The 144,179-nt window shown below is 39.9% G+C and overlaps 1 protein-coding gene across 3 annotated transcripts; it reads left to right on the top strand.

The window, feature by feature from the left end:
• The first annotated feature begins 34,655 nt into the window (after nucleotides 1-34,655).
• Nucleotides 34,656-81,390, top strand: lmo1 (LIM domain only 1). 3 transcript variants are annotated; one of them, XM_073049519.1, is made up of 4 exons: nucleotides 34,656-35,576; nucleotides 69,951-70,164; nucleotides 79,791-79,916; nucleotides 80,968-81,390. In XM_073049519.1, exons 1-4 carry the CDS (start codon nucleotides 35,555-35,557, stop codon nucleotides 81,071-81,073), a joined length of 468 nt encoding a protein of 155 aa, XP_072905620.1. In that variant the 5' UTR covers nucleotides 34,656-35,554; the 3' UTR covers nucleotides 81,074-81,390. The 3 variants fall into 3 exon arrangements, with proteins under 3 accessions (XP_072905620.1, XP_072905621.1, XP_072905618.1); XM_073049520.1 differs by lacking the exon at nucleotides 34,656-35,576 and adding an exon at nucleotides 36,758-37,123; XM_073049517.1 differs by lacking the exon at nucleotides 34,656-35,576 and adding an exon at nucleotides 66,380-66,511.
• Nucleotides 81,391-144,179: the final 62,789 nt, after the last annotated feature.

The following is a 144,179-nucleotide window of genomic DNA, read 5'->3' as shown; positions in this document are numbered from 1 at the left end:
TGGGGAAAATATTTTGTTTTATGAATTTATGAAAACCAAAATCAACCTTGATGTTTACATACTTTTCAAATTTGTAATTGATACATCTATATCTAATAATGAAGTCACAGTGCATTTTATGAACAGGAAGTAAAGCTAAAATTTACTGTTGAGTCCATTGAAATTAGAAATGTTGAAAATTCTGTTAAATTGGTGTTAAATTCAAAGGGAAAGTCTTCCCTATTGTGTATATGTCAGTTTCAGAAACAAATAAAATATCATGTATTAAAATGCTATCGAAAATTCTATCAACTGGATATTGAGAAAGTATCATTGTCATGTTACTGAGTAACTTTTTCACATCTGGAGAACATACAACCATTATTGTCTCTCAATCGTCAGGCTCTTGAACCAGAGGAGATAACTTCACTTGCCCCATCACTGAAATGTACCCACAACCTATACTCACTTTCCAAGGACTCTTCATCTCACGTTCTTGGTACTTATTGCTTATTTATTTATTATAGCAAATTCTTTTTGTATAGTTTGTTGTCTTTTGCACACTGGTTTTCCACCCTTTTAGGTGTGATCTTTCACTGATTCTATTATAGTTAGTGGATATACTGACTATGCCTGCAAGAAAATGAATCTCAGGGTTGAATATAGTGACATATATGAACTTTGATAATAAATTTGCTTTGAACTTTGAACACAAAAGTAATTTTGGAATTAGACTGCAAAGTTACAGCAAAATCAAATGAAGTTAGTTCATTTCAAGTGTTCTACAAAAACCATTGGTTGGCATATTAGTTAAAGATATCTGCTATGACATACAGCAATAGACAAAATCACTCCAACCACACAATATTAATTAATCCTTAAAGTTAAAACTTACCATAAGTACTGTGAATAGAACATAAGTCAACACAACATGCCTCAAAATAGTTCCACTTTCAGAATTGTTATATCAGTTCTTGATTGCCCTTGCTTATAAATCATGTGACAATATTCAGTAATAATGCCACCACATTAACCTCATAGTCTTCAATCAATGTCATTTGAGAGATAATGGAGATAATTTTAATTATCACTGGCATTGTTTTCATTTTATTAAAACATTATTATGTATTGTAGTGTGTAAGAGTGAGAGTTCGGGCAAATGGGCTCACCTTGGAGAAGGAAAATTCTGACTGCAAGCCTCCGCTGCCTTGCAGCTCTAACCACTTATGGGGAAGGCTTTGGGAGTAAAACCCAAGGAAAAATCCGGAGCTGGAGTACCTAAGGCCTGCGTTGAGTTCAACACTGACTGGCAACTCCAGCGGCATCACTGGTGCCGAACGGTATCGGTCTCCGCTGTTCCTTTGGATTCATCAGTTGTGTGGAGCAGACATGGAGAACAGCCTGTACTCCACTTCGTACTGCCTTTCCTTGCGCACTGACCGACAGCTAGGACGTAACATCCATGGTCAGCCCGGAGTAACGGAGGACCTCGAGGGTGTGAATTAATGCCATGTGTTCAAATGAGACCCATAAACTATCCAAGCTCCCCTCCAGGTTCATACGGATAACAACAACCCCTTACTCGATGTCAGCAAGTCCAAGGTGTTGATTCTTGATTTCAGGAGAATGAAATCAGAGGTCCAAGAACCAGTCCTCACTGGGAGATCAGAGGTGGAGAAGGTTAGCAATTTTAAATTCCTCAGTGCAACAATTTCAGAGGTCCAGCACATAGTTATGACAAAAGCACGATAGCGCCTCTACTTCCTAAGGAGTTCGCAAAGATTCGGCATGACATCTAAAACTTTGACAAACTTCTATGAATGTTTGGTAGAGAGTATATTGACTGGCTGCATCACCACCTCCTATGGAAGCACCAATGCCCTTGAATGAAAAATCAAACAATAAGTAGTGGATAAGGCCCAGTCCATCATGTGTAAGGACCTCCTCACCATTGAGCACATCTACACAGAGCACTGACACAACAAAGCAGCATCCATCATCAGGGACCTCCACCACCCAGGTCATGCTCTAGTCTCAATGCTGCCATCAGGAAGAAGGAACAGGCACCTCAGGACTGACACCACCAGGTTCAGGAACAGTTATTACCCCTCAAACACCAAAGTGGGTAACTTCACTCAACCTCACTTGCCTCATCACTGAAATGTTCCCACGACCTATGAACTCTTTGTCAATGACTCTTCATATCATGTTCTCAATATTTACTGCTTATTTATTTATTATTATTATTTCTCCTTTCTTTTTTATTTGCTCAGTTTGTTGTCTTTTGCACAATGGTTGTACACCCAGTTGGTGTAGTCTTATTATTATTATTATTATGGATTTATTTCCCACAAGAAAATGAATCTCAGGGTTGTATATGGTGGCATATATGTATAGTTCTTTGATAATAAATTTACTTTGAACTTTTGAACTTCAGTGATCTAAACACCCTGTCCAAATTAGAGCCTTTTTGTTCACTTCCAATCTCTAATGTCTGTACACGGAAAGATTTTAGTTCAACTTAGTTTATAATCAGTTAAGAGAAGTTGTGACATCCACTTTCAAGTTGCCTTTTATACCATTTTATCCACCATCTAGAATCCATGGTCTTTAGAATGGACTGTCTTGTGTAAAAAGGCTTGGCTATCACAATATACTCTCCGATTCTGAAACCCAAATAGAAGGGAAATTTTGTTTTAAAAATGTCATTGCTTGTTTGGGACATTAGTCCTCAGCACAGTATTAAAAATTTGATCTGAAAGGCATAAAAGTTATATTCACTATCTTCAGTGAAATCATTTCTGATCTTGAATCATTCATCAAAATAAACCACAATTAAAGACTCCTCCCTAGACTTGAGGACAGGTGCTGCTCATGGTGGAAGGAGGCTGAGAACTATAATGAAGCAACTCTTGTTGCCCTGCTTGGATCATCCTCAAAACAGCAGCAAGTGTATTCGGTCCATGGTAGGCATGTGGCACTGTCAGTCCTAGGGCAGTTAAGGAAGGCAATACTGAAATTAAGTTTAAAAAAATCTAGCAAAAATATAATTTCATTTATATTACTTTTGAATCTGGAATAATCTCTATGCTGAACTAGGTGATATTGCTAATGTCACAATATTATTTCAATTTCCACAGTAATATATGAACAATTCTAAAGCCATAGTGCCATTAAAGTCTCTTCCTCAGGTGCCCTTTTGCACAGGATGCTCATAGAGTTTAATAACATGTAATTTTTAAAAAAAGTATGATTAATTTTATGACATAGATGAAAGGTCTTGAAATTAACACTGGACCACTGGAGGGAGGCCTTAAAATTGAACAAGGAAATCATAAAGATTTCTTCAGCTGGTAGGATGGAGTAGTAGGAAAGATAATTATAAATTTATTGTTGCTGGATATAACCTTCATGATGAGGTAAGCCTTCTTTAATCCTCCTTTATATCTTTTTTTTGTTCCCAAAGACCTCTACTATTGTAAAGATCCATAGGCAGACATGGAAGAAATTACACCTTCCATATTCTTCTGTTCTTCTGTTATGAATTGTTAACTCTTGATGACCTGGATCAGGCAAGTAACACAAAGTTAGTTCCCTAGCCTGTGGCCAGTTTGCTGATCTGAGATCAAACCCTCTCATTGCCCTGTACCAAGGAAGGAAGAAAACCAGCTAAGGTTCCCATGTGCAAATACTATTCTCTCATCCCCTGGGAAGTGTGTGTGTAGGTGTCAGGTGGATTGATAGTTACTGATTTAATGTTGTGGACTGTCCCAGGAGTTAACCCTAAATTCACGTTTCCCTGAAAGCAGTGAGAAGTGCTGTTGACAATTATGACAAAAATTCAAAGACCTTAAATTCTAACTTTGTTTCTCATTCATAGTTGTTTCCTGAACTTCTCAGTGTTTCTGGAATTGTAATCTTTTCAGAGAGCTGTCTGTTTAGCAATGAAATTAATGATTCTGGTGCAGTTTGGTGATCACCGGGGTGGCGGTGATGTGAATGCCTTCAAGGTGTGCCGTTGTAGGAGGGCCAAGAACAAATGGTATGGTGGGTGATTGGTGAAGTTGCTAACAATGTAGCAGGAGGACAATAGTGACAACTCTAGCTGCTCCCAGTCCACAAATGCACACAGGATGCCCAATCCACCAGCATCACACTAAACAGAAATGCTGAAACCTCAGGCTTGGGGTTTCATTAAAGCACCTAATGGGCAACCTTCTGTTGGTATCGGTTGGCCATCCTTAACCGATACTACCTCACCCACAACTAAAATAAAAAAAGTTTGAGATGGATTATAATTCTAGTTGCAGTTTGACTTCAAACTCCATCCATTTACTTGCTTTTAAATGTATTAAACCATTGGTGTAAAATAGGCCATTGAGCCAGTTCCAAGCCGAGATGAGCACTTACAGGTGGAAAAAGGGAGGGAAAATTGGAATTGGTTTATTATTGTCACATTTACCAAGATACAGTGAAAAGCTTGTCCAGCATACTGTCCATAGAGATCAGCACATCATACAGTGTATTAAAGTAGAACAAGGTAAGACAAAACAATAAAATGTAACAGCTTCAGAGAAACTGCTGTACAGGGAAATAATAAATTGCAAGGTCATAACGTGGTAGACTGTGAGATCAAGAGTCCATCTTTTTGTATTACGGAAAACAGTGGGATAGAGGCTGACCTTGAACCTGTTTTAAAGTGTTCTGAGGCTTTTGGATCTTCTGTCCAATGGAGGAAGGAAACAAAGAAAATGTCTGAGGCAGCAAGAAGTCGGGAGGCTACTTTCTGAGATGTGTTGAACTGTGTTCACAACTCCGCAGTTTCTTGTGGTCACAGGCAGAGCAGTTGCCATATCAAGCCATTATGCATCTGGATAGGATGCTTGCTGTAGTATATTAATAAAAATCAGTAAGGATCTCCAGGGACATGCCAAATTTCTTTAGTCTCCTAAAGAAGTAGAGGTATTAGAGAGCTTTCATGGCTATGGCGCCAACCTGGTTGGACCAGGACAGGTTATCGATGATGTTCACTCCAATGTTCACTCAGCCTCAATAGCATTGGTGTAGGCAGGAGCATGTGAGTTGGCCCCCTTCCCTGAAGTTAATAACCAACTCTTTTGCTGACATCATGTCACTAAGCTCGCTACCTCCTTGCTGTACTCTAACTCAGTGTTATTTGTGATATGGCCCACTGCATGGTGTCATCTGTAAACTTATGGATGGAGTGAGAGCAGAATGCAGTTATGAATGTACAAGGAGCAGAGTAGGTAGTGAGGACACAACCTTGTGGGGAGCCAGTGTATAGAATAATCGTGGCAAAGATATTGTTGATTATCCTTACTGGTTGTGGTCTGTTAGTCAGGAAGTCAAGGATGTAGTTCCAGAGGGAAGCATTGACTCCCTTGGTCTGGAGTTTGGTGATTAGTTTGCTTGGAATTATAGTCTTGAAGGCAGAACTATTGTCAATGGACAATAGTTTGATATGAGTGTCTTTATTATTCAAATTCACCAGAGATATGTATAGAGCCAGGGAGATGGCATCCACCATAGACCTGTTTCAGCAGTTGGAAAATTGCAGTGGGTGCTGGTTGTCTGGGAGGCTGGAGTAAATGCATACCATGACCAGCCTCTTCAGGCACTTCATGATGATACCTGTCAGATAGTCATTAAGGCACATTATCTCATTTTACTTAGGTACCAGGAAGATAGTGGTCTTCAGAAAGCAGGTGGAACCACAGATTGAAACACGGAGGGATTAAAAATTAAATTTGAAAAGAAAAATTAAATTTGATTTTATATCTCTGTCACTTCCTCTTTGGTTGCCCTTACCCAACCCTCTCCTCACCCCCTCCCCATATTTTGTGGTGACAACAAAACATGTGTTTAGCTGTGTTGCAATAACCAACTGCAAGTCATTGCCAGGATGACTGGGATGAGATATTGAACTGTGCCTGTCTATGGAAGCACATCCAATTCATTATCTTCATTTAAATATTTTCATGAAGCCCCTTTTGACTTTAAGCAGCCATCTTATTTGGTCAATACGGACACCTCGGCACTTCCAAAGTGGACTGGGAATGAAAGTTCATGTGAATCATGGACCTTACACCTGGTGATCAACCATACACAAGTTGGATTTCTGCCACAGAGGGTCCAGTAACAACTCAATATTTTCAATTTCTGTTGTTTTCAAATCTAATTGCTATTTTAACTTAATTTCAAACTTACTTGGTTTATGTGTGAATATTTTGTGACCTTCAAAGTAATTTGACTGACTGCTCATTAGGATAATAAGACTCTCTGGTTACTGGAATGAATAATGTGCACATCTGTTGTATGTGAATGTGAGTTTGCATTGATGTCCTTGTGACATTGTTTGTTCCATCCAGTGCGAGGAGATGTGGTTGAACAATCAACATTGCTTATCTGAAGGTTAAGAAGTGAGGTTTCTCATATTTCTGGTCCTATAATTTCAATACTCTTTTGTTTATGCTCTGTTGTTTGAAGAAAGGTGCTATTGTCATAGCGTCACAGATACAACACATAAAAAGGCCCTTCAAATCATTGAGGCTGCACTGACGAACAAGAGCACATTTATACACTGATACTGCCCTAACCCATTTTATTTCTCCCACATTGGATTCAATGATGCTTGGATTCTACCACTCATTAATAGTGACAACTTGCGATGATCAATTGACCCACCAGTGTGGGAGACAACTGGAGCACTCAGAGGAAACTTGCATAGCCACAGGGAAATCAGGTAAGTTTCATATGGACAGCACCAGAGGTCAGGATTGAACCTATGGAGCCTTAAGGTAGCTACATCAATGTGCTGCCTTTGTGTCAAAGTTTTGCCCAATCCCTAATATTGATTCTTCTCTTCTCATTAATCTACCTAACCCTTCTTCACTGAATAATCTAAAGATGGAAGTAATAAAGCAGTACTTTAATTGAGATGTCCAATTATTTCCATTAAAAGCTTCAGTGCAGTTAAATGATCTATTTATGGAGATCGCTTGCTGCCTGAGATTTAAATTAGTCCTAATGCACTTTGGTGCAGTGGTGCATCAGTCAGAGTTGCTGCCTCACAACCTAAGCAATCGAGATTCAATCCTGACCTCCAGTGCTGTCTACACAGAGCTTGTACATCATTCTTGTGAATGTGAGGGTTTTCCATGGGTGCTCCTGTTACCTTTACTGGTGTACTGGCAATTTAGTTGGTTATGTTAAGGTCCACTAGTGTACATGGATGGCAGAAGAACAAGGAGTTATGACACTAACTACAGAAATAGGGCCTTCAACCCAACTGGTCCATACTGACCAAAATCCCATCTAGGTAAGTACTTCTTCAAAGTTGTAAATTTACCTGCCTCAACCATTTCTTCCAACAGCTCAATCAACATACAGACCATTATCTGGGTGAAAATGTTGCCCCTCGTTTCTATTAAGTCTCACCCCCTTGCCTTAAATGTATGCTGTCTCGTTCTAGGTTCCCCAACAATGGGAAAACAGCTATGCACATTCTCCCTGTCTATGCCCGTCCTGATTTTATACACATCCATATCGTCACCCTCCATGCTCCTATGGTCCACTGGAAATAGGCCCGATCAGCTCAGCTCTCTCCATAGCTCACGCCTTCAAATCCAGGCAATATCCTCACTGATGGACACGTGGGACTGAATAGGTTACAGAGAAATAAGTGGGGGAATGGAATTGATGGGAGCATGGAGAGCCAGCATCAGCTTGATGGAATGAATACTCTCTTTCACTGCTGTAATCGGAAACGAAAACTGCTATTGAGATTTATCGCAGTTTTGCTGTGTGAGACTTTTGGTCTGGGTTATATCACATTTATTGCCTTCCATGAAGAGAGAGAGAGAGAGAGTGAATCCAACCCACTTAGACCCCTGCCTCTAAAAATACTTTTAAACTCTTTTCCTCTGAGCTTCAGAGAGGTAAATAGAGGCCCTGTTACGCTCAGAGACATATTAAGCAACGAATCAGCAGCGACTCCTGAAATACTTTTCTGATAAGAAAATGAAGCCAACTTCATGTTTATTAATGGATGACAAATTTGGAAGGCTAAAGGTCCCAGTTGCATAAAGAGTCCATGTAAATGTGTACAAAATCACTCAAGCACTCCACTTCATCAGAAACATTATCTGCGTAACAGTCAGGAACAGAATTGGGTTTAATATCACTGTCATATGTTGTGAAATTTGTTGTTTTGCAATACATTGCAATACATAATAATAAAAATTATAAATTACAGTAAGCATATATAAAAAACTTTAATTAACTAAGTGGTGCAGAAAGAGGGGGAAAGATATTAAGGTAGTGATCATGGATTCATTGGCCATTAAGAAATCTGATGGCAGAGGATAAGAAGCTAGTCCTGAAATGATGAGTGTGCATCCTCCTCCATGATCATAGCAATGAGAAGAGGGCATGTCGTTGGTGATGGATGTCCTTAATGATGCATGCTGCCATTTGTGTCCTGGATGCTGGAGAGCTTTTTCTGATCCTGTGCAGTAGTCCCTCCATGCCAGACGATGATGCAACCAGTTAGAATGCTCCCCACAATACATCTGTAGAAACTTGGGGGTCATACACCAAATCTCCTCAAACTCCTAATGAAATATAAGCTACTATATTTGCCTTATTTGCTATTGCATCAATACTTTGGGCCTAGGATAGATCCTCAGAGATGGTGACACCCAGGAATTTGAAACTGCTCACGCATTCCTCTTCTGATCTCTCGATGAGGACTGGAATGTGTTCCCTTGACTTCCCCTTCCTGAAGTTCACGACTAATTCCTTGGTCTTGCTGACGTTGAGTGCAAGGTTGTTGCTGCAACACCACTCAACCAGCTGATCCATCTCGCTCCTGTCCGCCACCTCGTCACCATCTGAAATTCTGCCAACAATAGTTGCGCCGTTGCTGTTTTACAAATGGCATTTTAGCTGTGCTTACCCACATAATCGTGAGTGTAGGGAGAGTAGAGCAGTAGGCTAAGTACACATCCTTGAGGTGCACCAGTGTGGATTGCCAGCGAGGAGGAGACTTTATTTCTGATCTGCACTGACTGTGGTCCCCCAGTGAGGAAGTCAAGGAAGCAGTTGCAGAGGGACGAACAGTTCATTAAAACTGAGGGTATGATTGTGTTCAACACTGAGTAATAATCAATAAACAGCAGCCTGGTGTAAGCATTACTATTGTCCAGGTGATGCAAGACTGAATGGAGAGCCATTGAGATTGCATCTGCTGTAGACCTATTGTGGCAATAAGCAAATTGCTGCAGTTGATATCCTTGCTTAGGCAGGATTTGACTCTAGCCATGACCAACCTCTCAAAGCATTTTGTCACAGTAACACGTACAACAAGCTGGAGGAACTCAACAGGTCAGGCAGCATCCGTGGAAACGAGCAGTCAACGTTTCGGGCCGAGACCTTTCATCAGGACTGAAGAGGGAGGGGGCAGGGGCCCTATAAAGAAGGTGGGGGGAGGGTGGGAAGGAGAAGGCTGGTGGGTGTCAGGTTAAAAACCAATCAGAGGAAAGATTAAGAGGTGAGGGAGGGGAAGCAGAGAGGGGATAGGCAGGAAAGGTGAAGAAGGCCTTCCCACCCTCCCCCCACTTTCTTTATAGGGCCCCTGCCCCCTCCCTCTTCAGTCCTGACGAAGGGTCTCAGCCCGAAATGTTGACTGCTCATTTCCACGGATGCTGCCTGACCTGCTGAGTTCCTCCAGCGTGTTGTACGTGTTGATTTGACCACAGCATCTGCAGTGTACTTTGTGTTTATTTTGTCACAGTAGATGTGAGTGTCACTTGGCGTTAGTCATTGAGGCAGCTTTCCCTGCTCTTCTTGGACACTGGTATGATTGTTGCTCCTTTGAAGCAAGTGGGAACGTCTGGCTGCAGCAATCAGATTTTGAAGATGTGCTTGAACACTCCCACCAGTTGGTTGGCACAGATTTTCAAAGCCCAACCAGGTACACCATCAGGGCCTGACACCTTGTGAGGGTTCACCCTCTTGAAAGATGTTATGATATTGGCCTCTGAGACAGAGATCACAGGGTCACCAGATGCTGCAGGGATTCACACAGGTGTAGCTTAATTCTCTGTTTCAAAGCATGCATAAAAGGCATTCTGCTGAACTGGGGCTGAAGCATGACAGATGTTAGGCTTCGATTTGTAGGAAGTAATAGCCTACAAACCCTGCTAGAGCTGATGTACATCTGATTCCATCTCTAACCTCATTTGGAATTGTTGATTCACCCCTATAATAGCCTTCTTATGTCATAGCTGGACTTGTATAGTCGAGAATCACCAGCCTTGAATGCCACAGATCTATCCCTCAGCAGACTACAAATCTCCCGGTTCATCCATGCCTTTTGGTCTGGCTATGTTTGGAATGTTCTCAAAGCTGAACACTCATCCACACAGGTCTTGACGAAGTCGGTGACAAATGTAGCATGTTAATTTAGACTCAAAGATGAATCTGTGAATATTCCCCTGTCCAATGATTGAAAGCAGTCCATAAGACCATAAGATATAAGAGCAGAATTAAGCCATTTGCACCATTGAGTATGCTCCAACATTTCATCATGGCTGATCCATTTTTCCTCTCACCCCAAATCTCCTGCCTTCTCCCCATGTCCCCTCATGCCTTGAACAATCAAGAATCTATCAACCTCGACCTTAAATAAACATAAAGACTTGGCCTCCACAGCTGCCTGTGGCAATGAATTCCACAGATTTACCACACTGACTAAAGAACTTCCTCCTCATCTCCATTCTAAAAGGATGACCTTCTATTTTGAGGCTGTATTCTCTGGTCTTAGATACTAACACAACAGGAAAGATCCTTTCCACATCCATTCTATCAAGGCATTTCACCAATTCGATAGGTTTCAATTAGGTCACCCCTCATTCTTCTAAATTCCAGTGAATACAGGCCCAGAGCCATCAAATGCTCTTCATGTGACAAGCTGTTACATCCTGGAAACATTTTTGTGAACTTCCTTTGAACCCTCTACAGTTTCAACACATCCTTTCTAAGGTAAGGGGCCCAAACCTGCTCGCAATACTCCAATTGAGACCTCACCAGTGCTTTATAAAGTCTCAGCATTACATCCTTGATTTTATATTCTAGTGCTATTGAAATGAATGCTAACATCACATTTGCCTTCCTCGACACAAACTCAACCTAAAACATTAATATTTGGGGAATCATGCACAAGGACTTCCAAATGCCCTTGTGCCTCAGTTTTTTGTATTTTTTCTCCATTTAGAAAATAGTCAGCCCTTTCATTTCTTCTATCAAAGTGCATAACCATATACTTCCTAACACTATATTCCATCTGCCACTTCTTTGCCCATTCTCCTAATCTGTCTAAGTCTTTCTGTACCCTCTCTATTTCCTCAAAACTACCTGCCCCTCCATCTTTCTTGGTATCGTCTGCAAACTTTACGAAAAAGCCATCAATTCCACCATCCAAATCATTGACATATGACATAAAAAGAAACAGTCTCAACGCAGACCCCTGTGAAACACCACTAGTCAGCCAAAGCCAAACAGAAATAGCTCCCTTTATTCCCACTGCTTTATCCACGCTAGAATCTTTTCCTGTAATACCATGGGCCCATAGCTTGTTAAGCAGCCTCATGAGTGGCACCTTGTAAAAGGCCTTCTGAAAATCCAAGCATACAACATCAACTGACTCTTCTTTGTCTATCCTGCTTGTTATTTCTTCAAAGAAATCCAACAGATTTATCAGGCTAGATGTTCCTTTGAGGAAACAATGCTGACTACAGCCTGTTTTATCAAATGCCTACAAGTACCCTGAGAACTCATCTTTAATAATCGACTCCAACATCTTCCCAGCCACTGAGGTCAGATTAACCAGCCTATAGTTTCCTTTCTTCTGCCTCTCGCCCTTCTTGAAGAATGGAGTGACATTTGTAATTTTCCAGTCTTCCAGAACCATTCCAGAATCTAGTGACTCTCGAAAGATCATTATTAATGCCTCCACAATCTCTTCAGACATCTTTTTCAGAACCCTGGGGTGTACATCATCTGGTCCAGGTGATTTATCTACCTTCAGACCTTTCAGTTTCCCAAGAACCTTCTGTCTAGTCATGGTAACTTCACACATTTCATGACCCTCGACACCTGGAACTTCCATCATACCGCTAGTGTCTTCCACAGTGAAGACTGATGCAAAAATACTTATTCAGTACATCACCATTTCTTTGTCCCCCATTACTACCTCTCCAGCATCATTTTCCAGCTGTCCAATATCCATGCTTACCTCTCTTTTTACACTATGTATCTGAAAAAACTTTTGTTATCCTCTTTAATGCTATTGGCTAGCTTACTTTCATATTGCATCTTTACCCTCAGTCCAGTAAGCATTCCTCCACCTCCCTTGACCATACCTTCTGGGTCGTCATCACTACTCCTGCAGCCTTTAGTCTCTGCTGATGTACTTGCAGTAGAAGTACAGCCGGGTGAACAGACTTTCCAAAGTGTAGGTGTGGGATGCAGATTAAACATTCTTTATGTTGGTATAACAGTGGTCAAGTATGTTGGCTCCTCGGGTTCCACAGGTGATATGTTGGTGGTAGTTGTTCAGTTTTCTTCAAGCTGGTCTGATTGAATCTTCCATGATGATATTGAAGGCATCGGGGTATACAGTTTAGCGCATGTTAGTTTTGTTTCTCAGCTATTCCAGAGCCTGCCTGACATTGGTCTGAAGTAGAATGTACACTGATGCCAGGATGATGGTGAAAAACTCTCTTAGCAGATAAAATAGATGACATTTAATCGTTAGATGTTCCAGCTTGGGTGAGCAGGCCTGAGAAAGAACCGCAATGTGCACCACGATGAGTTAATCATAAAGCCTACTCCACCTCCCCTGTCTTTAAAAGACTGAGCTGTCCTGTCTTCATGGAGAATGGTGAAACTATCAGGCTGCAGTTCTGTGTCTGAAATGGTGGGGGATAGCCATGTTTCCATGAAGCAAAGTACACAGCAGCCCCTGATGTAAATTTGGTATGGCATTCTTGCTCTGAAGACTTCAGCTTTATTTTCCAGAGACAAAGCATTCACCAACAGGATAGTTGGGCGTGCAAGTCTGAGTCCTCCGTGTTTCAATCATCCCTGCAGACCGGCATTTTCTTAAAGGGGAAGCTGCAACCACAGTCCAAGTTTGGCATCTGAGGTTCATCAATTTTGAAAATGGATAGATACTGCTTACTGAATTACCCGTGGTTGTGACTGTCAATTTCAGCTGTAGTAGTCCTAAATGGAATATATTTGATAATTCCCATGCAAAAAAAGTTGCTGCTTAATTGTGCCATCTTACAAGAAGTAAAATAATAAAGTCTTGCAAGTGACTGTTAACAGTGAATACTGTTAGCTAAAAGAAAATTTTTATATTAACCTTATTTAAGGTGCCAAGAGGCAATATCGAGCCAAGTTGGAAGCCCAGGCTAACAAAAGGGATGCCAGTAGACTATGGCAGGGTCTAAATGAGATCACTGGGCGCAAAGAAAAGGCTGGGAATATCAGTAACTGTAGCACTTCTCTTCCTGACGAACTTAACATATTCTACACAAGATTCGAACAGAGGAGGAGCGTCCCGCCCCCTCTGGATGAACCGGACCTGGTGGCATCGAGATTCATCGTCACCGAGGAAGAAGTTAGAAGAGCCTTGCTGAAGTTAAATCCAAGGAAGGCAACGGGCCCAGATGGCGTCCCGGGATGGGTTCTCCGGGACTGTGCAAGCAAGCTAGCTGGAGTGTTTGCTGACATCTTCAACTGCTCCCTGCTTCAGTCTAAGATCCCCTCGTGTTTTAAGAAGGCAACGATAATGCCAGTGGCAAAGAAAAGCAAGGTGGCATGCCTGAATGACTACCGACCTGTGGCTCTGACATCAATTGCTATGAAGTGCTTCAAGCGATTGGTTATGGCATACATCAACCATAACCTACCGGTCAACCGGCTTTGCAATTCGCCTACCGGAGCAACAGGTCAACGGCAGATGCCATCTCTCTGGCACTGCATTCCTCCTTAGAACACCTGGAGAATAAAGACGCATATGTAAGGCTCCTTTTCATCGACTACAGCTCTGCCTTTAATACCATCATTCCAAATAAACTGATTCCTGAGCTCTGGAACCTGGGTCTTAGCACTCAGATCTGCAGCTGGATCTTCAACTTCCTCACAGACAGGACCCAGGCTGTAAAGATAGGGGACAAGTTATCCGCTACAATCACTCTGAGCACCAGTGCCCCACAAGGCTGTGTACTCAGCCCCCTGCTGTACTCACTGTACACCCATGATTGTGTAGCCAAGTTTCCATTGAACTCAATATATAAGTTTGCTGATGACACCACAATTGTAGGCCACATCTTGGATAATGATGAGTCTGAGTACAGAGAGGAAATTAAGAACCTGGTGGCATGGTGCGAAGACAATAACCTATCCTGACCCGGATCTGGGCCAAACCTTCCAAATATCTGGACCTGACTTGCACTACCGTACTTTCCCTTTTCTATTTTCTAATTATGATTTATAATTTAAATTTTTATTATATTTACTTCGATTTGTACTTCAGGGAGCGCGAAGCGCAGAAACAAATATCACTGTGATGATTGTACACTCTAGTATCAATTGTTTGGTGACAATAAAATATTTGTATTTGTATTTATTTTAATGCAACAACACGTTTTTCATAAAGGTAGGTTTTGACAGTTCAGTTCATGGGGAGCTCATTCAGCTTTTGTTCTATCTCTCAGAGAGCTGCTTATCTATCTTGGCGATACATACCTTACTACTTTAGGCAGCATGAATCTGTCACTCTCAGATTAAAAATCAGGACTTGAAATGTTGTCACAGTGTTGTGGGAGAAAGTTTCAAATTTTAGCACTTTTTGCGTGAGTGAATATCTCTTCACTTTTCTCCTGACTTGGATGACTGAGTTTATGATGATGCTGCTTGATCTTAATTTTCCCCCACCAAATACATACTCTCACAAAATCCATTACAGCTGAACTAAAACATTTCTTAACCTTCTATTCTCCAGCAAATGAAATTCCAGAGTATTTAATTGTTCACTATAATTTAACCATTTAAGCCATGTAACCATTCAATGAATCTTCACTGATCTTATATATCTATTCTGAGATACAGTACCTAAGAGTATCTTTTTTAAAAATGTTCAGTTTTTCTGCACTACAAAATTATCTCTATGCATATGTATATTTGTCCATAACCTAATGATTGAAATGTAATCATTTGAGTGAGTGGAGCCTATATTTTCATAGTACTTCTATCAAACTACTTTCCATTCAAGAACTTTTACATGGTAACGTTCTAAGCAACTATGACAGCAATAAGATGCACAAACTAAGTTGGCAAATTCTCTGCAGTTTGTGAGCCATAAAAGTTTCCAGGGCACTAAAATTAAACATATAAACTTGAGAATGTAGAACAGGAAAGAGGAGAGGCAGAAGAGTTGAAAAACAAACAAATCTAAGGACAAGTAACTGGCTGTTTGGAAACTATATCCTTGGTAATGATTTACAGTGAAGCTCGGCTGATTGATTTTAAAATATATCTGATAATTAAAGGGATGCTAATTGGAGAACATGGCCAGCAATTCAGGAAGAGCTGATTGACTTGACAATGCACCTGGCAGTTGAGGATAGGCTAATTGGTGAATGTAGTGATAATTGAGAATAGGCTAATTGGAGCATGTAGCCAGTAAATGTGGGTAAGTTAATTGGAAAATGCAGTGATAATTGGGTGTAGCCTAATTGGAAAATTCATTTTTGTTCATTTTCAGGATTTGGGTATTGCTGACAAGATTTATTGCCCACTTGGTATTAGGCACTAGGTCATTTCAGAGTTTGTCAAAAGATCGGAGTCAAATCTGAAGTAGAGTAAGTTTGTTTTCCAAAAGACATGAGGAAGAAAAGTTGAGTTTATATAATAAATCATTGGGGTTACTTTTTCCACCGCTTGCTGAACTTGGATTGCAATGGTGAGAGTTGAACTCAGTGTTCTCAAGAGCATTAGTCTTTGCCATTCAGATCACTAAACTGGTAACATGACCAATCTTCCACATAAGTACTTGGAGGTAGGACAAATGCATGATATATCTAGTAATAGAGGGCAGACTAACAGAAAAAAATTAACCAAAATATAAGATAGGCTTATTGGATGACATTGCTATTTTTTTGTATGTAGAATAATTGGAGAACATGGTGGTAATTGAAGATAGAATAATTGAAGAAGAGAACCAGAAGATGAGGAGAGAATTGTTGACCTGAGATGTTTACTAAATGAGGTTTGGGCTGTTTCCAGAGAGTGGAGCCAGTAATTGAAAATTGGCTGATTAGGGAATATATTTGGTAATTTAAAGATAAGATGATTGACTGAAGAACGTATTCATAATTGAGGACAGGTTGAGAGACAAAAGAATGTATCCAGCTTTGTTGACAGACTGTTTAGCCAGCCATTGAAAATTAGATGACAATACATAATTAAAGATGATCTGATTGACTCCCCAGTCAGCCAAATAAGATTATTATCTATGGTATTCAAAAATGATTCATCTTAAAGAATATATTCTATAGTTTTGAATGGACTGACTGGTGATTGCATCCAGAATCTGAGGATAGAATAACCGACAAGAAAATAATCAGGATTAGTCGATCACCTTGAGAATAGTTTAATTAATGACAGCCTGATCAGAGAATGCACCTAGCAATTAACAGATTGACAAGCAGATGTAATTGGCAATTAGGGATTGGAAGAATGACTACGGAACATTGTTGGTAATTGAGGATGGTCCAGTTCAATGAAGAAAGTAGCAGATAACCAGGATCAGAAGATAATTGAAAAATGCATTGGGTAAACTCAACAGAAGGAGAAGGGCAATCAAGCCATCCTTTAATCAACTTGTCTACCATCAATTTTCAACAGGCCATGGGGGCATTTGATATTACTGTTTTTAAGCCTCTGAGCACATTAACCATATTATTGCAATGGTTCCCAATAATTACAGATCATTAGAACGTCCTTTTATTTTATATGCAGTAATAATCCATACACCTGTTATTGCCTAAAATATTCTTTTTTTTTCTTCATATCTCCATTTTGAGTGATGGAAACTGGACTTACTTCTGGGAAACATTACACAATATGTACCAGGTAGTGAATGCAGAGTGAAAGGGGAAATATAATCAATTCCTGATAATCATAATACAATATGTTCTACATTTGTAAGAAAATATATCTTTGTAGAAGCAATTTAGATCAGATCATTTCTTCTGTTAGGCCTCACTCTCAAGCACAGCTCTCAGTAATCAATAAATCTCAGTCATTTTATTGCAATTGATTATGTTGATGTATTTGGAGACTATCTTAACAAAAGGCAAGTATTTACATAGAACCCTCCACATCCTTTTCAATATATTCCAAATCACTTTGTAATGAAGTACTTTGGGAATGTAGTTCTTGTTTTAATGTAAGAAACACTTATTAGAAAATAAAGAGAATTGTGCATGGTTTGTTTTTACATGAAAAGGAAAAATAAGTGAGGATGTGATCCAAGTTTTTAAAGTGCTGATAGGCAATCTCTTATAGGTAAGCAAAACATTGCACTTAGCTTGTGGCAGAGTGATTATGTTAACAAATATCCAATGGGTATATAACAATAAAGATTGCTCTTCTATTTGACATGTGGTGGTTATAAGAAACAGGCTTAAGATAATTAAGGTAAATATCAATCAGCATCCTTCAAAAAGGATGTGGGCAAGTGTCTGGGTACAAATGATGCAGAAAGTTCGAGGGGCTCTTTAAAAACTAGGAAGATAAAATGATTCATTGAAAGCATCAGCTCCTACACACAGTGGGCAAGATTTGGTAATAAAACAATTATTTGGAGTTTGCATGTAAATCTTTGAAGATCAGTGAGTCTTACAGCATTTTTTAAGAGTATGAAAAGATCACCAATATGATTAGTGAAAGATAAGGGTTTGAAGTGTCAAAAAATGTTTTCACGTTCATTGTGTTCCCACATTAAGAATAAATTCTTCAGTATTCCTGGTTTATAACAAAAAAGTTAGCTAAGTGATTTAACCGTACTTTAAAGATTACAAATATTTATAATCAGTATTACCTTTTATTTGTGTTGAATTTATATTTGATGACAACATTAAGGTAAATTACTTGGAGGAGACACGAAGGGTTCCAAGTCAACATATGAAATTATGTACTCATTCAAGCTGACTCTCTATTAATTCATCATTATCTTTTTACTCGCCTCAGTAACTTCTCCCCCAGCCACCAGTTCTGAAGATGCTGATCTATATCTCATTGTTTATACATAAAACTTGCCAAAGAAAAAGGTTAAGGTTTTAAGTTCACAGTATGATTAAGCTGCTTTAATTAAGTCAAAAATTGTCTTTTGATATTTTCTAAGATTTTCTAATTGTTGCAATTCTCCATAGTGGTCATCTTCTGCTTGCTGTGTTCTTTGCGGTGTTATATAACAGCTGCGACTGGATAATAAAGGCACAGTTGTAGGCAACTTCTGCAGGATAATCACAGTAATTGGATAATTAAATTTAATTTTCATAGAAAATGCACAATCGGAGGAAACATAGTGGGAGACTGCTGTATGTAAAGACATATTCTCTTTTGCTAGACTTAGTCATCAACTTAAAATAAAACTTCAAAGGTTGTACATTCCTCTCCATGATTTTGTTTTATTTCTATGCTTCATTTTGAAAGCTATGCTAATTAACAGGTAAATAGGCCTCATCTGAACTTAACCTTTTTTTGGATGAGCAATTTAAACTTTATTTCAATGTGTTAATAGTGCTAGACTACTGTCTAAATATAGAAAAGAAAGGCTGATTATTTTTAATTCAATATAGAATAAACAATCTGCAAATATAGAGTAAGTACTGGGTTGGGATGATTAGAATTTGCTAAACTAATTGAAATGTTTTGTAGCATGTATATTTGTGTATTTTAAAATATATATATTATGGTTAATACAATATTTGAAATAGAAAGAATATCTAGAAGAGCACCATTCAACTGTGTTAGACTCATAATATTTAATATTATCCCTTATTGGTTATATCCCTGTTGATTTGAAATTCCTTGCTGTAAAAAGCCAAGTACAAGGGAGTGTTATGTACATTCAATTTTAAATCCTTTCAGCACAAACAAAAGTGTTATTACCTCTTTAACATAAAATCAGATTAACAAGTCTTTCCTGTAATGAAAAGCCCTATAATGATACTAAGCTTTTGATGAGTGCACATTTCTTTTTAAACAGTAAAAGACCCGATTTATTCTCAGATTGCACAAACTGTTCTTTCTGATATTCTTTTTAAATAATGTTAACTGCACCAATAATGGAGTGCCTATTCACATCAGAAAATCATTTTGCCTACATCATTTTGAATCAGAGCAAGAAATAGCTCTCTCTCCACAATGTTAACAAAAGTCTCTGAGCATATCGAGCCCTTTTCTTTAAGTAGAAAGAACAACTTAGATTAGAATTTTGTGCTTCACTGGATATTGAAAGATGAGGCAATAAACTGCTAAACCTGAGTAATCACACACTCCCGGAGGAGTGTCTAAAATGGGGACAGTCTAAAACCTTGAAATTCTATCCTTCCACACATGCCTGTGCTTTAACATTTGATGAGATTCATTATTGTAGGGACTGAATACAAGTGTATTCTGATTACAGACCTTCCATTAAAAGTTCCCACCAGTATGCCTTTCCATTCAGAAACGTCAGTGGGATTAAAACCCTCAATTCACCCCTGCCCCTTCCCCCAATCAATGTTCTTGCAGCAGAATTTCATCAGAGACAGTCTGTAAAAAAAAAATGGCCTAGAAAAGTATATAAAGATAACTGTTGCAACAGCTGGTTTATAAATTATATAAGGCCCACTTTCTACTAACCAAGCACACCTTAGGCTCAGCTGCATTATTTTTTAATCATCAAAATTTAAAGTGGATGATTTTACATAATTCAAATTGTCCTTTCATTCCATGGAGGATTGGCATCACATTTAAAGACTGTACAAACCAATTAACATACTGAAAAACACCAGTCATATTTTCAATAAACTTTTCCAAGTGACCCACTTACACACTAATATCTTGCATTGGTATTAAAGTAGGTATTTGCAGAACACAATCCAATGTGTTCTAGTGTAGTAGCAAAGGTGGTTTACTGTGGATCATCTTTTAATAGCAGTGACGATCTTGTGATAGAGTTTGAAATATATGTCTCAAATAGTTAAGCAACACCACACCTTTATTAAAACAATAATATTTATGTATGATGATTAATATAGTCTGTAAAATATACCAAAATTATTTTTAAAATTTTTGAATTGACGATGCTTTCCATTACTAAAACCCAACATATATTACACTTATTTACTCTAAAATATAAAATGGAAATCAATATTATGCCCAACCCTTATTGTTTCATTCATTATACTGGTTTTTGAACTCATTATGTATCTATCTCACTGCTCCTTGCTTCCCCGTACACTATCCTTTCAGTAACTTGTGCTTTGCGTTGACAAAAATGCATTGTGCTACTCCTGCCTATTGGGGAAGTGCTTTCACCCAGTTCTAGCATGTCACGGAACAGCACATGATTAATCCAATGTGCTACAATATTCACTGAAAGCAGTGTCAAGAGATGCTATGTCCAGAGGTAAAAAGTGGTTTAATATTGTTGATAAGACCATTGCTGTACGTGATGCATATTTTCATAATTTGAGAAATTTTATTAAATTGTTTGTGACTTCAGAATAGTATCAAAATTCAGCTTTTGAGATGACAAAGTAACCCTATACATTGGTAAATTGACAAACAGCAGCAGAAAGTTTGCGTACCCTCCTGAGATTTTTACTATGCGGTCTCTGATAGAGGTAGCTTTAAGGGCAGATGGCAATAACAACTGTCTAAACAACCCTGCTCTGCTCTCTCAATTAAGGTAGTTTTGTGATTGACAGAAAAGTCTGTACATTACATCAAATGCATATAATCTGGTAATCTTCCCAGGCTATGCCTTGAACTCTAGAAGCTCCCCATTCCATGGGTGGGCTGGTTATTGAACTCTGTCCATCTCAAATTAATTTGCACACTTCAACTCTGATGTCATACAATACACATTCAGTGTCAGTTGGTGAGGTTCAGTAACCACATGACCCTTGCAGAACTGAGTTTTCAAGACTTTAATGTGAAAACCTTGTGCTCTCATGTTACGTAAAACTGAAACAAGTTCCAACTCCGAAAACCTGTAATAACGGGGTCATCCCTACACCCAGTCGTGAAATGTTTATCTCAACTTAGGAACAACAATGTCCTGCCTTGTTATTAAGATTTTTACATGAGCAATAATGTGATAAAAATATTTATTGAAAGAAAACATCTATACAAATTTTCAAATTTATAGAAAAATAAATCGGCAGTAATTCCCAAGAGTTTTTCGATGAACGCTTTAATATGCACTTAAATTTTAACAGTTTTTGTTTAACAATTTTAAATGAAGCCATCATTTAATTAAACCAACCTCACAAAACTGACTTCAAACTATCCATTCAACATTTTGGCCCAGAGTGGTGTATCTTTCAGGATTCATAATTTCCTTCAGAACCCTCCTTCAAGACTCAGTTAATGGCTTTGTGAATAAGTGCAACATCCACTGAGGAAGTAGTCACATTCCGATCAAAAAGCGTCAGGTTTGCTACCCCATTCCGAGTTTTAGCAGACCTATGCCAGCGTGTCAGTATAGTTGATTTCAGTGCTCCCAATAAATGAGGTAGGAAGGCCTCCCCCACTCCTGATCAATAATGCTATTTTTGCTGAAAAGGATTCCAGTTTGAGAATGCTGCTGAGAAAAGGATTAAACTGAGGCATCAGTAATGATAACCATGTTTAACAGGCTAATGACAGACGTAACACTGTCTAGACTCGTATATTTAAAACACCCTCTTAGGCAATACTGGGGTGTTGCTGCACTGATTCCCCGGCAAACTAATATTTTCTTAATGATGGGAGGATGTGTTGGATGGAGAAGGAAATCTTCCTTGAGTCCTTGCCACATAAATCCTCCAGGCAAACTTGTGGAAATTTAAAATCAATCCTCAATGGGTTTAATTTCACAATTGTAGCATTTAGACTTGGCAGAGGAAAAAAAAGATGATTGCCTCTTGCCAGTGATCTTTTCATGGGCGGAATCCAGAATGCCATAAGGTATGTTCTCAGTAACCCTGTCCATCTGCCTGAAAGAGCTACTACATAGACAAATGTCGCTGGGGAAAACGAAGTGCAAATAAAGTTGGAGGTGGGGAGTTCAATGATTTGTGGTCGAAATGGTATTGTTAATTTTGCATTGAACTGAAATGTCTTTGTGTTTTTAGTGATTTTGAGTATTCCTGATTCCATAAAGAATGCAAAATGATTAACTGAAGCCTGAATATTGGATTCTCAATGAAGTGAGCCAAATGTGAAAACCAGTTTGAACTGAAAATGCATTTGGACTTCCCCAGAGGTTATGATTTTCAGTCTCGGATGGATTATCTTCTTTACCTAATGAGTAACTAGAAAGTGGAAAATCTGCAACAGTGTAGTTCAGGAAAATAGCATGAAGACTTTGTGAGAAGCAAGGTAATAGAAGGGAAAAGGCAACAGTAGGGTGGGTAGAGGGTCATATGAGACTAAAATATTCATGGTTGCATAGCCTGCTACTGAGCTTTAAATTCTGTTGTTCTATGTGTCTGAGATAGAGAGATGAAGAATAATAATTTCTTCTCTCTGAGGCTCATCTCATGATCTGTGAATGACCAATCCATTCTTAAAGTCTGGGATAAAGGTCAAAATACAGTAGAGTGGCAGATTGTCCCAAAATAGCTTAGAGTCAGGAACAAAGGATAACAGTTTACAGATCTTTTTGCACTGGAGGTCTTCTACAGGCTTCAGAGTTCTGTCCCAAACTAAGGTCATGATGTGGAAGTTTGCAGAAGTTGACTACATGATTCACAGAGGGAAGGAAAGCTATAAACTGCAGGAAGGTCTCAATAGTCTTGAGCAGAAGTTCCCAAACTTTTTCCAGTTGCTGTCCCCTTAGCTCCTAGACCACATCCCCAGTGCCCCCTCTCCTTTCTGACTATTACATAAAAACTATAAACAAATTTGATTTATGATAAACATAAAGAAAATAAGAACTACAAATTCAAAGCAGGGACAAATAATTGCAAAATTTATTCAAATCTATTTATAGCTAAAATAAAAAATTTCTTTAACTACAATAAGAACAATTTCATCAACAATTTTATAACATATATTAGTAGTCCAACTATTCACTACTTCATTGGTCTTTCATCTTTCAATGAGATTGATGGGTTTGGTACAGTGATATCAGCTTCTCAATATTGGGCTGAATGTCACTCAGAAGGAGTCTCAAATCTTCACGTTCAGTAATAATATATTTTGTTGTCTGTTTTGTTGCTTTGAAAGAAGTTGGGCAACTACACTGAAACCACGCTCCATTAAATATGATGTGGGAAAGGCAATAAAGAACATATTGACCTTACTGCACAGTGCAGGATAGTATTCAGAGATTTCTTTCTGCAACCAAAAGTCTTGATATGATATTAGAACCTCAGCTTCAGCTCAAAGTCATTTTGTAGAGATCAGTTCTTCCTCCATTTCTTCCTGTTAATTCCTCATGGGTATAAATCTATTCCTGAAAACTTGCAATCTGGAATTTGGATTAAGAGAAGATCCTGAAATCTCTCTGATATGTCATTATGCAGCTCACCCAGTTGGGCACAGTGTAATTGAAGATCATTATCTGGTATTCTTCCTTTTTCTTCCATCGAGTTGATGGACAGGGCTGTATTCAAGGTTTCATCTGAATGAATACACCATGGCTGTCACAAACTTTCTTAAAATAGTTGAAGAAGGGTATGTCCCACAAAGCCACTCAGAGTCTTCCCAACCAGGAGCCTGAATGAAGCATGAGACCCACAATCTGCTGAGGGCCATGTCAGAGGCGTTCAAATCTGATGACCAAGGAAGTTATAGCAAGTCCAGGTACAATCTCCAGAAAGCCACCTCACAGGCAAAGTGGCAGTTCCGGACTAAACATGAATCAATGAAGAATGGTCAACAGGTGTGGCAAGTCCTGAATGTTATCACCTCTTACAAAGTCAAATTAAGCAACATAGACCTCCACAGCCCCCGATGATCCTGCGATTTCACTCTCTGATGTCAATGTATGAGCAGCCTCCAGGAGGGTGAACTCACGAAAAGCATCCAATCCAAAAGGGGTACCTAGCCAGGTACTAAAATCCTGGGCTGATCTACTGGCTGGAATGTTCACTGAGATCTTCAACCTCTCGCTTCAGCAGTCTGAGGAACCCACCTGCTTCAAACAGGCTTCAGTTATACCAGTGCCTAAGAAGAAGATGGTAACCTGCCTCAATGACTATCGTAGAACTCCACTGTGATTTAGTGTTTTGAGAGACTGGTGCTGAAGCATAACTCTGACCTAAGAAATTACTTGGATCCATTGTAGTTTGCCTGCCAGAGCAACAGATCCACACCAGATGCCATCTCATTGGCTCTTTGCTCAATTCTGGAGCATCTGGACAGCAAGGGTGCATACAGCCGGATGCTCATCATTGACTACAGCTCAGCATTCAATACCATCATCCCCACAAAACTAATCAATAATCTTCAAGACCTTGACCTTTATACCTCCTTGTGAAATTGGATCTTCAATTTCCTCACTTGCAGACCCCAGACAGTTTGGATTGGTAATAAAATTTTCTCCACAATCTCCATCAGTGCAGGTGCACTACAAGACTGGGTGCTTAGCCCTCTGCTCTACTCACTTTATACTTATGACTGTGTGTCTAACCATCACTCCAGTGACATATTCAAGTTTGCTGATGACACCACTGACATTGGTTGAATCAAAGGTGGTGACAAATCAGCATATAGGAGGGAGATTGACAACCTAACTGAGTGGTGTTGTAACAACAACCTCTTACTCAATGTCAGCAAGACCAAGTAGCTGATTATCGACCTCAGGAGGAGGAAACCAGAGGTCCGTGAGCCAGTCCTTATCAGAGGATCAATGGTGGAGAGGGTCAGCAACTTTAAATACCTCAATGTTATTATTTTGGAGGACCTCTCCTGGGTCAAGTACTTAAGTGTGATTATGAAGAAAGTGCGGCAGTGCCTCTATTAAGATTTGGTATGACATCTAAAAATTTGACAAATTTCTGTAGATATGTATTGAAGAGTATATAGACAGGCTGCATTACAGCCTGGTAACTATTCACCAATGTCCTTGAGTAGAAAATCCTACAAAAAGTAGTGGATATGGCCCAATTCATCATGGGTAAACCCATCCCACCATTGAACACATCTACATGAAACATTGTCACAGGAAAGCAGCATCCATCATCAAGCACCCACACCACCTAGGACATGCACTCTTCTCACTGCTGCCATCAGGAAAAGGTACAGGAACCTCAGGACACACACCACCAGGTTCAGTAACAGTTATTGTCCTTCAACCATCAGGATCTTGAACCAAAGGGGATAACTTCACTCAACTTCACTTGCCCCATCATTGAAATGTTCTAACAACCTTTCAGGATACTTACTCATGTACTCAATATTTATTGCTTATTTATTATTATTTTTTAAAAATTATTATTATTATTATTATTTCTTTTGGTATTTGCACAGTTTGTTGTTATTTATCCACAGTGGTTGAACACCCAATTTGGTGCAGTCTTCCATTGATTAAATTTTGTTTTTTATTCTACTATGGGCTTATTGAGTATGCCCACAAGAAAATGGATATCAGAGTTTAGTTGTATAAGGTGACATAAATGTATTTGATAACAAATTTACTTTGAACTTTGAACAAAGCATTCAAGTCTTCAAAGAATTTTATCACAGTTTCAAAAAGTGCATAGAAGTGTCTCAGGCAGTTTCCTTTGGAGAGCCATCTGACTTCTGAGTGCAACAGCAAGGGCTCAAATTGTTCATCATTCTCAGTACAAAGTTCTTGAAATAGTTGAGAATTGATAGCATGGGACTTGATTTTATTTCCTTTTGTGATAACAGTATTTAATGATTTGAGTAGCTAATCACAGGTTAATTGTGACAAGATATTGTCTGTGATTTACGTAGTGAGTGGTAAATGTATTAGGCACAGCTTTTTTCTAGAAAGTAATAACTTCATGGTCGTGTCCTGTCATTCATGGTACCCCTTCTATTGCACAGGCAAGAATATTGGTAAGCAGAACGCCCTTCTCTTTGAAAAATTGTTCAACAACCCAAAATATTGACTCCCCCTTCATATCCGTTCTAGTCCCTTTGCAAATATCAACTCTTGAACCATGCTTTCATTTTTTATGAAGCAAACATAGCCATCAATTCTGGAAAAGTTGACTTATCTAACTGCATAGAAAATTCTGTTCTCTTAAGTATGTTGCACAATGTTTTTTCTCAGACATTTCATCTATTCCTCTTTGAACAGTTGCAACTGAACGGAATCAGTTTAATTATTTTGTCTGGTGACTTATGCAAAAACGTACACAGAACCTCCCTTACTGCTGGCAGAATCAATTCTTCTTCAACTGAATGGGGCTTTCCAAACTTTGTAATGAGCAATGAAATGTTGTATGAAGCATGCAAACCAATACTGTTTTGTTGTGAAGTGCTCACAAATATGTTTTGAAGTGTTTTCCATTTCTAAAAATTTTCACAAAGTGACTCAGCATGAATGATCATCAAATATTCAAGGAGCCTGGACAGAGTTATTACATTATTTGGGATAAAAAACTTTTTCACACAACAGACATATTGGCTGCTATTGGTTGCTTGAAGCTGAATAAATCCACATTTTAGATAGTCCACATTATATTGTCGACACTTCTTTTTCATTTGGTCTGCCTTTGTCATTTACATTATGGATTAATAATCACAGTCAATCTATTTTTTAAATCCAACCTCAAGCACTGTGATCTGTAAAGAGGAATTAAGATGTCATCATAGCTCAGTCAAAACCTGACTCACTGCCTGAAGGTACATTAAGTGGGGTAGCGATTTCTCAGTTGGGTCTTGGTCTAGAGAAATGCAGTCAAGACCACTGAAGGGGCATAATCTGAACTTTACTCCATTTGATGCCATACCCTAATTCATGGGAATTGTGTCACTGTGTAATTAGAGTATAGGAATCATACTAGTTAGCACTGTACTATAGTAATGAATGGCAATAATGTGCAGGCAGGACCCAGATGTTATACAATTTCTTCAGATATGCCAAATACAGAAGTGTCACATTGCTTTTCAACAACTATAATGCGCTTTGAGCAATATCTAAAAAAAAAATGGGTTAGCGAGAGTTGAGGTGATTACATGATCATTGTAGTCAATTGTGAGGCACTGAGGATCAAATGCTCATAATAAGTAATTTATTTCTTAAATTATGTCTGTAATCCCTCAGCTGTCCCCCCACCACCACAAAGTACTCCCTCCCACTGCCCCCTTAGAAACTCCCACATCCCCAGGGGTGATGTCACCCACTGTGGGAAACACTGGTTGGGAGATCTGTGTAGAAAAGTACAAATCGATAAGCAGGAGGCAATGCGTTTCAGGAGCTGCAATACGGGAATAGATAATAAATGAAAAGATATTTAGGGGCGTGGAACATCAGACGGACCTTGGTATATATGTCAATGGATCCATAAATATAAAAGAACAAACCAATAAGGAAGATAAAATGTCATAGACTATGCTTTTCATTATTAGCTTATCATTGAAAACAAAAATAAGAAAGATTACTGAAACTGCATACTGTGCTGATTAGACACAACCTGAGCACTGCATAGGTCTGATCAAGAGAATGCAGTGGGGAATCACAAGGAAGTAGCCAGGAGTGGAATATTTTGGTAAAGAAGAATGATTGCAAGGCCATGGTTATTTTTACTAGAACTGAGGTGAGACTTTGTTCGTGTATTTATAATAACCTGGTATCACATGGTAGGCTGATCTAGAAGATTGAAATGTATGGGATCCAAAGATAGCTGCCTAATTAGATCCAGAATTGTCTTGGCAGTAGGAAGCAGAAGGTAGTGATGGAAGGATGCTTTACTGCTTGTAGATCTGTGCCCTGTGGTGTACCACAGGGATTGGTGCTGGGACCCTTGTTGTTTGTGATGTAGTAGTGACTTGGATGTAAATGTTGAAGGTATGATCACTAAGTTGGTGGTGTTGTGAATGGCAGGGTTGATTAAAACTACAGTAAGTAATAGATCAGTTGTAAAGTTGGGCAGAGCATTGGCAGAAGGAATTTGTGAGAGCTGATGCATTTTGGGAAGTCCATTAAGGGTTGGTCATTATGGTGTATATTGGATAGGCTGCACATGTTTTCCCTGGAGTGAAGAAAGCTAATGAGTGATCTGATAGATGTTTATAATTTGCAAGAGGGTAGATAATCAGAATCTTTTTACCTCATGGTAGAAGTGTCAAAAACAAGGGGGTGCAGGTTTAAGGTGAGAGGAAAGAGTTCCATAGAGATTTAGAGCATGGAACAGTACATGACACGGACAGGCCCTTGGCCCACAATGTCCATGCTGATCATGATGCCAATTTGAACTGCAGATCTGCCTGCAAGTAGATTATAGCTTTCCAATCTCTGTCTGTTCATGTACCTTTCTAAATGGCCACTACGTCCCCTGTGCTACACATTCTAGGCACCTAACACTCTCTTTGTAAGGAAAGCTCAAAATTTAAATCTCCTTTAAACACAAGGAGTGGTTTAAATTTAGAAATCAATCAGATACAATCTCAACATTTAAAAGGTGTTGAAGCAGGCACGTAAATAAGCAGCATAGAAGGATGCTGCATCCTTTTCAGCATGGGTCACAGCTATGCCTGCCTTTTCTTTGGCTAAGAAGAGCAGTCCATGCTCCAAGAACCCTACACCATGATATTTCTAATGCTCTCAGTCTCCACAATACCTTTAAATTCCATGGCCCTAACCGCCTCATTTTCACCCCATCTTCCCATCACATTACCAGTGATAGAGTTCCTCTTGTCCTTAACTACCACTCCAGGAGCCTTCACATCCAGCACATCATTCTCCACAACTTCTGTCATTTCCACCATGAGTTTGAAGTTAATAACATCAGGAGTGATTGATAAGTTTGTGGCCTAAGGTCGAAGCAGATGAGTTATTAACTTCAAATTTTCTGCATAATCACTCAGAGTTGAGCTGCACGTGCATGTAACGAGAGTTGTATAACTCATCTCCTTCTACCTTAGGCCACGAACTTATCAATCACCCCTGCTGTGGACACTTTCTGGAGGTCCAAGATCCGTATGCTCCACGACCGCTGAACTAAGTGTGTAAATGTAGGAGGGGTCTATGTTGAAAAATAAATGTGCTTGGTTTTCTAAAATTGACTCCTTCTACCTTAGGCCACAAACTTATCAATCGCCCCTCGTATGTTGGTGAGACCTGTTGTAAATTGGCCACCTCAGGGTGGAGGACCAACACCTTATATTCCATCTGGGAGCCTCCAACCTGAATATCGTTTCTCCTTCCAGTGAAAAAAAATTCCCTCCCCTCTTCTTTTATTCCCCACTGTGACTTTTTACCACTTCTCACCTGCCTATCACCTCACCCTGGATCCACTCTCCCCTCCTATCAATTCCTTCTTCCCCACCCCTTCACCTTTCCTTACCCACCTGGCTTTCCCCTTTCATCTTCCAGCTATCCTCCTTCCCCTCGCTCCCCCCCAACATTTTATTCTGGCTTCTTCCCCCTTCCTTTACAATTTGTGAAGAAGGGTCTCGGCCCTAAATGTTAACTGTTTATTCATTTCTATAGAAGCTGCCTGACCTGCTGAGTTCCTTCGGCATTTTGTGTGTGTTGCAAAGCACATTGTAAATAGCAAAAGGGTTAATTTCTTCACTATATAGTATAACTTGACCATAGCAAGATGGCCTCCTTTGTGCATCATGTTCTTCAGTGATTCAACTAAAATCAAACTATAAAATGTTCAATAAGAAAATTTATCAAATGTCGTCCAGTTGTAAGCTGAAATATAGAACTCTCTACAGAAAACTTTATCATGTAAAAACTCAAGTCAATCCAATTCAAACATAACTCCTCATGAAAGACAAAATGAAGATTTCAGAAAGAAAGCAACATGATTTTCAGTCAATGTTCTGGGAAGAAAATGATGATTTTACTTCAGTTTAATGAACAAGGTTTTAAGTTGCTGATGTAACAGGCCTTTGAAAATACTGTTTTCTAGAGTTACTAAAGCAATAAACAGATTGAAATGTTATTTTCTATGAATGTGTACCTCAATGGAAAAATCAAAGGAGAAAACATATGATATCTTGACCGTTGAAAATGCCCAGCAGTGGAAATATGATTATGTTCTGGGTTTTAAATAAGCACAAAAATATGTATTTACTTATATCCTGATTTAATTTGTTCAGGTTTTGGCTTCATTAATAAATTCATGGGGCATGTTTATTTGGCATCCCCTATCAAATTATGGCTGGTGATGAGAAGTGTAGGAAAACAACATCCGCCAACTGACAGAAGGTATGTAGTGATTTTTATTTATTTACAAGTAACTTTCCTGTGGAGTGGAAATGCAGAACTGCTTCCTTACTCCACAGGAGTCAAATCTTTGCCAAATCCTACCGCACCAACCATTAAAATGTAATGATATATCGTCTCCAGGAGAGCTAGTTTTCACAGCTGGTCAAAGTATGTCCATTCTTCTCTGTGACCTGTGTTCAAATTCAGAGCAGACAGATGAAATGAAAATCTTTCTTTCATAGCTAAGTGTCTGAGTGTAAATAGTTTAGGCCAATTTCCATCCAGCTGTCCAATTTAACACGGCAGTAAAATTAAATATTGGTTCTGAAGGAAGAACGAGTTGCTGTTCTGAGATTGAAGTTCAACTATGTTGTCGGGTTAACTTAAGAATACGCCGTGCCGTTGTCAGTCCATCGGGTGTGTTCTCAGCAACTATATAAGTTATGTTAATATTAATTGGTAGTTTTATGCCTCAAGATAAATCAAATAATATCAACTATATTATTTAATTATGTTATTCTTCCCCTATTTTGAGATTTTTGAAAGCAGTCTCTGGCCAATGTCTCCACATTTTTTTTTTGTATTCTGCTATATAGAGAATTCCAAATTAACTAACAAGTCTTTGCATGGGAAATAACCAGATTCTCTTCATCATATATTTATTTGTACCTGAATGAAAAATAAAAGTAAAACCACATATCTACTATGTCCACGGAGGAATTAAATAACTGCAGACATGAAATATATATACCTATGGGTTACTGGCAGAATCCTGGAACATTTAAGCCTTCTGGAAAATAAGCAAAAATTAAATTAGTTCCTTTTATAGGCATTCACCTTATTTCTGTAGTCTCTTTCATAAAGTAAATTATTCTGATTCACCAAATTGTTTATGTAAAGATTAGCGATTTCTTTCGTTTCAATGTAAATCATTACATTAAGTATTTACTGATGCGCCAGTGGTTCAAATATGCTTCACTGAAGTCATTTATTTTCCATATTTCCATACAGATGATATACCATTAGCAGCTGACTTCCCACTGGCCATGGGGTTTATTTCAGTATCTCCAAGATGAAGCATATTGTCTGCCCCATAAATCTTCAAATTTGCCTCCATGTCTTCAAGCTACAAGAGGCATTGTTGGTGATCTTCCTTCACAAAGTTCCCAACTGTTAAATTGAAACAATCATCTACAGTTTGGTAATAGCCACTAAGCAGCTGCAGAAACACTGGAGGTAGAAGTGTAAATGATATCTTATTTTGCTATTTGCCCAGTCTTCATTCAACTTAGCAAACGGTTAGTCACAAGCCAAAGGACCCATGAACTAAAATATGTTGGTTTATTCTTTATGCATGGGAGTTTAATTATATAGGAGAATTCATTTTAGGAAATTTTGTTTGGAACAAAGTTGATAAATTTAGAATGACCATATTTTACCATTATTTTGATTATATCAAGCTGTCATATTGAAAATGTACCTAGTTTGGCATGGGCACTAACTATACTATTCTTCATGAAACTTATGGAAATATTTAAATCTATCACTTAATATGAAGACCAGAAATATCTGGAGATTTGCCACTGAAACTTGTATAAAATTACTTGATATACTAAATAACTAAGCAGCATATGACTTATAAATGTCAAAGATAAGCATTTTTCAATTAAATTATAGCCTTGAATTTGTAACATCTGACCTTCTCTTTCAGCACTTCACAAAAATAATGAATATCAACATTCTTCCAAAAATTTGTTATTCTTAAACTATGCTGTAAACCACCATTAGGATGTGTTATTACCTTCATCCACTGTATCTAGCAGTTCAGTACTTCCCATATAATGAATTACTTTAAAATACCATTATCAAGTTATTCCGAGCAGATCAATAGACAGAAAATGCATTCGCCAGTTCCGTTGACAAAATCACAAACAATGTGGATGATCAATCAATTGTATTTGGTAGTAATTTTTGAGGGAGGAATGTTGACCAGTACAACTTGACCAGTTGCAGTCCATGCCGTGAATCTTCACCATCATCCAGCTGAACTATTGAGTCAAGCAGAAAGAGGCTCGGCTAAGCATCTTATGCAAATGTATTTACCTTTATGACGGCATTAATCAGGCTACATCTTGGATTCATTGAGGAGAATAGTCACCTTTGCTGAAAATCCTGCTTTCAGAAATAAACTTGAAATTTACAGAATTAATTCAAGCTGAACTATTGCCAATTTCATGAGTGAGTTATGCGGACATATTTAGCTTTCTGGTGAAACATAAAGGAAAATGCATGAATGCATTGCAAACTCTCTCATAATTTGCGGCGTTAAGTTGTCTGCAGTTCCATTTGGACATTGAGTACTATAACCCCCGTAACTTACCTGTTGTGTAAAGATAATGGTTTTTAATAAAGCTCATTAATAATGCATATACAGTTATGAAACAAGTTTTTAACAAAACCTCTGAATATGGAGAAAACTTACTCCTAGCGAGTTGTCAGTTAATTATTAGCAGTTTTGGAATGCTGCGCTCTCCAAACCTTTAGTAGTCTAGTTAGATATTTTACTGGAAATTGAGCGGTTAAAAAAGTGGTACACGAGGATCTAAGTACTCCTTCATGTTAGAGGAATAAAAATCCAAATAACTACTGACTGAATGAGCAGTGGAATCAATGAGTGGCCCATGGAAAATAGAACTGTCAACAGGCCAAAATTCACGTAATTCTGTGTGATGAATTTTAGTTTTTAGTAATCCCGACATTGACTTTCCAAAACACTTTGTTTTGGGGGAGGCGTTGATAGAAGGAGATCTGTAATTCCCCTACTGCAAATTGCATGGTCACATTATTCCTCCGGGAGAAGAGTGGTTAGCCAGGGCTGGGGAGCAGGTCTAGGTAAATAAGAGGCGCAAGTACATTTTAAGCACACTTTCCAAAGTCCTGGCATATATCTAAGTAAACATGAAACAGTCCATCTCCTTTCAATATCGGTAACAGCTTTCAGTGGTGTTATTGTAAATAATACGAGAATTCATTTAAACGACTCATGCAGCAAAGTCTCCTTGGCTAGTCAGTCTACGTTTAAAAGTACCTGGCATCAATTTTGCTTTACTGCTCCGCGACTATGCAGTTTTGCATCAAAATACGTCAGGTCGCAAATGAAAATCAATCGTCTGATCACTTGCGTCAATTTTTTGGCGATTCTCCCTCCCCAGCTACGGAGCTGGAAGCCCGTTTAATTAACCTGATTGGAAGTCACAAAGAACATTGCGACAACGGTTTGCAAGCGATGCGTAATGAAGATCGGATTCCTGGCATCTATTAAATGTAACGCACAAAGAGGCCCCTGTGTCTTTAACTGGGAACTGTCACATTAGGCGGTGAATTGTTGGATCCTCCTCACCTCCCAGAGCTTTTTATTTCCCGTGTAAATTGTTGGCGGGGTGGCTGGACCCATAAAAATCAGAATGCTTAGGGAACGCAGAGGGGAGCGCAGTTAGAGTAAAAGAGTTTGGGAATTAAGGTCATTAATTTCCCAGTTTCAAGGCTGCCACACAGACCGAGATAAAGTCAGCATAAATATTCAACCAGAGTTTCTCTGTTTTCCTTCACTTTTTTTTCATCGGCTGCCCATTTATCTCCATCCTGTCAATTAGAGGAAAAAGCAAAGAACTAATTAGGAACTGTGCAATTTTAATTAGCTGTTTTGATAATTAAACTAATTGGTTCCCTTGTGTTTCCGCAATGTGCACAGAGCACTTTTTTGATATCTGGGCTGCAGATTTCCCATCCGTTGGTTAATTAGTCACTTTTGCATTAAAAAAGGCTTTCTTAATAGCCTTAATTTGCAGTTGAAAAGAGAATCTGCCGTCAATAATTTGTGTAATTGGTAACCGTTTGATTGTAATTTAGAACTGTCGTTGGATAGCTCTGCATGCCTAATTCCTAATAGTTAGGATTAAAGTTGGAGTAAATGTTAAAAACGGGAAAGTGTGTGTGTCTGTCTCTGTCAGTTTCTGGGTGTGGGGGTGGTAGTGCAGAGAAAGGAAAGACTCTTGGATCTTGGCAGTTTTCCTATCATTTCATGAGAAGATCGGTATGAATCCAATCATTCAACAACCCCCCCCCCCCCTCCCAATCCCACTTATCTTCGAGGTTTAATTAAAGGATTCGAGGGTGGTTTACTCTTGCGTCGTATAAGAAATAAGATTGCCCATTTATAAATTAATAGCAAAAGTCGACCCCCCCCCTTCATATCCTCTCTCCCTCTCTCTGCCTCTCTTTCCCTCTCTCTATTGCTAAATGCACGTGTGTTACAGAATGTTCCCTTTGTGAGCCAACCACGCACACTCCTTAAATGGGCTTTTGTATTTGTCAGAATTAATGAGAAAAGTTCCCTTGCCCTAGGGGTAATTAGTGTCCTTGGAGTTAAATAAGCTAAAACTTAGACACCTCTGGCACAGGCAATTATGTTTGTGTATTGAATAATTGATTCGGGGGCTGCTAATCAGATATGAGCATAATGAATTGATTTAATTAACCAGGGAACCTGAGGAATACTGGGAAATGTGTGCATTTATTCACCAGCCAGGGACCCTAAAGGGTATAGAACCACATAAATTGAAGGAAAAAGCTGATAGTCGCTGTTTGCCGGCTTTTGAGAGCGGTTTAGTGCAATTTTTTAGCTAACGATCGTTGAAGGTGTGCGATCACTGTATAATTCACTAACTGAGAAAGGTCGGTTGTCGCGGCTTTCCCCCTGTCTTCAAAAGGCAAGATAGATAGCAGTTCAGTCACCGAAGCTCGCTGGCTGGAGAAGCCGAGAAGGGAGCGCCGTGCCCCGGACTCCGCTGCATCCACGGGACCATGGTGTTAGACAAGGAGGAAGGTGAGATGCGGTACCGCTTTTTTTTTGTTTTTTTGTAATGTGTCTGCTGTTACCGTAGTCTGTCCGAGAACGGCCACTGAGCCAAGGTGGAAGATGTTTATGTGATCACTTTCAAGCTCTGTTTCTGCATTCTTTCTCTGTGTCCTTTTTGCAAACATTGCGTCTTTAATGGTTCCGATCTGAGTCTCGTCCCTACCGGACTCTAATCGCTTTTGAAGCTCTTTATTTTCTCCGTCCTTGTACAAAATAAACTGCTTTTATTCTTTTGTACGCGCTGTTTGTGGTTCCTCCTCCCCCCTTCCTTTTTGTGTTGTTTCACTTTGTGTGATGGTGGTTTGATATCGCCCCTTATACTACCGTTTTCCCAACCACAGTACTGCAAACCTTTTGTATTTCTAAGTGAGGTGGTTTAAAACGCAATTGTTTTTGTTCCGCTAGTTCTCTGTAAAAGTTACAGTAGTAAATTCTGAGGCTGGTGCTTTTAGGTGTATAAAATATCAGCAGCCGGATCACAGAAACCGAAATGCTTCAATCTTTTTAATTTCCTATCACGGTTCATAAAGAAACAACTGAAGCTAGTTCTGTCCTTGTGTTTTCTCTTCCCAGATCAGTTGCTGGCTGGCGCTTGCCCGGTTGCTACGGAGATGAAATTGACACAATTAACACAATTACTTTCCAATCCTCTTGCATTTAAAAATCCGTTTCCGACTCTCCTCCCTTACCACTGTACATACCCTTCACATCTAAACAAAATGCTGAGACGAGCGTGTGTTAAAACACTTATTTTCCATCTATAAAATGCTACCTTAATGCATCATCATAAACTCTGTACTAAAATGATTGGGCTTAATCTGTGACTTGTCAGACGTCTGTTTTCCTACTGGTTCGAGCGAAGTAAACCGACACTTAACTCTTTAAAGTCTGAACAACTTGGTGCGTGTAAAGGACGGGAAGGGGGTGGTAAATAATACTTGTCCCGTGACACTGTTCTCCCCCTCCTCAAACCACTTCTCCCCCTTAAATTTCAAGGGCAGCGGAAGGCGGCTAGCCTCCTTGAACGTATTTGTTCATGATGGAGTTAAAGCTATTTGTACTGGAGTATGTCTGAGGTTAAACCAGTGAAAATGCAGGGTAGATTGCTTTGTTTCCCTAAGTGGTAATTGATGAAAACCATAACACATGACAAGTTTAGTCAGCAATATTAAATCCTGTTTCTCTAAAATGGACCATGTACCAAGTCAACTGTAAATTTCCTGCTTTGGATGTCTGTCTTACTAAAAGTTTTCTGTATGATTCATGATTTGGATTGCCTTTAACAGATATTGGCTATGCATTATGGTAAATGTACAAAGGCGATACAAATGGCATTAGTAAAAGAGGATACACAGGACCATATAATGCAGTCAATACTGCATTAACTACTGAAGCCCAATTACACTGCACCGTGAGTGGCTTTTAGTAGCATTAGGACTTCCAGAAGAGTGTGATCACCTGCTGTTTATTGCCTAAAAGCTTCACCCTTTATTTGCTGGGTTCTACCAGTCGCTGTGAGTAATAGCTGAGAATTTTTCATCTTGCTCTTACCTGGAGAACTCGTGGACTAGATACCCTATGTTTTCCTTTATTAATAATTTTTGCAAATGGATCTATTTTTAAGTCTTATTAGAAATCCCTGTCCCTATTTTTGGATGCTACTTTGGTTTTGTCTTGTACCTGTAATAAGCCATTATATTTGCCTATAGTCTGGACTAACTTCCGCAGTATGCCGAGTCTGTGGTAAAGGTGGAACTAACTGGCCATGAGTTACATTGAGGAAGTACAACAGTGATCCCAAATGTCCTTTTATCCTCCACTAACTGCAAAATATGCCACATTTAATGGATGAATTAGCAAGAACATGTATTATTTTTTGGAATGGTTTTGATGAAGCCTTAAGTCTGAAAAGTACTGTACTTGATCCAAGTATCAGTTTTAAGAATGTGCTTTAATCATGATTCAATTTGAACCTGGATTCACATAAATGATCTTTAAGAATGTGTAATGAAGACTTGCAGGAATGTTTGTATTTGAGTAATTTTGATAGTAATGTATTTGGAAAATGTTAAGGGATTGTTCATATTTTTAATAACATACAGATCTGCAGTGTTTTCCAGTTGAGTATAATTTAGCATGTTATCTTTATGATACAAGTATTGTATCTGACTGTAGTCCTTTTCTTTCCCCACTGGATACTTAAGTTCTGCAGCTGAATAAGTAGTTGGTAGTTTATTTTAAAGTGCACTTGTCTGTCTTCCAATTGTACTTATAATAGCTATAACCAAAAAGTGATCTTTGATTTGAAGCATGAGATTCTGATATTGTACATGCAAACACAGATTGTTAAAGCTTAAAGTGGAGGGTATTTTGCAGGCAATTTCTTCAAAATGGATAGCTTACAATATGATTTAATGGGGTTGTCTTGGTTCTGACACTGGCTGCATTGTTTTGTAGTACACACCTAATGTGTGGTGTATGATGGTGCTGATGTGTTATTTAAAATGATTAGAGCAAGTTAATTTGTTGGTCAATAAGTGTTTAAATTTTTTTTTCAATGCTTTCTCACATTTGAGCTATTTTAACATCTTGCATCATATTCCAAAAAGGTAGCCAGGCTTTATATGGGCTTGCATTCCACACGTTAAATGTTTTGTTAGTTCCTTTAGTGTAAAATACTTTGCCCTAGTTGAGCTTTAAAGTTGGATATTGATTGGCACAGGTCTTGGATTTATTAGTTGACATTGACTTCCAAATAATGCAATATACACAAATATTTTCAGTCTCATTTGATGAAGCAATGTTATTTGGTACCCTAAGGTTATTTTAATTAAACTTCAGTTTACTACGTATAACCTAAGGTTTTAAACTTGAATCAATTTGATACATTTGGTTTATAATAAACTTGACTACATCACTTTGTAGATTACTAGATTGTTTATGAATATTCCCTTTTGGAAAGATCAAATAAAATCTGAACATACTAAGCTAGTCTGATCTGCAAATAGCTCTAATGTTCATAAAATACCTGCTTAAAACCTTTGCAAATGTTAATATACTCCCCAAGATTGACTATTGTAGCGCAAAATGGGCTGCGGTGTGCTTTATGTATTTTTTAAGAATTTCTTTATTTGCGTTGCCATTGTGATCCTTTCACCTAATGTTATAGGCAGTTATGATCCTGTCAATTATCCTAGAGCTCCTACAGTTTGCCTAACTTAAGATGCATTGCAAGACTAAAATCTGTAGTTGGAAATTACAAATTTTCCTCCAATATTTTTGTAAACCTCAGGCTGCAAAAAAAAGTTACTTTGAAGAATATATTTGGTGTCCTGGCCAATGTTTACCTATTTCTTGGTAAAGGTTACTAAGTCATTCTTGGAAAATTGTAGTGGATGAATTGTAGCTATTTCGTGCACAGGCAACACTTAACCTAAATGTCTCGGTTGCTTTCTCTGAAAGGGAGAGGTTTACAAATGCAAGTTTCTTTTACCACTCTATGCTACCTTGGGATTTTAAATTTATAAAGCTTTTGAAGCAAGATTAATTCCTATTGAACCACAAGTATCAAAGACATTAGAGATCATATTCGTTTTGTAGTCTAGGGTGAAATTGGAATCATTGTTCTAAATATTTGAATTTGATATGCATGGAACTGCTATTTCCCCAGAACAACTCCTTCAAATTTGGATTACCTTTTGCTCACAATGCTTGTGTAAAGTTATTTTTCAAGGAACTAAAGGACTGGTTAAATTAAGTTTATTTTGAAAATGCATGTTAAGCCTTAAATGGATATGATCTAATTTGTGGCACGAGAAAGTATGTAGAAAGTCAAAAGCAGCCAATTTGTGGAAAATTAATCTTTTGGCTTTTTCAATTTCAGAATGGATCCTCTGCAAAAGGACAGTTCCTTTATTGTGTAATCAAGTGATTTTACTGTCTCTAAGAAACATGTAATGTAATGTGGCAATAGGTAAGCGGGTAAAAGAAAACAAAATCATCCTGTTATTCGTCAATGATACTGAAGTATCCAGTTTTATGCTTTGTAGGAAGTGAGAATGGTGACAGTGTGTAGATTGTGCATGGTGGATCTTAAAATTATAATGTCAAATGGTTTTAACTAAAATGCTACCGAATTGCAGCAATGCTATCTGAAGGGCAATCATAACTTGACATGGACTCAGCTGATTTTTAACTTTGTATTAAAATTCTATTCAGAATTTGAACTTCCTAAGCAAAGATTACTTAAACTTGGTACTTTTCCCAGTGGGAGTGAATAAAGAAAGATAAGCAGCTTGGAAAGTGGTGTTGAAGAGGTTGAAAAGCAAGAAAACCTTAATTGATTCTTTCAGTACATTTACAATTTGGGCAGGTGAGATGTGGATTTGCATGCTTCCTGTCCAGCTATGTGATATTTGGTCATGGAAGGTAAAACTTGTAATTCAAATTGTTAGTTGCATGTGTCATGCAAGAGGCATTTGGATAGATGGGGAATTTAAATACAAGTTTCCATTGGTTGAATGGGTTAAGTATGGCTCAAAGGTTGTTATGGGAGAAGTGGGTTTGAATTTGTGGAAATTCTTAAGCACTGATTTTGCAGATGCTGGAAATCCAGAGCAACACAATGCTGGAGGAACTCGGCATGTTAGGTAGCATCTATGGTAATGAGTAGCCTTTCAGGCTGAGATGGAAAAAGGGAGTGGGACAATGCTGAGACCAGGGTTCTGGTGAATCACATAACCAGAGAAGATCTAGCTGAAGCTTAGCATCGAAGGATGTACATCGTATCAAAAAGACAGGCAGGTGGGCATGGGTTGGGCTGGTTCTGTGGTTTGGAAAAAAATTCTTAACAGAAATAACATACTGTAGGATCAGAAGATGTAGAATCCTTCAGGGTAGAGTTTTAAAAACTGCAAGGGTTTTAAAAAAAAACCAACAAAAAAAACTCCCTAATGGGAGTTGTGTACTGGCCTCAACTGTAGACAAGATATAGGGTACAAGTTACAAAAGGAGATAGAAAAGACATTTACAAACAACAGCATTATAGTAGTCCTGAGCAAATTCAATATAGAGTAGATTATCAAGTCAGGTGCTAAATCTCAAGAGAAGGAATTTGTCGAATGCCTATGCGATGGCTTTTTAGAGTAGCTTGTAGTTGAACCCACTTGGGAAAAGTTAATTCTGCATTGGGTGTTATTAATGAACCAGATTTAACTGGGAGTTTAAGGTGAAGGAACCCTTATGTGACAATGATCATATGTTGGGATTCACCCTGCAGTTTGAAAGGGAGAAGCTGAAGTCAGATGTGTTGGAGTAAAGAGTTCTACAAAGGCATGAGAGAAGATAGCCAGTGAATTTGAAGGGGGCACTAAGAGGAATGATGGTAGAACAGCAATGGCTGTAGTTTCTAAGAGTAATTCACAAGAAGCAGGATCTGTTTATCCCAAAGAAACATTCTGAATAGAGGGTGAGTCGACAGTGGCTGACAAGGGAAGTTAAGATAGCATAAAAACAAAAGGGCATACGATAAAAGCAAAAATTAGTGAGAAGTTGAAGGATTGGGAAGCTTTTAAAAACCAACAAAAGGCAACCAAAATAAAAGCAATAAGGAGAGAAGATGAAATATGGTAACCTAGCAAATATGAGGATTAAGAAGGTTTTTTCAGATACATGGAGTAAAAGCAACAGGGGACATCAATCACAGGAAAATGACACGAGTGGTAGTAATGGGGATCAAAGAAACGGCAAATGAGTTAAGTATTTTGTGTCACTCTTCACTGTGGAAGGCATCAACACTATGCTGAGGTCTTGAGAGTTGGTGTAGAAATAAATGCTGCTGCTATTACTAAGGAGAAGGTGCTTGGGAAGGTGAAAGTCCTAAAGATAAATTACCCAGATGTAATAGAATGCACTCTAGGTTTCTGAAATGGGTAGCTAAAGAGATTCTGGAGGTGTTAATATTTCTGGAAGGACTACTAGATATTTGAATGTTTCCTCAGAACTGGGAAATCACAAATGTCACTCTAAGGAGGGAGGCAAAAGACAGGCAATTATAGACAGGTTAGGCTGACATCAGTGATTGGCAAGATGTTGGAGTCCATTCTAAAGGATGTTTTGGGGTACTTGGAAGCATATGGTAAGATAAGCCAAACTCAGCACAGTTTTTTGAGAAGAAAATCTTGCCTGACAAATCTGTTGGAATTCTTAAGAAAGTAACTGGCATGATAAATAAGGAGTTGGTGAATGTTGTCTACCTGGATTTTCAGAAGCCCCTTAAGTTGTTACATGTGAGGCTGCTAAACAAGCTGAGATCCTATAGTATTACAGAAAAGACATAGACAGCAGATTATCAGAGTGTGAAGATTAGAAATAAAGTAGGACTTTTCTGGTTGGGTGCCAATGACTAATGTTATGCAGGGGTCAGTGTTGAGTCCACTACTTGCATTATGCTAATGAACTGGATAATGGAATTGGTGGCTTTGGCCAAATTTGCAGATGATACAAAGCTGGGTGGAGTGGCAAGTAGTGTTGAGGGAGCAAGGAGTCAGCAGAAGGTCTTAGATAGATTTGGAGAATGGGCAAAGAGGCAGGTGGGATACAGTGCAGGAATGTATGGTAATGCATTTTGGGGAAGGAATAAAGGCAAAGATTATTTTATGCAGGAAGTGATTTTAAAAATTGGAGGTGCAAAGGGATTTGGGAGTCCTAGTGTAGGATTCCCTAGTGTTTACTCAACAGGGAAGACATACAATGTGTGCAATCCTTTTGAGTAGAATATAAGAGCAAGGACACGTTTATAGAGCTAAGGTTTTGTAAGGCTTGGCTTTATTTGTCATGCAGATAGTGACATGCAGTGAAATGTGTCATTTGCTTCAGATCAGCAAGGATTGTGTTGGGTAGCCTGCAAAGTGTTGCCACGCTTCCAGCACCAAAATACCATGCCAACAATTCACTAACCTTAACCCAGATGTCCTCAGAATGTGGGTGGAAATCAGAGTATCTGGAGGAAAACAGCATGGTCACAGGGAGAATGTACAAGCTTGTGGGAATTAAATACCAATCTTACAGCTAATGCAGTAAAGTGATTGTACTAAATGAGACTGGAATTGAGGAAAATCAAACAAGATTGAATGGTGAACACAATGGTTTAATTCTGTTCCACATTTATTGACCTAATAACCTGGGTCCACAGCTTCTGATTGGTGAGTGAACTGTGCAGATATAGTGACCGAGCTTTTGGTCACCTTGGTTTGGCTCTGTATATATCATGTTTGTGTGGAGTAAGAAACTATTGGCAAGCAATGTCCACATGTTACTTTGCATAATCTATAATATTTCAGAGCAACTTGTTCTTGTTGATAATGGTAACCGAAACTAATAATGATCTGCATTAAACTAGCCCAGTATAGTAGTGGTCAATTTTTCCTAGCTATTGATAACATATCCTAATTTGTATGCTACACACAAAATGCAAGAGAAACTCATCAGGCCAGGCTGCATCTATGGAAAAGAGTACAGTTAACATTTCGGGCTGAGACCCTTCAGCAGGACTTTTTCCCCCCTAGATGCTGACTGTTCTTGACTGATGGTGATTGAGATTTTACCAAGCACTTTTGAAGCTGCACTCCAATATGTCTTTGTCCCCTTAAGAATTGAGGAAACATTGCAAAGTGTCAACATTGGAAGTACTTTCTCCTGTTTTTTTAAAAAAACTTAAAAGGGTGTGCAATGTTTTGGTCACAGGTTTGTAATGGGAGTGTTTCTGTATTTCATACTTCACTTTCAATGACCACAAGTCCCCTCTAAGAATGCATTTAGGGTCATGTTCTGCTATCTTTTTCCAGTAAGCATCTGTATATTGAAAGCTTTATGGCGGTCAATATGTTTTGGGTATTGCTTCATATTTGGAATTAAACCTGATATGCAAAAGCAGGAATAACAAATCAAAATTTCTTTAATTCCTCATTGAGGAAAATGTATTGCTCGCTTCTGCACTGTTATTAAAGACTGGAGTGGGCATTGAGCCCCTATGACTGAATGTGGCGTGTATTGTAGCAGTAGTTTCCTATTTTCCCCACATTCTAAACTAAAAATCTCTCATAATCAGATCACTACATGAACAATTTGGTGAAATTTCATGCCCCTGTTTCATGTCCTTGAGTAGGTAAACCAAATCAATACACTTATTCATGTACTCTCACATCAGGGCCTTAGAAACAAGTCCCTATCCTTGACCTTTAAGAGGATTTGTGTAACATTTGTCTTCCAATTTACTTGGTATACCTACACATTTCCAGTGATGTACAAAGGCATTGGGTTCCTCTGAATATAAACATCTTTTAATATTGCTATTTAAAATGAAACTGTACATTTTTGTAGTACAGTGGGAGATTTCATTTCTCTACAATATGTTCCATCTGTCATATCCTTGCCTGTTCATTTAACCTGTATCTCGAAGTCCCTCTGCATCTGGTTCATAGCCCACACTGCCACACAGATCTGTACAAATCTTGAAACTGTTTAACATCGGATTCCGCGCGGTTAAATCATAGATTGAAGATTTTTGGGTCCCAGTTGTCAGTTGAGGTGCCCTATTGGTCTCCAACCTGAAAAGAACCCATTATTTATTGCAAATTTTGTTCATTAACCTTTGATCTAAGTCAGTATAGCATTCCATGCATTTGAAAACTATTTGTATAGCATTTTACTAAAGACTTTCTAAAATTTGAATACAGTAATTAGTTTTCATTCCACTAATTAAACTCATTCAATAGTTCTGAACATTTCCCTTCATTAATTCCTTTTCATGCTGCCCAATCCTATTTGCTAAATGCATTAATTCTAGCAGTTTTTAAACTATTGTCAAGCTAACTGGTTTCTACCTCACTTTTGCCAGCCTCCAATCTGTAATTTTGGGAGATGACCAAATGTACAAAGATTTGCTGAGGGTCACCAGATATGGGAGATTTCTCCCATTTAAAGTTTTTTTTAAAAAAACTATAATTATTATCCCCCCGCATTTTGGAAATAGTTGAGAACTGTAGGCCAAGAGGTGGTTTCTTTTTTTAACAGCGTCAAATTGTCTCTACAATTCCTCTTCTCCCCACCCCCCCCCCCCCCACACACAATGTTGCTTGACCTGCTGAGTTCCACCAGTAGGTTGTTGCTCCAGTATTGACCATCTCTTGTCTTTCCTGCCAAGTCTGATGCAATTGGTCTGCAAGTTCCTTGTTTCCAGTAAATTCAGTTTCAATCCAGGGGTTCCAGATTAATTTATTTGTATATCTCTAGGAACTATTGCTTGCTAGACTATTTCTGTATCAATGACTTAACCTGTGTTATTTTCTTCTCAATCATAAGGCGTACTGTGCTTTTTGCTATATTAAGCACTCCTATTTGATACTAGCCATTTCAATGACGTTGCTGCAAGAATTGTGTGGTTACACATGGGATTCCTGTGTTTTCTCCCAAATCATGTCATTAAACTTTGTTCTACGACCTGAACTTGTCTTTTTTTAAAAAAAAAAGCCAGTAGTCTTGATTCCCAACATCTTTACCCATAAGTAGCGTTTGTGTGATCCAGCTACTAAAGCTGCTGCTTCAGCTCCAGTGAGCTGGGCTCATCTTGGCTGGGAGCTTGCGTGTGACCGTTTCCTGTGGGTGCTTCGGTTTTCTCCCCACATCCTGAAGATGTGTGGGCTGATTAATTGAAGAATATAACTTGTCCCTAGTGTATGTAAATAGTAGAATCTGGCAGAGTTGGGAATGTGGGGAATTATTGTGGATGAGTTCTTGACCACTGGTTAGTGGGCCAAGAGGCTTATTTCCATGCTGTAATCGGTATTCATCCTTTTAAAAGATTAATACAATGGGAATATAGTTTATTCAGTAATTAAAGGAACATTAATTCCTCTTGAAGTGTTACCGTTCGGTTGCAGTTTCATTTTTATTGGGCTTGGAGGAATGGCTGGCTAGATTCAGTATAACTGGTCTTGCTTTCATGCAAATGTTTTCTGCAATGCATTGAGTGCTTGCAATATTTTAAGATAGAATTTTTAAACTGGACTTTAACTGGCTGCTTGGCCAGGACTTTGTTGGAATTTGGCAACCTTTGCACTTCATCCTCTAGGGAGATCCCATTTAAGCAATCAAGGACCTGATGCCTGTCTGGTTTTGCTGGCAGAGATTGCACTTTCCAACATAAAGTGGAATTTCACCACATTATACCTGCCATTCCACCCTGAAACCAATGTAGCTGTGCGACATGGCTATTTCCAGCTTATCCTGGACACTGACCTGTGGGACTTGTCTCTGAATGGCTGAACGCTGGCAGTTCTGGTGCAACTACTGACCAGTCAGCATGATTTGGGTCAATAACTGTAGGCTGCGATGTTATCCTATAGAGCATCTAGCTCTTCAATTGGGGCACAAGATGACTTAAATGGTATCCACTAGTTATATTTCATGTTGCTTCCATTTCTTATTGTCCCAGATTTTATTCTGGACTAGCTTATCCCCAATCACCCCTTACTGGTTCAATGGGTGAATATCTTCTGCATCTGATCATCTAGTAAGATGTGGCAGAACTTGGGGGGCTGTGGATGCTCAGCCCCCAGAATGCCTTTTCAACAGTTGAAAGATGTTAGCTAATGTGCTTAGATTTTAAAAACGGGCTTTCATTCCAAAATGTATACTAGCCCTTGGCAGAAAGTTGTATAGATGCAGGATGTATCAGGATCCTGAACTGTGCTGATGCTATCGGGTCAAATATCAAGAGTTATTGGTCTGATTAGTGTGCTTGCTAAAGTCAACAGCTATTGATTCTTGCAGCAACTCTGCATTATCAAACAAATGACCAAGATGAGATTTTGTGAATCCATGAGTTTGCATTGGAATTCTTTCTTCTGTCAAGGTGAATATTAGGCTTTGCTTGAAGATCTATTAAGATTTTTTACCTTTTTTAATTGTACAGAATGGAATGTACAAATCTGTTGCGAAAGACTGTCCTTTCATTTGGAGCAACTGTATCATACGAAACCTGACAGGTGGTAAGTTGCTCCTAAGCAGACACTGAAATGTTCAGATGTTGAAATTCTTTGCTTTGAGGTTCCTGTGGATTTTTTTCAAGCCAAGACATTGGGATCAAATGAGCCGAATGTCAGTCAAATGCACTGGCATCCAGTGATGAAGTGTTTTGTGAGATTGGTGATGAAACATCTCACCTCCTGCCTGAGAAGCTCCTTGGATCTGCTCCAGTTTGCCTACTGAAGGAACAAGTCCACAGCAGATGCCATCTCATTGGTTTTTCACTAAACCCCGGAGCATCTGGACAAGAAAGATACATACACCAGGATGCTCTTTATTGCCTACAATTTGGCATTCAGTACCATCATCCCCTCAAAACTAAACAATAAGCTTCAAGACCTTGGCTCAATACCTCCTTGTGCAATTGGATTCTCTTTCCCCATGTACAGACCCCAGTCAGTTTAGATTGGCAATATCTCCATGATCTCCATCAATGCAGGTGTGCTACAGGCAATCGTGGCTGCGTGGTTAAGTACAGCTCCAGTGCTATATTGAAGTTTGCTGACAACACCAATGTTAAAGAACAAATCAAATATGATGAGTCAAAATATAGGAGTGAGATTGAAAAATCTGGCTGTGATACCACAGAAACAACTTGCACTGTCAACAAGAAGGAGCTGATTATTGACTTCAGGAGGAAACCAGAGGTTCAGGAGCCAGTCTTCATCAAAGGATCTGAAGTGGAGAAGGTCTGCAACTTTAAATTCCTTGGTGGTATTTCAGAGGACTTGTGTTCTTGGCCCAGCATGCAAGTGCAATTACAAAAAATTACACAGCAGTGCCTCGACTTGTAGGAGTTTGAGGATTTGGCATGACATCAAAATCTTAAATTTCTATAGATGTGTAGTGGAACTATATTGACTGGCTGCATCACAGCCTGGTATGCAAATGCCTACAAGAGGTAGTGGATGCAGCCCAGTCCATCACAGGTTAAGCCCTCCCCTCCACTGAGCAATTCTACATGAAACATTGTTGCAGGAAATCAGCATCTATCATTAAAGACCCCTACCACCCAAAATATGCTCTCCTTGTATTGCTACCATCAGGAAGAAGATACAGGCACCTCAGGACTTGCCACCAGGTTCAGGAACAACCAACAGCTTCTTGAACCAAATTGGGATAACTTTCAACTTGCCCTGTCACTAAACTGTTCCCACAACCTACAGACTCATTTTCAAGAACTCCATCTCTTGCTCTCTACTATGTATTTATTATTTTTTTGTACTTGCAGCTTGTCTTTTGTACACTGAACACCCAAGTTGGGGACTTTCATTGATTCTATTATGGATTTAATGAGGATGTCTGCAAGAAAATTAATCTCAGGATTATATATGGTGACATGCATGTTCTTTAATAAATTTAACTTTGAGTTATGATCTTTGAATGCCATATTGGTAATTTGAGCCCTTCAATAGTCCCTATAATTGCATCCTACAATTGTCAATCTCAATTATACAATTCCTAAACATCTTTCAAAGCAATCCCTCTTTTAAAACTAGAAGTAACTCGTAGCTCTTTTTCTAATTTCTTGATTGCTGGTGAATTGGAAACTAATGTTAAAGCTGAAATTAAAATTGTATTGAAGTACAAATTTCAAAGTACATTTATTGAAGAATGTATACTTTTATACAACCATGGAATGCAGTTGGCAACTCTTCATTGAAAAGTACTTGCAGAGAAAAAGGCGGGATGGAGAGAATAATGGAAGACTCAAGTACTGGCTAAAGGAGTGAAGGCTTGTTGCGTATCTGGGGAAGGAAATGAGCAAATCCTGACTAGAAGGGAGGACTGTTTCAACTGAGACACAAATAAGTCTGAAAGCTGAGCACCTCAAACTTCGCTTCACTGCCACCACAGATACTGACGGACGCAGCATTTTTTTTAAAAAAAACTGTCATTGAATTAACGGATTCTGTCTGTAATTTTCCAGTCCCTTTTTGAAGTGCAGTGTGTCTGGTGAATGAGAAGCTGCATTTTGTTTTGAGACTTGCATCTGATGCGTGTACAACAGTCTACACAATCCTATGGCATGTTGGACAGAACAACTGACTGTGCTGTTTGTAAACAATAGGGTTCAAAGTGACACCAATAAACATATGAAAAGCACTACATGTTGCAAACTTAATACCCAGCCAACTTCAAAGCCACCCAGCTATTTCTGTAATCAACGGTTGGGAAGCAATAATTACTAAGTTGGGAGCTCTGCAATCAGCACCCTTAAGATCAGTACTCTCTTTGTAGCCAGATATGGGGGGGGGGAGAGAGTCGGATCTCCAAACCATAAGACATAACAGAATTAGGCCGTTTGGCCCATCGTAGTTGCTCCGCCATTCCATCATGGCTGATTTATTATCCCCCTCAAACTCATTCCCCTGCCTTCTCCCTGTAACCTTTAATGCCCTGACAAATCCAGAAACTATCCACCTCTGCTTTAAATTTAATTGACTAGACCTTCACAAACATCCATGGCAATGAATTCCAGATTTGCCATCCTCTGACAAAATAAATTTTTCCTTAGTTTTAAATGGATATATCTCAATTCTGAGGCTGTGCCCTCTGGTCCTAGACTCGCCGCTATAGGAAGCATCCTCTCCACATCCACTATCTAGATCTTCTGTATTCATTGAGATCCCCCTCATTCTTCCAAACTCTAGTAAATTCAGGCCCAGAGCCATCAAATGCTCATGTAAAACCCTTTCAATCCTGGGGTCATTCTCGTGCATCTCCTCTAGACCACCTCTAATGCCAGCACATCTTTTAGAGGATTCCTGTGTCCCTTTGAACCCGTTCTTTGAATTTTCCATGCCTTGATTTCTTCTATCAAAGTGTTTGACCATGCACATCCCTACACTATTTCCATCTGCCACCTTGTCCATTCCCCCAATCTGTCAAAGCCCTTCTGCAGGCACCTAGCTTTAACACTATTTGCTCCTCCACCTATCTTTGTATTGTTCTCAAACTTGCCCACAAAGCCATCAATTCATTCATGTATAACGTGCAAAGAAGCAGTTCCAGTAGACCTCTGCAGCACACTAGTCACCAGCAGCCAGCAAGAAAAGACCCCCTTTATTCCCACTCCATGCCTCCTTCATTTAATACCATAGCTCTTGTTAAGCAGACTCCTGTCAAAAGCCATCTGAAAATCAAAATCAACAATGTCCACTGACTCGCCTTTGTCCATCCTGTTGTTTCTTCAAAGAATGCCAAAATTTGTCAGGGAATATTGTCCTTTTTTTAAAAAAAAAACAACATACTGTCTTTGGCCTATTATTATGTGCCTCCAAGTACCCCAAAACCTGATCCTCAATGGACTCCAACATCTCAACCATTGAAGTCAGGCTAACTGGCCTATAATTTCACTACGGCTTCCCTCCCTCTTCAGAGGGGAACTATCGCAGTAAGCGTTCATCTTACCTGTACATTGATGGCTGCTCTCCCATGCTAGCTAAGGATTGGCTCATTTAAGGAGCATTGCAGCCCTTCCCACTAGCTGCTATTTGACTGATGGCACGGCACCAGTAGAGTTTAAATCTTGTGTGCTGTCCAGTTGCCATGGGCTGGGGAGTCGGTACCGTAGTAATAGTAAACTGTGGAGGTGTGCTGCAGTAAAGTGGGCCTGGGTGCATGATTAGATAAGTGTTTGCCACTGTATATTTAGTGTTTTTATCCTGCCACTTTAGGCACTCAAGATAGATAAGTAATTGTAACTGAGTAACTTGAAGGGTTTACTGAATGTTTAGCTCCTTACCAGTGGTGTGTCATCTGTCCCCACTCACCAAACCTGTGAACCTGATTTCACACGAGAAGAATGCCCCTAAAGTTGCCCTTGTCCTGGTACAGGGCCTGGATATGCAAACATCAAAGATTAGATGTTAAGGTTCTACCTCTCCAATGTTGTAAAGGTTGGAGCCCATCCTGGTTGCAGCAGAATGCTCTGTTCAGTTAAACGCTACTGCACCAGCTGTCCATAGTAGAAAGCTTGCTTTGGAACCATATCTGTGGCCTGTAATCAGTTGGGCAGTGGTCAGCACAATGTCTTGTCAATTTTCTGAATATTCATCATGAATCTCTTCAGTGGAGTACATAAACTAGCACCAAGTCTTAGCTGGTGCTAAGGTCTCCTCCCTGTCAGAACCTTGATGCACATCTGCAGCCTTAAACATGCTGTCCTCTGCACTTGAGGAAATCTCATCCTCTTAAATACTTGATCTGCAATGAAAACATCTTTCTTGTATTACTGGATATTATGAATATATTATAAAACATTCTTGGATTAAACTGATTTGACAAAGTAAACAAGTTGAGTTTATCAGTTATGGTGATTTACTGTCAGAAGCTTCATGTACTCTTTGTTACCTTTTGGCAGCTTCCTACCTTAGTAGTGATTTCGTGATTTATCCTTGACTATAGGAAGCTGCAATGTGATCTCTCAGTATCTAAAATCCACTTCTCGTGTACTACTTGTAAATCTCCATCGATTTTGATCTCTGGCTGCAATTCTGCTGTTGTCCAATTCTTGACAGGGAAGAGGTGATTTGAGGCTGTACTAGGTTGATTATAAAATTGAAATTGTATATTGGATTGAGACTTAAGATCCGATCTTGAAGCCTATGGGTTAAGTCGATTCAACTTGCTCATTGTGTAATAAAGCAGCTCTAACAAAGATGCAGCTTCTGAGGGTTGATGATAACCAGTGCACATTGTATCTTGACGTGTGATTTGTTGTAAAACTTATGATGCATATGCATGGGGGGCGGGGGAAGAGAAGTTGCAATTGCTTTCTACCCCTCATCCCAATTTTGTCAGTCTTTGCCAAGCAAATTAAGTCTCTTCAAACTCAACCTTGATCTGCAATCTCAATGTAATTGTAAACCAATAGCACTGGTACAGTATGCAGTAATAAAATTGCCCAAACTCTCTCCTATTGACCGGTGAGAAATTTATGCCTTGTCTAGTAGGGATGCATCGTGGTCTGAGGAACTGCAGTAGTAATGAGACATTTTGAAAGGCATCTTAATGTGATGTTAAATACAAGGGTGACGTTCTACATCTTCACTAGTTTGCCTTGGTTTGTACTTCAAAGGTTTGTTTCTGGCAGAATTTATTTATTCTGGCCACAAACAATTTGCTGAAAAATAGTGATTTATACAATATTTGGTTATAAACTTGTGATTTAATGGGCAGCTCTCTGATATGTACCAGAATGATTCTGGAATGTTGTAGGAAATTTTCAGTTAATGGAATGTAATATTTACTTTAAGCTTAGCAGTTGGTTTGGAGATGATTGGCAGTGAAAAGAGCAGTGGATCAAAATGGCAGTTTCACTGGTCTCTAAATGATTTGGCACAACTCTCAACGTTGGAGGAACTCAGCAGGTCAGGAAGCATCTGGGGGGGGGGAGGGGAGTGCAGGTAATGTTTCGGGCCAAGACCCTTCAGGACTGGAGGAAAAATTAGTAGATTTAAATGGAGGTGGGCATTACTAGAAGTTTGAGAAATTGATGTTAATGCCATCAAGGTTAGAGGCTACCCAGAATATAAAGTGTTATTCCTCCAACCTGAGAGTGACCTCTTGCAACAGAAGAGGAAGTTGTGGATTGACATATCGGAATGGGAAGTGGAATTAAAATGGGTGGCCACTGGAAGATGCAGCTGCTTCTGGCAGACAGCACAGGTGCTCAGCGAAACGGTCTTCCTACCTACATTGAGTCTTGCTGATATGCAGGAGGCAACACTGGATGCAGTATATGACCCCAACAGACTTGGGTGTAGTGTCACTTCATCTGGAAGGACTTTTTGGGGCCCTGAATTGTAGTGAGGGAGGAGGTGGAGCTCTTGATCCACTTGCAAGGATAAGTGCCAGGAGGGAAATGAGTGGGGAGAGATAAATGGACAAAGGGAGTCGTGTAGAGAGCAATCCCTGTGGAGCAGAAAGTTGAGGCGGGGGGTGTGAAAGATGCTTGGTGGGATGCCATTGGAGATGACAGAAGTTCTGGAGAATTATGTGCTGGACATGGCTGGGGTAGTAGGTGAGGAGAAATAGAACCCCATCCCTTGTAGGGTGACGGAGGGTGCACATGAAAGCAGATGCACGTGAAATAGAAGAGATGCGCCTGAGGGCAGCATTGCTGGTGGAGACAACACCTTGTATTTCGTCTGGACAGCCTCCAATCTGATGGCATGAACTTCGATTTCTCAAACTTCCGGTAATGGGCCCCTTTTTCTTCCATTCCCTTCTCCATCTCACCTTGCCTGCCATGAAATTCATTTGGTGCTCCTCCCTTTTCTTCCATTGCCTACTGTTCTCTCCTATTGGACTCTCCTTTCTCCACGCCTGAGTCTTTCACCAGTCAACTTCTATGCTCTTTACTTCATTTCTCCCCCTCCCAGTTTTACCTATCACCTTGTTTCTCTCTTCCCCTCCACCTTTTGTATCTACTCCATCTTTTTTCCTCCAGTTCTGCTACAGGGTCTCGGCTTGAAACGTCAACTGTACTTTTTTTTCCCATAGGTGCATCCTAGCCTGCTGAGTTCCTCCATGTGTGTTTGGGTTTCCAGCATCTGCACATTTTCTCTTTTGGTATAACTCTGGTTGTTTTGTTTTAAACCCATGCTCCTGATTAAATGACCTAAACTTTCAGTTAATTTAACTATTTCCAAGTTTATATAAGACACAAAAGCAGAACTAGGCCATTGAGTCTGCTCTGCCAGAAAATGGTCGATCCCATTTATCCCCCTCGGCCCCACTCCAGCCCCTTCTCCTTGTAAACCTTGCCATAGCCAATCAAGAACCTATCCACCTTCGCCTTAAATACACCAATGACGTGGCCTCCACAGCTGCCTGTGGTAACAAATTCACCACACTCCGGCTAAAGAAATTATCCATATCCACTTTAAATGGAAGCCCCTCTATCCTGAGCCTGTGTCCTAGACTTGCCCACCATGGGGAAACATCCTTTCCACATCTACTGTCTTGACCTTTCAACATTCAAAAGGTTTCAATGAGAAACCCCCTCATCCTTCTAAATTCCAGCAAATACAGATCCAGAGCCATCAAACTTTCCACATATGATAATCCTTTCATTCCTGGAATCATCCTTGTGAACCTCCTCCGGACCCTCTCCAATGCCAGCACATCTTTGAATAAGAAACCTAAAACTATTCATAATACTCAAGGTTGGGCCTCACCAGTGTCTTATAAAGCTTCAGCATCACATCCCTGCTCTTGTATTCTAGACCTCTGAAATGAATAACATTGCATCTGCCTTCCTCATCACTGAACTCGACCTGCAAGTTAACCTTTAGGGTGTTATGCACAAGGACCCCCAAGTCCCTTTGCATCTCAGATTTTTTGATTTTTTTTTTCAGATTTTCTTCCCATTTAGAAAATAGCCTGCACAATTATTCCTTCTACCAAAGTGCATGGCCATGCACTTTCCAGCATTTCATTTCAATTGCCTCTTGTCCATAAACCCTTCTGCAGCCTTCCTGTTCCCTCAATGTGACCTGCCCTTCCGCCCATCTCATCTGCAAACTTGGCAACAAAGCTTTCTATCATGCCTCCAAAACTAATTTGCTTGAACTAAAAATAAGCCCTGAAGATTTGAGGTAGGTCCATTGTTTTCCCCCATGCTCTTATTTGACCAAAGATGGTCAATCTGCTCTGGTTATTAAGCAGTTGAGCATTAGTGTCTGCCTGTTAGAAGGTAGATCTCATTCAAGCCTATTGAATTTTGAAAAGCCTAGATAGTGGGCATAGTGGAGAGGCTGTTGCCTACAGTGGGGTAGCTAGGACCAGAGGGGACAGCCTCAAAACAAGGACATCCCTTTAGAACAGATAGAAACAGAAAATCTACAGTGCATTTCAGCTCCCTTGGCTCAGCGTTATAACTTAGAGTTTAATCTACTCTAGAAGCTGCCTAGAATCTTGGTACCACGTAGCCTCTGCTTTTCTAAGCTCAATGCACCCATCTAAGTCTGTTAAGGCCCTATTGTATACGCCTCTACCACCTTCGGGGGCAGTACATTCCACACACTGACCCATCCTTGTACCTTAAAACGATGTCTCCACGTATTAGCCATTTCAACCACGGGAAAAGGCCTCTGGCTATACATACAATCAATGCCTCTCATCTACTTTTATAAGGTCACCTCTCGTCCTCTCACTCCAAGAAGAAAAGGCCAAGTTCACTCCATCTATTCTCATAAGGTATGCACTCCAATCCAGGCAACGTCCTTGTAAATCTCCTCTGCATATGGGGATTTTATTTAGCTAGAGGATGGTAAATCTGGAATTCACTGCCACAGGTGGCTGTGGAAGGCAAGTCATTGGGTATATTTAAAGCAGAGATTGATGGGTTATTAATTAAGGGTGTATAGGTTAAGGAGAAGAAAGCAGGAGAATAGGGTTGACGGATAGTAAATCAGCCATGATGGAATGGAGGAGCAGACTCTATGGGCCAAATGGTCTAATTCTGCTCCTGTGGCCTTTATCCCATGAATCCTTTGCAACTAACTTGATTTGTGATGTTACCAGGTGAACTGTTTAGCAAATTGGTTTTAGTCATATTACTTGAAGTGCAGTAAAAGCTTGCATAGTGTTCATGTAGATCAATTCATCACTGTATTGAGGTAAAACAAAAGTGCAGGATAGTTAGTTGCAGAGGTGTAGTGCATTTAAACAAAACGCAAGGTCAAAATGGGCTTGACCTCAATCTACCTCATCTTGTACCATTCAATAGACTTAACAGCAGGGTAAAAGCTATCCTTGAGGTAAGAAGGATAGAAGATGTAGTTTAACTTCAGTCATTGAACTGGGAAGAAATGCTGCCTCATGATGAAGCTATATATTGAAACCTTGTTAATATACTTGTGCGTGTGATGGGTAAAGAATGGGGTTAACTCTTTCCAATGCAGATATAACTGGCAATTTAAACTGTAATCATGCTGTGATATGTAATATTTAAATTCCTTTTGATTATAACAATTCTCAGCCTTGAATTGCCTATGCCTGTTCAGAATGAATGATGGGCACCATGGCATGAATAAATGATTTTCTTGGCACATTCCTTAGTAAAACTACAGCCAAAGGATGTTTGGTTTCTACAATGCCAGGACCATAACTCCTCCAATAGTCTGGAGTGCAATTTGGCATTTATTTTCATAATATCGTTCATTTAAACTTGAAGTATCATGCACAATTCAGTCGGTCCCCAGGTAGAGGGTTCTGTAAACAAAATACTGTAGACAGCATTTTATTGAACCTTATTCCAGCATGAAAGCTTGCATAGACACTTGTGAAAGCAGAATGCATTGGTGTGGAAAGGAAAACATGATAAAATTTGGACTCCCACATTTATTAGCAGGCCACCATTTTCCTGAAGGTGATCAGGTGTTGCATAGTGTGCTGTCACCTGCTAGAACCACCCAGAGAAGAAGGCGTCAGATAGCGTGCAGTCAAACAAATAATGGTCTTAGATGCTTCCCTTGTTGGGCATTGGTAATGTTGAATACTGCAAGTCAGGTTCATGGGTGAAATTGACAGAGCTGCGTGGTCTCGATTGTGCATGGGCCAAGCCCTCGTGCCTGCTGCAGCACCCAGGAGCAAGAGGCTGTGGTGGGGACTAGCACCTTCCGCTAACACTACTCTCCGGTGTTCTCTTGATGGAAGATGACTTGGATTGCGTTCATCTGCAGTTGCATGAACTGCTGCATGCTTGTCTTGCAGAAATGTGCCTTCAGGGCAGAATCCCATGCACCATCAATCTACGGGCCATTGGCACTCGGGGACTTGGGCTATATTATCTCTTCCTGCTATTGTAACTATAGGCACTAAATGTGCTGACTGTGTTGGCACTGTTCTGTACCTTGACCCTGGAGGAATGCTGTTTCCTTTGACTGGATACGTGTGTATGGCTGATTAACAATTAAGCTTGGCATTTGTTCCAATCCAGTCACTACAATTCTCGTGTGGCTTTGAGGTACAGGCACCATGCTATACCTTGGGTATTTAAGGCATCACTGTTCTTCGAGTAATCGGCCACCATTTTGCTGCTTTGATATGACCTTGGCTACGCAAGGTCTGTGGATCTTCAGGCAATCCTAATGTTTTGCCAGAAATTTGGCACACTCGTGTGTTTATTACTTTCTCTAGAAAGGGGAGATTCAGCCAAACTTCCCATTGCAAATGATGGATGTTAAAAGAAATCCTGTTAGTCTTTATGAAAGCTTCACTTCAAAATAAAACCTGAACATCACTTATTTTAATAACTCCGGCTGAGCGATGCTTTGCAAATGAAGCAAAACTTAATGTGCTTGTATTACTGTAATGGCACATAATGGTTGCCATGATTGTGCAGTGTTTAGTGTGACACTATTACAGTTCAACGTTAGAATTCAATTCTGTAGGGTGACCAGTGGGTTTCCTCCAACAGTCCAAAGATGTATCAGTAGGTTAATTGGTCATTGTACATTGCCTTGTAGTTAGGCTAGTATTTGAAAGGTGGGTCACAGCTCACTGGGCTGGGAAGGTCTGTGCAGAATCTCTAAATAAAATGTGTTCAATAAGCAAGGATTTTGCACATTTAAAATTGGCCATCTAGTAAAAGACTGCAATCATTGAAATTTACAATTTCAAGACATCATGGTTTCAGATGTCTAGAAGTGTAGATGCAATCGATCTGTAGTGAGGGTTACTCGTGACTGTATGGCCAGATTCAGCTCTAACTCAATCTACAAGTTTGCAGATGATAGCACTGTGGAGAACTGCATGTGTAGTGGGATGTACAGAAAGGGGATGGAGAGCCTAGTGCCATGATAGGAGCCTTTTCCTCAATGTCAACATGGAGCTAAAAGGGGGGAGGGGTAGAGCATGTTGTGCATGTTTCTGTCATCAAAGCTGTTGAGGTTGAGAGCTTCAAGTTCCTCGGTGTGAACTTCAGTAGCTTGGCTTTGGTTGCCCAATGTTGATGTTACAGCCAAGAATGTCTGTAATTTCTCAGCAGGCTAAAGAAATTCAGCGTATCCCTGATGCTTAACAACTTTGATACAACAGCGAAAGTGTCTGGGTACATAACAGCTTGGTATGGCAACTGCTGTTTAGGACCACAAGGAGTTGGACACAGATCAACACATTGCAGGAACAAGCTTCTCCTCTGGACTCCCTGTACTTCTCGCTGCCTCAGCTAGCAGAATCAGACTATTATTCCAGGCATTCTCTTCTGTCCAATGGGAGATGGTAGAAGATACAAAAGCCACACTATCAGGCTCAAAAATCGCTTCTATCCCACTGTTACAGATTTGTGAATTTATCTCATGCAATAAGATGGTTTCTTGGCATCACAATGTCTTGTTAACAATCTCGCACTTTTATTCACCTATTCACTTTTTGAAAGCTTTTACATTTCTGCATTGTTTTTCCTTTTACTAACTCAGTGCACTGTCTAGTGATTTGATCTGCATAAAAGTATGCAAGAGAAGTTTTTCACTATCGTGATACGTGTGATAATATACCAATATTTTGAACTCGCTGAACAGTTGCAGCTGCTGGATGAAAGTGATAAATGGTTTACTGAAGAAAAGTAACTTGCAGGGTTAGGAAGATGAAGACTGGAAAAACTGGAGTTGCAATTGACTAAGCAGTCATGTTAGACATTTTCTTCACCCACCACTTCTCACATCAACCAGGCCTGTAAAAGCGGAGACAGACTTCAATATGTTCTTTAGAAATTTGTAGTGAGGGAACAGATGAAGCTCGTGAATGTAGAGTGCAGCACAATCATCTGGGCCTTCGCCCACAAAGTTTTACTCGCTTATTCCACAATCCAACCTCCTCTACATGGCCCATACACTTTTTTTTCTTGCATCCATGTGTTTATTTAAAAGTCACTTAAATATCCCTGTTGTATCGGTCTCTACCACCCCATGCTGTTTGATCCAGGCACCCACCACTGTTTGAAAGCAAAACTCGTACCTCTATCTCCCCAAACTTTCCTCACTCACTTTTAAGCAGGTGCCCTCTAGTTTGGTTATTACCACCCTGAGAGGAATGTGCTGGCTGTGCACTTTATCTCCTTTCCTCCCCCGCCCCCCTCAAAATCTTGTACACCTATCAAGTTGCCTTTATCCTCTGCTCCGAAGAAAAGCTGTCAGGCAAAGCCTATCTGTGGTAACCTCTACTTTACAAAAAGACCACTCGACAACTTGACGGCCAAAAGAGCATCTTTATCTGGGACGGCAAATGATATTTACAATACAGAGGCTTCCAGGGACCTCGTGCGGCCTGGGTGGAGGAACTATATACAATGCATACTGGGAGTAAAAAGAGCGGAAGTAAAGACCCCGCCAACCCCGGATCCCACCTCTTGCTACCAACAGCTTCCTGACTAGCATTAACTTACTTTTAATAATACTCACATTACAACACTTCTCCCCCTTTAAAATCCAACATTCCCCAAATATGGGAAATAAAAACAGTGATATCATTAGCAACAGGTTACCAATACAAAAACACCCAAAAAAAATGGCAAATTCACCATTCAATCTAACAACAAAAGAAACTATCCAATCAAAGATTGTCTGTCAGGAGGTTTGTGAGGGCGCTGCGATCTACGCACTACCCCCGGTGTCCCAGCAGGCACCACTGGTGAGGACATTTTGGGTGGATCTGGTGTTGGGGACACGAGAGGGGTCTGTGTGAGAATGTCCATCCTCTTCAGGGGACTCTGCCCCCTCTGCCAGTGTGTCTTTCTCTAGCAAAGTCACTGGTGGAAATGCTTCTCCAGTAGTCTCTCACCATTGGAAACTCCATGGAACTGTCTACCTCTGAGCTGGAATCATGACGCAGGCGCACATGGTCCTGATGTCTGGAAAACACGCCCATCAGTCAGCTTAACAACATAGACTGGACCACTCTGCTTAAGAATAACACCAGGTAGCCATTGCTGATTGTTTCTCACATAGACATTGTCATCTGGTTCTAACTGTCTCTCGCACATGGTGATCATGTCCCTCCCTGCTTTCTCTCCACTTTTGCCTTCATGTCCAGGCACAGCAGGTCCAATCTTGACTTAGGCCTACGCCCCATCAGCATCTCTGCTGGAGTGCGTGCAGTTGTAGTCTGTGGCGTGAGGCGGTATTTAAACAGGAAACGTGAAAGCCGGGTACTAAGAGAATCCCCTGTCATCCACCTTCAGGCCTTCCTTCACTGAACAGTCTGTTCAGCTAAACTATTTGAGGCTGGGTGGAAAGGGGCCGTCCGAATGTGACGAATGCCATTCTGTTGCATGAACTCACCGAACAGCTCACTGGTGAACGTCGGGCCATTATCAGTGACCAGAGTGTCAGGTAACCCGTGGACTGCAAACACTTGCCTGAGTTTGTCTATGGTTGAGGGGGCTGTGTTGTTGCTCATGATGTGAGCTTCGATCCATTTGGAATGTGCATCTACCATTAAAAGAAACATCTGCCCCATAAAGGGGCCAGTAAAGTCCAAATGTGGCCTAGACCAGGGGTAGACTGGCCACTCCCATGGGTGCAAAGGAGCTGGTGGTGGCGTGTTCTGATTGGTCTGACATTGTGTGCATGATTTTACCTTGTTCTCCATATCCTGATCCATTCTTGGCCACCAGACGTAGGATCTTGCAAGGCTTTTCATTCGAGACACCCTGGGTGAGTCTCATGAATTTCCTCCACGATCTGTGAACAGCCTGGGGGAGGCACAATGACCCTCACCCCCCAGAAAATGCAACTATCCTGCAGACTCAGTTCGGTCTTGTGTTTGGCATAAGGCTCAGTTCCTCTCCTTCCACCACTCTGGGCCAACCTTGTAAAAGAAAAGTCTTGACTTGAGACAGGACTGGGTCTCTCTCTGTCCATTGCTTGATCTGGGTTGTGTTTACAGGTGTCACGGACAACCTCTCCAATGAAAACAGACTCTGGAGGCACGTATGTAATAACAGGCGTCTCAGGTAAAGGGAGTCGACTCAGCGCATCGGTGTTTGCATTATCCCCACCCGCTCTCTACACTATAGTATACTGGTAGGCTGACAATGTGAGAGCCCAACGCTGTAGCCTGGCTGAGGCTAGCAGTGGGATGCATCTAGTCTCCCTAAAAAGGCTTACCAGTGGTTTATGGTCCATATAAATTGTGAATGCACGTCCATAGAGGTACTGATGAAAAAGTTTGACAGCAAAAACAATGGCCAGACCTTTGTCTAGCTGGGAATATCCTTTCTCAGCAGCTGTTGGGGTACGTGAAGCAAAACCAATAGGCTTCTCTGAACGGTCCTCCATCACGTGTGAGAGAACTGCCCCGACTCCATAGGGTGAAGCGTTGCATGAAAGGATGATCTCCTTGTCTGGGTCATAGTGAACGAACAGCTTCGCTGAGTGCAGGAGTTCTTTCACTTCCTCCTGCTCTTCACCCCACTGCCACTTAGTGTCATTATGAAGCAGCTTATACAGTGGGGCCAAAACCTTTCAGAGGTCTGGAAGAAACTTGCCATAATAATTCACCATGCCCAAAAATGATCTGAGTTCAGTGATGCGCTTGGGGCCTCCTTGATAGCTCTCACTTTTTCCTCCACTGGGCAAAGCCCCTCGGCTGTAATCTTGTATCCCAGGTAGGTCATACTCGGAGCCAGGAACACACATTTTCTGTGTTTCAACCTCAGCCCTGCATCTGAGCGTCTCTTCAGCACCTGTTCTAAGTTAGCCAGATGCTCCCCCTCAGTGGCTCCCGTGGTCAAAATATCATCAAGATACACTGCTACATGCGGAATCCCCTGCAGTAAAAGAGTCCATTGTCCTTTGGAAAATGGTGTGGCTATACGCCACTCCAAACACCAGGCGATTTTATTTGAATAATCCCTTGTGTGTATTGATGGTGACGTACTCCTTTGAATCCTCGTTGAGCAGCAGCAGTTGGTAGGTGTGGCTCATGTCCAGCTTTGTGAACGGCTTACCCCCTGACAGGGTTGCAAACAGGTCATCCACCCGTGGCAATGGGTATTCCTCCAGCTTAGAGACCTGATTCACTGTAAGCTTGTAGTCCCCACATATCCTCACCGTTTTACCTGCCTTCAAAACTGGAGCAATGGGAGCCGCCCACCTTGAAAACTGGACGGGCTCAATGATGCCCAGCCCCTGTAAACATACCAGCTCTGCCTCGACTTTGCCTTTCATGGCATAGGGCACTGACCTAGGCTTAAAAAAATGTGGTGTGGCTTCAGGGTTGACAGAGTTTCACGGTCACTCCCTTCAGTGTGCCCAGCTTGTCCCTGAAAATGTCACTATACCGCTGCAGAATGTCCTCCGTCGTGCGTGCATACTTAATTTCATGCCAGTTGAGCTGGATTTTGAGAAGCTAATCGCAGCCCAAAAGACTGGGCCCACTGCCCTTAGCTATCACCAGCCTGGCTTCAGTCTTCTGGTCCCCGGCCGAAATATCCACATATAACACCCCTAAATGGGCTGCCCTTTATTGGTCCTGAGTTGGAGCTGATGGGAGGCAGGTTGGATCCCCATGTCCTCCTGTAGGTCTCTTCACTAATGACCAATGCCATCGCCCCTGAATCAATCTCGAATTTAGTGTCCTTTCCCTTGACAGTGACTGTGGCATAATATGGTTCAGTTGGTCCCTCATCCGTTTCCACCCCAAACATGTTGTAGGCACACGCTGCCTCTTCATCTGCTTCTCCTGGGGGATGTGTGGCTGCCTGAGTCTGTTGAGCTTTCCCCTACCCAGGCTTAACCTTACCCTTTAAACTCCTGCACTTTTTAACTAAATGTCCCTTCTTGCTACAAGCATGGCAGCCAGTATCTTTGAATTTATAAACATTTGCATAGTGTGTTCCTCCACACCGAAAACATTCCACCAGCTTTTCCTGTCTACCAGCCCCCCTCCTGACTTGGAGCTCTGCCGTCAAGTGCGCCCCCCCCCCCCCCAATATCCTTTCTGTATATCCTTGGCATTATTAGCAGCCAACTCCATGCCTTGAGCAATCTCTAGGGCCATCTTGAAAGTCAACGGTGCAATTTTCCCCCCAACAAATGGTGTTGTATGGCGGCATTATTAATGCCACATACTAATCTGTCACGGAGCATGTCATCCAACAGGGCTCCGAAATTGCAATGCTCCGATAGCTGCCGAAGCTCGGCCACAAAATCGCCCACAGACTGACCTGGCTTCCGGACATGGCTGTGAAACTTGAACAGTTGAACTATCACCGAAGGCTTCAGATTGTGTGGTTCCCCACGAGCTTGATCAGTTCATCATATGGAATTTCTCCTGGTTTCCACGGTGTAGCTAAGTTCCTTATCAGCTTGTATGTCCTTGCCCCACACACACTCAAGAGAATAGAATGCTTCTTAGCCTCTTCAGTAATTCCATTAGCACAGAAAAAGTGGCCCAACCTTTTCACATACTCCGGCCACTCCTCAATTTGCTCGTCGAACACACTGACCGTTCTGAACGTAGCCATCCGAACAGGAGGCTCCTCACCCGCTCACAGCTCCTGATCGAAAACGGGGCCGACCCATCCACAAAACCAGTTTACCTCGTCTCCAAAAATATGTGGTAACTTTACAAAAAGACCACTCGACAACTTGATGGCCAAAAGAGCATCTTTATCGGGGACGGCAAATGATATTTACAATACAGAGGCTTCCAGGTACCTCGTGCGGCATGGGTGGAGGAACTATATACAATGCATACTGGGAGTAAAAAGAGCGGAAGTAAAAACCTCGCCAACCCCAGATCCCGACTCTTGCTACCACAGCTCCCCAATTAGTATTAACTTACTTTTAATAATACTCACATTACAACACTATCCTCATAAGACATGTTCTCTAATCCAGGCAGCATCCTGGTAAATCTCCTCGACAATGTGACCTCCTTACAATGACTCTAAGTGTGGTTTTGTCTTTACGAAACAAGTGAGCCAGTTAATACTATGCCTTTCAAGCTCCTATACTTTAAAGCATTTGCCATTAGCCCACAATTGACAGAGCAGATGAACAAATTGATGCCTGAAAGATGGCATTCCACCCTAAAGTCTATCCAGATACTGTATCTGGTACTTGGTTGCAAATATTTCAGTATTGTCTTTGTGTTAAACCCAGAACAGGAATCAAAACTGTAGGATCATGCAGAAGATGTAACTGTATCCATATACAAGAAAATGTTGGATTTATGCACCAGGGTAGAAGTCCTTGAGTCAAATTGTCTGCTTGGAAAGCTTGAGATAAACTGCAGTTTATTGTCTGCTATCTAATCCAAATATTGACTGTAATGCTTGCCTCTTTGATCCCTATCTTGAACCCTGACACATCACCTGGGATTGAGGATTTCAACTCCACTTTGTATTTTATTGTGACATAGGCCAGTCGTTATCTTTTGCAGCAGTCCCATCTACCTCAATGCTGAATTTGTCTTGTTGATTTTCCACCACCCACTTACATTGGCAGCAGCTTAGTGGTCAATTAACGTAATAGGCAGAATATCTGTGGTATGTGGGAGGAAGCTATATAATTATAGGTAGAACGTGTGAACCTCCACACAGCACCAGAAGCCAGGACTGAACCTAGATCACAAGCTGAGGTGGCAGTGTAGATTTCCGCAAATAAAAGTGAGGTGTTTTTGCTTAATGAAACCCTAAACACACAAGCACACTTAAAAATCCTTGCGTAACCATGTCATTACATCAGCCCAGTCTCTTAAAGCAAAACCCAACTCAATGTTGGTGGTTATGAATTATGTAGACTTCTCCCAATTAAGTACCCAGAGCAGCGACACTACCACATTGAAGACGGCTGGATTTACTGGTGGCAAGCCAAGGGAAATGTTTATTACTTTCCCTTTCCATATCACCTAGTTCTGACTTTGTAGCATTTTTAATAGCCCATTTACAGTTTAAACTTTTTGACTGTCCATTGGAGTTTTCCCCTGAAGAGTAAAATGCTTAATTTTTCTTGTTTTCTAATACCCAATTTATAATTCAGACTTGTGCATTCTTCATAGATAGTGAACTAATGGATTTTCTGGCTAGAGTATTGGTTTCCATTTCATGTAATTGAAAACATTTAATGGAAGTGGACTGTGTAACATTAGTCTTTTTAAAAAAATGTAGTTGGCTTGCCTCAAATTGGGTTCCAGTTTCCTTGAGATTAGAGCTGAACGCAAGATTATGAATCTTGGCACTCAATAAAATGGAACTTTTCTGCAAGAGATCATATGTAGAAAGCCAATCTATTTGCTTCTATCTAGAGCCAAAGGAAAATTCTGTTAAGGGCTTTGTAAATGTTAGTAAGTGTCAATTAAACCTGAACACCTTGATGATTGGATTCTATGATAGCAAGTTAGTGACAAATCTTTGGTTGGATTGCATTCCTTCAGGGCTTAAATGTGGTTTAGGAAATTTTTTGGAACCATTAACAAATCAACATAAACCTTATCCAGTCGAGTATTGAAGGCAAAAAAAATTACTCGGTGGAAATCAGTGCTTGTATAGCTCGTATCATTGTAGTCCTGATAAGCAGCTTTCCAAATTGATTATTGATCACAAAATTAAATTGTAACCAAGACAATAGTTATATGCCATGTAGTCACGAGGTGGTTTACAGAAATTTTAAATTGTTATTGTGAAGCTAGTGTTCATGGAGAACTACACATTGAAATTTGACTCCATGTTTGCTCACTTTCCTAAACATTGGGGTACCTGCTCTAAACATCAGTGCTCCTTCACTGGAGGTGATGTGCTACTGCTGCGGGCTGTCCTGGTCCACTTCGCATGAGCTGTTGTCAGTGCCACGTTTTCCTTGGGCTTTAATATTCTGCTTAATGGAGTCTCCAGAATTGCTTTGCTGACTGGATTTCCTGGCATTCTCTGATACAAGGATGATTTATCTCCTGAAGCCTTCAGACTATCCTCTTTATGGCTCGGGTTACAGTGCATTCCCTCTGGCCCAGTTCTTATTTGAGACCTAGAATGCAGAGTATTGGCAGCAGCCTGAACTCTGGTCTCTTTGCTGGTGCAGTGATGGTCTAGCTCTCCGGGCACGACTGTATGCAGTTTGGCAAATTTTGAGGTGATCAGATTTACTCTGCAAGTTACAGGATCTCACTTCCATCATAGCCTTTCTGGTTTGGAGATGAGAGCTTGACAGGATGTTGCCACCTGTCTGGATCTGCTGCAGATGTGAACCATTTTGCATTGTCTCGGAAACACTACCTTCAGCTCTCCTAATGAAGTATTCCTAAATATTTCAGGCAAAACATGGTTGCAAACAGTCCAATCTTTTGCACTTGCTTGTAAGGTCCTGCAATTGTTCAGAAATGTTCTTAAATTTTCTTGTTTAATTGTCTGTCACCATTAATCATCAGATGTATCATAACAGCAGACCCAGTCTGGTCATGGGATTTAGCTGTCTAGACCATGCTATATCGCCATGAACTCCATCAGCCTCACATTATCATTATGTTGGCTTTGCATTAGGATTGGAATGGTAAATGGAATGTCCTACAGTGGATCGTCATCTATGGTGGTGTGGAACAAGATTTTCCGTATCTGATGTGACGAGTGGCCTTTGTTTACAAGAACTGTACAGTGTCACCTATTAATTCTTTCACGGACGAGCATCTGAAGCTGGTGGAATGTGGACAGGCTAAGTCAGTCCGATGATGTTGGCCTAATTACTACCTGTCAAATTATATAGGCTGTTCCTCAGGATTTGGTCGATGCTGGTGGTACTCAAGTTACTGGTTATGGATGTCTTAATTTCATCAGTCAATGTGGAGTACTGATTTTGGGTTAACCCCAGGTAATGAACGAGTTCTGTTTTTACAGTTGCCTATAAGACGACTATTTATTGAAAAATGTGCAAAAATCACTTGATGTGGTAACATCTCAATTGTATTGTAATTTCATTAAAAGCCTACAAGGCTCAAGGAACAATTACTAATGGAGGGGAAATTTGTTCTGCAGTTTGTAAGAATGTGTATGTATGCCAGGCTTTAATGGTAGCTCATTTGTATATAAAGGTGTCATAAGTTAAAACATTGAACAGTACAGCAAAAGAGCAAGCCTTTTGTCCCACAATGTTTTGCCAAGCCAAACAAATTAATAATCAAATGACTAATTAAACTAATCCCCTATGCTTACACAATGTCCATATCCTTGCATTTTCCTCACATTCCTTAGCCTATCTAAACATCTCAAGTCTAATGTATCTGCCTCTGCCACCACCCCAGGCAGTGCATTTCCGGCACCCTCCACTTTGTTCAAAAAAAAAAGTCCTTCACATCTCCTTTGAAATTACCCCCTGGTAATTCCCTCTGGTATTAGACATTTCACCCCAGGGAAAAAGATGGTCTTTCTATGCCTCTCATATCTTATAAACCTCTATCAGATCTCCCCTCAAAACAACCCATGTTTATCCATGTTCTTGTTATAGCACATGCTCTCTAATGCAGGCAACACCCTGGTAAACCTCTTCTGTACCCTCTCCAAATCCAGGTGCTTGTAACCTGGAGATGGCCTGTAATTGGTTTTTGGGTTCCCCTGGCCATGCTTGTTACCATGAGATTTCAAATGCTTTCCAGTTACACTCCATTTGAAAACTGGCCTGACTTCTCAGTGGTATAGGAACCCAACAAACTTGACGTAACTGTAACCTTGTTTTTCTAAGACAGCTCTCTCAATTTCGGCAAGTGGCCAGATGTTTGTGACAAGGGCTTCACCAGGTCAGGAAAGACTCGTCTAAATTTACAGGTTGATGCCAGGTTATTGTAGTGTTTTAACATGGTGCAGGCTTGTTAGACATTTAGGGTAAGTTAGGATGGCCGTGGATAATACTACAAGAAGTCTGGATGTTCATGGGCCAGATTGGTTAGAGGGAAGATCTATCTGAAAGAATATAAATATCTAGATGTCTGAAAACATTAAGGTGAATTAGTCCCAAGAGCCTGATGATCTATCCCATAATAGAGAAATGCATGGGAGGTGATGGCTGGGATCTTGATAAAGGTCTTTATATTTTCCTTATAATTGTGATGCCTAAAGACTGGAGAATAGCCAATGTGTTTCCTTTAAGTAGTTCAGTTGGGAAACCAGTAAATAGGCGGATGAACTTTGTCAGTGGTTGGGATTTATTGCAGAAGTTTCCTGGGCACTTCTCATTTTGAAAAGCGTGGACTAGTCAAGGGTGGTCAATATGGCTTTGGGTGGGCATGGTCTCCTGTCTAAATTTGGATTGTTTTAATGTGACAATTGAGTAAGGCAGTGAGCATTAATTTAACAAGATTCCTCTAGCTTTGCTGATCTGGAAGATTAAGTTTGGTTATTAAAGCAATTAATTATTCAATATTGGCTTGGTCATAGACAGGATTGAATTGGAGGTTGAGGGATGAGCTGATAAAAGTATGAAACTCTGGACTTTTTGAGTGGATAACTAGAAGGTGGTAAAAGTTGATATAATAATGTTTAACAGGCATTTAGAGACTTGGATCTATCTCGTACTCATCCCCACATCACTGCCGTGACCCAGGCCTCGCCTTGTATGAAATGCCTGTAGTGTTATACTGTTTACTCCTTAGATTGTGACATAAAAGCACTTTGCTAATTTATTTGTGGTAGTACTACTTTGTTATATGTTCTGTGTACGTTGGTCCAGAGGAATGTTGTTCTGTTTAGCTGTATACAGTTGAAATGACAATAAACTTGATATGCAAGGTTTGGCCAGTTTGCCAGAGCTCAGTATCAGGTTCTGAGGGCTGAATTACCACAGCTCAATGTGATGCACGAAAGGTAAGAAGGACACTTGATGGCTCTGGGCGTGTACTTACTGGAATTAGAAGAATGAGGATGGGGTGGTCTTATTGAAACTTATTGAATATAGGAAGGTCTAGGTATAGTGGGTGATAGGATATTTTGGAAAATGGGGGAATCTAGGAAGGAAGCCCTGCCTCAGAATGGAGACATTCCATTTGGAACAGATGAGGAATTTCCTTAGCCAGAGGTAGTCAATGTGGAATTCATTACCACAGATGGCTGTGGGGATATTTAAAGCTGAGGCTGATGGGTTCTTCATCAGGCCATCAAAGGTTGCAGGTGGATAGTGAGGTCAGCTGAGAAGATCATCGGGGTCTCTCTTCCCGCCATCACGGACATTTACAATACACGCTGCATCCGCAAAGCAAGCAGCATTATGAAGGACCCCACGCACCCCTCATACAAACTCTTCTCCCTCCTGCCGTCTGGGAAAAGGCACCGAAGCATTTGGGCTCTCACGACCAGACTATGGTCTATGGTCAGACTGACTATGGAAACTTGGGGTTTCTTCCCCCCCCAAGCTATCAGACTCAATACCCAGAGCCTGGACTGGCACCTTACTGCCCTATTGTCCTATTTATTATTAATTGTAATGCCTGCATTGTTTTGTACACTTTATGCAGTCCTGGGTAGGTCTGTAGTCTGGTGTAGCTTTTTTTGTTTTCTTACATAGTTCAGTCTAGTTTTTGTACTGTTATGTAACACCATGGTCCTGAAAAAGTTCTCATTTTTACTATGTACTGTACATAGCAGTTATGGTCAAAATGACAATAAAAGTGACTTGAGAAGGTGAGACAATGGGGCTGAGATAATTAATCAACCATGAAGAAATAATGAAACCATGAAGCAGACATAATAGGCCAAATGGCCTCATTTCACTCCTGCCTTGTGCAGCCGACAGGATTGTTTAGATGGCATTGTCAGTGCAGATATGCGCTTTAGGACCTGTTCATGTTCTGTTCTGTGGATTTTTAACAATGGTCTGCAGGCTTGTGGTCACATTAATGGGACTAATTTTTAAACTCTGGCTTAATTGAAGTTTTTCATCTGAGGTGGGATTTGAACTACCAGACTGTAACTTGGAAGTCTTGGTTAACTTGATTTATTTTGTAAACCATACCACCATTCAAAAGTATTAAATCAGCTATAAAAAAAACTTATTTGGTCATAAACTACAAAAATACCAATATTTTGGTAGAATAAAATACCATGACTTGTAAATTTGATTCTTTCACTAATTCCTAAATGTTAGATGCGCATCCATTTTTACTAGTCCTTCTGCAGCCAATGGATGTAGAGAAAAGTAGGAGGATGCTATCTGGGTGATGTATATAAAGTCCAGTTTATAATGGCTTGTTTAGTTCCTCAGATCCTTTTGGAAAGGAAGCTTTGAGCATTAATCCTTCTAACTAAATTCCTCTGGCTTGCAGGTGTACCCATGCTTTCTGTGCAACCGAAAGGAAAGCAGAAGGGCTGTGCGGGCTGCAATCGCAAAATCAAGGATCGATATCTGCTAAAGGCACTGGACAAATATTGGCATGAAGACTGTCTAAAATGTGCCTGTTGTGACTGCCGCCTTGGAGAGGTTGGATCAACTCTCTACACAAAAGCAAATCTAATTCTTTGCCGTAGAGACTACTTGAGGTAAATATAGTTACAAAAAAAGTCTAAAATTTGAACTTAAGAATGCTCCTTGAAGATTACAATCTTGGTACTAATTTGTTCCTTCCAGGGTAGTATACTAAATCATTGTTCCATAGCACATAGATTAACAAAACTGGAAAAACCTCATTTGCTGTGGATTGAACATGATGGCTAGGAAGTTGTTGATAAACTGAAGGACACTTTACATACTGCCAAAAAATATCTGGGTCAATATCACAATCTGCAAATCTATCAACAGTCCTGCCTTGCAGTTCAAATTGATGAGACCATTTTTACATGCCCTATCTTTCTGTTCTGAAAAATCTAATATTGTATCCATGTTCAAATATTTTCCAGAATAAATATCAGTGATCTTGTACTATTGTTCTAAAATTGGCTGAAGAACTGGACTTGAAGTGCCCTGATGAAGGATCTTGTCCCAGAAGGTTAACTGTTGATTTCTCCTCCATAGATGCTGCCTGACTTTGAGTTCCTCCAGCATTGAGTTGAACTTGAGGTTGGCTGTCCTTCATATAACTCATTGTTTGGCACTATCACAATGGAACTTTTGGTTAAAAACTCTCCTCTTCTCTCCTTCTTCTCCCCCCCCCCCATTTGGAGTGCCTTGTAGAAACAATGCAGTTGTGGCTCCTGGGGATTGTTAATTTCAGCTGCAGGGCTTTGCTGAAGAAGTTCCTTGACATAACTGTGGGATAACCAGCTTGGTGTTTCATCACTAACTTTGAGCAGAGGGTATAAAGTGTATATATGATGCAAACAGAACTGAGCCCCTTTCATGAATTGTCCTGCTGTTTGCAGAACAGACTAAGGCATGATTTTTAACGAATGGTGAGTAACATTCTTCACCACAAATGCCAAACATCTCAACTGGAGTCTAACCATTCACTAATGGTGTAGTTCCCTTGCCATCAATAACATTGGGCAGGGGTTATTCATGGTCCAGAAAATTAAATGGATCAGCGATACCACACCAGGCTGGGTATTCTAATACAAGTGAGTCTCCATGTACTCCAAATATTCCCACCATCACACTCCTGATATAGATGGAATAAATTTACTTGAATGACTGCAGCTTTAACAAAACACAGCTCATTACTGACCAGGACAATGCAGCCTGCATGCATGGTATCTCATCCATCACGAATATTTGCTCCCTCTGCATAATGTATTATCTATGAAATGAAGTATAATTACTTTCCCAGACTACTGTCAGCACCTCACATGTGTGACCTTCATCAGAAAACCAGGGTGGTTAGCTAATATGTTGAGCATCAGCTGCAAATTCCCTCTACATTTCACCTAGCATGAAAACTTTAATCACTGCTTGTTCTAAATCCAAGAACTCCTCACTGGGAGGTAATTAAAAGATCTCATTGCTTAAAAAGGCAATTGGGGATCAGGAAAACTGATGACATTCAATTTACAAATTTACCCAAGTTTCCTTTAAAGGGGTATATGGGCAGGGAATGCATCCATTTCTTAAGTCCGTGTAATGTTGATACAATTCTGCATAAAACTTCGGTCATTTCTCAGCTGCAGTATTGAATTTCCTTCTGGACAGAAGGTCAATTGGATATAATGGACTTATAACTAACAGTGCCAGCAGTGTTAAGGTGGTTTTAAAATGTATTCCATTGATTCCCAAGTTAAAATTGATAAACCCTCATTTCAAACCACTTCATCTACTGAATCATAAACACAAGTGTGTTTTTGCAGATGCTGGAAATCCAGGGCAGTATACAAAATGCTGGAGGAGCTCCACTTGTGGGGTAGTGTCTAGTCAACATTTTGTGCCCAGACCCTTGATTAGTCCTGGTAAATGGACTCATCGTATTTCTCTCATGGATGCTGCTTGATTTACTAAATCATATTTCTAAGAAAGAACTCCACCCACATGTACAAATGTGAATGTGTCAGTGAACTACTTCAGCTTTTTTGTATTCAAACTTCAAGACTGGCCATAGATTAGACTTGTTGCCCTAGTGCTCCAAACTTTATAGTTAATCACTCGTGTGTTTCTGCATGTTGGCATCCTGGACTTTCTGTTTAAGATTTGTCTGGTTGAGTATTGCTTCAAATACATGGAGATCAGGTCTAAACTACACTAAACACACAAGAGCCGAATTGGGCCATTCAGCCCATTGAGTCTGCTCTACATTCCATGTCTGATTTATTATCCCTCCCAAGCCCATTCTCCTGACTTCTCCCTGTGACCTTTGATAGGTCCTTGGTTAACCAGGGCATCAATCTGTTTTAAATATATTCAATGACTTGGCCGACACAGCAGACCTGGCAATGAATTCCACAGATTCAACACCTGGTGAAAGAAATGGCTCCTCATTGGTTCTAAATACATGTCCCTCTATTCTGAGGCTGTGCTTTCTGGTTCTAAACTCACTTATAGGTAACATCCTCTCCACATCCACTTTATCTAGCCCTTTCACTATTGGATAGGTATCAGAGACTCTTCTTCCCACCCCCAACCCCAACCTTCATTCTAAATTCCAGTGACTACAGGCACCTCATGTTAACCATCCATGAATCTCCACTGGACCCTCCCCAATGTCAGCAGATATTTAAGGGGCCAAAAACTGCTCTCGATATTCCAAGTGCAGTCTGACCAATATCTAATAAAACTTCGGCATTACACCTTTGTTATTGTCGTCTTTTTCCCCCCGCAAGATAAATGTCAACATTGTATTTGCCCTATCAGCAACTTGCCCTGCAAGTTGACCTGTAGGGAATCCTGCAAAAAGACTTCCAAGTTCCTTTGCACCTGTTTGTTTTTTTTTAAATTCTATTCCCATTTAGAAAATGTCTACTTTGTCCTTCACCACACACTTCCCTATATTCTATCCGGCACTGCTCTGCCCATTCTCTCAATCTGCCTGAGTTCTACAGATGCCCTGCTTCATCAACACTGCACTGCATCGTCTACAAGATTGGCCACAAAACAATCAATTCCATCATCCAGTTCATTACATGTAATGCAAGTAGTGGACCCAACACTGACCTCTGCAGTCGTTGGCAGGCAACCAGGAAAGACCCACTTTATTCCTGTTCTTTGGTATGTACCAGTCAACCAATCTCCTATCCATGCTAGTCTTATCTGTAATACAATGGGTTCTTGTTTAGCAGCCTTGCATGTAACACCTTATCAAAGTCCTTCTGAAAATCCAGGTAAACAACATTCACTGACTCTGACATATCCCCAGCCACTGCAGCTAGGCTAGCTAGCCAGCCTATAATTCCTTTTGCCTCCCTCCCTTAAAGGGTGGAGCGACATTCACAATTTTCTAGCCTTCCAGAACCATTCCAGAATCTAGTTGACTGTTACTAATGCCTCCTGTCTCTTCAGCTACCTCTCTTGGTCATTTTAATAACATCTGCCAGTAACGTGGGACCAAGCTGCATATAATGTGGTACTGGAATGGTCCTGTACCTGAAACATTTCAAAATTAAGCTACTTTATCATTTTAATGCAGTGTTTTAAAAATAAGCTGAAACCCATTGGAATTTAGTAATGCATTCTTCAGTCTTCAAGCTGCACAGGAAAAATCGTGCCAACTTTAAAATGTCATCCTTTGTACTCTTCAGAGCACAGCCTGAATGTGGGAGTGAATGGAAGCTCTTTAAACAAAGTTTGGTCCCAAAGAATACAAGTCCTGTGGAGCTGTATCATTGTGGCTTTGCATGGATTTGCTGACACCTTGACTAGGTACTGGTTCCACTCAAGCCAATAAATCCAGTTACTGAATTGTGCCTTGTCCATGGTTTAAGCATTGTACTCCAGCTGCAAACTGTTCAGAATGTTTTGACTTTCCAAACTAGGAAAATATAGGGAATTTTAAAATCTGATTCTAAGGAGCTGGGGTTTTTGTTCCTGCCCCCCCCCCTCACACCTCTACTGAATAAAGCCCACTGCTTGTATATTGCTCTAACTCTGCTATGGAGCTTAAAGAATGCTATTAACTGACTTGTTAAATCATGGTCTTAAATATTCACGCAAGACATTAAAATTATGTACGACTCGCTTCAATTGAATACTTGTGCACCTCGCTTGTATGACTAAGCGTGTGTTGAGCTAGTTTGCAAATAAAAGTTGAGTGTTGGCTATTTTTCCAGTCGGATCCTTCAGTTGCTTTTAACTGGTTTTGCTGCACAAGTGATCAAATGAGGCAGGATTATGGAAGTCTTTGTCCATGTGATATTGCTTAAGGCATTTCTAGGATTGAACCAACTTCCATTCTTTTCCATAATTGTGTTGGGTGTGTACTAGATTTGCTCATTTTAGGGCATTTCTGTTTAGAGGGAAAGCAGTCTCATTTTAGCCTATAATCTACCTCAATAAAAGTGAACCTATGGTTTGTTATCCTCCGTCCACTCCACTGGTGTGCATTCTTTATCATCAAAGGTTTCTCCCTTAAGAGATGTGCAATTTCTCCTGCCATGCTGGGGTTGTAATTTCCAGATATTTCTGTACATGTTAACCTCCGATCCATGATATTAATAGTGGCTTTTATCCAGTCGTTGATCTGAGTTTATTAGTTAATCCTTGGGTACTTGCAACTGTATAGACTAATTTTCACCTGACCGCCATAGTGAAATCTCCCTGCAAATTTCATAGCTCTTAGAATGGGTTTCATTTTAAATTGGTAACCACCAATTTGATTAGTTGGAAGAAATCAGTCATGTGCAATTTATTAGTTGTCAGAACCATTCAAATCAAAGGGTATACTGAATGCAGTTCCATTTTTTCCTTCTGCAAATGTAAATTTTTTAGTAAAGTATATACACATGTAAGACTGAAGTCTTCTGAAATCTTATTTACATTTTTGGGTTATATACTGCTTTCTCTAATTAGGTTTAGTATGCAGATGTGATCTGGAATTTGGGTGGGAGCTGTGGTGGTAGTGAGCATTCCTCAAGTCAAATGTAATAACAAGGCTATCATTTTTTGACGGCCTACACTAGTTCAATTGCCAGAATTGTTCTACAACTTGGTAAGATGGTCTTTCTCAGTGTGGCTTGCAATCATTTGCTCTAAGTTTCTGGGAAGGTTAAAGGGTAGGAAGTAAGGAAACAATTCATGTTTACAAATTGTAAGCAAGTTGGTCTATAGGCTCCATCTGAGTACAAATCCACTCCTTGTGCTTTTAAAATGTTTTTAAATTGCAGTGCACTGTGCTTTCTTGCCAAAGGGAACCTTGACTGAACATGCACAATGTATCCCTATTGTTCCTATGATGTGGTTCAATAAGCTAAATTTGTGAAAGTGACAAGTTATGAATAACTTTAATGATCGAGGAATAACAAGCTAGATGTAAATCTGGCTGGCTGAAGATGAAGGGTGATGTGTAGGCAGGCTTTGGCATGGCATGAATTGGGGTCTGCATAGCCACTGGCTCTTTAAAGAATTTTGGATAATGAATAAAAAGTTGTTTGTATTTATTAAGACAGCATAGTTTGGTTCAAAAATGATAGCATTGAGAATGAAAATGGTACACATCTCAAATTATAACAATAGTCAATCATGAGGCAGAGCTGGACAGAAGCTTTTGAATGGTAAAGCTGCTAAGTAGTTCCGGACCTGAAGGCCTGAGACATTAAAAGCCAGAATTCCATTAACCTGTAATTTTTAAAGAGAACTGCGAAAGGATGTGCAGTGATTAAAAAGCATACTGACTGCGCTTTACTGCGTAGATTTGAGAACGTACTTGAGACAAGCCAAGTAAACTGAGGAGTGATTCTAACATTCTGGGAACAAAGGAGATGAGAGAAACCATTTCTGCAAGATGGAATCAAAGGTTGGGAGTCTTCTCTAAAATGTAAAGCAATAAAGTTCAAAGTAAATTTATTAAGTACATTTATGCTGCCACATGCAAACCTAAGATTCATTTTGAGGGCATTCACAATAAATGCAAGAAACAAAAGAATCAATGAAATAATGCACCCAACAAGACAAACCGATTTGCAAAAGCTGTACAAAGAAGAAAAAAGCAATAAATATTGAATAGGAGATGAAAAGTTCTTGAAAATGAGTCCATAGGTTGTGGTAATTGTTCTGGAAGGGGGTGAGTGAAGTTATCCCCTCTGGTTCAAGAAACCTAATGTTGAGGGGTAATAACTGTTCCTGAACCTCATGGTATGGGTCCTGAGGATTCAGTATCTCCCTGATGGTAGCAGTGAGAAAAGTAAGGCCTGGATGGTGGGGGTCCTTGATGCTTTTTTTTTGTGTCTGCACTCCTTGTAGATGTGCTCAATGGTAAGGAGGACTTTACCTGTGATGGACTGGGCTGTTACAACTACTTGTAGGCTTTTCCTTGCAAAGGCATTGGTGCTTCCATACCAGGCTGTAGATGTGTGGTACTCTACACTGCACACCTACAGAAGCTTGTCGAAGATTTAGATCGTGCTCAATGTTCGCAAACTTAAAGTAAAGGTGCTAGCATGCTTTCCTCTAATGGCACTTGTGTGCTAGATCTAGCTCAGATCTTCCAAAAGGGTAGGGTAGTAGATAGGGTAGTAAAGAGAGCTTTTGGTACTTTGGCTTTTATAAATTGAAGTATTGAGTATAAGAGTTGGAATGTTATGGTGAGGTTTATTAAGGCATTGGTGAGGCCGAATTTGGAATATTGTGAGTAGTTTTGTTCACCGAATTACAGGAAGAATATTAATAAGGTTGAAAGAGTGCAGAAAAGGTTTACAAGGATGTTGCCGGGACTTGAGAAACTGAGTTACCGAGAAAGGTTGAATAGGTTAGGACTTCATTCCCTGGAACGTAGAAGAATGAGGGGAGATTTGATAGAGGTATATAAAATTATGATGGGTATAGAGTGAATGCAAGCCGGCTTTTTCCACTGAGGCTAGGGGAGAAAAAAAACCAGAGGACATGGGTTAAGGGTGAAGGGGGAAAAGTTTAAAGGGAACATTGGGGGGGGCTTCATGTAGAGAGGTGGGAGTGTGGAATGAGCTGCCAGATGAAGTGGTAAATGCGGGCTCACTTATAACATTTAAGAAAAATTTGGACAGGTACATGGATGAGGGATATGGGCCAGGTGCAGGTCAGTGGGACTAGGCAGAAAAATGGTTCGGCACAGCCAAGAAGGGCCAAAAGGCCTGTTTCTGTGCTGTAATGTTCTGTGGTTCTATTGAGGCCTAGGTCTTGAAGCTTGTTGATCAAGTTTGAGGGGATGATATTGAATGCTCAGCTGTAGTCCATGAAGAGCATCCTGGTGCACAAATCTACACTGTCCAAATGTTCGAGTTGAGCGAGTAGCCAATTAAATGACACGTACTGTTGTGACAGTAAACAAGTTGGTGCTTCTCGGGCAGGAGTTGATGTTTTGTCACTAACCTCAAAACTTTGTCACAGTGGATGTAAGTGCTACTGGACAATTGTCATTGAAGGGGGGGTTACTTTGTTCTTCGGCACCAGTGTAATTGAAGTCTGTCTGAAGCAGTTGAGTACCTCACTGCTGAAGCAGGAGGCTGAAGATATTGGTGAACATTCCAGTCAGTTGATCTGCCTGTGACTTTGGTATTCATCATAAAATATCAATTTTAAAACCCATATGATCTGACAGTGGAGAATTTATTGAATTAGTATGTTGGTCAACTAAAACTGAAGGATCAAAAGCCTATTCTTGGAATGTTCATCAAGAAAGTAAAGTACAAGAATCCAAAGGATGGTGATAAATAGGTGTGGGGCTGGATATTGGGTGTTAAACATTGTATGAACTTTGAGGAGAAATATGTTCTGTACAAGTGGGGGCCCTTGAGTGCAAATGAGAAGGAAGAAAGTCCTTTAATTGAAGGAACATTTGTAATGCTAAAGCATAGAACATCACCTTTTACCCAGGCGTAAACAAGACCTGATGGCCCATGGATTAGGCACAAGCTCCTGGGTCAGCCATTCCAGCCAAAGCTTCCCAGAACAATCCTTTGGAAGATGATGCTGGAGCACTTATTAAACTGAAGCTTTGATCGTGTCTGAAGAAGTAGATTGATAAATTCATTAAAGATGGAGAGCAAGTAATGCATGCAGATTTCTGGAATATGGACTGCCCTATAAATCTGTCATATTTGGATTGAGATCTGTAATGTATGAAATTATGTTGATGCTAAATTTGATTCCAGTGGAGTAAGAAACTGGGTGACTAGGGACAATTAGCAAGAACTAATTTGGATTGTAGAAGTACAATGATTCTCAAAGTGCTGTTTAAAGCTACCAATGCAGATATTTGAAAGAAGTTAAAATTTGAAATGGGATGCTTTACCAAGAGATTAGAGATGCATGTTATCAGTCTCTTTCCCACACCACCAATAACCGGAGGGAATGGAGCATGTAAATAGTTCTAAATAACAAACACCATTGCAAAGGTGATTAGACAATTACCACCTGCATTAACATCTGGTTCAATCTAATTAGTTGACTAATTACACCAAGTTTTTGACCATTGGGAACACCAGTGGATTAACATGCGAGTTTCCAATTTGCTTTTTGAGAGTGAGGGAAGGGGCTGTTAATATGTAGGAATTTACAGATATGCTATTGTTTTTAAATTTAAGGTGTATAAATTGGTTTGTAATTTTACCCTGCATATGGATTTGATGCCAACTTTAAGGCTTGGTAGGCAGAAAGATGGTATGCTTTCTCCAGGAAGTGTTCAAGGATTTTGTTCTCAAGTTTGGGTGACTTGCATATGATATTCTCCATTTGGGAGAATGGGGCAAGAGTAAATTTAAGAATGCACCAGAATATCACACTTGAACATTGATAGGTGACTCTTGCAGACTTGAGTCAATGGAGTTGAATAAGGTAAGTAACTTGATTTATACTTTGGGAATGAGGTGTGTTCTGATTGTCTTTGGAGGGGGAAATTCTTAATGTTTTAAACGACACCTAAACTGCATCCAACTAATGTGCTAATTAGAAATTATATAATGAGAAGGCTCCCTGCCATTCAAACAGAAGTGTTGAACTATTTGGGCAGCATTAAAGGCTTTGCACAATTTTCAGCTTCTGTCTTAATGTCACTGGGTTTTTCTTTGACTGTTCATGTTTAATGCAGATTTCCATGTTTGCAGTCCTGCATTAAACATTGCGGGGCAAGGCAAAAACCTTGCCATTTCACCCTCATACATATGAAAGTTCATTGACCCAAAATGTTTTTCTCCACAGATGTTCCTTGACAGCCCAGAAATAAGACTCCCGGGGAGTTGGGTATTTTATGCATCTTGTGCTGCCTCTAAACATTTGCTGATAGGTGGTTAACATCAGAATAGTCCAAGATCAAGAGATTATTTATTCTCAATGGTGCTCTAGGATCCTTGTCCACAAGCAAATGGGAAGTGATGGTGATTTGTATGATGTGCCTTGCAATAATCTATGCTCTCTGAATGGAACTGTTGCCTTGAATGCTAATCAGGCTTGAAACTAAACTTCTGAAGAGAAGGCACCACTCTGCCTAATTGCTCTTTACTTAATAAAATACATCAATTAATACCTGCAATGCAAGATCAAGGCCCTAAATTTAGGTTTTGCTTTTTATCCAATTACCTTTTTTTTCCTCATTGCATATGTTACATCACTTTTTGTCTAGGCTCTTTGGTACCACTGGGAATTGTGCAGCATGCAGTAAACTGATTCCTGCTTTTGAGATGGTGATGAGAGCCCGTGATAATGTCTACCACTTGGACTGCTTTGCCTGTCAACTTTGTAATCAGAGGTAGGTTTGGGAGAGAGCAATTGCCTTATGTTGGAAATTAAACATGTAGCCTTCATCTATTGTCTATAATACACCCAGCTGGAATGTTTGTTTTCTGTGATTCCAGTTGTCCTTCTAAGTTCCCCTATCTACTCCCTAAATGTGGGGAGGTGTTAAATTGAATGTTTTACATGGTAACAAGCATTGCATGAATTCTGACTGCCAACAATTGAATGTGCCTTTTGAGTTACTTTTTAGGGAAGGACATTCTGCAGAATAAATGGTTAACTTGTGCAACTTTAATACATAAGTATTTCAGTAGCATGTATTGGGTTGGAAAGAGTCTGTCTGCTTTTCTATATTGCCTTCGGCTGACAGAAGCAGAAATTCCAACCTCTTGATTTTCCTGAGCACTCTGGAGATTGGCCAGTTAAGAGGCCAATTAAGATGTCTTCTGGCAAAAATCTGAGCAAATCTAAAGCATTTACAGGAATAGCAGCAGGGAACCTTCTGGTCACCAGTTGATCATATAGTAACCTATTAGAGACAGGCTAAATTTGGAAAATCTGAAAATGGATTTGACCATACAAGATCACAACCATCTACCAGGAGGGCTCATTCTGAAAACCTGCTCAATCATGTTTACTGCAGGTGGAAATTTACCTTCCATAATCAGGATGAAAGTGGGATAAGTTTAAAATCTTCGATGCGCTAGTGATAGCAGCCGATTAACGTGCATCTGCATCTATTGATGTAGGCACACAGCAGTTTAATTTCAAAACCTTGCAATGCAGAACTGATTTTGGTCAGTGTAGTATTGTTTGCTGAAAACATGTTGAAAATTATCAATAGCATTCTGCATTTGAAATAATTATGCCAGCTGGAGTTGTAAAAACTTCCTTCTGATCCTGAGCAATAAAACTTAAAATGTATATAACATGTATTCAGTGCCATGATTAAATACAGTGGTATCATACTCCAATGTTATGCCCTCTGGTCCAAATTAGATTGTTGTGGAATATGAATTCCGTGGAATGTCAAGCTCACCAGTGTACCTTGCAATTTTCTCTAGGTTTTGTGTGGGAGACAAATTTTTTCTGAAGAATAACATGATCCTCTGCCAAATGGACTATGAGGAAGGGGCAATGAATGGAAGTTTCTCATCACAAGTTCAGTGACTTGCTCATGACCTTCAAAGCATTGTGGGGTGAGCTACAATGCTTAAACATAAATGGAGAGCATCTGTCAGCTTGCTTGCAACACTTCAAATAGTCCAGGATGGATTAAAGTAACAATCTTCAACACAAAGCAGTTAAGATTTTAGATGCACAGCTGTGCTTGTTTAGCTGGGCAGTGCTTTGCCTGTATGTTTTGTGATGTTGGGTCTGGGAGGGGTATGTACAGTGTTTCTGTATATATAAACTGGAACATTTATTTTACATAAATGTATTGCAATTTTATTATTACTGGTGTGCATTAAAGAAGATTAAATGTTCTGCTTGTGAAAAACTGATTCTTTTAGATGTATCGTGGAAAATGGGGGGGATTATTTTGATATTGAAACTGTCCTGGAAAGCTGATAGCTCATGCAGCTGCAAGATTTCTAATTGAACTATGCATCTTTATTATAGGACTGGCTCTACAACAAAACAAGTACAATGCCACTACTGAAAAATCTAAAATAGCATTTGAGTGCCACTAAATACTGTTCTCAGGGAAGAAAGGAATAGTTTAGTGGCATACTTTTTGTCTTCTAGAACTTCAGGAATGTCATGGTGAATTGGGTTCAAGGGAATTATTGCTTCTGTAAACAGTACATTTGAGTTGAGTGCAATATTCCAAATGGAGCATTTCTCATGCATTCTATCAAATGCATGATCATTTAGCTAGATGTATCCTGAGCTGGCTTTGTTCTGAAATGAACATGCAGATGTCTGATTCGTTGCATATACTTGTAGCAATGTTACTACGAAATGGTTTGAAACTTCTGAATCAAAACAAACTGATCCTGGAAATGTGAAATAAAAAAAAAATACAGAAAATGCTCAGCTGTTCGGCAGCATCGGTGGAAAGAAGTGGAATTAGCATTTCAAGTCCAAGACCCTGATCAAAATTGGGAAGAAAAATTACTTCAGTTGCAGAGGTGAGTGAGATGAGGGCAATTTGCTCTACCAATCCCTCCATTTTTCCCTGCTAATGAAATTTGTTTTTCCAACTGCTAATGAATAGTCTGAAGTGTTAACATGTTCTCTTCTGCCTGACCTGGATTTCAAGCATTTGTTTTCTAACTCACTGGCAGTTGCCTTTGTAGTTTTTGAAATGCAGTAGGTACATAACATGAAAATTGCTGAGTGGATGCTGTTCCTTCACTTTCAAATGCACTGAAATATACTTCATGCAGAGTAGCAATTTGGAAAAACTTGTATGATCTCTGCTGGTTTAGCAGATGTGCCACAATGACTAATTTCACAAGAGAACCCTTTTGGTGTTTTGGATGCATTTATTCAGAATCGTGTCTGGTTCTGTCTTGGGTCTGACATAGAAATGTTTAGATATGCTAATACTAATGAAGGGAATTCAAATGAAAAATTCCTTTAGGGATTTGGGTGATTTTATGCATCTGTATCTGAATAGTAACTCCTAATTTGTGCATTTCTGTAGATGTTTGTTATGAACCATTCTTTTGAAAACAATTTTTACTGTAAGAAAATCAAATTTTTTTTCCTTGAGTTATAAATGGCTTTCAAATGATTTCAATAACTCTTAAAATCCAGGAATTGACTGTCAAGTCGATGCAAGTAGTGTTAATACTTGTAGCTTAAATGATCACATTTAAATTCTCTAAATAATGGAACTGTATTTGTGTAGATTTATGTAGCACTATAACACTTCCAGAGCCTCAGCGCACATTCGTTAAGGAAATATTTTATCTACCCATTAATGTAGGAAATCTGACAGTTGCACACGAGGACAAAAGGGTGTAATTTGGAGTGGCAGATAGAGGGATCAGAGGTCATGCTGCAGGAGCCTCAGCCCTTGGTCTTGCTCAACAGGTCAGTGGTTGTTATTCCAAGGATGAGAATGGGGGTGGGGGGGGGGTGGGTGTAGGAAGGATCAGTAACTGAACCACAACACTGGTTCAGGAGTCATTCGAGAGGAGGAAGTGAAATGTAGTAATTTAGGATAGTATAGACAATTTTGTCACAAGAATTTGACAGACTCAAAACCTGTGTTCCTGGTGCCTGGGTTCAGGGCACTCATCTGATCTGCACAGAAATTTGGAGTGGGAAAGGAAAGGATTGAGTTGTTCATATGGCACCAAAGACATGGGAAGAACAAGAAAAGAGGTTCTGCTGAAGAAAGTTGAGCAGCCAGGGACTACATTTAAACAACCTACAAGGTCGTAATCTCTGTACTGTTACCTGAGCCCAGAAAAAACTGGTATTGGGTTAATACAACATGAAGTTAGATATGGGAGAAGTGGGTTTAAATGTGTGGGACATTGGCACCGGTACGGAGGAAGGAAGAAGCGGTTCTGATGACGGGCTTCATCTGAGCCATGTTGGGACCCAAGGTCCTAGTAAATTGCATAACTAAGGCTGTGGGTTGGGCTTTATTGTGTGGGTTAAACAGCTTGGAAAAGCGTTGATAAAATAAAAGGGAAAGTAAGTGTAGGAGAGATCGCAGAAGTCTCCAGAATACAGAATAAGGTGATGTTTAGAAAGGGATAAGAATTTAAGGCAACATAGAGGAAATTGTAAAGGATGGTGAATACAATCCTCGCACTTAAACAGCAGCCAGTCTGAGTTCGGAGGTGGTGTCTTCACCCAAGTTGAGGAGACGGCTTTAAAAGTCAACGTTTTATGGCCATATTCTCGGGGTGTGACCAGTGGCCATTGTTGGATTGGGGCAGTGTTAGTGGAGAGACCTTTGGCTCAACAGGTGTCAGTAACATGGTATCTAGTAAGCTTTTCCTCATCTCCATCTGCTAGTGTATAATGGCTCCACAGACTGTTTTCTTTGTGAGATCCTGGGAGATCTCCAGCCTCCTAGATAACCACAGCTGTACCAGGTGCATCAAGCTGCAGCTCCTCAATGTGTTAAAGAACTGGAAATGCAACTTGCTGACCTTTGGCTCATAAGGGACACTAAGATGAGGAGGAGGTATCTCCTAGGTTGCAGGGGGCAGGTGAATGGGTTTGTCAGGAGAGGGAAGGGGTAGGCAGCTGGTACAGAGAAAGCATCTGGCTATTCTCAATAACAGTTATGCCATTCGCTACATAACAGTAGAGCTGCTGCAACAGTCTCCGGCACTGGCTCAGAAGGAAAGGGGCCAAAGGAGAAATGCAGTGCTGATGGATTCCATAGAGCAAATGGGAGAGTCTGACTTGATAGACCAAGATGGTATGTTGCCTCGCAGGTGCTAGTATCAGGGATTGTGTTCTCGACATTCTAAAAGGGGAGGGTGAGCAACCAAGTGTCTTGATACATGTTGGTACCAAGGAAAAGAGGGGGTCCGAAAGAGGATTTTGAGAGCTCGGTAGAAAACTGACAAACAGGACCTCCAGGGTACATCTCCGGATTGCTCCCTGTGCCATGTACCAATCAGGACAGAACAGGATGATTTGGCAGATGTGTGACTGGAGAATTGGTACTGCGGGCTGTTCTGGATTTTCTACAAGTCATATCTGGGAAAGATGTGACCTGTTTTTAAAAAAGAGATGGGATACACCTGAACCTGAGGGGAACAAATATCCTTGCAGACAGATTTGCTAGGGCTGTTGGAGAGCGTTTAAGCTAGTTTGGTGGGGCAGGGGGGACGTGGGAACCAGAGTGATGGGGCTGAGCATGGGGATGTTTACAAGTAGCAAAAGGCCTGAAGTTAAGTCACCTGGACTTTGAGTACACCCCAGGTCATGAGCGATTGTGGAGGCATCAGTAATAATTCAAGAATCAAAAGATTCTGGAATCATCCCAGAGGACTAGAAAATTGTAAATACTTCGAGGGAGGGAGGCAGAAGAAAGGAAATTGTAGGCTGGTTAGCCTGAACCCAGTGGCTGGGAAGATGGAGTCCATTAAGGATGAAGTTTTGGGGTACTTGGAGGCACTTGAGAAAATAGGCTAAGGTCAACATGGTTTCCTCAAGGGAAAATGTTGCCTGACAAATCTATTGCCATTTCTTCAAGAATTCCAACAGAATGGACAATAGAAAATTGACGGATGTGTACTTGGATTTTCAGAAGGCTTTTGACAAGGTGCCGCACATGAGGCTGCTAAACGAGCTCGGTATTACAGGAAAGATACCAGTATGGATAGAGTATGGGCTGATTCACAGGAAGCAAAAAATAGAGAGCCTTTTTGGATTGGCTGCCGGTGACTAGTGGTGGTCCAAAGGGGTCTGTGTTGGGACCGCATCGTTTTAGGCTGTATGTCAGTAACTTGGAGAAAAGAATTGGAGGCTTTGTGGCCAAGTTTGCAGGTGATAGGTGGAGGGGCAGGTGGTGTTGAAGCAGAGAAGCTGCAGAAGGACTTGGACAGGTGAGGAGAATGGGGGGAAAAGAAGTAGCAAATGGAACTTTTAGCATCCTACAAAGATGGCTTTTTAGAGCGGCTGTGGTAGAGTCCACTAGTGAAAAGTCAATTCTGAATTGGGTGTTGTGTAGCGAACCAGATCTGATTGGGATGCTGAAGGTAAAGGAACCCTTGGGAGACAGTGATCATAATGATCGAATGAGCCCTGCAGTTTAACAGGGAGAAGCTAAATTCAGTTGTTTTAGTTTTATAGTGGAATAAAGGAAACTAGAGAGGCACTGGCCGAACATGTTTAAAAGGGGACACTAGTAGGGTTGATGGTAGAGCAACAATAGCTAGAGATTCTAGGAGTCCTTGCAAAGATAAAGGATAGTTCATCCTATTGAAACGTTTTAAAGCAGGCAATCCCACTCTTTTTAAGCACGAGGTCCATGGACACCAGGTTGGGATCCCCATTCTAAGAGCATTAAAATATAGTAAAAATGAATGATAGCTTTTAAAAGCCAACAGAAAACGATAAAAACAAGGAGAGAAAAGATGAAATATAAAGGTAATCTAGCCAATATTAAAAGGATACTAAAAAATTTCCAGACAAAGTGAGGCAAGAGTGGTCATCAGACTGCTGAAGCAGCACTGGAAATGTAATTGGGGGAGGGGAAGAAATGGTGGATGAATTGAAAAGGTATCTTACATCAGTTTTTTCTGTAGAAGACTCCGGCAGCATGCCAAAAATGTGCGAGTCAGGGAGCAAAGGTGAGTGTAATGGCTATTACTAATGGTGAAGTTGTTAGGAAGCTGGACCCAGATGGTCTACACACCATGGTTCTGAAAGAGGTAACTGGAGAGATTTTGGTGGCATTAGTAGTGATCCTACATGAATCGCTACTTTGGGAATGTTTGCAGAGGACTGGAAAACTTGAATGCCACTCCACCTGTAAAGGAGGGAGACAAAAGACTGGAAATTACAGATAGCCTGGTTGCTAAGATGTTGGTGTCCATTACTAAGGATAAGGTTTCAGGTTACTAGGAGGCATATGATCAAATACAGTCACCATGGTTCCCCTTGAGGGGAAAACTTGTGTGATAAGTTTGTTGGAATTAAGGAAATAACAGGCAGGATAGAAGGAGTCAGTCAATGTCTATTTGGATTTCAGTAGGTCATTGACGAGGTGCCACACGGGATAAGAGCCAATGCTATTACAGGAAAGATGCTAGCATGAACAGAAGAATGGATGACGAGCAGAAGATAAAGATGGGAATAAAGGGGAATTGTCTAGTTGGCTGCTGGTGACTAGTGTCCCAGTCAATGTTGGGTTCACTACTTTTCACATTGTGTTAAGTCTGGATGATGGAATTGATGGCTTTGTGACCAAGTTTGCAGATGATATAAAGATAGGCAGAGGGGCAGGGAATGTTAAGGAAGTAAGAAATCTTCAGAAGAGCTTGGACAGATGAGGTAAATATGCAAAACAGGAATATGGAATAGTGTAGGTAAGTGTATGGCCAAGCACTTTAATAGACGGAATAAAGGTGTAGATAAATGGGCAAATTCAGAATTGGAAGTATAAAGGGTCTCGGGAGTCCTAGTGGAGGATTCTGTACAAAGGAACTTGCAGGTTGAGTCAGTAGCAAGGAAAATAAATGCAATGTTGTGGCTAACAAGAAGTCAAAGACAGCATAAAAGCAAAGTAGGACCTATTGCATCATTGCTTTACTGTGGAAGACACCAGCATTGTGCCAGAAATTTGAGAGCATTAGAGCAGAAGTTACTGTTACTAAGGAGAAGGAGCTTGTGAAGCTGAATGATCTGAAGGTAGATAAGTCACCCGGACCAGATGGACTACACTCAAGGTTTCCGACCGAGGTAGGTGATGAGCTTGAGACATTAGCAGTGAATGCCTTTCAAGAATCAGTAGATTCTGGAATGGTTATGGAAGACTGGAAAATTGCAAATGTTACTCAACTCTTTAAGAAGGGAGGGAAGCAGAAGAAAGGAAATTACAGGCCAGTTGCCTTGACATCAGTGGTTGGGAAGATGTTAGTCCATTATTAAGGATGAGGTTTTGGAGGCCTTGGTGACAAATGATTATGTAGGCCAAAGCCAGCACAATTTCCCTAAGGGGAAATGTTGCTTGACAATACTGTTGGAATTGAGGAAATGGCAGGCAGGATAGATAATCGGTTGATGATAATCAGCAGGAATAAAGGCAGCCTATTGTTGGCTGACAGTGAATACTGGTGTTGGGACTGCTTTTCATGTTGTATGTCAATAATTTGGATGATGAAAATTGGCTTGGTGGCCAAGTTTGTGGAGGATACAAAGGTAGATGGAGAGGTAGTCAGTGTTGAAGAAATAAGCTTTTCAATCAATTCAGAAGATTAGAAGAGAAAAAAACATTGAGGGAAGTTGCATGGTCATGCATCTTGGTAGAATGAATAAAGGCATAGACTATTTTCTAAACTGGGAGAAAATTCAAAACTCAGAGGTGCAAAGGAACTTGGGAGTTCTTGTGCATGATGCCCTAAAGGTTAACTTGAAATTGAAGAAAGGTATGCAATGTTAGCATTCATTTCAAGAGGTCTAGAATCTAAAACAAGGATGTGATGCTGAGGCATTATGATGTATTGGTCAGACTGCTCTTGGAGTATTGAGTAGTTTTGGGCCCCTTGTATAAGAAAAGATGTGCTAGCATTGGAGGGGTTGCAGAGGAGGTTTGAAAATTATTCCAAGAATGAAAGGGTTAATATATGAGAAGCATTTGAAAGCTGAGTCTGTACTCGCTGAAGTTTAGAAGACTGAGGGGGATCTCACTGAAGCCAATCGAATATTGGAAGGCCTAAATAGAGTGGATGTGGAGAGGATGTCTCTAAAAGTGGAGGAGTCCAGGAAGAGAGGGCTTAGCCTCAGAACAGAGGGATGTCCATGTAGAAAAGAGCTGAGGAGGAATTTAGAGGGCGTGGAATCTGTGGACTTCATTGCCACACTGAGGAGGCCAAGACATTGGGTATATTTAAAATGTGGCTGCATCACCATCTAGTTAGGGGGTGGGGCCTACTTATTTTGATAAGTTGCAGAAACTTTTAAAATTAGACAGCTACATCAATGGTACTAGCCTCCATAGTGTCCAAGATATTATCAAGGAGCAGTGCTTTAGGAAGGCAGTGACATCATTAAAGACCCCCACCACACAAGACATGCTTTCTTCCCAGAGGAGGAGTAACAGAAGCCTAAAGGTGCACACTCAGCGATTCAGGAACAGCTTCTTCCCCTCTGCATGTTGAACCCACGAACACCACCTCACTATTTTTTGTTTTTTTGCACTACTTATTTTAATTTAACTGTTTAATATACATTAATTCAGTTTTATCATGTATTGCATTATACTACTGTTGCAAAGTTAATGAATTTCACCATGTATGCCAATAATATTAAACCTGACTGATTCAGTTGACCTTTCGGGCCGAGACCCTCCTTCAGGACTGAGTGGGAAGGAGGGAAGATGTCTGAATGAAAAGGTGAGGGGATGGAAAGGTGGAGCCAGGTGATAGGAGAGTGCACCATAGGAGGAGGGGACCCTGGGAGAAGTAATAAGCAGGTGAGAAGTGAAAGGTCAGAATAGGCAATGGGGGGGGGGGTGGAGGTAATAGTTCACTGGAAAAAGAAATCGATAGTCATGTCATCAGGGTGGAGGCTGCCCAGACTCTGAAAATATTAGGTGTTGCTCCTCCACCCTGAGGGTGGTTTCAGCTTGGCACAGGTAGATTGGGTGTTAGTGTGGAGAATTGGAATTGAAATGTTTGGCCACCGGGATGTTCCGCTTGTGGCAGATGGTGTGGAGTGCTCAACGAAGTGGTCCCCCAATTTATAACAGATCTCACCAATGTAGAGGAGGCCACATTGGGAGCACCAGACACAATAGACAACTGCAGCAGGTTCGTAGGAGAAGTGTTGCCTCACCTGGAAGGGTTATTTCTGGCACTGAATGGAGGCGAGGGAAGGTGGTATACAGGCAGGTGTAGCATTTGGACAGCTGGCAGGGATCAGTGCCCAGAAAGAAATTAGTGCGGAGGGACAAGCAGGGTAGAGAATCGCCTGGAAGTGATCCCTGCAGGAAGTGTGTGGGGGGGAGGTAAAGATGTTTTATGGTGGGATCCCTTTGGTGATGGTGAAAATTGTGGAGAATAACGTGTTGGATATGGAGGCTGATGGGGTGGAGGCAAGGACAAGAGGTACTCCACCACTATTGTGGTGAGAAGATGGGTGAGCGCAGATGTACAGGAATTGTGGAGATGTGCATGAGGGTACATCAAAGGTAGAGGGAGGGAAACTCCATTCTTTAAAGGAAAAGGACATCTCTGATATCCTGGGAATAGATGCGGTAGAGGCAAAGAAAGTGGGAACAGTGAATAGCATTTTTACAGGTGGAAAGAGGTATACAGTTGCTAATCATGGGAATCGTATGCTTATGAAAGATGTCGTTGGAGACAAACTATCAGAGGTGGAAACGGATCGAGAAACTTATCAGTTTTTCTATAAAAACTGATCTCCAAATGTGTTCATTTAGTGAAAATCTGCCAACACATTGTTAGTAAAATCAAGTTATTGTATTCATTACACAAAGTAATGAATGCATTTACTATCACTTGAGCTTTTAATGGAATTTTTTTCTATTTGGGTTTTGCCATATGGTATTTGGTTTAAAATTTACAGAATTCACATATCCAGTGTTGGCACCCCAAACCCAATGCACCTTTAGTTGAGAAATTTTGCCATTGGGGCAAACTAATACAAGTATAACCTCCAGCTAACAAAGTAAAACTGAACTTTCACAAAGGAATATTGCCATTAGTTTACTTAGTTTTGATAACTTCCAAATGTAAATGGTGTTACTATAAACCATAAATTGATTCAAACTGTTCAGTACAATTTTCATTGAATGACTTCAGAATTGCAATCTGTTGTAAGTTGGCATTTGTGTATATTGACCCGGTCTAAGGACTGGAGCCATTTCTGTCTTCCAGTTTTTGTCAATTCTAAAGAACTATATTTAAGTTTGCTGATGACTGCACTGTCGATGGCTGAAACAAAGATGATGAAGCAGCAGGTAGGTGGGAGATTGAAGATCTGGCTGAGTGGTGCCACAATAACCACTCACTCAATGTCAGCGAGACCAAGGAGCTGGTAATTGACTGCAGGAGGAGGAAAGCGGTGGTCCATGAGCTAGTCCTCATCGGAGAATCAGATAGAGAGCGTACAAAAAATAGTGGATACAGCCCACCCCTATACAGGTAAAGCCCTTCCCACCACTGAGCACATACACGCGCAGCGCTGTCGCAGGAAATGGGCAAAGGACCCTCACCATCCAGGCCATGGTCTCTCACTGCTGACATCAGGAAGGAGGAACAGGAGCTCAAGACCCACAGCACCAGGTTCCAAAACAATTATTGTCCCTCAGCCATCAGGCTCTTGAACCAGAGGAGATAACTTTGCTCGAGCTCACTCACCCAGCAGAACTGTTCCCACAACGCATGGACTCGCTTTCAAGGACTCTTCATTTCCCGTTCTCGATTTATGTGCATTTATTTAATATTTTTTACTTTTTGTACTGGCACATTTTGTCTTTCGCATATTGGTTGTCCATCTTGTTATGTGCTGTCTTCCATTGTTCTATTGGTTTTTTTTGTATTTATTGTGAATGCCCACATCAAAATGAACCTCGGGTTATATATGATGACATATGTGTACTTTGATCATTTATTTTGAACTTTGAACTTGACAAAAAAAGAAATGTGGAGCTAAGGAGATATCTGGGTTTTGGGAAGGCATGACATCTAAGAGTTTAATGTAAGGAGAACAAAGTCTTGTAAGATCTGCTGACAAAATGTGTCCGGGAAATAGGCCCATGTTCCTCTTTTAGCACTCATTTCCTGCTTGGTTGTTATCTAGTAGTACTATGAAATTATGTAACAATAATATGTATATGGATTCATTTATCCAGTGTGGGGGGGGGCAGGGGGAAGGTCACTACCTCCTGGAAATTATAGACTACTTATGGACTTGGATATAGTTGTTTTTTCTCACTGTTTTGACATTTCCTGGACCACCGTAGCTTCAAATATCCTTCCTCTAGCATCGGTGGTTAGGAATTGCAGATGTGATTGACACTTTGGCGGCTGCAACAGATCGAGTCCTGGCTCTTAAGGTAGCAGCCACAACTGAAAGGTAGCATGCTTGCCTGAGTTCAGACTGAATTTCAGGCTCTGCCATGTTCCAAGAGCCTGTAACATCAGGTGTTGCCTCCATACCAAGGAAGTGGTACGTTATCAAAAATGTCATCCTTGGATGTGTTACGTACCCCGTAACTGGGTCACTTACCAGCAAAGATAGAGAGGTCCGTTGAAGTCTGATGGTACTATTTTTAAGTCTTTATTTATAAAGAGGCACAAAAATAAGATTAATACAAACATTCAGATAATATACGTCGTCAATACTCAATCTAAAAGCGCGGGTATAGTAATAATCATCAATAAGAAATAGCTCTATCGTTTGTCTAGGGGATACTGTATTGTCTGATGGAAAAATAAAAGTCACTGTCATTTAAGATGCAACTCTTTGGGTTTGAGAGATGGTTTTAAACTTGCCCGGGTCTTTTATGAGGCCAATCCGTTGAGTCGGGGGAATTGGTTCCCCGTTGTTAGTTCAAAGTCTTTTTCTGTGGTATCAGCCACCAGCTTCCCAGGCAAGGGAACTGAACGCACGTGGCTTCCTTCAAATGGCTTCCCGCTATTCCGGGATCGCTAGCGTTTCTTCTGGTGCATCTGAGGGGGTTGTTCCTATAGCCCCTCTTTTATCCTGACTTGCAGGGTTGTAGATGTCAATCAGGTTGGGGTGATGCAATCCCTTTCTCACCCAGCCCACTTTTGCCCGAAGGCGTCCACGTAGCATAGGATCGCAATCCACAAATGTGTCTCCCAGAGACAATGGATATGTCTTGTGACTTTACATCGCTGGGGAACGAAGCATTTTGCATGTCTCTCTCTCTCTCATTTCCTGGGTCCCCTGACCCAACCCAATAGTGCTCTTGCAATTCTCACAAAGGAGGAGGCTGCGGGCATAACAGATGTAAAAGGAAGTATCTGTCCCTTTGTCTGGATTCATTATCTGGTGAAAGTACTCAAAGGCTCCTATTAACCAACATTTTACCTCTCAAGCAAAATTACATTTTCTGGTCATTATCAAGTTTTCTTATTTCTTTGACAAAAAATGATCCAGGTGCAGTGATGATCATCTTGGTGTATCTTAAAGTAATGCTTAATGACACAGTGCTTCTGAATTGTCCAGTAGGAACAGTTGTCTACTATCCTAATCTGGAAGAATGGGGAATAATGACAAGAGTCCTTGGGAGTAGCAGTACAGAATCCGCAAGTTCATTTTCTCCGGAGATCGAGGACATGAGCTGGCAAAATGACTAATTCGGTCTGCTATCCCCCAGGTGGTCTTCGCTTTCCAAATACTGAGACTTTTGTATTTTGCTGTATTTTCTCTTTTTAAAAACAAAAACAACAAAATCCATGCGGTTTGTGAATCCAGCAAGAGGGAGGGATGAGCAGTCCTGGTCAAAACCAGGGGTGGCATGCAAGGTTTGGCTGAATTGATGAACCTTAAATTCCTGCTACTGGGACAGTCCAAATCAGTGGAGGCTTAGCATAAACTGATGGCTTTCCATGTTGTTTTAACATGCAAGTTGCTAGTTTTCAGCTGCATCTTTCCAAGGTCGTCTTGCATTTGAAGATGGATATGATCTCCTGAAACTGTCCAGCAAGCCTGAGTTTACAAACACACCCAGATAAGCCATTCAAGATGCAAAAAATTTTAATAACATCATTTAATAGTTGGAAATACTATTCCAATGTAGAAATCATCAGGTTTCCCTTGACTGCCTCCATTACTTGACGATGTACATTGCTGTGTTTCTTTGTCAGATTTTGAAGTACCAATGGCACCAATATCTTTTCAATAATCCCTGCTCATATTTTATCTACTTCATGCTGTAGTTCATTTGTTCGTTTTCTCTAGATGGGGTCTAGTGCAGCTTCTGCAAATCAGAAATATAGTTGCTTTTATCACATTACTATAGTGGGTATTGTAACAGTGAGCAAATGGTTTTGCTGGAATTGAAATGTTCACGTTCTATCTGGCATTCTGATGGGGAATCAAATTAAACATTGTAAGTTTAATTGATTAATGAATGACTCCCCAAATTTTTAAAGTAAAGTCAGCTGCTTTGAGCTTTAATAAAGGAAAGTCAATGATCTAAAGTAACAGAATAATTTTAAAAAATTTAAAACCTGCAGTTTCTCCCCAATTCATTACTGAGATCACTTTAAATGCTGTTCACTAATGGAAAGAGGGATGAGGGGGATGGGATTGATACTGGAGTATTGTTTCATTCCACATCAGATATGCACTGGTACTATTTATAAGACCATCTTGGATACAGTTCATATTGTGGTTAAATTATCAATAATTCAGAGGTGTGCACAAGTAATGAAGAGACCTGTTAAAATTCCATCATGGTAGCTGAGGAGTTTAAGGCTCAATTAAATCTGGAATTTCAAAACTCGACTCAAAATGTAATAAATTCTTGTTCAAGGAAGGCCACCCTTACCGGATTCTAAATTATCCCTAGAAATTATCTAGTGAACCACATTGAAAAATTTAATAAGGTAGAAAAAAAAATTGAAACTAATTATGATGTACAGTAAAATCATGCCATGTTATGTTTTCTAGATGCTGCCTGCGGAGCTATTTACATTTTGATGCCCACTTTCAATGATGTTATTAATAGAGATTTGACACAATAAACAGTGAAAAATCATTCCCAGAGGTCTGCACTCCAACTTTACAAGAGTGCTGACGGAAGTGTGGTTTTTCATTTGCACAATGTAATAAACTGGCTCTGCTTGCTGTGCCGTGTGAAAGTCGTGCAGTGGTGTTGGTCATCAGGGCATCCCTTAATGACAATGGGAATTGTGCACAGTAATTTGGTTTGTAGTTGGAAGGTCTTTGGTCCATTGTTGTATTGCAAAAGTTATGCAAAGGCAAACTGATTTTAAAATTGAGTGCATGAGTCCATCTCTATAATTCAAAATATTAAAAAATAGGATAATACTGACATGTTTATCATGATTTATACTAGAATTAATTTGGATTTAAAATGGATCTTTGTACAATTGTTTTCCAGTGGTAATGAACCAGTTGTTTATGGCTTTAAATGTAGTGTGAACAAAAACTTGCCTGTTTCTAACGGAACTATGTATTGAAATGTCTTTCCCACAAGTGTACCATATCACATGATATTTTGTCCTTTTTTGTACTCAATCCATAACATGAAAATTCTTGAAATGGAACAATAGTCCAAACTTGGCTTGCCAAGATGCAGAATTAGGAAAGCAATACTATTTTGTTGTTTCTCAATGGACTGTCTACTTAATGAAGTCACATGAACTGGAGTCTTGAGCTTTATCGGAAACTCCAAATGCATCTTGTTTTCTACATGTCCACAACACAGCTGCAGCACTGCACAAACTGTTGCCAGACTAGTTACCTGATAGTTGGTCCTGCTGGCACTTCAAGTTCCTCCAGTTACACCCACTACTCTCTGCTCCTGCTGTGGAGTCTCTCACTGAGCAGCCAAGGATGAATTAATCGGCTTGTGATTTTAATGTGCTATATGAGCTGGGATTCATTTACAACAATTGCAAAAAGTGAGATTCACTTCTCTCTTCTCCCTGCTTCATTCACAATTCATTCCAACCTTGATTATTGAATTTTTCATTGACAGGCCCAGAGCCTTGATCTCTACGACCTCTAACATGTCACAAATCACACAGGTTTTGGCCTACCCTTCTAATATCAAATTCATTTCCATTATGCTGGCATCTACTGTTTGTTGCTAGAAAAGCCTTTGGAATTGTTCCTGTTAGAAATCGTATCATTGCTGGTGAGCAAGCGTCTATATTAATATGAATCTGCCTGGTGATGTCTGGCCTCTGTTCAGGAAGGCTTCAAACACTTGAATCATCAAGTTCCTTGGTGTGCGCAGAAGGGATGACCCAACTTGGACTCATTAGTCAAGAAGGCACATCAGCATCTACCGTTTCTGAGGATGTTGAGGTGTGCGAGGCTCCACGCACCATCCCCATTCTAATCTTTCTAAAGGAGCACCGTCCTGAGTGTCCTGTCTGGCTGCATCATTGTGTGGTACGGCAGGTGCAAGACATCCGACAGCAAGATTCTACCGAGGATGGTAAAAAAAAACTGCCAAACGGATCACTGGGGTCTCTGTCCCCATACCCCACACCCCCCATCTGTGATGTTTACTAGGAGCATTAAGGGTCCCTACCACCCATCTTGCAATCTCTTTGACCCACTACTGTCAAGAAGGTGGTACAGGATCATCAGGACCAGGACTGTCAGACCTGGGGGGTGGGGGGATGTAAACACTTCTTCCCCCAGACAGTGAGTCCAATGAATATCCTGCCACCACCAAGGCATCATCACTGAGACACCGAGCTGTTACTGTACTGTTTTCTATTTACCTGTGCTGTGCACTACATGCAACTGGAATTATATTTCAACTCATTTGTGGTAATATTTTGTTTTAGATGCTGTGTATGATTTGTATTGTTGGTGCTCTGTGGTCTAGAGGAACTTTGTTCCATTCTCTCAGCGTCACCATTTCAGAGGATCTGTCCCGGGTCCTGCATGTTATTGTGATAACAAAAGGCATAGCAGTGCCTCAACATTCTTAGAAGTTCACAAAGATTTGGCATATCATCTAAAACTTCTATAGATGTGTGGTGGAGAGTATATTGACTGGCTGTATCACAGCCTGGTATGGAAACACCAATGCCTTTGAATGGAAAATCCAACAAAAAGTAGTGGATATGGCCCAGAAAATCATGGATAAAGCCCTTCCCACCACTGGGCACACTACAAGGAGCGCTGTCGCAGGAAAGCAGCATCCATCATCAAGGACCCCACCATCCAGGCCATACTCCCTTTTCATTGCTGCCTTCAAAAGGAGGTATAGGAGCCTTTGGACCCACACCAGCAAGTTCAGGAACAGATATTAACCCTCTGCAATCTGGCACTTGAGCCAGAGGAGATAACTTCACTCACCTCAAAACTGAACTATTCCTATAGACCAACTTTCAAAGCTTTTCATCTCATGTTCTTGATACCTATTGCTTATTTGTTATTGCACAGTATATTGTCTTTTGCACTTTGGTGGTTTGTCTTGTTTGATTCTATTGGTTCTTTGTATTTACTGTGAACGTCCACAAGAAAAGGCATCTCAAGGTAGCATATGGTGACATGTATACTCAGATAATAAACTTGCTTTGAACTTTTTTTTAATGACTAGTTTAATTAGTGTGGCACAGCATCAAAAGCTGAAGTCATATTCCTGTGCGGTACTGCTCTATGTTCTAACTGGAAATTGAGTCCAGACTGACAGGTGGCCAGAAGAAGCTGGCTTTAATATAGAGCCACAGGAATGATCTCTGCTTTTCCCAGACCCAACAGTGGTCAATACCCTCCCAAAATCCTTTATGGTATGCAGCACTCCCTTAAGAATTGTTAGGTGGTCCAACTGGTTTTCTTAAACAACAGATAATCTGCTAGAGGAATTTACAGGTAGAGTAGCATCTATGAGAAGGAAATAAATTGTCCAGCCTCAAAGGGCTACTGAGAGCATTACTGGTAACTGACTAGGCTTTAATATCAGTTTTTGGCAAAATCATTAGATACAGCTGAAACCTTTATACATTGAATTGAGATTCTGGAGCTGCTGGAAATCCAAAGGAGAGAACACGTTGGAGGAAGTGAATAATCAGTCAACGTTTCAGGCTGACACCAGTCATTAGAACTAGCCAGTGTCCTGGTGAGGAGTCTCCGCCTGGAACACTGATTGCTTATTCATTTCCATCGATGCCACTTGTCCTTTCAAGTTCCTCCAGTGTAGCACCATTGAGATCACTGACCAAACAGTAGAGATGTTGAGTTCTGCTGCATTTTATTATTACACTAGTGGGCTCGAATGACCTGGATGGGGAAGCAGAGGTGAGGGGGAAATATAGATGATATGACTCTCATTCATGGCAATATTAAACTGATCCATCATCTGTAAATGTGCCAAATTTGAATTTCAAAATTGATTCTTCATCCCCACAAAGTTCAAAGTAAATTTATTATCAAATCATGTAATCCCTATACAACTCTGAAATTGTTTTCTCCAGATAGCTGGGAAACGACCACAGAACATGAAAGTTGTTCAGAAAGTAACATCAAACCCAACGCCACACTCACTCTCTCTCCCCTCCGCCCTCCCCAAGCCAACCATACAAAATAGAACAGCATTCCCAACCATCAAACTTCCAAGCCGCACCCTGCCCTCACAAAACAGAACAGGATTTCCCAAAAAAATCAAACCCTCCTTTGCACAAAGAAACTGAGCATCAACCCTCAAGCACCCTCCCCTCTCAGAATAAAACTGAAAAGGAATGGGCAATCAAAAAGCAGGATATAAAAACCATAAGTCCATAAACACGATAGTCTATAAACGCAGAGCCACAAGACAATCCTCTGATATCACTGGTTTTCATTGAAAGAGAGAGACCTGAGGTGGAGCGGGTTCCCACCTGTCACCGTGAAAGGCTGCTCGCAGACTCCTCCTCCGGCAGCGATCAGAACGCAGGCGGTCAGCACTGAAACTTCTGCATTCATCTCAAGCTCTCGGTCTTTGAAGCTTTAGTCGGCAATTAATGGACGCTTTTAATGGCAAAATGCAAATGAGCATTGTCCCGCACCCCATTTTGAGTTTTCTGCACATCAAGGATGTGCGAGTCTGCCTTTGTTTGCTGGAATCTTCTCAGCCAGTAAAGTGCTGGATCATTCACATGTCACTATATACAGCCCTGAGATTCATTTTTTTGCGTGAAGACTTAATAAATCCAATAACCATTACAGAATCAATGGAAGACCACACTAACAGAGCAGACAACCGGTGTGCAAAAGACGACAAACTGTTCAAATACTAAAAGAAAGGGGAAAAAATAATAAATAAGCAATAAATATAAAGAATCTGAGATGAGTCATTGACAGTGAGTCAATACGTTGTGGGAATATTTCACTGTTGGGGTAAGTGAAGTTATCCCCTTTGGTTCAGAAGCCTGATAATTGAGGTTTAATACCTGTTTCTGACCCTGGTCTGTGAGCCCTGGGGCTCCTATAACCTCTTTCTGATGGCAGCAGCAAGAAGAGAGCATGACCGGGGTGGTGGGGTTCGCTGATGGTGGATGCTGTTTTCCTGTGACGACACTCCATGTAGATGTGCTCAGTGGTGGCGAGGACTTTACCTGTGATTGATTCGGCTGTATCCATTATCTTTTGTAGGATTTCTCCTTTCAAGGGGATTGGTGCTTCCATACCGGTTTGTGATGCAGCCAGTCAGTATACTCTGCCCCACGCATTCGTAGAAGTTTTCAAAGTTTTAGATGTGATGCTGAATCTTTGCAAACTCCTAAGGAAGTAGAGGTGCTATTGTGCTTTCTTTGTAATTACACTTGTGTGCTGGGCGCAGGACTGGTCCTCTGAAATGAATTTAAAGTTGGTGATCCTCTCCGCCTGAAGAGGACTGATTCATGAACCCTACAGTTTCTTTTCCTTGAGGTCAATAAACAGCTCCTTGGTCTTGTTGACATTGAGTAAGAGGTTGTTATGTGGCAACACTCAGCTAAATGTTCAATCTCCCTCCTATATGTTGATTCATTATCACCTTTGATTCAGCCTACCACTGGTTATATCAGCAAATTTAAATGCAGTAATTTTAGTTGTGCTTAGCCTCTCAGTCACAAGTATAAAATGGGGCACTAAGCATACAGTCATGTGGTGCACCTGTGCTGATGTAGACCATGAGGGGATAGAAACATAGAAAACCTACAGCACAATACAGACCCTTCGGCCCACAAAGTTGTGCCGAACATGTCCTTACCTTAGAAATGACTAGGCTTACCCATAGCCCTCTATTTTACTAAGCTCCATGTACCTATCTAAAAGCCTCTTAAAAGACCCTATCGTATCCGTCTCCGCCACCGTTGCTGGCAGCCCATTCCATGCACTAACCACTCTGAGTAAAAAAAACTTACCCCTGACATCTCCTCTGTACCTACTCCCCAGCACCTTAAACCTGTGTCTTCTTGTGGCAACCATTTCAGCCCTGGGAAAAAGCCTCTGACTATCCACATGATCAATGCCTCTCATCACCTTATACACCTCTATCAGGTCACCTCTCGTCCTCCTTCGCTCAAAGGAAAAAAGGCCAAGTTCACTCAACCTATTCTCATAAGGCATGCTCCCCAATCCAGGCAACATCATTCTAAATCTCCTCTGCACCCTTTCTATGGTTTCCACATCCTTCCTGTAATGAGGCAACCAGAACTGAGCACAGTACTCCAAGTGGAATGTTGCCAATCGAAACTGACTGGGATCTACAAATGAGGAAATCTAGGATCCAATTGCACAGAGGGATTGAGACAAAGTCTTGAAGCTTTTTGGTTGTTTTGAGAGGATAATGGTAATGAATCCCAAGGCATAGCCAATAAAGAGCATCCTGATGTATGCATCTTTGCTAACCAAATGTTCCAGAGTTGAGAGAAGAGCCAATGAGTTGACATCTGCTGTGGACCTGTTGTTCCAGTAGGAAAGTTGGAGTGGATCCAGTTCACTTCTCAAGCAGGAGTTGATGTTTTGTCACCAACTTCTCAAAGCACTTCATCACAGTGGATGTGAGTCTACCAAACGATAGTCATTGAGGCAGATCACCATGTTCTTCTTAAGCACTGGTATGGTTGAAACCTGACTGATGCAGGTGAGTACCTCAGACTGCCAAAGCGAGAGGCTAAAGATCTCCAGCCAGTTGATCAGCACAGGTCATTTTTACTCAGCCAGGTACCCCGTCTGTGCCGGACGAACACCTTCTGTCGGTTCATCCTCCTGAAGAATGCTCTTACATCAGCCTCAGGGACTGAAATCATAGGGTCGACAGGGGCTGTGGGATTTTGTGATGGTTCCTCCATGTTTTGATGGTCAAAGCGAGCTTAGAAGGCAGTGAGCTCATCTGGATACGAAGCCCTGTTGTCACCTATGTCATTTCACTTTGTAAGAGCATTCAAGCCCTGCCACAGCTGTCGAATATTCTTCATTCGAGTTTAGTCTAGAGTAGCCACTTGGTCATGAGATGGCTATGTGCTCTAAACCAAATTCTACAGTATTTTCACTTTTTTAATGTTTTAAACTTGTTTTTGAAACAGTTTCAATAGCCAAAATTAAGAGTGATGTATTTGCCTATATAACTCCAGCTCCCCTCCACATTTGAATCCCTATTCAGACATCAGTCAGGATAAGGGTTTTATTTTTGAATAGATTTTCTACCATTCATTTGTGCATGGCTACATTCCTGCTACAAGAGGAAGCATTCAGTGCACTTTCAGTGATCTAAGGTGACCTTGCTTTCTTTTGTCCTGCAGACTACCCCATTAATCAGTCATTAATGACTTGTAGCCGCATTACAAAAAGCTTAGAATTTGTTAAAATAGCCTATTCATAAAAGATGAGAATATGCTGATGTGCCATCTTACTTTAATAGCGCATACCCTTGCAACATGAAACCACTTTGGACATAAAGTACTAGCCTTGAGAGATAATGTTCACCAATCTCTAGTATTTATATTTCAGTTCTTTTAAAATATGTACATTGATTTTTATTGAAATTCCAAAATTGTATCAAAAAGTTAACATGGTAAAGAGTGGGTTAACTCACCTGATCTGAATGTCTAATCCACAGGGAATTTTATAGAGGGTTCTCCAGAGCCGGCACCTGCTATTTATTTAAAACTGAACTGAATTCACTTAATAAAAACACAAAATGCTGGCAGAACTCAGCAGGCCAGACAGCATCTATGGGAGGAGGTAGTGACGACATTTCGGGCCGAAAACCTTCATCAGGAGTCACTTACTGTTTTACCAGAAAAAATACTAAAGAAAACTGAATTTCTCCGATTTTTTCATTTCTGTTCCTGCTCGATCCTAATTGCTTAATTTCATTATGAAAGTTTAGTTCCATGAAGGTGAAATTTTGAACATGTTGAGTTTTTAGCAAGTTTTTTTTAGGACTTTTTCAGAAACTTGCACAAGATGAATCAAGATTATTGAGAACTAATATTTGTCGCCTGTCTGTTCGTGATGTTTCAGGAATGCAACTTGATGAACTCTATTTAATTCTCTGCTATTAGCCCAGGTAAATGTGGGATGAGTGTGGGGCGATAGGCAGGTGGTAGTTAAAGGTGGAGATGGTTGACAAACATGCCACTTTGCTCTCTGCAGATGCTACCTGACCTGAATATTCGCGCATCTGGGAGGTTTTCCGCCTCATCATTCTAATACCTGCTTTCCCTTGATCTACTACAGTACTGTGCAAAAGTCTTAGGTGTGTGTGTGTGTGTGTATATATATATATAATAAAATAGATAGGTAAGGTGACTAAGACTTTTTACACAGTTCTTCATAATTTTATGTATTGCATTGTACTGCTGCCATACAATAAAAACATTTTATGACAGGTGAGTGACGATAATCCTGAGTCCAATATTGCATCTCTGTTGTGTACTAAGGAGGAGGAGGAGGCAAAGAGAGGGGAATCGTGGTTGGGAAAAGGAGAAGGGAGAGGAAACCACCAGAGAGACATTCCGTAATGATCAATAAACAAATTGTTTGGAATCGAGTGACCTTGACTTGTGTTCCAGGCTGGTCCTGTCTGCATCTGCGCCAGCCACAGTCTCTGGCAATTGTCCCACACCCCTCCCGTGGTGCTCCACCCTCACCATTTCCAACATCCTTTGCTCCCACCTAGTATACAAACTCACACTCAGTTCCACATTGACAAATACCATCCTGTGCAAGAGTCTTGAACACCCCAGCTATATATAAGTACTTTTGCAGAGTACTGTTTATCTTCCTCAAACATATCTGCCAAGCTGCCTTCACCCTTCCTCAGCCAGAATCATCACACTGGTGTCATTCAGTCGTCTGGTCTCCATTCAAACACAATTTTTTTTTGCAATTTTCACCCTCTTCTCCGAAATGTCTTTATCTTGAAAATTTATCAGTTAAAATGTTATTGAAGCTGAAGCATTCGATGGAGAGAGCAGTTACTGCTGAGTCTGTCCAGTGTTTCCTGTTTTGAATATGCAGGTTTTTTCCAAAGTGTTGGATGTGGCATCGTAATCAAAAGGTTAATGTAAATTTTTGTTTAGCGTCTCAATTCTTTGTCTCATTTTCAACCGTGCCGCTAATGATTGGAACAATGAAGTACTATGTCTATACAAGAGCCATTTTGGTGATATAACAGAGGCAAGGTTTAAAAGACTTTTATTTGAGAAAATCAATAGATCACTTTGATATTAAACAGTATTTTGTTCTATTCGAAAAAGCTTTTAAAGGGAAGAGTCCTGCTGATGTGTTCCTTACATATCTTAGCAAGTGGAGACTGATCTTTAATTGAAGGCTCATTCCTATTACACTGATACCAAGCGATTCTTCAGGCAAAACTGATGAAATTACAAATGCCTCCTGGTCGAATTGTCTTGTCTGTTATATCTGTAATAAAGGGAAATAGTGCAAATCAATAATAACATCACATTATTGACATTTTTGTCTCACTGTTACCATAGGTAGAAATTGCTGAAATTTGAACTTGACTCTGTTTCTATTGATCTGCCTCTACACAAAATGTCATCTGTTTAAGTTGGATTTATTTTGGCTATTATCAGTCTCAATTATACACATCTCCTTAGACAAATGGACAGTGGTTTTGAGCAAGGAAGTACATTTGGGTCACCATAAAAATCCCAATGCCTAGCCTTCCGCGTTCTTCCGTGACTGCAATATTGACTATGTAACAAATATTGTTTACCATGATATAGGATTAAAATTAAGTTTATGGCTGTAGTTGGGGTGCATTTTCCAAATAAATACACAATTCCTTGAACGCCATCTGTCTGGAAGCTGTTCTTCCCATAGATAGCACATTTATAATTATGGTTGCAGTCAGAGGCTGGTGTGTTCATGGTGCTTCCAAATCCATTACAGAAACTAGCCCTCAAAGTGCTGTGAGATCAAACTGTATGGGCGGGTGAAGGGATGAGAACCATTGTTTAAACTAAATCTATTATCAAAATAGTACTCAATTTGCTGAATGTACAACTTCCTTTACAGTACTGCTCACACATTCCTTTGATTACATTAAAGAATAACTGAGGACTTTTCAAAAGGTCGATGAAGCCCTGAGACTAAGCGATGGTTTTGCTTTACATCTACAACAAAGTTCTCTGAATTCCATGTTTTGTGACGTTGATCCCGTGGTCTTGCTTTTCAACATGCAAGCACGCATATAAAATGCTATTTCTACTGTTTCTCTACTTGAAAAAAATGGAGAGAAAACTGAATTTTGTTTTTGTGAATTAAGTACTGTAGAAAGAGTCAAGAAAGCCACAGGCTGGTGTTTCTCAGGGTGCTGAATGTAAATGAAAACAGGGCGGAGGCTACTCTGCCAGTTCTTCTGTACTGAAGCACTTTTTTTATTTAAAGCAATACAAGTGAATGGCATCATGAGGGCAAGAACTATGGAAGGCTTCCGAAATGCAGGCTTTCTATACTGCGTTGGCATACATTACAATAGAATTGCACAAGTACAATTGAGAGAACTGAATAAGCAAGATGCATATGATCTGGTAGCTCCCTATTTACATGCATGATACCCGATATTACCTACAGCACGTACTATTATAATAACTAATATCTGCATCTGCACCAAGCTGATCTGCTTAAGTTCTAAATGTAATAAGTTATTTCATATTATAACAAGTCATCAAAAAGTGGGCTTCATCTCTTTGTGCTGTGAGATCAAACCGTATGGGCATGTGAATGGATGTGAACCTCAGATCAAAGTAAATCTATTATCAAAGTATGTATACGCCACCACATACTACCTTAGGATTTGTCTTCTTGGGGGCATTCACAGTAGATCAAAGAAATAAAACAGAATAAAAAAAAATCTACACACAAAGTTGCACAAGCAATCAATGTCTAAGAAGCCAATCTGTACATAAATAGATAGATAAATGCATACCTACGTACTGACAACGTGAGTCCTTGAAAGTAAGTCAGACGTTTTCTCCTCTTCAGCCAGAGGGTGGGGAATCTGCGGAATTCATTGCCACAGACTGCTGTGGAAGCCAAGCCATTGAGTGTATTTAAAGTGGAGATTCATAACTTCTTGATTAGTCAGGGCATCAAAGGTTACAGGGAGAAGGCAGGAGAATGAGTTAAACCATAAGACGTAGCAGGATGAGACCATTCAGCCCATCAAGTCTGCTCCGCCATTCCATCATGGCTGATCCCGGACCACACTCAACTCCATATGCCTGCTTCTCACCATATCCTTTGATGTGCGGACCAATCAGGAAACTATCAACTTTTGCTTTAACTGGACTTGGCTTCCACCATAGTCTGTGGCAGAGCAGTCCACATATTTACTACTCTCTGGCTAAAAGGATTCCTGCTTAGCTCTGCTGTAAAAGGTCGCCCCTCAATTTTGAGGTTGTGCCCTCTAATTCTGGATACCTCCACCATAGGAAACATCCTCTCCACATCCACCCTATCTAGTCCTTTCAAATTCGGTAGGTCTCAATGAGATACCCCTGCATTCTTCTAAATTCCAGTGAGTACAGGCCCAAAGCAGCAAAATGCTCCTCATATGTTAACCCCTTTAACATTACCCCTGTTACATGCTTTTTCTAGCTCCCTTTGCATTCTCCACCCCACATCTTGGCTACTACTTCGAGGTCTATATATGATTCCCATAATGTTTTTTTACCCTTGCTGTCTTAACTCCACCCATAAAGATTCAGTATTCTCTGACCCTATGTCAGCTCTTTCTAAAGATGTAATTTCAATTCTTACCAACAGAACCACACCACTGCCTATGCCTTCCTGCCTGTCCCTTCGATACAAAGTATATCCTTTGGCGTTAAGCTCCCAGCTGTGGCCGCCTTTCAGCCATGACTCAGTGATGCCAACAGCATGTCGGGTTCTCAGTACCTAGTAACTGTGGTGTTAACTGCTCAGCCTAACAAAATGGCTTCTCTGTAATGGGATCCTGTGTTTGGGTTGTGGGTGTTGATAAGGGGGGGAAAGTGAGGAGGACGGACGTGTGTGGAGCGGGCAGTGGTTCCAGACCAATGGATACTGGGCGTCAGCGGTTTGGACTGTGGCCGAAGGCTTGGAAGGTCATTGCGGAAGGGAACTGGAAGCATGAGCTCCAACGTATTAAAATATGTGCACAAACTGACAAACTGATTATTACTTTGGCGCCTTTAGGTTATTTGTTTCTACTAACCCATCACTAAGAAATCACTATAAAGTTGCAATTATTTACTCGCTTTTGGGTATTGTCTGGTATTTGTCTTGTGACCGTGTACTGGGGGGGCATTACAACGTATTTGCACAGAAGTATTGCACTACTGGCGGGACGACGGCGGTTTACCCTAGGCGAACGGGGGTCAACTGGGGGCACGGAGGCTACAAACATCATACCAACCAATCTCTAATTGCACCACAAGATCGTCAACCTTATTCCAAATGCAATGTGCATTCAAACACAGCACCTTCAGTCCTGCCTTCTTCACCCTTTTGAATTTTGCTTTTGTGGTATGACTTAACTCCTTTGCTCTGTCTACATTGAGATCCTTCTGGGTCGAGGGGGGTAATAAGTCAGCCGTGATGGAATGGCCTAATTCTGCGTCTACATACATCGTATGGTCTTATGGTCTAAGTCCATAGGGCGTGGAGTCAGTTCAGAGTTGAGGTGAGTGAAGTTATCCACACTTGGTCAGGAGCCTGTTGATTGAAGGGCAAAACCTGTTGCTGTACCTGGTAGTACGGGATAAAATATTTATTTCCTTCCCGATAACAGCAGCAAGAAGAGAGCACGCCTTGGATGGTGGGGTTCTTGATGATGAATGCTGCTTTATTGTGGCAACACTCCTTGTAGAGGTGCTCAACGGTGGAGCGCGTTATTCCCGTGATGGAATGGGCTGTATCCACCACTTTTTGCAGATTTTTTTTCCATTCTTGGTCATTGGTGTTTCCATCTCAGTCAAGATACTCTCCAATGTGCATTATCAAAGCTTTAGGTGACATGCCAAATCTGCGCAAACCTCTTGAAAAGTAGAGATGCTCTCATACCTTCTTTGTGATGACTTGTGTCCTGGTCCCAGGTCAGATCCTCTGATACTATAATACCGAGGAATTTAAAGTTACTGACCCTCTCCATCTCCAATTCCCCAATGAGGACTGGACCATGGACATCCAGTTTCTTCTTCCTCTCGTTAATAACCAGCTCTTGGATTTTGCTGACATTTTGTGAGAGGTGGTTGTTGTGGCACAATCCAACCAGATGTTCAGTCTCCCTCCTATATGCTGATTCATCACCCCTTTTGATTTTGCCAACAACAGTACTGTCATCAGCAAGCTTAAATATGGCATTGGAGTTGAACATATAGAGTATAGCCATAGGCATAAAGCAAGTAGAGCAGGGGCTAAGTACACAGCCTTGTGGTGTACTCGTGCTGTTAGTGATTGCAGAGGAGATGTTGTTGCCAATCCCTGCTGACTGGGGTCTGCAGGTGAGGAAATTGAGGATCCAGTCTCATCGGGAGATAGCAAGGCCAGGTCTTGGAGCTTAGTGATTATTTTTGAGGGGATGATAGCGCTGAATGCTGAACTGTAGTCAATGAAGAGTCTCCTGATGCATGCATCTTCATTGTCAAGAGAAAACTCTCCGTCTTCTTAAAAACAATTGAAACCCTTGCTGACATAACTTGCCCTCTTTTAAATATACCATACTTGGATCCTATTCATTGCAACAATTTACGTAATAACTGTAGAGTAATGGCATCTACTTCCTTCAGTTTACTTCAGTCATTCCTGTCCTTAATATTATTACCAGAATCCCACTGATATCTTCAGAAATGGGACATTTTCAAAGTTTTTTTTCCATCTCTGCTCATCATACACGACTGAATAAAGTATAGAACCAATGTGGTTGGGTAAAACGGCCTCTATCCTGCTTTGATGATGCAGGCTAACTTCAGAACAGCACCACCTACTGCACTAAACCAGCATTTCAGCGGCTTAGTTCTGAATTGTTATAAAATGAAAGCAGCACTTCTTGGGAATGCTCAAGAGATCAGGCAGCATCTGTGGAGAGTGAAAAACTCTGTTAACCTTCCAGGTTTGTTACGTTTTGTAACTCCAAAACATTAAACTAATTGAAAAGAAAAGAAGAGACCCAGGAATGTGAGTCTGGCTTTGCTTTTACTTTTAAGAGAGGCGCTCATGAATCACGTGGCAGTGTAATGACATATGCTGTAAATGTACTTTTACATGTAACCTGCAATGCGTTGTGTAAACTGTAGAGAATGCTTAATCAAACAATATTTTTACTATATTACTCAGTACACAAATAAGAATAGTTCGAAATGGTACAAGGATAGAGGACAAAGGGACTGACCATCTGTATCAGTCAGGAGAGGTTGAATGGGACACATGCAGCAATGAAGGAGTGATGAAGGATTTGTAATTAGAACTGATCTATCTGAAGCAAGTGGAGGGAGAAGGAGATGAAAATCAGCAGGAGCAAAATGAAAACAAACAATACTGGAAATGTGGAATACGAACATCTGCAATGAAACACATCAAAAGAGGGTGGAAATATTCTGGTTGGGTAAAATCTGAGAGAGAATAACTGAGTTAACTGTACATGGTGGAGATTCTGTAGGTATTCGATAATACAAAGCTGCAATATTCTATTTTATTATATTTATGCGCTCTATGAATAAAGCAACTTCCAACAGGAAAACAGAAATTTTGTTTTTCATGAGTGTTATGGAATCTTGCATGTCAATGCACTCAGGCTACACTGTATATGGTGCATAATCCACTGGCTGTACTGTCACAAACTGCCAAGGATTTAACTGAATCTCTCAGACCTGTGATCCCCACCAGTCTGAAGAACTCTTGCGTGGAAATAGCATCAGTTCAAAGCTTGCCAACAAGTCAGACACTATCTTTGCTTACTGGCTGATCACAGGCGAGGAACTAATCAGATGGTGGAGGGTGGAAGTATCGTTACTATTCAAGAGTCAGGTGATACAAGAAGGTGGCTCACCATAACCTTCGCAGGGAGTATGCAGAACAAAAAATGGCAGCATTGCTAACAACATCCATGACCTCAGAATGAATTTTGGAAAAAAAAAAGCACACACCAATATTGCAGCTACTTTGATACTGGTAATCAAAATGCATTAATTCTGTTGTACATACCTAGCCTACCATGAGTGACTGAGAAATAATGCACGTTGAAAGCATTGATGGTGATTGATTAGAAAGCTGTATGTAGATTTGGGATTAACATCTACAGTACTGCCAGTTTCAATTCATCTGCAACCCCAAAAATTGTTCTCTATACACACAGACTTACTTAACATTGGATTGCTGTGCATAACGTGTTGAAACATCAATAATAGAGGAGTTAGGTACTGAAATAACTACCGTCTAAATTAAATGGAGTTGGATATATGAGAGGGTGATATCTGAGGAACTGGTGTGAATCTTTTTATTTTACTTAGTTTTAATCTTCATAAATAGGTAAGCAACATATAGTTATTTAATATGTTATGCATATATTTACATGATATCCTAATTTTGTTCCCAGTTTTTGTATATTCTGTTGGAGTTATTACAGATCATTGCATAGGCATGGTCACAAATATTCTGCTTAAAGCATCATAACATCAAATGTGGCTTAGCAGGCACAAGCAATTCAAGATAAAGGATAAAGCTAAAGGTAAATCTGATTGGAGTAAATCATTCTGTTTGATGAATGGGTGGCTGAAGGACTGTGGGAAAGAGCTCACAGGAAAGGCTGCAGAGTTTACATGAAGAAAGTGGTAAATATAATGACTCATTAAACCCAGCAAAATCTAAAATATGAGTGTAAATATAAGCACTTGCGATACATGGAAAGCCATTTTTAGAATAGTGTTCAAAAAATGAAAATTTCAATACTGAGTAAAAAATACCCATATAGTTGTATCTGAGAGGCTGACAGGATAAATTGATCCATTATTTTATTTGAGTGAAATACTTTTTTCAAGGGAAGTCTATTTCTACTATCCATCACGGTTATGTTGAAGTATCTGAAGCCTGTCCCATCACATGCCCAAAAGCTTTCTCCTACCTCTAACATGCACATGGCTGGACGCTTCGTGGCCTAAGGAAAGCTTCAGATATTTCAGCATTACCATGCCTCTTCAGTAGGCTGTTTGTTCAACTGAATGTCAGGCATGATCAAGGAAAGCAAAAATAAACTTCCCTCAAACAAACAAAAAGACCAAATATTTCACTCTAAAAACACAATTAATAGATTTGCCAGCATCTTAGATGCAACAATATGGGGTTACCTTTTTTCTCCAAGATTTACATTTTGACTTCTTTGAATACAATTTTGCTAAATAAATTTCATTGTTCCAGAAGCAATTTTCTCGTAATTTGTTGCTCCCCACTGAGATTGTAATTATTACAAATTTATGCAGACATCAGATATTCTTTTGCAATCAGCATCTTCAAACACTTACCCAAGCAGACCCCATGTATCCTACAGTCAATAGTTTGTTTTTATAGACTAATATTATCCATTAAGATAGTGAGAATTGAGGCCGACAGAAATGAGACCTGCCACATGTACTGGTTATCACTTCCCATGCACCCTCATGAGTGTTTCTTGACCGGGGGTTCATTGTAATCACAGAAAGGGATTTATTTTGTATGAAGAATAAAACAGAATTTGATTTTCAGTGAGAATCACTGTAACATGAAACAAGTCCGCTCTAGCCATTTTACTGAGAGCTCTGAGTGCATGATGAGATGAGCACCGTTCCCCCTAAGCAGCGGGAGTACACAGCCATGCAGTAACTGAAATGCTCCCACGCACATAGCCTTTGTTGCCACTTAGCTGGAATTTTCTTTTATATAATGTTAATGTAATTGAAGAATGATGCTAATATAATTTTGAAATCTATGTTGATATAATTGCGAAATACCCTGTAATTAATTATGTGTTAATGAATGTAATGATCCAATCCTGTAAAATAGCATCTATGGGATAAATCAAAGGTGTTATTGTCCATTTTAAACAATCTTTTTATGATTGCAAGACCCTGCTGAACATTAAGAGCTTAAAGTACTGCAGGTCTACACCATCCGCTTTCTCACTGGAAGGGAAAGCGAAGGAGCTGGACTGGGTGCGGATTGTGCGGCTGCCGGTATCAGAGAGGCATCGGAGGAGTCGGTGCGCAAAGGCGGTATGCAGTCTAACAGCAAGTGATCGTCCTACTCATTCTTCGCATGATTGCAAGACTTTTATGGACATTGTTAATGTGGAATGCTGCAAGTGCAATCGACTGATTTATTGGCGGACAGCAGGGGCGTAGGGCGGGGTGGATGCATCACCTTGCTCTTAGGGAAGGCCAAGCCTCAAGTCATCTGTTTATCACCACCCAGAAACCATTGCACTCCTCCGGAGGCGGTGTGGTGTGGCGTCCAAGCTGGAGTCAGTGCTGCCCCCTACTGTTTGTTCAGCAGAAGACAACCTGTAGTGTGTTCGATTTCAGACTCATAGAAACATAGAAAATAGGTGCAGGAGTAGGCCATTCGGCCCTTCGAGCCTGCACCGCCATTCAGTATGATCATGGCTGATCATCCAACTCAGAACCCTGTACCTGCTTTCTTTCCATACCCCCTGATCCCTTTAGCCACAAGGGCCATATCTAACTCCCCCTTAAATATAGCCAATGAACTGGCCTCAACTGTTTCCTGTGGCAGAGAATTCCACAGATTCACCACTCTCTGTGTGAAGAAGTTTCTCCTCATCTCGGTCCTAAAAGGCTTCCCCTTTATCCTTAAACTGTGACCCCTCGTTCTGGACTTCCCCAACATCGGGAACAATCTTCCTGCATCTAGCCTGTCCAATCCCTTTAGAATGTTATACGTTTCAATAAGATCCCCCCCTCAATCTTCTAAATTCCAGCAAGTATAAGCCAGTCTTTTTCTTCATATGAAAGTCCTGCCATCCCAGGAATCAATCTGATGAACCTTCTCTGTACTCCCTCAATGGCAAGAATGTCTTTCCTCAGATTAGGGGATCAAAACTGCACACAATACTCCAGGTCTGGTCTCACCAAGGCCTTGTAAAACTGCAATAAAACCTCCCTGCTCGTGTACTCAAATCCTTTTGCTATGAATGCCAACATACCATTCGCCTTTTTTACCGCCTGTACCTGCATGCCCACCTTCAATGACTGGTGTACAATAACACACAGGTCTCGTTGCACCTCCCCTTTTCCTAACTCCTGCATGGACTTAAAGTCTTGGACTATATATTTTTTATGTGACTGTATTTTACTGATATCTCATATGTGCTTGCTATCTTATGTGTGCTATATGTGCTTTGTGCTGTGTGTGACTGTTGCTACTGTGTTTTGCACCTTGGCCCTGGAGTAACATTGTTTCGTTTGGCTGTATTCATGGGTATTCATTGTTGGTCGAATGACAATTAAACTTGAACCTGAACCAACAACTACAGGCTGAAGATTTTGGCCAAGCCACAATATCGAGTAGCATTAACTGTCTTCAATGATGTTTTAGAAGATATGGCATCTCTTTCTAAATTTCTTTGGAAAAGCTGTGAATACAATTGAAGCACTGCACTATGTAAAAGCAAAAATTAACAAGTTACAGTCACAGTATCTTGACAATACTGTTTATTAGAGTGACAAAGTAAAATATTTGCTTACATCCATAAGTTGGATCGATACTGCACCTATTATTCGATTCATTCAACATGTATGTAATCACTTGGATAACAGAGTTCCTGACGATAAGTTAAGAGAATGGTAGGTTTTTGACCTTGTTGCTCTTACAAACACAGCCAATTCTGAATTTGGGGAAAAGAATGTTGTACAACTGACAAAAAATATTCAGCTACTATTACAAACTACCATGAAAGTGTTGCCTAACAATATCGCAGCAATACTCTAATTTCAAATTTGTCATTTCTGAGAAAGTTAAGATTGGTTTAATTAAGGCATTCACTGACAGGTTGAAGTTCATGCACAGAAACAAAGAATTTGAAGAACTGTCCATTGTTGTTGGCATCATTGGAACATTTCTAGCTCCTAGTGCTGACTGTGAACATGGATTCAGTCAGATGTATTCAATCAGATGTTATCCAGAAACAAACTAGAAGTGAATATTTGGATGAGATAATGAAGATTTAGACTTATCTTTTACCTGGATGTGAAACTAATCTGGACAGTGTTTATAGACATGGATTTGTAAAGACAGGCAAGAAAATATTTACAAAATGTAAAAGAGTTTCTTTGTTGTACTGTATTTTATTATACCTTTCAATTAATAAATAAAATCCAAAGAATGTGATCTTCCAATTTTCATTCTAAATATTCATAGTATATATATTACAAGGAAAAAAACAATTTAAATACCACGCAGCTTTCAGGCCGTATAGCAATTTCCTGCCCAGAGTAATGGTTGGTCCGTGCAACAGTGAAGAGAATTAGAGGGAATGTTGGAAGTGAGTTTACTTTAATATTAAGAAATTTATGTTCCTTTATAAATATTGTTATTGAAAAGAAGCAGCGCCTTGAGTTGATTACACAGCTAACATAATATGCACATCTGGTTGTGATGCAATCACCTGAAGTACAAACTTAGAACCTCAGTCCTTCTAGTGTGTTTATTTTGGAGAGTTTCCACATAACTTTTTTACCATTATTAGTTAAATGAAGACATATGAACTCCTAAATTAATACAACCTTTTCATTATGAAAATTCACAAAATTGCCAGGGATGCAGTATATTGTTGTATGTAACAGGCAATTTACATTGTGATGAAAAATTCTGTTGGAAGGTCAGTAATCTGAAACATTGACTCTGATTCTCTCTCCACAAGGGCTGCTTGATTCAATGAGTGGCTCCTACATTTCCTGATTTTATTACAGATTTCCAGTTTTCACAGGTGAATGCTTTTCAAAGAAGTTTACACCTTGTAAACTTTTAATTATATTTTTCTTCAAACTGACAAAATTGCAATATGTTTGTGACAATGAAGTGTTAAGTGGAAACGTCCAATTTTGTATTTGATTGCCATTTATATAAGCAGTAGATGGGATTACTAAAACTTCAATAAGTATATGTTTTGGTGACAATTATGTGAAGAGAAAAAATAAACTGAGAAACCATTGTACAGGGGCATTCATAAATACACAAACCATGGAGATACCCACTCTACCCACAGAGCAAGGACAACACTGGGCATCCCTGTAATCTCCCTCTATCATAACAGTCATCCATTGTTAAAGTCGGAGTACAAATAGATAGAACTGCAATTTGAACGTGGTCCCTATTTAAGATATGGCAATCCAGAATTAGCTCATTTGCATTTTTTAATTGTAGAAACAATTAAAATGAGTGCTAAAATAAAGAGTAGCTGTGGTAAACCATGTATACCTGTCTGGACATGCCCCTTTGCTGACTGCTCCTGTGGCTCCTCCCACAGACCCCTTTATAAAGATGATTGGGGCACTGCTCCTCCCCACAGTCATCCAACATGGTCGTGCTCCGTTTTCGCTGTTAATAAAAGCCTATCGTTATTTACTCTACTTCCAGTCTCGTAGAGTTATTGATAGAGCATCAGTAGCAACTTGAGAAAAGCCTCTTTGAAGAAGTAAAAGGCATCCCAACCTATTAACAATTCTGTCAAGCCTATAGAGTTAGTGCATGCAGAATGTACTGTAGATCAGATGCAAAGTATATGAAAATGTAAGTGAATTGAAAGTGAGATGGAACAACCAGTGTTTTGTTTAATGGCTAAATTAGTGATGAGCAAAATGAGGTATTTGGGAGATTGGTTTCTGTGCCACTCCTTGTAGCAGCTTTACAGATCAGCTACACTAGGAAGCACCAAGAAGTCCCTGACCAATAGCCTATCAAATCTTCTTCTCCCTGGAAGTAGAATGGAAAATTCTCAGTAGCTGGGGAACAGAGCAACAAACCTAATCTCACTATTACTTTCTGAACTCACTAAAGTTCAAGGCACAAAAAATTGAACAGAAAAACTTCTGAAAGGAAATATTAAAATATTTTGAAATTTATTTTATAATTCTCTTTCAAAAAAGTTACAGACGCAAAACTAAAATATTTTATTTGCTTTTTTCCATTCTTTACAGTCAGCATTATGGTTTTATAAAGTATTATTAAAAATATTAGGTGATGAAACATCCCATATGCTGGAAGCTATGGACAGAATTCAGTTTATTGAAATTGTGGAGATGATAATGCCAGCTTTACTCCTTTGCTAAAACATGCAATAAATCTGAAAATTTTTGTGCATTATTGCTTCAATATTGTATCTTAATATAATAACCCCATAATATTGAGATTATGATAAAAATTCAATTTATGGTAATAACACAGCTCTGTGTATATGGCTCAGATTACATTAACATCAACTCCCCCAGGATATAAACAGATTAATGTGCCATCAGCAATACAAATATTAGATTCATAATCAAAGCCCTTCTTATTGCCATTGCTTTAATGTATAAGGTCCAGGTAAATGTCTAACATCCACATTGTCAATCTTTAAAGTGGTATTCGCACCCCAGCTGCCCCTTCTTGAAGTAAATTATAAAGAACTATGTTTTGCTTCTTCTAGAGTAATTCAACTTTGTCTATCTAAGTCCCACAGTTGATCACACAGATTAGAAATCATCTGCACAAAGACTGTTGAAATCCCCTGTGTTAAAGGACACAGATCTGATAGCGAAGGACATAATTCTACACATTTTTTTCTTAAAGTTTCTTGTAAATCATGTTGCCCAACAAAATCTAATTAAAATTGTTAAAACTTCATCTCTTTGTGGGCCAGTTACTTGGCTGCCAACCATCCTGTTATGAAAGATGACCTATCCCACTGTGACTGCTTTATAAGATAGAGATTAAACTCCTATTCCTCAGTCTAACTACACCACTGTGCAACTGGGTGTTGGACTTCCATCCAACAGATCTCAGATAGGATACACAACCCCTGCTCCCTCCCCATCACCCTCAACGCGGCTGTGTGCTGGAGCCCATTGCTGTACACTCTGTTCACATTGCCAACACAGCAATAGTGGGTTCATCACCAGCAACAATGAGATGGCCTACAGAGACCTCGAGGCCTGGTGCCAGGTGAATAACTTCTTCCTCAATGTCAGGAAATGATTATCGACTATGGGAAAACACATACCACTCGCACCCCTCCTTACTTTGGAGGCACAGCAGGCAAATCTCCGAGCTGTTTCAAACTCCCAGGGCTGCATATTTCACACAACCCCTCATGGTCCCAGAACACATCCTACACAGTCAGGAAAGTTCACTAATCGCTTTACTTTCTGAGGAGGCTGAAGAGAGCTGAACTTTGCACATCTATACTCACATCATTCTACAGACTGGCAGTGGAGAGCATCCTGACTCACCGCATCACTGCGTGGTATGGAGGCTGCACTGCTGTCGATGAGAAAGCTCTATGACAGGTAGTCAAAACTGCCAATGTATCACCTGCACCAGCCTACCCGCCATTAAGGCCAAGCATACAGAAAGGTGCCAGAGAAGGGTCAGCAATATCATGAAGGGTCCCACCCACCCTGCTCATGGAGTCCCACTCCCATCAGAGAAGAGCCTATGTAGCATCCACACCAAGGCCACCAGACTCAAAAACAGTTACTTTACCCAATATCTCCAACCACTAACTAACCCAAGCAACACACACAAAATGCTGGTGGAACGCAGCAGGCCAGGCAGCATCTATAGGGAGAAGCGCTGTTGATGTTTCAGGCCAAGACCTTCACCAGGACTAACTAACCCACCCTTCCACACCCCCAGCCACCACTACTTTATCATTTCCTGTTAGTCACCTTATCTACAGGCACTCCTGTACCTGTCGTCACTTCATGGACAATCAATGTATAAAATCTATCTTATCTATTTATGATTATTGTGTTGTGTTTAAATATTATTATGTTATCTTTTTTGGTGTTGCATCAAAGCTGGAGTATCAATTCTTTCACTCTCCTTTACATTTGTGTACTGGAAATGACAAAAAATAATCTTGAGTCTTGAATGAAAATGATTAAAATAGTGGTATAAGGCAAAGGACAGACGGGAGAAATAAACCAGTAACAATTACTGGAGAGTGGTGCAAAATAATTTGTGTTATCATTGTGATTTTGGTTTCTATTTATTAACTGGCCTGAGAATATCACATATTCTGTTTCATACTCTCTCCTATATCCTCTAATGATGAGCAATCTGGATATTCCTTGAAAGTTACCAACATAAACTCTCTCTACTATTGTAAATCTGAAATAATGTCAGGAATTGTAAATAATTTGATGCTCAAGCTGTATCTGTGGAAGAAGAAACACTGGTGTTTCTGATCAATGATGATTACTCTCTTTCACTTCCTGAGGAATATCTGACTTGGGTGTTCATGACATTTTCTACTTTCCTTTCCAGTTTACACAACTGCATTAGGTATCCAACACAATGCATTCACACCAGATCCAAAATGTACAAAGTTCATAGTAAATTTATTATCAAAGTACATATATGTCAGCATATACAACCCTGAGATTAATTTTCTTGCAGGCATACTCAATAAATCCAATAACTATGATAGAATCAATGAAAGACCACACTAACAGGGTGAACAACCATTGTGCAAATGACAAGAAACTGCAAAGGCAGACAGACGGACAAACAAGCAATAAATATCAAAAACATGACATGAAGGGTCCTTGAATGTAAGTCAATAGGTTATGAGAATAATTCAGTGAATTGGTGAATGAAGTTATCCCTTCTGGTTCAAGAGGCTGATGACTGAGGGGTAATAACTGTTCCTGCACTTGGTGGTCTGAGTCCTGAGGCTCCTGTACCATCTTCTTGATGGCAGCAACAAGAAGAGAGCATGACCCTGATGATGGATGCTGATTTTCTGCAATAATGCTTCTTGTAGATGGCAAGTCTTTTACCCGTGATGGACTGGGCTGTATCCACTACCTTTTGTAGGATTGTCCATTCAAGGGTGCTTTGTGTCCATACCAGCCTGTGATACAGCCAGTCAATATACTTCCCACCACAGAAGCTTATCAAAATTTTAGATATCATACAAATCTTCAACTAGCATAGGGAATAGAAGATTACAAAATTGGATACAATGTTTCAATGATACAAGAGGACCATTATTTTCCTTCTTACTGCTGTTACTCGATGCCTCTGATTATGACATTCAAGATCCGGTTTTCTTTTTCTGTTGTTGCTCCTGTATTACCATCTTTAAATGAACCATTTAGCAGTGTTGCCATATCCCCAACCCTCTCCTATCTTGTATCAATCAAGTTATTACGATTATGTGCACATTTTAACTATTCATTTCCATTTTCTGATTTTACTGTTCTTCGTTATCCATATAGAGCAACATCTGGGACCATCAAAGCATCCAGTCGGAAAATGAGAAGACACTGGTGACTCCATGAGCTAAGCACATTATTGGCTCCCTGGGGCACCAATAAAAGGAAGCTTTGACTGACTATTTGTGGGGGATTAAGCCTGTTGGGAATCACAGAATAAGAAACTGAATTCATCCTGTTCCATTTTCATGTTAATACAAGTATTTTTCCATCCTTAATGCAGAAACAGCCAAATTGCATTTCTCCACAGATTTCACATCTTTATCTGTAGGTATGGGCAAAATTAAGAATCTTGGATTTCTCATTTTTTGAGAAACTTCTTTAATAGCATTGTAACTCTGCTGGTTCACAAAACTAACTCCAATCATCAGAAGTGGTAGCATAGATGCCAGTCAACTGAAATGAAGATGCTGTCTTCTCACTGGTACCCTGCTTTCAACATGACCAATTCCTGACCTAGTAAGCCAGCTTCTGAATTATCATGGACAATTTCTCGGAATCAGTCTCTCTGGCTCAAGTCCTCAAAAATAATGTAGAAATTCAAATTATCTTTGAAGGGGCTCTGTATTTTTCAAATTCTAAGAGCATCTTAGAATTATGCATTAAATTAACTTTTATTACTATGAACTAAGTAGATTTTAGTGCAAATTCTTGTTTTAGAGTTTTTTTTCAGTGTGCATCTTGATTTGTAATGAATCACTCTGATTTTCTGCAGATGTCCTTTCTGTTCTTAATGGAATTACATTGTATTATTTGCAGTTTACATTTATGTACTTTACTCTTTTTGATTCAATTTCACATATGCATTATTGATGTAGTCTTTGCCCCAGGCAGGTAACCAACATTGTTAGTTCCCAGCAGGTTGGTATAATTAGTGCTTGTGTTTATTTGCAGCAATGTCGGAATATTTTCAGATCTTTAATTCTAAAGTTGAGTAGAAGTTATTCCTTCTAGAACAACTACCATCTAGTTGATATTGTTGTTTTCAGAGCACTTTTGTGTACAGTGATCCAGGATTTAGACTCAGGGGTAGTGTAGTGATGCATTATGAAGCCAGGATAATGTGCTTTAGTGGCTGTAAGAGGCTGTTGTATTCTTCAGTGGGCAGGTAAGAGTTAGCCATTACCTTGCAGGTCTAATATAGGTCAAATTTTCTTCTCTCAAAGGCATTAATGAGCAAAATACCTTTAAATATCATCAGTTATCTGCCTAGTTATTGATGTTAATTCTTCTTTTTGTACAAATTTCATTTTATTTAATGAACTAATTACTTATTTCATTAATTTCCCTCTCTGGTGTGGTGATATCAGAATCATGTCTCCAGATATTAAATCCAGGGCTCTGGTTTACTAATTCTGTAACTTGCCCTTTCAACACGATGCCACCACCAGGCACATAGTCTCCTCCACGCACTGCCACCCCCTTTCTACATCTGAAATGTCAGTTCTTTCTGCCATGCATTGGCCCACCCTGCCATCTGCAACAGCATCCTCACCAGTTCTCACAGCACCTTCCCATTCAGCCACAGGAGATCAACCTTTGTCTTTTCGTCTCTTTCTTCCCACCACTGCTTCCCGAAACTCACCCAATTTAGTGTTCTGCATTCAGTCATCAGATTTGCTCCGACTCAAATTTCATTCACAATAGTGGTGCTGAGCTTCTAGTTTCCTACCACTTTGACCTCTGGCCTCCCTGTCCTTCTCTAGTGAAGTCTAGTGTAAGCTTAAGTAGCCCCTCATCTTGCCACTGAATTCAACAACTTGAGAAAAGCAGCTTCCCACATTGTGTCAGACCTGTTGATAATTGTTGACCCTGACTAGATTATAGTAGTGGGTTCATTTTCTGAAAGCCATTGGTGAACCAGACTTATGTAAAATCCAGCAGTTTGACAGGCACATCAGGTCACAAAACCAGCCAGCAAGCACTGGGCTTCCAGCAGCACCAAAGAGTGATCAGGGAAATCAGAAAGGCCGTAAGACAAATACTTAGCTCTGACATGATTATGGATGGAAGAAAAGTAAGTAAATGTGAATGATACATGTTTTCTATCGGTCCTTTTTAGTCTGGGAGGAATGCAAGATCAATAAATACTACATTGACTTTCTTGGATGTTGACGTGGAAAGTACTGCGAGTCCTGATTCTCAAGACTCTAGCTCTCAGGTACTTCACTCTTCTTTCCCAGTTACATCTTCTCCTGGGATTAAACACAAGTCTTTCATGAATAACAACGTTGTTACAACTACAAATTGAGAGACTTGCTTAGCGGCATAGGCCAGTGCCCTGTAGAGTGATCAAGGGACTAGATCATGTCTCTCAGGTATTCACATACTCCCAGTGGAGGCTGAATGAATTTGCTGAATTTGGCCATGGGGTGAAAGGAAGCCATCCCAAGTTCTTACTGAGCTTCCCAGATAGAGCTTCGAGACAACTCAAGCTCCAAATCTAACATTGCATTTGTTCTATCTTATCACTCAATTTTTTTCTGTTCACAAAACTTGTCAAGTATGTGGTCAGAACTGCAGCAAATCATGTGACATCTATTGTCCCCTGAACTCTATAGTGACAATGTGAATAGTTGCTAGAAAACTTTCTGAGACTAATCAAAAAACAGACTAATCTTCCAACTCTGCTGAATATGTCAGAATTTACCAAACATAAGGACAACTTGGCTAATATGGTAGACATCCATGGTAGCATTTGACTGTAAAATCAGAGAGCTCTACTGGCATTTTCATTATCAACGCTCTGAGATGTCTTCATCTGGATTTCTGTTCATTGTGAGTAAAGTGGCAATGTGGATCATTTATGAAGATACAATGCCACTTTCAGTATCTTTTTGGACCTCTAAGATCACTACAGCTGTCATACTGGGTAAGCTATGCAGACCTTTAAATGTGCTGATCTCTTGCTTTTGCTGTTGCTCTTCTTCTCAATGATTCAGAAGTCTTTGTAAGGATCAATGATGTTCAATGAAGTTTAAAGATATGTTATTGACCAGCTTGTATGTTTTCTCTGAAAGTTTACAGTTGCCCCACAAAGCAATTTTAGAATAATTCCCAAAACATGCTGACAAATATGAGATAGGAATGAAGCTCTTCCAAACTCTAAGCATTTTCAACTGGTACACTTTTCCTGGCTGATCCGTTTCATTGTTTGTCATGAGGTACACTAACCGATGACAAGAATGGGAGATCTGCTTTATGTAACAATCACATCTGGATATGCTATGGAGATCAGATACATTATCTCTCACCTAGTTTGGAAATTTCAATGGCTAACTCAAAAGGGCACAGTTTTTCGGTGCTTGAAAGTAGGTCCGGAGGAGATGTCAGGGGTAAGTTTTTTACGCAGTGAGTGGTGAGTGCGTGGAATGGGCTGCTGGCGAAAGTGGTGGATGCGGATATGATAGGGTCTTAGAGACTCCTAGACAGGTATGTGGAGCTTAGAAAAACTGAGGGCTGAGGGTAACCCTAGGTAACTTCTAAAGTAAGTACATGTTTGGCACAGCATTGTGGGTCAATGCCTGTATTGTGCTGTAGGTTTTCTATGTTTCTATGAATACAAATAGAATGGCCACAGGCATTTCTAGTAGGATGGTGGCATGCTCGGGTGCAGCAGCCACTCCGGATCCATCCAACAGTGCAATTATTCATCCTTCATGTCCTTTTTGCGATCACAAGACACTGCTGGTTATCAAGAACATGAAGCACTGCAACTCTACCCCTTCAGCAAGTTGTTTCATAGCAATGGAGCTTGACTTATTAAGTACCATAGTTACGTTGTCACCTGGACTTGTTGCTGCCCTGAAAGGGGGATATCAAGGCTGTGTGGGAAACAGTAGAAGACTCTGTGAGCATACTGGAATCCGTGTTGGGTTGAGATCTGACCCCTTCCTCCAGGGTTCCTGGATGTTCCCAGTGCTGTCTTCCAGTTTGGTGGAAGAACGAGCTGGACCAGAATAACATCCCGTGCACCATCATTCTACAAGCCAAGCCATTCAGGGACTTGAGCTAGTTTTTTTTTTAATGAATATATGTTTTCTGCTATCATAACCATATGTGCTCTGTGCTGTGTGCTGTTGGTACTGTGGTTTTCACTTTGGTCCCGGAGGAACACTGTCTCATTTGGACATCTTCAAGTATGGTTGAATGATAATTAAACTTACACTTGAATTTACTGATCAATGTCAGTTTTAGATTTTGTTTAAAATGTCATCTAAAGACATCAGATTTCTCTTACTTTTTTATTTTCACTAAATGCTATATAAGGAATTTTGAGCATTTCTAGCCAAACGAAAAGCTTATACCATCCAACAACTGACAAAGTTATACCAGCAATCAAACGAATAGAGAACCGAATCATATCTGCAACAACAGATTCACTTACATGAGCATCTACGGAGATTGTTTGTGTTACTGCCTATAGCATATAGTACTTATCAACGACCTCCAATAAATGTACAAAAATAATTTCCAGTTTTCCAGACAACAAAAAAAAACCCTGGAAAAAAAACAATGCATTAAGAAGAGGGCAGTAAAAGGCAGATTGGTGAAATGATCAAATATATGGCAAATGAGAAACAATGGAAAATAAATGAAGATATGGGAGCTGAGATCTGGAAGGATGTTGCATAAATCATTGAAAGTGTGAGGGAAGATTCAGAAAACAGTTTAAAAATAAAACAAGTTTCTGGTCTTTATAAATCAAGGTACTAACTATTAAAACAGTAGTTCAGCCAATAGCTGTATAATTGTGTCTCGCTCTGGGTACAACACATTAGGAAAGATGTGACGGTATTTGAAAGGGTGCAGAAGAGATTAATTTGAATGATTCCAGGAATGAGGGAATTTGGCTTTGAGGATAGATTGGAAAAAACAGGCTTCCTCTGGTGTCTGAAGGACAATAAGATATTACAAATCATGAAGGGTCCAGTTGGAATTGATAGAGAAGCAATGTTCCACTGATGGAACCACAGAAGACAGAGTAAAAGTGATTGATAATAAAGCAGCAAGTGGTTAGGATCCAATCTGCACTGCTAGATGGTATAATGGAGGCAGATTCAATTGCAGCACTCAAAATAAAACTGAAAGGAGAAATAAATGCGGGAGTATAAGCAATAGGTGGGATAAGGAGACTGGCTAGATTGTTCTTGCATCAAATTCTTGCAAGTTCAATGGACCAAAAAGTCTCCTTCCATGCTATAATAATTCTATCCCTTTCAATACCTTAGCTAAAAGTTAAGGAGGGCTTTGTAATGTATGTGAGATGGGGTCGCGGCAGGAAAACCAGTGGAATGTAAATGCAGGAAACCATCAATCGATCTCATCAGGTATTGGGTAGGTCAGTCTAAAATTAGCCTCTGTTCATCAGCAGGGTATTTTATAGTAGGGTTTGCACGCATCCTACATTTGTGATGTAGGAGAGTAGCAACAATGACAAGAACTGGGAATGCCAGTTCGACCAATTACCCTTTTCTTAACAAATGGTGGTAAAGGTGCTGCCAGACTGCACATGTATTTCAAGGAAAAATTTATCATCATCTGTTCATGAACACCATTTCCTTAACCATTAGAGTTTTGTGATGCAAACACACCCTGCTTTCAAAGTATCATGACCAGAAAATGAATTATAATTTTATGCAAGTAAATTTCTTCCAGTAAGATGGCGGTGCACTCATGCGAGGCGGCCTCTCTGGGGCCAACAAAAAGTGTTTTTTATTGATTGCAAGACACTGCTGGACATTAAAAGCTTCAGTGCTGTAGGTGTACCCCATCAATGAGTTGTTCAATAGTGGGAGTGCTGGAAGGATTTGGTGTGGACCATATTACTGCCTGCTACAGAAAGGTGTTGGAGTTGATGCGAGAAGGTGGTGTGCTGTCTAACAGCAAGTGATTGTCTTGGACATATTTCTTGTGATTGCAAGACCCGGTTGGACATTGGTAATGTAGAATATTGCAACTCTGGTTCACTGGTTTTCTGGGGAGACCAGAGGTGGGGGAACTGCATGGCCTAAGTTGTAGTATGGACTAGGCCTCATGCCGTGGGCTACCCAAGAGAGGAGACACCATGGCATGGCATCCATGCTGGATTGGGGATAGGTCCCTAATATTGGAACAGCTCTCCTGTGTTCACTCAGTGGAAGACAAGGTGGCTTCCATGTGTGCATTAATCTGTGGACTGCTGAGGGCCAACAATTCTCCATGGATCTTCAATGTGCAGGACAAGTCTCTCAGGGTCTTGGGCTAGATTACTCTTTTGTGTAAGACTGTTGGTACTGTATATTACACCTTGGCCCTGAGGAAAACTATCTTGTTTGGCTATATTCATGGGGTACTGTATTCATGTATGATTGAATTATAATTAAACTTGCACTTAAATTTGCTTCATGAAACTCTTTCACTGGGTGAAAATCTTCTAAATATATTCCAAAAAATGCAGAATATGCTGTGCCTTAAATATCGATATAACATGTCCTTTTTATATAAAAGGAGAACATATTTACAACACTCAACCAATATCACCAAAAAGGCTGAAATGTAAGTTCATTAAGCTGATCATTAAATCCATTTCTTTCTCTACAGATGCTGCCTGCCCTGGTGAATACTTCTAGTACTTATTTTCAGCCTTTGCAGTATTTTTTTTCTGCTCTCAATAAACTTCTCCAAAATTCTACTCAACAGTCCAGGTCATCACTTCTGTCTTTGAATTATTTCCTCTAATGTTATGAACATTTCAAGCAATCATTCCTCTTCATATTCACTATAATCTTGAACCTACAGTTGCCAAGAAATTATTCTCCAACTCCTATGCTACTTTATGTATGGCTACTCTTCAGCTGGGTGTGTGTAGTCAATTTCTACGGAAATTTTAAAAGACACTCTGCTCTACAACACCTTTGCTTTCTCAGCGCCTTAACTTACTCCACCATTTCAGAATTCTTGTCCAGCATTTGGCCTTGAATGAGTTTTGGCCCGGGGTATAATCACTGATAGGTTACAGCTGTGAAAGTTTTGAAAACTTTTCTACTTATACACATAATTGAAGCAATTCTCTTTTCCATGGAGCCAAAATCTAAAAGCTGACATAATGAATACACTTTGGATAAACACATCAAATCAGTCATTGAAATATGATCTACAAGCTGCACAAGACATGCTGAATTATCATAATCTAATTGCTAAAATAGCATGTATGAAAATCCTCAAGCTATCATTAAATATTTTCATTTATTTCATGCATTATATTGACATACACTGAATTAAGAAATGCCATTTTAATTTACTCTGTCCTAACTATGCCGAGCTGTCATTGACTGGCTAGCCACAGTATTTTCCCACTTACTTATCTTAAGACAGTCTGCAAATTCTATTTGACAATGTTGCAACTACGGAAGTTGGTTTTCAGATTGGTTTTCGAAGCTGCAGCATAAGAAACTAATGAAAGATGTAAGGAGCATATACTGTGTTAGGTGCCGATTCATGCCCTACATCAAACCCCCCACAATGAGATCAGTTCACCAAAAGTCAATATTTTTACTTTGGCATTACAGCTCAAGATAAAATCGTACAGGACATTCCCATTATAAGGCCCTGTGGAGAGCATTGTTGTTCTACAGGCCCTCCTCCATTCCATCCATCACCATCAATCTTAACCGAGCTCCCGCTGACGGTAAGTTCAATTGATGATGTCATAGGTGAGCAGCCAAGTAAGGCAAAAGTTCATTTTCGAAAGTGTCAGTGATTGGGGGGAGGGATAAAATGTATAGTACGAGTTCAGAGAATTAAGCATTTCACCACATTATGAAAATAATCTGAAAGCCATTTGATGTACAAATGTGAAAAATGTCATTTCCCATGGGATATGGACTAAATTAATAGCTCTCATCTGGTCTAACTCTGTTGTTGGTAGAACTGCAAACTGTTTTCTGAGTAAGGATCATCATAAAACATCCTTTTGCATTCACATTAACTCACAGTGGCAACACAAGGCAGCTTGTGAATGTTATGAAGACTCCACAATTCCCTTTACAATTGAAGCCTTTAATCCAGGCCTGATTGGCAGATTTCATCGGCACAAAAAAAAGCTCAAAATTAATCACACCTTTTGAAGGAGAACAATCTAAAAATAACAAGGTACAACTGTAACATAGAGCCGTGTCAGTAAGACAAGATTATCTACAATTTTAAAGAGCCACCAATTCATTCAGAATATCTATCTAATGCAAATATGCTATACAATTGTGGTTTTGATGAGAATTTTGTACAGTCTCATTTCTGGGCTATTGCGGTGTTCATGATGTTTGCACCCATGAAAAGTTTATAAAACTACTCTGAATGGACTCCTCTGCCAGGTATGCTGCACATTTACATTGTATAGATGAGGAAGACTCAAAATGTTTTCAAACCTGAGCCTCAAGAAAATACTTTTAAAAAGGTTCTACCTTCTTAAGGAGTGCAACAACCATTTTCACTTTTACAGCTTTATAGCACAAAGGATACTGTGTGATTTCTGTCATCTTGCAGGATAACAAAATGAGGAACATCAAACCTAAACATCATGCACAGAAAGTGCCCTTTAAGAGAGAAGTTTAGTGATAGAAAGTACCTTTTTTAAGATTGCATTTCACTGTCACTGGAGGAATGCCTCCTGTAAGGTTAAGTGCTCTATAATTACACTTTAGATATTTTTTACCCTGGGTTTCTTCTTTTGACAAGCACTAATGATGAGACTGCTTTTACTTAATTAAAGAAACTCCTCTTTCCAACTTCCTTGCTTATGCTGTGGTTTTTTCTCTGGAATTCAATAAGTGAATTTGTGAAGGCTAATATCCAGACTGTTACGTTAGTTTTTCAGACCCGACCTATATCCTCAACATTCCTGATTTACAGAGGAATAATTTGGCTGGTGATCTGACTCCCAAATGCCTGTAGACTCTGGTAGAAATAGAATGAAGTTGAAACCTTGTTGATTTTTGACCTGTACATTTCCCTTCATAGATTTTGCCTGACCTGTGAGTTCCACTAGCGTTTTGCATGTTGCTCCAGATTTCTAGCTTCTGCAGCCTGTCTTGTGATCTTTTGATCCAATGTGAAGGTACAGATATATAGAGTGAGAGAAATGATCAAAAGGGAACATCAGGAATAAGAAGAATGCAGCAGAGAATAATTATAACCATATAACAGCACGGAAACAGGCCATCTCGGCCCTTCTATCCATGCTGTACGCTTACTCTCGCCTAGACCCACCGACCTGCATTCAGCCCAATTATGCAAGGATAAGAATGCAGGGTAAAAAAGGTGGTAATGAGACAGCATAAACACAAAGAGATTTCTGCAAATTCTGGAAATCCAGAACAACACACACAAAATGCTGCAGGAGCTCAGCAGGTCAAGCAGCATCTATGGAAACCATTCAGGACTGATAAAGACTCTTATCCCAAAATGTCATTTCTATGCTATGTCAGCCTGACTTGCTGAGTTCCTCCACCATTGTGCATGTGTGTTGCTCTGGTAATTGGACAAGTCAAGAAATAGAAGTCAAGAGAAGGTGGAAATGTGAGAATCATCAGTAAGCAATTGATCTGACTGTCAGATCCTACTAACAATAGAGAGTGAAGTAATGTGACAGACTACTGGAACTTTTAGATTATGTTTGCTGGTAGAACAAAACTGTGCTGGAGGGTATCATCCAGTCTCACCAGAGGGGACACCCATTATCAACAGTGAAGACACCATATTAATAAAAAGTAATTATTGGACCAAGTGCTTGAGGCCCTGTATTGTGGGAAGGGAGGAAGTAAAACTCCAATGAGCAGATTCATCAAAATGGCCAGAAATTGGTGGGTAACAAAAGTGGAGTAAGAGGAAATTTAATTTCAATTTAGGGCAGGAAGTGTATTTGGCAATAAAACATAAATATTTGAGACACTGTTTCAGCTTTTCAGCTGTGTGTGAGCCTGGAATATAAATAATAACCCTGAAAAGTTTCTTAAAAGAAGGAACAAACAGCTTTAGGAAGACTGGATGATTGAAGATTATATTCTAATAAAATTTGATATTAGCTTCAGAAAGGAGGAGGAGCTTAGGAGTATCAATAGCGCCTAACGGCGACTCCTTTGCTTGCATCTTCAGAAACAGCTCTATTTCTATCTTTAATATCTATGTTTTTCCCTTTCAGGGTTCTTTTGAAGACTCTGAGCTGGAGTTACACACTGATTACTGTTCTTTGTGAGAATGGGACCCACTCTCAGGGTTTCACAACTGGCCATTATTCAGTACGCCAAGAGCACAGCCTAAGAGTTTAGCTCACCTTCAGAGGTCCCCAATTTCGTGGCTCTAAAGACAGGGGGATCGGAGGTCCGTGTCTGGGCAGGAGATTGGTGTGTGATGGGAGTCAGAAGATCTATGGCTGTATGCTTGGAAACCTAAAATCTTTGGGCACAGAGCTCGGAAAAAGTGACGCAACAGACTTTTAACATCGTAAACCAGCGAGTTGCTTATTATGTCTCCCTTCTCGCTGTGAGACGGAGATACCTCTTTCTCCCTTATTACGGAGAGAGAGAGCCTGTGGTATGTCAAATACCGGGTGAACAAGTAATCTTTGGAGTATTGCAAGTCTGTGTCTTTGCTGTTGCTTTGCTGCACACTTGAGTGCCTGGTGGTGGGTGCCGATGCTTCCAGTAGGGTCACCAAAAGTCAAAGAATAATACTGGATAGTAATGGGTTCTTTGACCCAAGTCATCCATATCAACCAAGATGCCCACCTCAGTTAGTCCTATTTGCCTTTTATACCGCATACCCTTCTGAAAATTTCCTTTCCATATATTTACCCAAATGTCTTTTAGGTGTCATTATATGGCCAAGTTTGCAGACGACAGGAAGATAGGTGGAGGGGTAGGTAATGCTGAGGAAGCAGAGAGCCTGCAGAAGGGCTTAGACAGATTAGGGGAATAGGCAAAGAAGTGTCAGATGGAATTTACTGTAGTTCAGGGAAGTGTATGGCAATTCAATTTTGTAGAACGAATAAATGCATAAACTATTTTGTTTTAGATGAACAGAAAATTTAAAAATTCAGAGGTGCAAAAGGACTTAGGAGTCCTTGTGCAAGATTCCCTAAAGGCTAGTTTTCAGGTTGAGTCGGTGGTAAGGAAAGCAAATGCAATGTTAGCATTCATTTCAAGAGGATTGGACTTTTAAAGCAAGAATATAATGCTGAAGATTTATAAGGCATTGGTCAGACTGCACTTGGAGTATTGTGAGCAGTTTTTGGCACCTTATCTAAGAAAGAAAGTGCTGGCATGGGAGAGGGTCCAGAGGAGGGTCACGAGAATAATCCCAAGAATGACAGGGTTAACCTATGAAGAGCGTTTGATGGCTCTGGGCCTATACTCACTAGCGTTTAAAAGAATGAAGGGGATCTCATAGAAGCCTACCAAATATTGAAAATCTCAGATAGAGTGGATGTGGAGAGGATGCTTACTGTAGTGGGCAAGTCTAGGATCAGAAGTATCTTTAGAGCTGAGATGAGGAGGAATTCCTTTAGCCAGAAGGTGGTGAATCTGTGGAATTCATTGCTACAGATGGCTGTGGAGATTAAACCTTTGGTTTTTATTAAAGCAGAGGTTGATAGGCTTTTAATTAGTAGGGGTGTCAAAGGTTACAGGGAGAAGGCAGGAGAATAGGATTGAGAGGGATAATAAATGAGCCATGATGGAATGGCTAGCAAACTGGATGGGCCAGATGGTCTAATTTTCCTCCTATATCTTATAGTCTGTTTTTGTACCTGCCTGTACTACCTCCTCCAAAAGCTTGTTTCATACAAACCCTCTGCAAGGGAAATTTGCTCTCAAATCCCTTTTAAATCTTCCTCTTCTAAGTGGTTTATATTTCCTAACTTTTGCTTTCATTTCCCTGGGGAAAATTACAATGTACATTCACCCTGCTATAGCTATCATTATTTTATGCACCTCTGTAAGGTCACTCCTCTGTCTCCATAAAGCCTCAGCCTGCCCAACCTCTCCCCGTAACTCTGGCCCTCGAGTCCTGAATATTTCATATATATTTCTAAAGTCAATCAACAATGTACTTGCCTTTCAAAAGGGTTCTTAATGGATGAATCCACTATATAATGATAATTGCAGAGTAGCAACTTGTTAGATTCTGCCTGTAGCTTTATTTTAACTTTTCAACATCTGTGTGTCATCACCAAAGTAAACATTCTTGTTCCTCCCTAGAAGCCCTGAGAAAGTGGTGCTGTAACTATTACCTTGAACCACTGAAGTCATTCTGGTAAATGCTCTCTTCTGTTGCTGTTTGGGACAGAGATTCAGTGACAATAGCAATATATTTCTATTTAGGATGATGTGCGATTTGGATGGAATCAAAGATTCAAAGTGCATTTATTATCAAAAAATGTATTTATAATACAGCCCTTGAGATTTGTTTGCTTACTGGCAGTCACAAAACAAGGAAGCCGAAAGAACCCAATTAAAAAAATAAGACCAACTGCCAGTGCCCACAGAGAAAGATAAAAAATAAAACACAAATCAAATTTATATAAAAATAGAAGTGAGCAACAACAACAGGATTATGAACCAAATTGAGTCCTTAGATCCAAATCCCTGGAGCAGCTTGGAAGAAGCCCAAAGCCTGGGTATTTAGTTCATCATATTAGCAGGGCAAGTTGCTACAAAGTTCACAGACACAAAGCACAGTGGCTGGGGGAATCATAGAGAGAGAAGCTCCCAGTCTATCTAAACAGCATAGGACCCAGGCCTTGCCACGGCAAATCACTCCAGGCCTAGAACACACCATCCATTGATTCAATCCAGACCTAGCTTTTGCTGCCAAAGAACCTGTTCTTGACCTCTCCAAATCAGTTCAGTACTTAGAATAATCCACCCTCACACCCGGACCAGCTGGAGGGGCATTGGAACTCCTCTGTCCCATTTTTCCCGCTCTGAATCATTCACTCCAATTCCAAGTGCATCGAATTTGCAGCGAACAGCAGGGCACATTCCATGAATTTGCTTTGCCTTTCCTCACCTTGCCATTGTTTACAGTGATGATTTTCCACAATTCACTTCATAAAAAGTGTTATTAATAATGTTTTCAATCAATCTCTTTTGCTTTCGAACTACCAGTAAGTTGTCGCACGTCTTCAGTAGCTCCATCTTAAACTGCAGTGATGAGATTCCCAGAGGGAACACAGTGGAGGATGGTTTCTCCAGGAGCCCCTTTCTGTCCGTAGTCTTTATACAGCAGTTTCGCTAAATGATCTTCAGTAAGGAGCAAAGTCTAAAGAACTTCTCTAAGAAAGTGCAAATTAGTAGCAAGTGATTTGGAGTGTATTCCATGGGCATGAATACAAGGCAATTGATAATTCAATATTGTGTCCATGTCCTGGGTACATGACTTCTTCCCATTATCCATTATCTTCCATTATTCCGTCTCTATGTTTAACGGAATTGAACTCGTTTTGCTGTTGTTGTTGTTTCTGCTTTGCAGCGAACATGGTGGGCGTGATATGCTGGTGCCAGAATGTGAGGCTGTATTGGTTGTAAATACAGAAGGCACATTTCACTGCATGTTTTGCTGTATATGTGATAAATAAATGAATCTGAATCTGAGATGGGACTCTTTTCATTGGATCGGAGCTGATCACAGAACAGAACAATTTACAATTAATAAGAATAAGTGGATGCTTACTTCTGCATAGGGAGTCCTGATTGAAACAGAAACCATTTCAAGATTTAAAAGTTGCTCTTTGAAGAGTTAGAGGCATAGATGTTCATGAGAATTAGAAGATTGCTACTGTAGGGGATAAACTCCAAGTAGCTGTGTGAAATGGCCTGATTACATTTTATAACTCCTCTTTAACTTTCACATTAAAAAAAAATAAGAAAATTACATTTATTATTCTTTGTGAAAACATGTCTTTGATTCTCATGGTATGATTTTAAAGTTAAAGGATTATTTATTTTAATAGCTATAGCAGATTTCAGAATGATCAGCTAGCTACTTTTTTTTGGAAGATTAGATCAATTTGTATATTTTATGTGGCAAATTGAAGAATATGTATGGCTACTGAGGGAAACAATGTATGCAGTCTCTTCCAAATGTCAGATTGTATCACAGTGCAGGCTGTTAACATTGTCTCTGTTGTCGCAGTAAAATGGCAAGTCTTCTACCTGGCGATCACTTCAATATATTCAACTCTATTATTCTAAATAATTAGGAATTAAATAGATTATTACTTTGGGCTTATTTTTCTATGAATAGCATTTAATGTATTTAATAGTGATGATAGCCTGACTGAAGCAGTAATATTTCCGTTCAGAATCCTGTCAGATCACTTTCCCATTTAAAATAAAGAAACATGGTTGATTCCTGGGATGAGAAGAGTGAGCATACATACATCACACACTGTTTATTGACAAAATCTGTATCTTAATATTACTTGCATCATTAGGAACTATAAGAGACTCTTAGTTAGACCCATGGATGAAGGTAAAATGGAGGATTATGTAAAAGGAAAGAGGTAAATTGATCAAGGAGCAGGTTTAAAGATTGGCACAAGGTCATAGCCCAATAGCACTACGCTGTACTCTTCTATGTTATATTTTTATGTTCCATAATTCCAGTAAGATAACAGCATAATAGGGAATCATGTCTTATAGATGAGGTTGGCTGGTGGACTTTGGCTCTAGTGACTTGGGCCTTGGCAATGTAATCTGAGAGTGAACCATTAATTTCTACACGTATGAAGATAGCCCCAGCTCACTGTCCTAACTCTCCAATAATGAAGTATCAGACATTTCCTTCACCTAAATTCTAAAAATGCTGATGTTATCCAACACTTCTCCAATACATTCCATCAACACCACCCCTTCAACCTACTGCATTCTCATCTTGATGTCCTAATGCTTTTAAATCTTCCTAATCCACATCTTTCCCATTTCCTCCAAACCTACAGCTGCTAAAGCCTCTGGCTCTGAAATTTCTTTCTCCAACGTTTCTTCCTCTCTACATTGCACCCCTCTCCTCTCACTTCCCCCCCCCCCCACCAAATCTGACCACATATTTGGTAACATGTCCCAATAGTCCATTATATGGCTCAAAGTTAAATCTTATTTGTTAACAACCCTTAGCAGTATCTTGCTGCTCAAATGTCCCAATTTAAGTGCAAGTTGCTGTCACCACAGTGCAGTAATGTCTCCTCACACAAATGTGCCTTGCTAACTTACTTGAAGAACATGGAAGTAAACAAGCAAGAAAGCAGCAGAAAGCTGATGCTCCTTTGGCTATTTATTCTGGACTGTCTCAAAAGTGCTTTGCCTCTGCATGAACAGTGGCAACTACAGAGAAGATTCCAGCTCTAATGCATTGGGTAGTAAACTTCGTATGACATAAAGGTTGGGAGATACAAATCCATTGTAAAATTGCAATAGATGACAACAATAATTTTAACAGAAGCAAATAGAAATTTCACAATGACGAGGAGATATTTTGATAGCTTAACTGAACTTCCTCCAGAAATGAGAGCAGCTTGTAATTCATCAGTTACCGGTGCAAATGAATTCTGATATTCTGGGGCATGACTGAGAGAGTGTCAGTAATGCACCATTAACACTGTTGCATGCAGTCTGTTCTAAAGGTGATTCATTCTTACATTCTAATGCACTCTGAAATTTGACCATTAAGTTATAATTTACAGCCATATATGATCACATCACTGGGCACTGAAATTATCATCCTTGCTCACAAAGAAATAAACATAAGTACAATACTATGCTAAAGACCTAGGCACATGTAAAAAAAATCCGTAAAGCAAAGATGGTTTCAAAAAAATGAAAAGTTCCTAAATATCAAAAAATTACTACTAAGAGCAGTGAACAGTAAAAATATAAATCCAGTCAATATTTGAAGTGACCACCATTTGAAACCACATCTATTCTCTTAGGTGCACGGTCATGCAGTTTGAGAAGAAAAATCAGCTCCTAGGTTGTTCCGAGCATCTTGGAGAACATGCCACAGTGCTGCAGACTGGCTGTCTCGCTTGCTTCTGTCTCTCCAGGTAATCCCAGATAGTCTGAATGATATTGATATCAGGACTCTGTGAAGACCATACCTTCTGGTGCAGAACTCCTTCTTCTTTTTGCTGAAGATGGTTCTTCTCTTCTCTTGTCCATACTGCACCACTGGGCTATAAACGTGCAGGAGCAGTGTGTGGTTAAGTGTCTCGCTCAAGGACACACACGCTGCCTCGGCTGAGGCTCAAACTAATGACCTTCAGATCTTAACCACTTGGTCATGCGCCAACACACCTTGGTCATTAACCTGCTGCAGGATAAAGTTGGGACTGATCAGACGCTTTCCTGATTGTGTTGCACGATGGATGGGAATCTGTCTATACTCCTCAACATTGAGGATCCTGATAATTCTGACCAGCTCACCTACACCATTTGCAGAAATGCAACCCCAAACCAGCAGGGAACCTCAGTTGTGCTTCATTGGTGGCTGCAGATACTCATCCATGTAGTGTTCTCCACTTCTTGCACGACAAACTGCCTGCTGTATGAGCCAAAAGTTTGAAATTTTGACTTGTCAGTCCAGGGCACTTGCTGCCATTGTTCAACAACGCAGTCCTTGTGTTTTTGTACGTAGTTGAGCCTCTTGGCCTTGTTTCCACTTTGGAGGAATGGCTTTTTGGTAGCAACTCTTCCATGAAGACAACTTCTGACAAGACTTCTCCAGACTGTAGAAGGATGTACCTGGGTTCCAGTGGTTTCTGTGATTTCAGGGCTGATAGAAGAGCTGGACTGCTTCCTATTTAGAAGGGACTTCAGTTTGAGGTATCTACCATCTGCTGCACTCAGTTTCCATGACCAACCACTGCATTTATGGTACTCAACTTTGCCCATTTATTAGTGTTTCTTCAGTGGAGCTCGGGCAGCACATTTTAAAACTCCTGTCTGCTGCAAGATTTCTGCTTGGGACATTGTTGATGCAAGATGAGCACCTTGTGTCTTGTTGATATGCTCACACTTGCTCTGGTGGAAGAATTGATGATCTGAAGGTTAAACTGTCACATCTGCCACACCCTCACCTTTCAGTTTGGTTGCTCTTCACCCAGTTTGATTCCTTCTACACCCATTTCTGTTTTGGTTAACCAGTTTAAATTCAGTTAATTCAACTCATTATGTCATTGATAATTGGTACTAGTTTGTTATCTTTGTTTAATCATGCATTAGACTAGATACTCACAAAGTAATCATTTTTATTTGAAAAATGGTCTATTACTGGATATGTTGCTTTCTTTAATGAAATACAAAAATTTCTCTATAACAATTAAATTTTTGGGGAAATGGATGTTCGGAAATTTAAAACTTGCTCTTTTCTACTGACACGGTAATTCAGAAGACAAAAAATAAACATTTGAAACAAAATTTATATTAAAAAATCTAGTATACCTACAAGTTTTGCACAGTACTTTAGAAAGAAAAGTTGAACTAATTTGACTGAGATATGCCTTTTCTAAAATCTTGTTTGTCATGATCTATGAATGCCACCTGCAAAAGCTTTAATTAAAATAAATTGGTTCACATAGATTTATAATCTGCTGCAATCTATATGTGGTTACAGATGAATAAATATCAAATGGCACCTTTGTTTCATTTCAGAGCACGTTTGAAGCCTGTATCTCCATCACACAAATGCCTCTTCTTTGCCTCTTATCCGATTGTCCCAACCTGACTAAACTTCCAAATAGGAGCAAGATTTCTTCTTCTTTTGCCAATTTTCATTCCATCTGCTAAAATATTCATTTTTAAAAATCAGTTTATGCATCTAAGATGTCTCAGCTATCTCAGCAAAAAAGTTGCACTTATATATAAAATTTGGTAATAAGTATTGACCGACTCATCTCACTTTTGACAGACCTGAATTAAATATTTGCTGAAGACTAATTATTTGATCAAGCTTTTAGTTGACTGCTCTAATATCTCCTTCTGCAGCCTGGTTTTATTTGCTTTTTGGTTATAAATGTGTGATGTCTTGGGACATATTAGCAACATTAAAGGTATAAGATGTTCTTGTTAGCCTCCATTTAGGAGCCCAGGGTGAAATACTCACTGGTAGCCTTTTGACACTCCAGCCACTTGTTATTCAAGTTGAGATAATAAGACCACAAGACCATAAATCTAATAATTTAAGATTTATAGTAATGACCTGGAGAAGAGCACACAGTGTAAAGTTTTCCAGTGATGGTAAAGTAGTTGGAAGAGCCTCTTGAGGTGAGGATTTTTGGACTCTACATCAGGATATCAATAGTTGGTGTAAATGAATAGACTTGACAAATGGAGTTTCATGTGGGAAAACATGAAGTCATGTACAGTGTGGCAGGAAATTAAGGCAGAATATTGCCCAAGTGGAGAAAGTTTGTAAATTAGTCAAGTATAGCAGTTTGCATGATCACAAAAGAAGTGAGCAGGCAGGTGCAGCTTGTAGTTATGAAGGCAAGCTGGTCATTATAGCAAAAGGGTTTGGGTTTAGGATTAGGGAAATATTGTTACAACTGTATGTAGTACCACTGAGGCTCAACCTGGAATACTGTGACCAGTTGATTACCTTTAAGAAAAGATAAGCTAGCATTGAAGGCTGATCAAATGGAATTCGATGTATGCCCTTTGGATTTAGAAGAATGAGGGGTGATCTCCTTGAAACATATAAGATCCAGAAGGGGTATGAAAGGATAGATGTTGAGATGTTTTCACAAGTGGGAGAATTACAAACAACAGCACATAGATACAAGATTAAGAAGTGGTCCTTCAAAACTGAGTTGCAAAGGAACTTCTTGCGTATTCCAGGATTCTTGGTGAATCGCAGGAATTCTCTGCTGCAGAGGGATGTATAGATTAGAGCACTGGATATGTTTGAAGAGGGAACAGATAAGTTTTTGATATTTGGGGATTTGAGAGATTTGGGAGACTGGCAAAGATGCAGAGCTGAGGTCTGGGACAGATCTATGTGATCAAATTGACCAATGGGCAGGTCTGGCTTTAGCTGCCAAATGGCTTGCTCCTATTTTCTTATGCTTTTAAATCAGGTACTTGTGTCAATTGGATGGCTTACAAAGTAGTAAATAGATTTGTTGCCTACTGATCCCAATTCATCGAGCGCTTGTTCTTCCTCTGACTATCCTAAACAAATGATGATTGATGCTTAATATTGTCCTGTAGCGTGTGGATGGAAATCAGAATGAAACCAGTTCAAGACCCTGATCACATCTCAAAACACATGGTATAGTGAAGTTGTCAACTAGCTTACTTATGTTCATGTTGGTTTAAGAAGTTGAGTGATTAAGGATAAATACTGTGGATCGGGGAGGCGGGGAGCAGAACAGGGTGTGTCAATTATCATTAAACATGTTAAGGGGTACACTCATATGAATGTATCAATTTAATATATATGTTTAATTTAGCCATCTACAGACAATCAAGTTCATGTTTGCATGCATGCCCTGTTGCAAATAATACCACATACCAAGCTGACACATAGAGAATCCTTGCAATTCCTCATCTAAATGCTGGAATTTCTAAACCCAAGTGATGATCATTGCCAATTTGAGTAGGTGGTGCCAAAAGCCAAAATAAGGATTTGAGCCCATGATCTTGTGGCTCAGAGACATCATGCTAACAGTGCAGAATTAATAGAACTATTCCTTCACATCCTCCTTTATAACAGATGTCTCCATTAAAGTCCTCTCAAAAAGAGTTATTATTTAGGTTTTATTCTAAGATTAGCTATTCTTTCAGTAACTGCTTTGTAATTGAGTAGCAACATATGAAAGTAGCAGCATTAGAAGTGCAGTAGGAATAAAGTAATTGCAGTGGATTCCAGTTAATTGGGACACATAGGGACCTGTACATTTTGGCCCTTTAAGCAGCTGAACAACTAGCTGAAGTTTCATGGAGAGAGTTAAAATATATTTTTTAAAAGTAAAGCTACTGTTTAACTGAGTGACCAATTTAAGTATTTAAATGAGATACACAACAAATTAGAACATTACCAATATTGCTACAGTACTATAAAAATGTGTATTAGTTCCTAATAGTTATCTGCAGATTAATTCTTCCAGTGTATGCTGCCGTGTTCTTTTGATTGACTGTAAATGAGCAAAATCAGTGCAGACACCTAGTGCAGATTATGGAATGCCTTCATACAATGCTTTTGATGCATGCATCCTCCAAATCTCCATTTTCACTCTAAGCACAGTGTAGTGTCAATAGGCCACACAAATGTGCACGACTGATGCTAAATTGACTGTCTCTTGTCCCAATTAAATGTCATAGTGTCTCGAATACACAAAGGGAATCTGGGCTTTCTTGATTCATTTTTGTTCTTTGTCACAACTAAATGGCTGCCCCAATTAAATAATGGACCAAGTAACTGGAATCCACTGTATTTGCTAGATATAATTTTTTGTAAGATCTAATGATCAAAGGTTATTCTATATTAGTTGTTTCAGAAATAGTGAAGTAATTGCAGCAATTTCGTGAAGGGGTGGAAAATGTTATTCTAACTGGTTCAAGGCTTTACTATCATCTGAAAGCCCTTCCATCATGGAGTCATATCTTATTGTTTGATAACATATACAGTATTCATCCTGTTTTTTGGTTCAACTATTATTCAGAAATATGGATGTGAAAACATTCTTCAACTATGTATCTGAGGTGCCCACTCACTCCATAAACAGAATTATAGAAGTGTGCTCAAGGGATAACGAAGGCAGATAAGGGCGTTGCATCTTCTTATTGTCATACTTTTGTCTTTTTCCTACTTTCTTTTCACTGTTGATTCAGTTTTTACATTTTGGTCTGTTATTTTCAGGACCAAGTATAATACTACTGCACGTACAACTGAGAGATTCTACGGCTACAGCATAGGAGTTTATAATCATCGTGAGTCTTTTGCTTTTACAGAGGAATTAGTTATTTTAGCTACTTCACTTTATTATGGCAATAGCATAGCACATTTTCCTCCAATAATCATTACATTAAACACAGCCCATACTGTCAATAATGGTTTCACCCAGTGTAGAGCTGACCTGAACTGACTGTCATAATAAATGCAATTAAATGATTATGATAATATAAACAAAATTTTGGTGGAAATCTAAGAACTACAAATCAGCAAAGTAAGTCTGTCTCTTGTTTTCACCTATACAAACATTACATATATACACACACACACACACACACATATATATACATACATACATATATATACATATATAAGTACGTCCATAACAAGTTTGCTGCTAAGATGAGAGTCATACTTCCAGCAATTTAAAAAATATTCTGATTACGGCAGAAACTCATGGAGGTGTATCTGACAGCTGCTGGCAATGACAAAGATTCAATTAAACGCTGTGCAAACATTAATAAAAAAGGCATTTTTTAAAAAAAAGTTACCTATTCAGGATTTGTGAAGAACAATATTTCTGTAATTAGTTCATTAATATTCAATTAGGGTCAGTGGGCTAAATAAAACCTTTTCAGAACCTAGCAGAAATGTTGAAACACACTAATGCAGATGCCTACATTCATTATCATCTGTATACAGGCATACCTTATCTCCTGCCCAGATGTCTGAGAACAATGTTCACCAATTATCATCCTGGCACAGTCCGCATCTCTGAGCTGTGGCTTACTGTGACTGTGCAGAGTAGATACCAGAACATTTAGTGCCACTGATATGTGGCTCATGTTTGATTTTAAGGAGTGTATTTTTTCTTCCTTTTCTTTAAGTGAAGGTATTTAAAATGGCAGGATGAGTTGTGATTTTGTTCATAGTCTTTTTTCCCCCTCAGAGTTCACAAGTCACTCTTCAGGCGAGGTGAGTGTCAAATGTTTCTCTACATTGCAGTTCAGAGTATTATCCATTACCAAAAGTGGATGTTATAAGCTATTCTGATTCCTAATATTAGGTGTGGCTAGTCAGAAAGCAACACATTCGCAGTATCCTCTTGTACATCAAGAAATTGCCCATTGTATCTTCCTGACACGCTGGATTTGATATCCAAAACCTTATATTATCAGAAACATTAATGCACATTTCTATTTATTCTTTTATTTAACAGAATATCTTATAAATGCTATTAATGTTGATACATTAATGCAAGTGATTTAAAACAAAACTTCATTTCTTCCAAATAAAACAATTGAGATGTAAGCAATTAAGATTTTTCAGTTATGTAACTATTGTGAACTGTTAAACATTAATATATTTCTCTATAATAATCAAGCTGCTATTTGAATTTTCTAATCAACCATGAGGTGTATAGTGTATAATCAGCCTTGACTTCTTTATGCTCTCCTATGTTTATTTACTTTCACATTTAATTTTCCCTTTTTCTTGTACTCTCTTTTTATACTTCAGCTACAATGCTTTTCTTTATACTTCTTCCCCTTTCTAGTATTTTGTGTAGGATGCCACAGAAAAAATGAGGACTGGCACAAGAAGAAACATAAAATCAGCCACTAAAACAAAACAAATTGTACTAATTTAGACAACATTCTACATCATTCCCTTATGTAGGGAATAGTATGTTGATTTATACTCACATAGCTATGTGATAATGAGCAGATAATTTGCTTTTCACATGTTTAATGAGAAATAAAAGTTGATCAAGTTATTAGTTTATCTCCCAGATAGTTCCTCTGGTCTTCTCCAATTTACAGTCAATATCCAGAAGCAGTTTTTGTTTTCTGGTTTATAATTAACCATGCCTTTTGTCTTATCCCATTCTGCATATCCCATCGTCCCCGGATGATATCAAGGCAGGCAGTCGCTCTATGAGGTGGAACTCCAGGTTGTTCAGGAACTTCAGGGATGCATGGTCATGGATCTAGGAATGCATCTCTTGCAATTTAGTGCACCGCATTCAGTGCTCACCATATGGGTTTCTCTGCAGTGGAGAAGGCAAAGACAGGTGGGGCGACCTCTGCTCAGTTTGCATGGATGAATCCTGAGCTCTCTGTCTCAGTCATGTTAACTCTTCAACCACTTCCATTTTGACTACTTTTTTGACCATTTGTATTGTTCCAACAAAATCAAGGTATACTTCAACAATATTAACTCATCTTCCAATTGGGCATGTTAGAGACCTTTAGACTCAATGTTGAATTACATAAATTTCAAATAACTTTCCTTTCCCATTTGTTTCTGATGAAAAGGTATCAACCTGTAATATTAACTCAGTTGTCTTTTCTCTCTACAAATGACACTTGTCCTGTTAAGTGTTTCCAGCATTCTCTTTTATTTCAGAAAAATACTGTAGCAGTGCTTTATATCCCATAGTCTGAACAGTGTTTTTGTTTTCTCTCATTGGTCTTCATTCATGTCCTATTTACATTTTCACCGAACAGATTGGCTGCAGCAAACAAGCCTCTATCACCATCATTCAGCCAGCTCCACTGGCTTTTGTATCACCTTATCTCTCATGGTCTTGACATTCCTTATATTCTCTCCATCTCACCCTCTTCCTTACAATTTAAGGCATGTTCTATTTCTAACTTCCCTGCTTCAGATAAAAGGGTCAATGCTTTCAAGCATCTTCACCATGGGCTTACATTCCTGCCCTCCAGTAGTGGTTTTTCACTATTGAAACACATGTCAACACGATGCAGATATCTCCAGGCCTCACGCGATCTGTAAAAGCTGATTGTCAGTGTGTACCAGAATAGAGAAACTGTCAGTCCAGAACATAGCCAGTTCAGAGTAAAATAACATTATCCTAAGTGTAAAGGTTTCAAGTTCCAATAATGAGAATTAAAATTCTGGATAGCTTTACATTGCACAACTGTATCTAGTTACCTACTGTGATTTACCCACTTGCTTATTACTTCTAGTTTTCTTTCTGCAGATGTTTAGCCAACATAGATGAATAGATTAAAGAAGAATTTGCTGTTGTTCAGTTGTTAAGTTGAGTCTGACTCTTTATGTCCTCATGGACCATAGGGTTTTCATGGCAAGATACAAAAGTAGATCGCCGGGCCTTTCTTCCGCAGAGATACTGCTGCTGCCCAGGTTGGGACCCGGCTGGGTTTGAACTCTGGACCATCTGCCTTGAAATCCAGTGCTGATGCCACTACACCATCAACCAGTCCAAGAAGAATTTACATTGACATTTACTTGACCAAAAGGATCAAGTAGATTATAGCAGATACTCATTTGTATGCATTTGTATGTTAACATGGTTTAGTTAAAGCAAGACTACATAAATTATTGTAAACTTTTTTCCTCATGCCATTTAACCAAACCTTGCTCCAGCACAATCCAGCAATTTATCCGCCAAAACTAGCAAGTTTCACTATTCAATCTCCAAGCTGCCTTTCGGTTATTACTGTTTTCAATTGGTCTAAATGCTACTTTTTTTCCAATGTTCTGCATTTTTAGTTTATGTGGCTGAATAGTCATTTGAGCTGAGAGTCAATACACCAATTAGTTGTTAATCAGTTTAAGCATACACATTCTCAACAGATTGTGAACCAATCATGTGACTTCTGACGTTGCAATTTTTCAACGAATTACAATCAGTAGGTCATGAATACTTGAAGATTTTCAGAAGTGACATGGAAGAGTCATGAAAAATTGTAAGGAGATGGCTCAAAAATAATCACTTAATTTTCTTTGTTTGAAGCAACAACTTGTTAGGTAACAGAAAACACTTTGCACCCATGTAACCAAATTCTGAATTAATCTTTAGAAGAATTAAATAAATCTCTTAAGGTTCCTGAGTGTATTCCCAATCAGACCATCTTGTGTGCTAAGCTTTCTCCCTACAAAAATTTCAAAAGGGGATCATTAATGTATTGCATTAATATTGGCCATGATAAAAATCACAAATGATGGTCTTGGTTAATTAGTCAGAGTGTAACAGATTACTGAGCATCAGCTCAAACACAAGATATATTGAATTCTGCTGATACATCAATGGTCTGTCAAAAGGATCATTAATTAATGGCAGCTCCAAAAAGTCACCCCAATAAATAGAAATTAGTAAAGTCAGTATAATGGAACTCATTTCCAAAAAAAAACACATTAAAATGATAGGTTTGAAAATGGGATTAAAAAGAATTTAATTTCTGAGTGACAATAATAATTGCATAAACGTACCAGTAAATATCTGGAGATCTTGAAGTGGGCAATGGTGAGGACAAGAAATGGAAAACAAAACAAAGGTATGTTCATCATCATCAGGTAGACATAACAGAAAATGTATATATTTTATTGTTACATTTTTTACTGTCACAAAATATTGGTGCATGACCCAGGCATTTATTGTCTATTCCTTAATTAGCTTGAAGTGAACCATTACAGTATGTGGAGTGAATGTAGACCCATCACTTAGAGAGGGAAATTTAGGATTCTGACTCAGTGGTAAGAAAGGAATTGTAATACATATTGAGGTCTCAACACATGTGACTTGGAGAGGAACTTGCAAGAGACCACATTACAGTCAAATTGCTGTTGCCGTTATCCTTTCAGATGGTATTTATTCACTTATGGAAGATGAATGCTGCTCACATTTACTGCTGTCCAAAAACTGCATGTTAAGACTAAAAGAATATTAGTGCATTAGCAATCAAATTGGCAAACGGTACCTTACTTCCTTCTCCATATTGGGTTTGATGACACTGATATTTTCATATTTCCTTATGGTTACTGAAACTATATTTATTTAGTTTCTTGAACTTTAACTTTCCAGCTGCCTTGGTGAGATCTGATCTGGTGAGCTCATGTTTGAAGGTCTATAGTTTAGGCCCAGCTATCAGTGCAGTAATTTAACTGTTATCCTTCCCCACCTATAAATATAACCGACACTGGTGATATTGAAGAAACCTGGATGAATTTCTGCACTGAATTTTGTAAGGTTGAACTCTGCAGCTTCCTTGAAAGAGGGAGTGAATACATTTAGT

The sequence above is a fragment of the Hemitrygon akajei genome, chromosome 6 (genome assembly GCF_048418815.1).
Source record: "Hemitrygon akajei chromosome 6, sHemAka1.3, whole genome shotgun sequence".
In the NCBI taxonomy this organism is placed as follows: Eukaryota; Metazoa; Chordata; class Chondrichthyes; order Myliobatiformes; family Dasyatidae; genus Hemitrygon; species Hemitrygon akajei.
Note: the sequence above shows the minus strand (reverse complement) of the source record. Positions and strands in the feature narration are given on the sequence as shown.

Coding starts and splice junctions, on each gene's coding strand:
- lmo1 (XM_073049517.1), top strand. CDS start 66,481: ATGTGGAGTACTGATTTTGGGTTAACCCCAG. Junction 66,512..69,950: donor TGATTTTGGGTTAACCCCAG/GTAATGAACGAG, acceptor TCTGGCTTGCAG/GTGTACCCATGCTTTCTGTG. Junction 79,917..80,967: donor TGTCAACTTTGTAATCAGAG/GTAGGTTTGGGA, acceptor AATTTTCTCTAG/GTTTTGTGTGGGAGACAAAT.